This window comes from Brachycentrus maculatus, unplaced genomic scaffold, assembly GCF_059751285.1.
Source record: "Brachycentrus maculatus isolate JH-2025_06_01 unplaced genomic scaffold, ASM5975128v1 h1tg000405l, whole genome shotgun sequence".
NCBI lineage: Eukaryota > Metazoa > Arthropoda > Insecta > Trichoptera > Brachycentridae > Brachycentrus > Brachycentrus maculatus.
Genome location: NW_028281154.1, coordinates 573,107 through 682,852, shown reverse-complemented (window position 1 = coordinate 682,852; position 109,746 = coordinate 573,107). Strand labels below are relative to the sequence as shown.

The 109,746-nt window shown below is 37.2% G+C and overlaps 6 protein-coding genes across 7 annotated transcripts; 5 read left to right on the top strand and 1 right to left on the bottom strand.

Annotated features, from left to right (window-relative positions):
• Positions 1–12,453: 12,453 nt before the first annotated feature.
• On the top strand, positions 12,454–67,920 carry LOC148302850 (uncharacterized). 2 transcript variants are annotated; one of them, XM_088270938.1, is made up of 3 exons: positions 12,454–12,696; positions 16,673–18,985; positions 65,425–67,920. In XM_088270938.1, the coding sequence occupies exons 1-3, from the start codon at positions 12,667–12,669 to the stop codon at positions 66,943–66,945; spliced, it is 3,864 nt and encodes a 1,287-aa protein (XP_088127064.1). In that variant the 5' UTR covers positions 12,454–12,666; the 3' UTR covers positions 66,946–67,920. The 2 variants fall into 2 exon arrangements, with proteins under 2 accessions (XP_088127064.1, XP_088127063.1); XM_088270937.1 differs by lacking the exons at positions 12,454–12,696; positions 16,673–18,985 and adding an exon at positions 55,857–63,473 and having other exon boundaries at positions 65,651–67,920.
• Positions 30,083–55,767, top strand: LOC148302851 (uncharacterized). Its single transcript, XM_088270956.1, has 36 exons — positions 30,083–30,225; positions 30,267–30,752; positions 30,859–31,052; positions 31,169–31,468; positions 31,967–32,426; positions 32,763–33,142; positions 33,219–33,592; positions 33,641–34,005; positions 34,102–34,524; positions 34,630–34,767; positions 34,873–35,679; positions 35,776–36,940; positions 36,989–37,131; positions 37,204–37,317; positions 37,483–37,748; positions 37,865–38,164; positions 38,241–38,546; positions 39,264–39,486; positions 39,541–40,347; positions 40,393–40,557; positions 41,025–41,222; positions 41,505–41,759; positions 41,872–41,997; positions 42,043–42,344; positions 42,492–42,795; positions 42,936–43,255; positions 44,322–44,403; positions 44,604–44,858; positions 45,771–45,893; positions 46,656–46,910; positions 47,823–47,945; positions 48,657–48,911; positions 49,821–49,943; positions 50,706–50,874; positions 51,068–55,650; positions 55,692–55,767. Exons 1-36 carry the CDS (start codon positions 30,083–30,085, stop codon positions 55,765–55,767), a joined length of 15,108 nt encoding a protein of 5,035 aa, XP_088127082.1.
• A 14,028-nt stretch (positions 67,921–81,948) lies between the features above and the next one.
• LOC148302849 (uncharacterized) lies at positions 81,949–86,479 on the top strand. The gene is made up of 2 exons (XM_088270960.1): positions 81,949–82,028; positions 83,783–86,479. Exons 1-2 carry the CDS (start codon positions 81,993–81,995, stop codon positions 86,321–86,323), a joined length of 2,577 nt encoding a protein of 858 aa, XP_088127086.1. The 5' UTR covers positions 81,949–81,992; the 3' UTR covers positions 86,324–86,479.
• Positions 86,480–91,541: 5,062 nt separating this feature from the next.
• On the top strand, positions 91,542–99,404 carry LOC148302848 (uncharacterized). Its single transcript, XM_088270977.1, has 3 exons — positions 91,542–91,621; positions 93,965–99,295; positions 99,399–99,404. Exons 1-3 carry the CDS (start codon positions 91,577–91,579, stop codon positions 99,402–99,404), a joined length of 5,382 nt encoding a protein of 1,793 aa, XP_088127103.1. The 5' UTR covers positions 91,542–91,576.
• A 53-nt stretch (positions 99,405–99,457) lies between these two features.
• On the top strand, positions 99,458–102,841 carry LOC148302847 (uncharacterized). Its single transcript, XM_088270959.1, has one exon. It carries the CDS (start codon positions 99,584–99,586, stop codon positions 102,749–102,751), a length of 3,168 nt encoding a protein of 1,055 aa, XP_088127085.1. The 5' UTR covers positions 99,458–99,583; the 3' UTR covers positions 102,752–102,841.
• Positions 102,842–106,255: 3,414 nt separating this feature from the next.
• Positions 106,256–109,098, bottom strand: LOC148302846 (uncharacterized). The gene is made up of 2 exons (XM_088270973.1): positions 109,007–109,098; positions 106,256–106,978 (listed from the first exon to the last, which is right to left on the bottom strand). The coding sequence occupies exons 1-2, from the start codon at positions 109,031–109,033 to the stop codon at positions 106,391–106,393; spliced, it is 615 nt and encodes a 204-aa protein (XP_088127099.1). The 5' UTR covers positions 109,034–109,098; the 3' UTR covers positions 106,256–106,390.
• Positions 109,099–109,746: the final 648 nt, after the last annotated feature.

The window sequence follows — 109,746 nt, the reverse complement described above, 5'->3', positions numbered from 1 at the left end:
CCAACTATAATGTATGGAAGTGAAACATAGAGTTGGCAAAAGAAGGATAAAAGTAAACTGAATGCAGTCGAAATGCGATCTCTCAGAAGAATGTGCGACAAAACGATGTATGATGTGCGAATAGTGAAATAAGGAAGGAATGCAAAGCTGAGATAAGGATTATCGATAAAATTAAGAAAGGTGTGTTGAGATGGTTTGGATATGTAGAACGAATGAGTGAGGAAAGAACGGTAAAAAAAATTATGAGGCGAATGTTATCGGGAAAAGAAGCAGAGGAAGACCGAGAAAAACATGGCACGATCAGGTATGCCAAATAATTGAAAGTGATCAGGTTAGGAGTCGTAACAATCGGCGGGTATGTATGAGGAGATGCATGAACGTGGAAGAGGCGAAGAATGTTTGCAAGGACAGAGTGGTGTGGCGTTCTATTCTCTCTGCCTACCCCTGCGGGGAAGCGGCGTGATGGTTAGTTAGTTAGTTGAATTGTATTTTTATACGTTTGGTGGGAAACGTTTTTCAATGAGCCTTGGTGTATATTTTTACAATTGCAGTCATATATATTTTTTGTATTTGAAAGCATTGTTAACCTTGTGGTATAGCAATATACTCGTAACACTATGCTTGTCATTCATTGTTCACTTTTTGTAATACCACTTTAATAAACCCTGATTCGTGATAACCGGTTTCGGAATAATCATTCCATCATCAGGTCATTAAAATATAACGGTCTGACATTTATACAAAAAAATGACAGAGAGAAAGAAGACAAATAAATCACAATGGGAAAATATATTTTTATAAGTTGACTTGAAGTTTCATTTAGTTGGTAAATAATAAATAACCAACTAAATTTAACTTCAAGTCCACTTTAAAAATATTCCCATTGTGATTCTTCTGTCTTCTTTCTCTCTGTCAAAATTTTAGTTTCGTTTAAATACCAGACCGTAATCATTTTATTTTAATGACCTGTTGGTGGAATGATTATTCCGAAACCGGTAGTCACGAATAAGTGTTTGTTAAAGTGGTATTACACAAATTGAACGATGAATGATAACATAAATGTTATTTTATTTGTTTTTTTTTTACAGAATTTTTACATCAATCAATCATGAATCACGAATGACGATGTGAGGAGAAGAACTCAACAGCCCCTCATACTGGAAGTCCTGAAGAGAAGAAGGTGGACATGATTGGGACATGTCCTTAGAATGCCACCTGAGTGTATCAATCTCTCATATCTCTTCTTCCAACCCCGAGGATTTCAGATCTACTCGCCTCCATTATTTATTTATAAATAGCTCTTTTAAACCTTATTTTGATAATTGTTTATTTTTTTATGAATTTATAGATAAAATAAGCAGGTTTTACTTTTTTGCAAATTAATTGTTTGGACCAAAAGAGCTATGTTTGAGGGGTTTTTTGACGGGTTTCTGTGTTTTTTTGTAGTTCTATAGTATGTACGTTTCCATAAAGTGTGTTAATTGTAATTTAAATGCTTTGCTGGGAGGTGCATTTTTTAGACGAATAGCTCTACTAAAAGTCAAAACGAAAACACATTTCAACTAAATGAGGGTAGCAGGGGGTGAGAACTGACAAATATTTTATTTGTACTGAGTTTCGTTACAAGTTGAAATTTCGAAACATATTGCTTGAATTGACTAGAATTTCAGATCTATTGTGAGATGAAAGAAGCTTTTTATTGAGCAGAAACTTTTGCATTTGTATGTGAGGTCCAAAATCTGGATTATATTCACATACTCGTACATGAGAAACACTAGCAAATACACTTTTCATTTTATTTATTTTAGCTTATTATTTGAACAGTTATTTTCTTATTTATAACATTTTGAGTGTGTCCAAATACTAGTTCACAAATCTGGATTATCTCCAATTAAAAGTTATTTTTAGTATTCTGTTTTGACATCTCAACATAGATAAAGAAGAATATGGAAATCTGGGCATTTACGGGGAAAAATAATAAAATAAACTAACTAACTAACCATCACGCCGCTTCCTCGCAGGGGTAGGCAGAGAGAATCGAACGCAACACTACTCTGTCTTCGCAAACATTCTTTGCCTCTTCTACATTCATGCATCTCCTCATACATACCCGACGATTATTACGACTCCTGACCCGGCCGCTTTCAAGTATTTGACATACCTGATTGTGCCAAGTTTTCCTCGGTCTTCCTCTGCTTCTTTTTCCAACTATATTTGGCTCATAATTCTTTTTTAACCGTTCTTTTTTCACTCATACGTTCCAGATGTCCAAATCATCTCAACAAACCTTTCTTAATTTTATCGATTATGCTTATTTCAGCCTTACATTCTTTCCTTATTTCATCATTCGAACATCTATCAAACATCGTTTTGCCACGCATTCGTCTGAGGGATCGCATTTCGACTGCATTCAGTCTGCTTTCATCCTTCTATTGCCAAGTCCATGGTTCGCTTCCATACATAAGGGTTGGAACCAGAACTTCATTGTGTACTGCCAGTTTAACTTTCGCTGATAGATTTTTATTTGCTAAAACTTATTTTAGTGCACCATTCACTCTGTTCCCAGCATTCACTCTCCTTTTTATGTCTTTATCAATCTTTCTACACCTATAAAACATACTACCCAAATATACGAAATCATCTACTAAAACAAAATAAAAAACTCCTAATTGGAGAAAATCCAGATTTGTGAACAAGTATTTGGACACACTCAAAATGTTGTAGACTCGAAAGAAGTTACGTCAAAATGAAGGTACCTATATTACCCGGATATCATTAAATTCCTTACTAAGTTCGGATAATCTGCAACGATTTAGGTAAATGACTGTAACTAAATAGTTATAAATTGATGTTTGAAGATTCCCATTATAATGTTTATTTGCGTTAAATCGTTCAATTATTTTAATAATTTCAAAAATAAATCTAATTCTTTAATTTAAACCGTAAAATTATGCATGACAATGCGTTTTTTTGCAATACGTTTTACAAAACGCAAAATCACCAATATTCTTTCATAACATCAGCAATTAGCAACATAAAACAACGGAGAAATGATATGAAAGATGAGGTAAAATAAATATGATTCCGATAAAAAGATATTTAGTTCTGCCGGAACAAAATACAAGAAGTATTTAGTTGCATTTTGTGATGATAATCAATTGCATTGATCAATTATAATAATTACTTTTTAATACGTTTTGATATAGTTCGATTTCCGGTTGTGCAATATGATAAAAAATATTATTTTTATTTTTTATATAAGATTTAAAAAAGTACATTTCCTTAACTAGCACTTAAAACTTTTTATCGATTGAGATATTAAATTTTGGTAGCATAATATTATTTCACTTCAAATGTTTTAAATACCTTATCTACACATATGAAACATACTTATCGGCTTTAAAAAAATAGGGTATTTTCACGTTATTATACAAAAACGGTATTTTTTATAAAAAATAAATTAAGATTAATAATCATAAGATTATTGGTATTTTTCTCATTAAAATGTAAACAAAGATAAGAAAGATTAAAATGGTTAAATTCGTAATAGCGAAATGACATGACACTAAAATCGGTGACATGTCGCGATTAATATTATATTGTTTGGCTGGACGACTCGTGAATTGACTGACTTCCTATGTCCCATGTACCGTGATGTCATCGCGGAATTTGAGGACCCTGTTCCAAGTATTTAAAAACAGGAGCGGAAACTTATAGAAGTAGGACCTTTTCTACATTAGTCTTGGGAGCTTTTGGAGTTTCTGATTTCAAGATTTTTGAGTAATATTTTTTAGAGTAGATAAAGTTTAATAATTATTATGTGATTAAATTATTTTTATGTATTTTTTCCAAAGTATAATCCAAACGATGACAGCCTTAAAAAATTAATGGTCATGGGAGTGTCCGAAGGCACTAATAGAAGAGTAAGATGCCCCACTAGATGGACTAACCAAAAAAGAAAGAAGAGCAAGACTCTTGTCCAATTTTCAAACACAAAATATTAAGGCAGGTATGTACAAAATTTAGGATCCTAAAATCACTTTTATTGGGATAGGTGTAAAAAATGTGGTCGAGAAATAGTGCGTCGATCTAGAAATCAGCGTCTGATTGATCTGAGAAAATATCACATCGATAGGAAATTCCATCTTCCATATTTTTGCCGGAAAAAAACATTAAGGATTAGAAGTGGATACAGATAAAGATTGGTTAGTGTGCATTCTTAAGTACCTTTAAAATTAAGACAAAATATTGATTAGATTTTATTACTTTTTTGAGCGTTTTAAAGTAGCACTTAAAAGCTTCGTGGAATACTCTTATTATGTTCGATAAGCATGTTGTAAGTGTTTTTGTTTTTAAAACCATATACAACATAACTAACGGGGAAAATCGAAAGTGTTTTTAAAATGCTGACTTCACATGTTAACCAAAACAAATCAAAACGCGGAAAGCGATGAAAAATATTTAAACGATAGTTTTATGGAAAAAAAAATTTAGATGTTATGCATTTACATCCCTGAAAAATAACCCCCTGATCCAGGATTTAATACATAAGCCCTTCTGATATCTGTTAGGTGTTTAATCCATTAGGCTATAAACTCAACATCAGTGAGATTAATAATTCCCTTGCACTCATTCCTTCACTCACTCTTCTAGATATACCGTTAGCGTAATATGAACATATATAGTGTGTGTGTGTGTGTGTGTGTGTATATATATATATATATATATATATATATATATATATATTTAGGTGTAATATATATATATATATATATATATATATATATATATATATATATATATATATATATATATATATATATATATATATATATATATATATATATATTAAGTAGACTCTAAAACTATTGACGATCTCGACGTGCGAAGGTCTTGGTTTCTGGTAGCAAGCGTCACATTACATATCTTATTCTTCTTCATGAGTCCTCTGTATTCCACTGGTGGATGCCTTTTCCCCTTCTTTATATTTTCTCCTGTCGGTTTCCGCATTAAATATCCAAAAAAAACATGAACGATTATGTCTCTTTTTGTCTCTTTATTATCACTAAATGTAAATAAAGATAATTCGGGCGATTTAAAAAAATACATGTTTTAAAATAAAGTTTAAGAAATTCAGGCGATATGTTCAAAAGCTGTCAATCTGAATTTGAGTTTATAATTAACAAGTAACTATCTGTACTTATGGTAGATAGTAGTGGTACATGGCACATAGTACCGTGAGAATTCCGTATGTGCATCTTGGGTTCCGGCATAATGACTCCTTTCAAACGATCTTGATAACTCATTCTTAATCATGAGCATACTAAATTGTATTGTCTTCTTTTCACTCGGTCATTATTCTAAAATTAATCTTATACCCTGAACTATTCGGTATTATTCTAGGAGTTTGAAAAAACTGTGTGGGCTCCGCCGTCTACTAACGTGTTTTGCGTGACCAAGTTTTTGGATGATAGAGAAATGATAGGTATGGTGGGTTTATCAAGATTTATTTACTATTAGCACTATTGAAAGGTGGTACAAGGAGTACATTGTGTAGCGCAAGGAAAGGTATAAGAATATGTATCCATGACTTCCAAAGTTCGAAAAGTATGAAGGACCAAACAATGGTTTTCGCTATTCATCATCTCAGTCACTGAAAGAAACAGCCCTGGTCCATAATACGAGGAACACCCCCAAAACATTTTTTTATAGGGTTTCTTTCAACAGAAAATACGAAAAAAGAGTTTTGTTTCAATTAATCTGTTCGATACTGTGGTTTATTGTGTTGTGAAACCGATCGTGAAACGAATTATTTATAAGATATTAATAATAATGTTTTAAAGTGATGAGCATTAACTTATGTATGGGTTTAACTTATGTTATGTATGGGGTATGGTGCGCTACTGAATATCAGTATATAATGGCCTGTCCTCGAGCTCAATAATATTAGCTCTATCTAACGCACAATTGAAATATCGTGAAAACATTGTGTTAAGTGCCCACGACACAGTTAAAAATATTGTAAATTTTCCGTAAACATTGATTCCGTAAACAAATCAGCCATTTACAACATTTTGAGTGTGTCCAAATACTTGTTCACAAAATCTGGATTATCTCCAATTACAGGAGTTATTTTCATATTATTTTTGACATCTCATCTAGTGATTTAAGAACAACGTTTCTAAATTGGTTCATATATATAGAACTTCCGAGAATTTGAGTAGTGTGGTTGTCAATAATGGGTAGAATTGGTGAATGTTACACGTGTGTAAAGTGATCACTTAAACCAGCCTATGACGGTCGTCAGCCCCGTAAATGCCCAGACTTCCATATTCTTCTTCATCTTTGATGAGATGTCAAAAATAATAAATCAGCCATTTTTTATCTATCTTTATCTCTGGTGGTCTGTATTATTTTATGTATGGCCGGAACCCAATCATTGCAGCTGTCAAATTATAATAAATAACATATATTGTTTTTCTTGAGAATTAAAACTTTTTTCAAATATTATAGTATGTTGCCGGTATTATAAAATTTTGATAAACAAAATAAAACGAGAATTTCACTCTCAATTTATTTATCTTAAATCATATCCCGTTACCGCGAATGTGTTGACCGTGGAATGAGTCTCTTATTCAATTTTTAATCGGAAAATATCGAAATTTTCTGAACTTTATCGAAAATGAATCAAAAGCTTATATGAACGCATACAAAATATTGTCATATCGGATTGACATTCCACGATCAAGCGTTAATTAAAACTGGAGAATAAGTATATTGTTAATCTAAAGTTATATCGCAATGTGCTATTTTTAATACATATGTAAGTATTTTACTATAAACTAATTATGTAAGCATGTGAATGATATATCTATAAAATAAGAAATAAAAAAACTGTTTTAAAAGTAATAAATGTATTATTTAATACATCCTTTATTTTTTGCATTCAGAATTATTAATATTTACAGTGTGCTTTACAAAATGGTATGTTATTACAGTGCACGTTAGTGAAATTGTATTCAGGGTAAAAAAATTATCGCAGATTTTTAAAACGAATAAAACAATACATTATTTAGTATACAGCTAGGTAGGCCATGGCGTAGTTAGGTAGACGCTGGACTGCAAAACTGGCGTTAAGTATTCGATTCCAGTCAATTACAAAAATAAAACAATTTAATTTTTTTTTGTTTTTTATCAAATTTACCACCCCCATTATCTTACCTACCTACGTGCCCTTTAAAGTTGAGGGTTTGGGAATATACCGTTTTTTTATGATTAAAGTTTATGATAAAAAGATATCAATAAAAACACTACGTTGCCATTCCCCTTAAATGATAATGTTCGTGACATTTATAGAAAAAGTCATGAAATTTCATTTATGAATTGATTTTTTTTTTAATAAAAAAACCTTTATAAAAATTATATATAAACATCACAAATGACAATCAGCAAATATCTAGAAAAAATACACGATTTGCGGTATAGAGAACATCGGAGACATTGATTTCATTGAACGAAAGGAAAAATAGAACGGTCGTGATTGATGATAAAAGAGAAGATATTGGACTAGAATTTAAATCTCCTACTTAAATTAAGATATTCTAGGTACAATAAAGTTTTCTGCAATCATTGCGTATTGCCACTCCAAAGTCGTACAGAAAATTTCATTCGTGGTTTTAACAAAATAACTATTTCATTAATTGATTCAGCAGTGAATTTGTGGTGGAATACCATACTTATATCTATTTTGAATTTATATTTTACTTGGTAAATACCACTGTAGTAGTATTAACTAAGTTAAACTTGAATTTAAAATTGAATTAAAATAACAAAAAAGTTTTTTCCTCAATAATTTTAATTCATTTTCTAAACATTTCTACTTTTACAATTAATAATAAAGCAGTTTATCTCCAACAAAGAGACTACCTAAGCTCTTGTGCTTGGAGAGGCAAATACGTATATATATATATATATATATATATATATATATATATATATATATATATATATATATATATATATATATATATATATATATATATATATATATAAATGTATTAGTCATTTAATTGTTATGTGTAGTACTCAACTAGACAAACGTACATAATTATACGTAAGTAAACTTGTGAAACGCGAATCGAATAATGATATAGGAGAACGGGACGATATTTGCTTATGTGAAATGAACTAAATTTAAAATCTAATTTGTATGCTGATGAAGTCTACAATCGAAAGTTTTTGTGCAGTGAATACGTTATTCGATGTGACAACTTTTGTTTCTGTGAAATATCATTGTTTAATGGTCGCTTTTGAAATGTTATTTTGACAAGTGAAGGTTGTTGTCCCAAAGCTTACGAATTATTATAAAGTAGGCAGTGAACAACACATTTTAACAGTGGAAATATAGTTCACACCATATGTATATAATATTCAAACGTTTTTCCAGATTTTTAAAGTTAACTTAAAATTCAATATAAAACTATGTATTTCTAAAGCTCATTTTTGGGCATTTTAGATTATATCGGGCAGCTGGATTTTAAATTTATTCTCACATCTTATTATTTAAAAAAAAAAACATATAACAAACATAAGTCATATATATAATATTCCCGGTGAAAAATTTCCATTACCCATTTTGGGACATGGGATTAAGTTTAACAAGACAGAAACCAAGTAAGAAAGTTTAAAAAAATATATTTAAAAATTCTACAAAACTAACACAGGGCAAAATATAAAATATAAAACAGTAAACGGGTATAATATACAGGCATATAAAAACATAAGGTAAGAAGCTTGTTTAAACGAAACAAATGAGAAAAAAAAATCACTAACACTTATCTCTTCATGAAGTATTTTTTCAGTTTATTTATTTTGGATCCCTGATTGGGTTCTTTATGGTATTTTTTTCTGAACTTTATCCGCATTAAATGGTACGCAGAGCACTGCATTAGATCAATACAAGCTCATCTGTGAATTATTTTAAATATATGTATTTCTTAAAATAAATATAAGCCATTGTGCATTAAAGGGTTACTATCAAGTCACACGGAAGTATTGGAAACTACACATCGCCTTTTATCTGGAAATGATGTTTGTGTCAACATTTTTTACGCGGCTTCCGATACATATACAATATATACATGTTGACTCACGGTAATACTTGTATATGACTACATACTCCGTAATTACAGAATTTTATCATCAGTTATCCAGAAAGTTGAAGCCTGATGTGGGTGTATAAAGGATCCTCCTCTCCTAGACAAAGTTACAGATGTTGAAGTCATCCTGACTTGAAAATAAAGGACATTTATAACACAGGACATCGCATTCAATCGATACAAAGCTGTGATAGCTTGATAAGTCCTACTTTCCAATTCATTGAGTGTAATAGAGTATAATATAGTTGAAGAGATACATACAATGTAGATTAAGAAGCTTAGGGTTAAGAGTTTTACTGATATTTAGAAAAAAAGGGGAGGAGAAATAGCAGTTAGGATAAAAGAAGCACGTAAAAAGACTCGTACAAGCTTTAGATGAAAATCGATAAGAAATAATTTATTATTAATACAATAATTAAAACACACAAAAACATAACATAAAAGGAAACATTGATAATAATGGCGACGTATTTTGAAACAGTATATTATTAATTGTTTTAACCTCTCTATATATTTATTAACCTATATATACACCTAAATATATTTTTGTTCGTTAGTTTTAATTTGGACCAGAAGATGAAAACAACTGTAATTTTCGAAACTAGTCGTAAATAAAAATAAAACTCATGAAAGTGGTATTTTCAAGTGTTTAATTTTAATAAAATAATCATGTCATTCCACAAAGTTAATGCCGAATCAATAAATAATATCCTTCTTAGTACATTCAACAGTACACAATTCGTTGTTGGGGCATACTGAAGTAGTTTATTTCTAGGACATTCTGTAGTAATTTTTCTTGTGCCATTCTAGTAAAAATAGTACATATTTTGAATTAGTCCGAATATTTGTACGCATAAATACTAGATTTACTCCCAAAGGATTGCTATCAAGATATAACACAGATGTCTCAACAGAAACGAAACAACTTTATGGGAAATAAATATGGAAGTAAGATATGTCGCTCACTCCTTTTAAGAACGTCATAAATCTAAAATCGTCAATTTTCAGTTATGCATGTTTTCGGAATGCCCAGAAAATGTACTATATCCCAGCAAAAGCGGCATATTTTTTACTTAATATTTACCCGCTACAGGGCAGAAAGTGTTGTTTTTGCATTTTGAAGAAAAGATTTTGTTTGATTATTTTTTTAAATAAACTAAATATTTTTCGAATGGAGAAAAAACCTTCAGGTTTTACCTAAAATGCCTGTTGCACAGTAAAAAGTTCAATAAGTGGCTTGATATTTATGTTTAATACATTGTACTATATTTTTTAACTTTAAAAACGTTCTCCTAAAAAATCAAGTTTTTATTTTATTTATGACGTTCTTGAAAGGAGTGAGCTCTATTCGCTAAGTAATGATCATCATTCTGCCCATATTGAACTAGACCCTTGAGAGATGACTTCTATCTAACGTGGAAATAAACAATTCATTGTACATTACATGTATGGTAAATCTAACTTCCAAAAATCATTGTCATGAAATTTCTTCGTCTTTTCGAGATATTCATAATAGGTCGTTCCAGTACACTCAGAATTGTTCTTAGGTATACCATAATTGTACTTGCATCATAATGATAAAAAATAACAACGTAAGATTTGACAAAGTGCTTTAAATAAAATGAAAACCTTTAAAATCGATATTCATTGTTCTCATTGTGGTTTTGTTCTATGGGGCATAATACGAACAAATGTAAAGAAAAAAAGGTAGGAACGTTTTTTATAAAAACTTTTCGCCCTTTTTTGAAGCTTTTCAATTCCAAACTTCAAGTTTGCACACAGAAAAAGATTTTTCTCAGTCGAACACGATTTGTTTTGTTATCTGACCCTAATTCGGAACGGAACAATGTGTTACCTTTGAATTCTAATACTGTTTAGACTGTTTTCACTGGAAATGTGAATGGTTAATTACAATAACTGATCTCGGAACCATTTTAATGGACAAGTGTAAGAGTTAATTGTTCAAAAAGCACTTAACTTCAGACATTTCATGCAAATTTGGGAGCATTTCAAAACGACATTCGATGCCATATCTAAAGTAAATATTTGACTTCTTAAAAATGACAAATTTAACACATCAACGTCAAAATATTGAACAGAAGCTTCTTTATCAAGAACCGAGAAAAAACATGATTTTCAGTTGCTCGCACATCAATTATTTTTATCGGATTATTTTCAATGAGGAATGCATCGAAATACGTGTCACAAAAGATTTTAAGAAATCGTGGTATTTGCTAAGTAAAACATAAATTAAAAATTAATTATTCAATTTAGTATTCCCGTTTCCCCGTAGATGCCAAGGCTATCAGATTAGGGAGACTTCCTTCGAGCTCCTTCTTTGAAAGTGTATATCTGTATGTGGGCATCTCCAAAAGACTTTGATTTTCAGATGCAATGTAACAAAAGGCGTTATTTAGAAGATATTTTTGGATGAAAATTTGGTAATATTCAGTCATTGAGGTTACCACATATCGCTTCGAATCGCTAAGAGATATGAATGTAATCGAGCCCAAAGCACCATCCACGACATCCAAAAGTGTTGACTTGTAGGTATATACCGCATAAACTTCACTCCATTCGTTTCAATATTCTTCCAACTTCTTCTAACTTTCTTCTTCTTTGTCAGCCATCTCTCCACAGCTGGGTGTAGGCCTCTTCAATTTTTTCCAGACTCCAAACAGGGCTGTCTCAATCCACTTACAATGTCATCAGTCCATCTTTTCTGATGCCGGCCTGTTCGTCTTTTCATGTCCTATGGTCTCCATGGCGGATCTCTGGATGCCCATCTGCCCATTCTATGTCTGGCAACATGACCTGCCCATTGCCTTCTTTCAATTGAATATCATGTGGCACGTTTGTCTGAGGACAGATGGATGAAAAAGGTGCTTGACTGGAGGCTTACAACAGGGCGGAGAAGCGTGGGTAGACCCCGGGCAAGATGGTCCAATGACATTAAAAAAGTGGCGGGCCTGCACTGGAAGAGAATCATGTCCGATAGACAACTGTGGAAGTCCAAGAGGGAGGTCTTTGTTGAATACTGGACACAAGAAGAAGGCCGAAGTGAGTCCAATACTGGACACAAGAAGAAGGCCGAAGGACGTTTAAATAAAACACTCATAGGTGCTGTAAAGACAATTCAAACATGTAAACGTTCAAAGATTACCGTTGGACCGTGATAATTGATTGACGGTGCATCCAAACCAAAATATGTAACAGTAACGGGTGTGACGCGAGAGTCGCACGCGTTAATAAAGCGCAAACATAGCGCGTAACACATGTTCCGTTATTGGTTATTAGTTCTTATTTGCCCGGACATTTCGACGACACATGACTCTCCTCCCGAGCAGGAAACGCAGTCCGATTCGCGCTGAACGATTAACGAAAATTTCGCGACAACGGCCCCAGTGACAATTATTGTGAATCACCAGATAATGACATTTAATACAAGTGATTTGTTTGTGACATGGTCGCGCCCGGACATTAGGCACTTGGTCCTACAAGCAGGATTATGATAACTTTCGTGAGCCTTTCTTCGCTGGTAAGTGAAAACCCAGTAGCGTGGAACGTTTGATCTCTGCCAATCTACAGTCGTGGTCATTCGAATATGATTTTTGGTGTTTATAGTAAGATATCTGAACATATTACAATATGCAATTCATAATACATACATGTGTGCAACAAAATGTCGCATAGTGAAAGATGAAACAGCGAATGGGGAAATAATTCAAACCTATCAATAATTTGGTAAAATTTGTCTTTGACTTGAACTTTGATCATTCCCTTTTCCCCCTCCCGTCCTTCTTCCAGGTATTTTCACAAATTTAAAAATGTTAAAGTTTCTTATTAGAAGTACTTGTTTTATAATACATACTCGGTTTTGTGAATGGCTTGATGTAATTGTTCTGTAAAATTCCAAAAGAAAATAAAAAATAACATAAAAAATATCCTTGTCGCATAGTATTTATTTATTTTAAATTCGTGTACAGAAAATAAATATGTACATTAGCGGGCATATTGCTAAGAAGCAATATCTTCCAACCAACCAAGTACAGACTAGTGATATTGGTCAAAACATTTGATACCTTATATAGTTGTTTGCAATCAGAAGGTAGATAGTGCTTGAACATAAAGTATAAATGAAAAGAAAAATATCATAATATTTGTATTTATGATTCCTATACGCGCACAAGTAGTGCATAGGGCACAGCATTGTAAAAACCCTATATTAACTTGAGCGTTGATTATGTGAGATTTAGTGAACTTCAATATTAAAATAATCACTTTCAAATTCCGGGATATATTGACTTAAACTTAAAAATCAAGATAATTAACATAAAATTTTTGGGATATAATGAAAACTTTAAAATCAATATAAATAACTTTTAACTTTTAAGCTATAATGACAACTTGAAAATAAATATGCATAGTTTTTTTTTGGGATATAACGCAAACTTAAAAATCAATCTAAATAACTATTAAATTCTGGGACATGATAACATCTTAAACATTATATAACGTAAACTTGAAAATCAATATAAATAACCATTAAATTCTGGAACATAATAACATCTTAAAAATCATATAAAAAAACACAAAAATCAATAAAAATAATTAAAAATCATATAAATTAAAAATCTATTCTATTCTAGGATAAAACACAAACTTTATAATCGATTATAAATAACTTTTAAATTACGGGACATAATAACATCTTAAAAATAATATATCGCAAACTTTAAAATCAATAAAAATAACTATTAAATTCTGGGACATAGTAAGATCATAAAAATAATATAACGCAAACTTAAAAATAAATTTAAATAACTATTAAATTCTGGGTAATTATAACATCTTAAATATCATATAACGCATATTTTAAAATCAAGATAAAAAACTTTTAAATTTGTGGACATAAAAACACCTTAAAAATAATATAATGCAAACTTAAAAATCGATATGAATAATTTGTAAATTGTGGGATATAACACTAACTTTGTAATCAATATAAATAAGTTTTAAATTTTAGGACATAATAACATCTTAAAAATCATATAACAAAAACTTAAAAATGAATATAAATAATTTTTTAATTCTGGGATATAACGCTAACTTTGAAATCAATATAAATAACTTTTAAATTCTAGGCTGAGATAAGCATTATCGATAAAATTAAGAAATGTGTGTTAAGATGGTTTGGACATGTGGAACGTATGAGTGCAGAAAGAACGGTTAGACAAATTTATGAGGCGAATGTAGTAGGAAATGTAGGAATGTAGGAAAAAGAAACAAAGGACGATCGAGAAAAACTTGGCACAATCAGGTTTGTAAAATACTTGAAAGCGGCCGGGTCAGGAGTCGTAATAATCGTCGGGTATGTATGAGGAGATGCATGAATGTAGAAAAGGCAAAGAGTGTTTGCAAAGACAGAGTGGTGTGGCGTTCGATTCTCTCTGCCTACCTCTGCGGGAAGCGGCGTGATGGTTAGTAAGTTAGTTTATTTCTAGGACATATTAACATCTTAAAAATCATGTAACGCAAACTTCAAATTCAATAGGAATAAGTACAAAAAATCCGGGATATAAAGCAAACTTTAAAATCAATCTAGAATACTTTAAAATTCTGGGATATAATGACAACTTAAAAATGAATATAAATAACATTTAAATTGTGGGAAATAATGTCAACTAAAATTCTGGGACATAACACAAACTGGAAAATCAATATAAAAACATGTATGTTAATTTTGGGATATAATGACAACTTAAAAATGAGTATAAATAACTTTTAAACTGTGGGAAATAATGACAACTTAAATTCTGGGACATAACACAAACTTGAAAATCAATATAAATAACTTGTATGTTAATTTTGGGATATAATGACAACTTAAAAATGAGTATAAATAACTTTTAAACTGTGGGAAATAATGACAACTTAAATTCTGGGACATAACACAAACTTGAAAATCAATATAAATAACTTGTATGTTAATTTTGGGATATAATGACAACTTGAAAATGAGTATAAATAACTTTTAAACTGTGGGAAATAATGACAACTTAAATTCTGGGACATAACACAAACTTGAAAATCAATATAAATAACTTGTATGTTAATTTTGGGATATAACGCAAACTTAAAAACCAATGAAAATAACTTTAAAATTTTGGAATATTGTATTGTACTATATTCTTATTATTAAACTTAAAAATCAATATAAACAAATACTTTGGAATTCAGGGATATATTGACACATATCCATCAAGTATAATTCTTGCAAAACTTAATCAAATATTTTTAAAAAAAAAAACAAGAAAAAAAGTGTTTTATTAATATAAACATATTGAAAAATAAAAATATTCCGAACACAGCACTACAATACACAGCATTACATTACAATAAAGGAGAGCCTTTAACACGAAACATTTGCAAATATTACAATAATTGATTCTCAGACCACGAAATTGACAGAATTTTGTAAAATATCGCGCGATGTTAGCGAATAATATATTATATATGTATTTAGTTTCACGCACGTTTCTTCCGTAAAATTTTAAGAGTTTTAGAAAACAGATAGGTATTCCCATTCTCGTATTTTAATACTCACAAATACTGACAAATTCTCAGTGGGAAATAATAAAGTCCTTTTTTCTTGAACAAAAAAGTGAAAAGAAGGTCAAAATTTTGTCAGATATCTTAATACGAGTATGCAGTGGGCAGGTCGAGGTTCAAAGTATTGTTCATATCTTTTCATTTGTAATTGGGTCTCTGCTAAATAGAAACTTTCTCAAACCAATCACAGATGCTGCCGTGAACTCAAACATGAAGCGACATGAGATTTGTGATAAATATATAACTTCAAAATTTTTAGTAATGTGGCTGTCAATCACGGGTAGAATGGTGCATGATGCACGAGTGTAAATAACTTACTTACTTATAACCCTTGGTGCATAGGGCACTGCATCGAATTGATGCAATGTTATCTTGAACATTACTTACATGAAGGCAAGGTGATCACTCTTGGGATTCAGGAACCAGTCCAGGGTAATTTTAAATAAATATGACAGTGTAAAATCACTAATATTTATTTTCACCCCCCCTGGGAATCGAACCCGGTACCTCCAGCACGGTAGCTAAACACGCTGACCATTACACCACGCGGGCGGACAGAATTCCATATTCTTCTTCATCTGTGTTAAGAAGACTTTTTTTGTTGATGAATATTTACTGTTTTATTGATAACTTTCAAATTGCACGAATGATGAATTTCAAAATGCCCAAAAATTCCAAACTACTTTAAGTTCACCTTTCTTCACTGTGAAATAAAAACCTCGACTGACCTACGACTAAATGAAAACCTACGTGTACGCCAATTCTCGGCGCCAGTACTGACGTCAGTAACTGACTGCGTAAATCCGCCATAATGCAAATTACAAGAACCTTATTATTGGAATAAAAACTAACGAATAAACACCGAAAGTCATGTTTTAATGTAAACGTTTGTTTTTTTACAGATATTTTTATTTCCTTCAGTGACGTCCCTAGAAAGCTACGAGTGCCTGGAAAATGGAAGATTGATGGACCTAACCGACGAGACGTGCAAGAAGTACGTCTTGTGCACGGAGACGACGAATGGCGTCAAGCTGAAGCTGAATTTCTCGTGTCCCGGCACGGCGATATACAATCCGGCCACATCGAGATGCGAATACGGAGGGCCCTACTCATGCGAAGACATGAGGACGAGCGGAGAGGGCCTGTCCAAACTGAGGAGCGAACACTTCTTGGAGAACCAAACCCAATCTGAAATCCTGATCATATTGGGGGAGGACATCAGCAGAAGCAGGAGTGATTCGGCGGATTCGTTCAACTGTACAGGGGTAGGCAAGTTCGCCGACACAGAATACGACGCGGAATGCACGTCGTACTTTATTTGCGCCCAGACCGCGAGAGACGATCTCTTCACAAAAGTTTCCATGAGCTGCCCGGGCGGCGAGCGATTCGATCCGATAATACAATTTTGCAGGAAGTCATACGTTTGCCCGACTTCAGCGGTGACATCGACCACTAATCACCAACCTTTAAAGACCACAGACATAACCACGACCACTCCTAAAATCACACTCGAAACGACTTCGACAACACTGGGGAAAACACAAGTCCAAACTACAACTGAATTGACCACGACTACTACAGAAGGTAAAACAACGACTACAACCGATTTAGCGATGACAACAACCGATTTGACAACATCTACAACCGATTCGACAACATCCACAACAGAAGGGAAAACAACAACTGATTTAACAACATCTACAACCGATTCAACAACATCCACAACAGAAGGAAAAACAACGACGGATTTAACAACATCTACCACCGATTCGACAACATCCACAACAGAAGGGAAAACAACGACTGATTTAACAACATCTACAACCGATTCGACAACGTCCACAACAGAAGGGAAAACAACGACTGATTTAACAACATCTACAACCGACTCGACAACATCCACAACAGAAGGAAAAACAACGACGGATTTAACAACATCTACCACCGATTCGACAACATCCACAACAGTAGGGAAAACAACGACTGATTTAACAACATCTACAACCGATTCGACAACGTCCACAACAGAAGGGAAAACAACGACTGATTTAACAACATCCACAACCGACTCGACAACATCCACAACAGAAGGAAAAACAACGACGGATTTAACAACATCTACAACCGAATCGACAACATCCACCACAGAAGGAAAAATAACGACGGATTTAACAAAATCTACAACCGATTCGACAACATCCACAAGAGAAGGGAAAAATACAACTGATTTAACAACATCTACAACCGATTCGACAACATCCACAACAGAAGGGAAAACAACGATTGATTTAATTACATCTACAACCGATTCGACAACACCAACCACAGAAGGAAAAACAACAACAGATATAAAGACATCTACAACAGATTCGACAACACCCACAACAGAAGGAAAAACAACTACTGATTTAACTACATCTACAACCTATTCAACAACATCCACGACGGAAGGGAAAACAAAAACTGATTTGTCAACATCTACGACCGATTTGAACACATCTAAAATTGATTTGATGACATCAACAACTGATTTATCAACATCCACAACCGACTCGCAAACTACCGTAAAAGAAGTGATTACAACAACTGATTTATCAACATCCAAAAGAGAAGGAAAAACAACTGATTTGACCACATCTACTACGCAAATTCAAACATCAACTGAGACTCCTACGTCGACAACGGAAGGCAAAACCACCACATATGCTCCAACAACGACTACCGAAACTGGTACAACAAAACCGATAACGTCCTCTACGACATACGGTCCGTCAACTGAATACACCACGTCCACAACTCAAGGGACAACAACAACGAACTTGCCAACGACATCGATAAAAAGAGGTTCAACGATAGAAAGCACATCAACAATGATACCCACGACTACGACACAGGGGAAAACGACGACCGAGTCGACAACATCAACGACGTATGGAAAAATAACAGAAACAACGACGACGGAAAGCGGATCTACAACAAGCGCTATACCGACAACGACAGATATAACAACAACCGCGATTTCCACGTCAACAACTCCAGAAATAATGACTTCTCAGTTGACAACTTCGACAACAGAAACCTCAAGTACTGGGTTAAGTACGACCACAACGGAGGGGAAAACAACGGGAGATTACACATCATCGACTACAGAATATCCGACTACAATTCCGATGTCGTCAACGGTGACAACAGAAAAACTATCATCGACAACATTTGTATCCTCTACAACATATCAAACCACAATGCTGTCTACTGCAGAACTAACATCGTCCACCACATACTCACCCACATATACGACGCATGCATATTCCACAACGGGAATGTCTTCAACACCAACGGACAGTACAACCATCACACATGCAACTGACGAAAATACTACAACCGAGCTAACGACATCGACAACAGAACACAAAACGACAACTGATTTGACGACATCCACTACACAAATTCAAACATCAACTGAGACTCCTACGTCGACAAGAGAAGGCAAAACGACAACTGATTTGACGACATCCACTACACAAATTCAAACATCAACTGAGACTCCTACGTCGACAACGGAAGGCAAAACCACCACATACGCCCCAACAACGACTACCGAAACTGGTACAACAAAACCGATAACGTCCTCTACGACGTACGGTCCGTCAACTGAATACACCACGTCCACAACTCAAGGGACGACAACAACGTTCTTGCCAACGACATCGGTAAAAAGTGATTCAACGATAGAAAGCACATCAACAATGATACCCAAGACTACGACAGAGGGGAAAACGACGACCGAGTTGACAACATCAACGACGGATGGAAAAATAACAGAAACAACGACGACGGAAAGCGGATCTACTACAAGCGCTATACCGACAACGACAGATATAACAACAACCGCGATTCCCACGTCAACAACTCCAGAAATAATGACTTCTCAGTTGACAACTTCGACAACAGAAACCACAAGTATTGGGTTGAGTTCGACCACAACGGAGGGGAAAACAACGGGAGACTACACATCAACAACTACAGACTTGCCGACTACAATTCCGATGTCGTCAACGGTGACAAAAGAAAAACCACCATCGACAACATTTGTATCCTCTACAACATATCAAACCACAATGCCGTCTACTTTAGAACTAACATCGTCCACCACATACTCACCCACATATACGACGCATGCATATTCCACAACGGGAATGTCTTCAACACCAACGGACAGTACAACCATCACACATGCAACTGACGAAAATACTACAACCAAGCTAACGACATCGACAACAGAACACAAAACGACAACTGATTTGACGACATCCACTACACAAATTCAAACATCAACTGAGACTCCTACGTCGACAACAGAAGGCAAAACGACAACTGATTTGACGACATCCACTACACAAATTCAAACATCAACTGAGACTCCTACGTCGACAAGAGAAGGCAAAACGACAACTGATTTGACGACATCCACTACACAAATTCAAACATCAACTGAGACTCCTACGTCGACAACGGAAGGCAAAACCACCACATACGCCCCAACAACGACTACCGAAACTGGTACAACAAAACCGATAACGTCCTCTACGACGTACGGTCCGTCAACTGAATACACCACGTCCACAACTCAAGGAACGACAACAACGTTCTTGCCAACGACATCGGTAAAAAGTGATTCAACGATAGAAAGCACATCAACAATGATACCCAAGACTACGACCGAGGGGAAAACGACGACCGAGTTGACAACATACACGACGGATGGAAAAATAACAGAAACAACGACGACGGAAAGCGGATCTACTACAAGCGCTATACCGACAACGACAGATATAACAACAACCGCGATTCCCACGTCAACAACTCAAGAAATAATGACTTCTCAGTTGACAACTTCGACAACAGAAACCACAAGTACTGGGTTGAGTACGACCACAACGGAGGGGAAAACAACGGGAGACTACACATCAACAACTACAGACTTGCCTACTACTATTCCGATGTCGTCAACGGTGACAACAGAAAAACCATCATCGACAACATTTGTATCCTCTACAACATATCAAACCACAATGCCGTCTACTTTAGAACTAACATCGTCAACCACATACTCACCCACATATACGACGCATGCATATTCCACAACGGGAATGTCTTCAACACCAACGGACAGTACAACCATCACACATGCAACTGACGAAAATACTACAACCGAGCTAACGACATCGACAACAGAACACAAAACGACAACTGATTTGACGACATCCACTACACAAATTCAAACATCAACTGACACTCCTACGTCGACAACGGAAGGCAAAACCACCACATACGCCCCAACAACGACTACCGAAACTGGTACAACAAAAGCGATAACGTCCTCTACGACGTACGGTCCGTCAACTGAATACACCACGTCCACAACTCAAGGGACGACAACAACGTTCTTGCCAACGACATCGGTAAAAAGTGATTCAACGATAGAAAGCACATCAACAATGATACCCAAGACTACGACAGAGGGGAAAACGACGACCGAGTTGACAACATCAACGACGGATGGAAAAATAACAGAAACAACGACGACGGAAAGCGGATCTACTACAAGCGCTATACCGACAACGACAGATATAACAACAATCGCGATTCCCACGTCAACAACTCAAGAAATAATGACTTCTCAGTTGACAACTTCGACAACAGAAACCACAAGTACTGGGTTGAGTACGACCACAACGGAGGGGAAAACAACGGGAGACTACACATCAACAACTACAGACTTGCCGACTACAATTCCGATGTCGTCAACGGTGACAACAGAAAAACCATCATCGACAACATTTGTATCCTCTACAACATATCAAACCACAATGCCGTCTACTTTAGAACTAACATCGTCAACCACATACTCACCCACATATACGACGCATGCATATTCCACAACGGGAATGTCTTCAACACCAACGGACAGTACAACCATCACATATGCAACTGACGAAAATACTACAACCGAGCTAACGACATCGACAACAGAACACAAAACGACAACTGATTTGACGACATCCACTACACAAATTCAAACATCAACTGACACTCCTACGTCGACAACGGAAGGCAAAACCACCACATACGCCCCAACAACGACTACCGAAACTGGTACAACGAAACCGATAACGTCCTCTACGACGTACGGTCCGTCAACTGAATACACCACGTCCACAACTCAAGGAACGACAACAACGTTCTTGCCAACGACATCGGTAAAAAGTGATTCAACGATAGAAAGCACATCAACAATGATACCCAAGACTACGACAGAGGGGAAAACGACGACCGAGTTGACAACATCAACGACGGATGGAAAAATAACAGAAACAACGACGACGGAAAGCGGATCTACTACAAGCGCTATACAGACAACGACAGATATAACAACAACCGCGATTCCCACGTCAACAACTCAAGAAATAATGACTTCTCAGTTGACAACTTCGACAACAGAAACCACAAGTACTGGGTTGAGTACGACCACAACGGAGGGGAAAACAACGGGAGACTACACATCAACAACTACAGACTTGCCTACTACAATTCCGATGTCGTCAACGGTGACAACAGAAAAACCATCATCGACAACATTTGTATCCTCTACAACATATCAAACCACAATGCCGTCTACTTTAGAACTAACATCGTCAACCACATACTCACCCACATATACGACGCATGCATATTCCACAACGGGAATGTCTTCAACACCAACGGACAGTACAACCATCACACATGCAACTGACGAAAATACTACAACCGAGCTAACGACATCGACAACAGAACACAAAACGACAACTGATTTGACGACATCCACTACACAAATTCAAACATCAACTGACACTCCTACGTCGACAACGGAAGGCAAAACCACCACATACGCCCCAACAACGACTACCGAAACTGGTACAACGAAACCGATAACGTCCTCTACGACGTACGGTCCGTCAACTGAATACACCACGTCCACAACTCAAGGAACGACAACAACGTTCTTGCCAACGACATCGGTAAAAAGTGATTCAACGATAGAAAGCACATCAACAATGATACCCAAGACTACGACAGAGGGGAAAACGACGACCGAGTTGACAACATCAACGACGGATGGAAAAATAACAGAAACAACGACGACGGAAAGCGGATCTACTACAAGCGCTATACAGACAACGACAGATATAACAACAACCGCGATTCCCACGTCAACAACTCAAGAAATAATGACTTCTCAGTTGACAACTTCGACAACAGAAACCACAAGTACTGGGTTGAGTACGACCACAACGGAGGGGAAAACAACGGGAGACTACACATCAACAACTACAGACTTGCCTACTACAATTCCGATGTCGTCAACGGTGACAACAGAAAAACCATCATCGACAACATTTGTATCCTCTACAACATATCAAACCACAATGCCGTCTACTTTAGAACTAACATCGTCCACCACATACTCACCCACATATACGACGCATGCATATTCCACAACGGGAATGTCTTCAACACCAACGGACAGTACAACCATCACACATGCAACTGACGAAAATACTACAACCGAGCTAACGACATCGACAACAGAACACAAAACGACAACTGATTTGACGACATCCACTACACAAAGTCAAACATCAACTGAGACTCCTACGTCGACAACAGAAGGCAAAACGACAACTGATTTGACGACATCCACTACACAAATTCAAACATCAACTGACACTCCTACGTCGACAACGGAAGGCAAAACCACCACATACGCCCCAACAACGACTACCGAAACTGGTACAACAAAACCGATAACGTCCTCTACGACGTACGGTCCGTCAACTGAATACACCACGTCCACAACTCAAGGAACGACAACAACGTTCTTGCCAACGACATCGGTAAAAAGTGATTCAACGATAGAAAGCACATCAACAATGATACCCAAGACTACGACAGAGGGGAAAACGACGACCGAGTTGACAACATCAACGACGGATGGAAAAATAACAGAAACAACGACGACGGAAAGCGGATCTACTACAAGCGCTATACCGACAACGACAGATATAACAACAACCGCGATTCCCACGTCAACAACTCAAGAAATAATGACTTCTCAGTTGACAACTTCGACAACAGAAACCACAAGTACTGGGTTGAGTACGACCACAACGGAGGGGAAAACAACGGGAGACTACACATCAACAACTACAGACTTGCCGACTACAATTCCGATGTCGTCAACGGTGACAACGGAAAAACCATCATCGACAACATTTGTATCCTCTACAACATATCAAACCACAATGCCGTCTACTTTAGAACTAACATCGTCCACCACATACTCACCCACATATACGACGCATGCATATTCCACAACGGGAATGTCTTCAACACCAACGGACAGTACAACCATCACACATGCAACTGACGAAAATACTACAACCGAGCTAACGACATCGACAACAGAACACAAAACGACAACTGATTTGACGACATCCAGTACACAAAGTCAAACATCAACTGAGACTCCTACGTCGACAACAGAAGGCAAAACGACAACTGATTTGACGACATCCACTACACAAATTCAAACATCAACTGAGAGTCCTACGTCGACAACGGAAGGCAAAACCACCACATACGCCCCAACAACGACTACCGAAACTGGTACAACGAAACCGATAACGTCCTCTACGACGTACGGTCCGTCAACTGAATACACCACGTCCACAACTCAAGGAACGACAACAACGTTCTTGCCAACGACATCGGTAAAAAGTGATTCAACGATAGAAAGCACATCAACAATGATACCCAAGACTACGACAGAGGGGAAAACGACGACCGAGTTGACAACATCAACGACGGATGGAAAAATAACAGAAACAACGACGACGGAAAGCGGATCTACTACAAGCGCTATACCGACAACGACAGATATAACAACAACCGCGATTCCCACGTCAACAACTCAAGAAATAATGACTTCTCAGTTGACAACTTCGACAACAGAAACCACAAGTACTGGGTTGAGTACGACCACAACGGAGGGGAAAACAACGGGAGACTACACATCAACAACTACAGACTTGCCGACTACAATTCCGATGTCGTCAACGGTGACAACAGAAAAACCATCATCGACAACATTTGTATCCTCTACAACATATCAAACCACAATGCCGTCTACTTTAGAACTAACATCGTCCACCACATACTCACCCACATATACGACGCATAAATATTCCACAACGGGAATGTCTTCAACACCAACGGACAGTACAACCATCACACATGCAACTGACGAAAATACTACAACCGAGCTAACGACATCGACAACAGAACACAAAACGACAACTGATTTGACGACATCCACTACACAAATTCAAACATCAACTGACACTCCTACGTCGACAACGGAAGGCAAAACCACCACATACGCCCCAACAACGACTACCGAAACTGGTACAACTAAACCGATAACGTCCTCTACGACGTACGGTCCGTCAACTGAATACACCGCGTCCACAACTCAAGGAACGACAACAACGTTCTTGCCAACGACATCGGTAAAAAGTGATTCAACGATAGAAAGCACATCAACAATGATACCCAAGACTACGACAGAGGGGAAAACGACGACCGAGTTGACAACATCAACGACGGATGGAAAAATAACAGAAACAACGACGACGGAAAGCGGATCTACTACAAGCGCTATACCGACAACGACAGATATAACAACAATCGCGATTCCCACGTCAACAACTCAAGAAATAATGACTTCTCAGTTGACAACTTCGACAACAGAAACCACAAGTACTGGGTTGAGTACGACCACAACGGAGGGGAAAACAACGGGAGACTACACATCAACAACTACAGACTTGCCGACTACAATTCCGATGTCGTCAACGGTGACAACAGAAAAACCATCATCGACAACATTTGTATCCTCTACAACATATCAAACCACAATGCCGTCTACTTTAGAACTAACATCGTCAACCACATACTCACCCACATATACGACGCATGCATATTCCACAACGGGAATGTCTTCAACACCAACGGACAGTACAACCATCACATATGCAACTGACGAAAATACTACAACCGAGCTAACGACATCGACAACAGAACACAAAACGACAACTGATTTGACGACATCCACTACACAAATTCAAACATCAACTGACACTCCTACGTCGACAACGGAAGGCAAAACCACCACATACGCCCCAACAACGACTACCGAAACTGGTACAACGAAACCGATAACGTCCTCTACGACGTACGGTCCGTCAACTGAATACACCACGTCCACAACTCAAGGAACGACAACAACGTTCTTGCCAACGACATCGGTAAAAAGTGATTCAACGATAGAAAGCACATCAACAATGATACCCAAGACTACGACAGAGGGGAAAACGACGACCGAGTTGACAACATCAACGACGGATGGAAAAATAACAGAAACAACGACGACGGAAAGCGGATCTACTACAAGCGCTATACAGACAACGACAGATATAACAACAACCGCGATTCCCACGTCAACAACTCAAGAAATAATGACTTCTCAGTTGACAACTTCGACAACAGAAACCACAAGTACTGGGTTGAGTACGACCACAACGGAGGGGAAAACAACGGGAGACTACACATCAACAACTACAGACTTGCCGACTACAATTCCGATGTCGTCAACGGTGACAACGGAAAAACCATCATCGACAACATTTGTATCCTCTACAACATATCAAACCACAATGCCGTCTACTTTAGAACTAACATCGTCAACCACATACTCACCCACATATACGACGCATGCATATTCCACAACGGGAATGTCTTCAACACCAACGGACAGTACAACCATCACACATGCAACTGACGAAAATACTACAACCGAGCTAACGACATCGACAACAGAACACAAAACGACAACTGATTTGACGACATCCACTACACAAATTCAAACATCAACTGACACTCCTACGTCGACAACGGAAGGCAAAACCACCACATACGCCCCAACAACGACTACCGAAACTGGTACAACAAAACCGATAACGTCCTCTACGACGTACGGTCCGTCAACTGAATACACCACGTCCACAACTCAAGGGACGACAACAACGTTCTTGCCAACGACATCGGTAAAAAGTGATTCAACGATAGAAAGCACATCAACAATGATACCCAAGACTACGACAGAGGGGAAAATGACGACCGAGTTGACAACATCAACGACGGATGGAAAAATAACAGAAACAACGACGACGAAAAGCGGATCTACGACAAGCGCTATACCGACAACGACAGATATAACAACAACCGCGATTCCCACGTCAACAACTCCAGAAATAATGACTTCTCAGTTGACAACTTCGACAACAGAAACCACAAGTACTGGGTTGAGTACGACCACAACGGAGGGGAAAACAACGGGAGACTACACATCAACAACTACAGACTTGCCTACTTTAATTCCGATGTCGTCAACGGTGACAACAGAAAAACCATCATCGACAACATTTGTATCCTCTACAACATATCAAACCACAATGCCGTCTACTTTAGAACTAACATCGTCCACCACATACTCACCCACATATACGACGCATGCATATTCCACAACGGGAATGTCTTCAACACCAACGGACAGTACAACCATCACACATGCAACTGACGAAAATACTACAACTGAGCTAACGACATCGACAACAGAACACAAAACGACAACTGATTTGACGACATCCACTACACAAATTCAAACATCAACTGACACTCCTACGTCGACAACGGAAGGCAAAACCACCACATACGCCCCAACAACGACTACCGAAACTGGTACAACAAAACCGATAACGTCCTCTACGACGTACGGTCCGTCAACTGAATACACCACGTCCACAACTCAAGGGACGACAACAACGTTCTTGCCAACGACATCGGTAAAAAGTGATTCAACGATAGAAAGCACATCAACAATGATACCCAAGACTACGACAGAGGGGAAAATGACGACCGAGTTGACAACATCAACGACGGATGGAAAAATAACAGAAACAACGACGACGAAAAGCGGATCTACGACAAGCGCTATACCGACAACGACAGATATAACAACAACCGCGATTCCCACGTCAACAACTCCAGAAATAATGACTTCTCAGTTGACAACTTCGACAACAGAAACCACAAGTACTGGGTTGAGTACGACCACAACGGAGGGGAAAACAACGGGAGACTACACATCAACAACTACAGACTTGCCTACTTTAATTCCGATGTCGTCAACGGTGACAACAGAAAAACCATCATCGACAACATTTGTATCCTCTACAACATATCAAACCACAATGCCGTCTACTTTAGAACTAACATCGTCCACCACATACTCACCCACATATACGACGCATGCATATTCCACAACGGGAATGTCTTCAACACCAACGGACAGTACAACCATCACACATGCAACTGACGAAAATACTACAACCGAGCTAACGACATCGACAACAGAACACAAAACGACAACTGATTTGACGACATCCACTACACAAATTCAAACATCAACTGAGACTCCTACGTCGACAACAGAAGGCAAAACGACAACTGATTTGACGACATCCACTACACAAATTCAAACATCAACTGAGACTCCTACGTCGACAACGGAAGGCAAAACCACCACATACGCCCCAACAACGACTACCGAAACTGGTACAACGAAACCGATAACGTCCTCTACGACGTACGGTCCGTCAACTGAATACACCACGTCCACAACTCAAGGAACGACAACAACGTTCTTGCCAACGACATCGGTAAAAAGTGATTCAACGATAGAAAGCACATCAACAATGATACCCAAGACTACGACAGAGGGGAAAACGACGACCGAGTTGACAACATCAACGACGGATGGAAAAATAACAGAAACAACGACGACGGAAAGCGGATCTACTACAAGCGCTATACCGACAACGACAGATATAAGAACAGCCGCGATTCCCACGTCAACAACTCAAGAAATAATGACTTCTCAGTTGACAACTTCGACAACAGAAACCACAAGTACTGGGTTGAGTACGACCACAACGGAGGGGAAAACAACGGGAGACTACACATCAACAACTACAGACTTGCCTACTACAATTCCGATGTCGTCAACGGTGACAACAGAAAAACCATCATCGACAACATTTGTATCCTCTACAACATATCAAACCACAATGCCGTCTACTTTAGAACTAACATCGTCCACCACATACTCACCCACATATACGACGCATGCATATTCCACAACGGGAATGTCTTCAACACCAACGGACAGTACAACCATCACACATGCAACTAACGAAAATACTACAACCGAGCTAACGACATCGACAACAGAACACAAAACGACAACTGATTTGACGACATCCACTACACAAATTCAAACATCAACTGAGAGTCCTACGTCGACAACGGAAGGCAAAACCACCACATACGCCCCAACAACGACTACCGAAACTGGTACAACAAAACCGATAACGTCCTCTACGACGTACGGTCCGTCAACTGAATACACCACGTCCACAACTCAAGGAACGACAACAACGTTCTTGCCAACGACATCGGTAAAAAGTGATTCAACGATAGAAAGCACATCAACAATGATACCCAAGACTACGACAGAGGGGAAAACGACGACCGAGTTGACAACATCAACGACGGATGGAAAAATAACAGAAACAACGACGACGGAAAGCGGATCTACTACAAGCGCTATACCGACAACGACAGATATAACAACAACCGCGATTCCCACGTCAACAACTCAAGAAATAATGACTTCTCAGTTGACAACTTCGACAACAGAAACCACAAGTACTGGGTTGAGTACGACCACAACGGAGGGGAAAACAACGGGAGACTACACATCAACAACTACAGACTTGCCGACTACAATTCCGATGTCGTCAACGGTGACAACAGAAAAACCATCATCGACAACATTTGTATCCTCTACAACATATCAAACCACAATGCCGTCTACTTTAGAACTAACATCGTCAACCACATACTCACCCACATATACGACGCATGCATATTCCACAACGGGAATGTCTTCAACACCAACGGACAGTACAACCATCACACATGCAACTGACGAAAATACTACAACCGAGCTAACGACATCGACAACAGAACACAAAACGACAACTGATTTGACGACATCCACTACACAAATTCAAACATCAACTGACACTCCTATGTCGACAACGGAAGGCAAAACCACCACATACGCCCCAACAACGACTACCGAAACTGGTACAACGAAACCGATAACGTCCTCTACGACGTACGGTCCGTCAACTGAATACACCACGTCCACAACTCAAGGAACGACAACAACGTTCTTGCCAACGACATCGGTAAAAAGTGATTCAACGATAGAAAGCACATCAACAATGATACCCAAGACTACGACAGAGGGGAAAACGACGACCGAGTTGACAACATCAACGACGGATGGAAAAATAACAGAAACAACGACGACGGAAAGCGGATCTACTACAAGCGCTATACAGACAACGACAGATATAACAACAACCGCGATTCCCACGTCAACAACTCAAGAAATAATGACTTCTCAGTTGACAACTTCGACAACAGAAACCACAAGTACTGGGTTGAGTACGACCACAACGGAGGGGAAAACAACGGGAGACTACACATCAACAACTACAGACTTGCCGACTACAATTCCGATGTCGTCAACGGTGACAACGGAAAAACCATCATCGACAACATTTGTATCCTCTACAACATATCAAACCACAATGCCGTCTACTTTAGAACTAACATCGTCCACCACATACTCACCCACATATACGACGCATGCATATTCCACAACGGGAATGTCTTCAACACCAACGGACAGTACAACCATCACACATGCAACTGACGAAAATACTACAACCGAGCTAACGACATCGACAACAGAACACAAAACGACAACTGATTTGACGACATCCACTACACAAAGTCAAACATCAACTGAGACTCCTACGTCGACAACAGAAGGCAAAACGACAACTGATTTGACGACATCCACTACACAAATTCAAACATCAACTGAGAGTCCTACGTCGACAACGGAAGGCAAAACCACCACATACGCCCCAACAACGACTACCGAAACTGGTACAACAAAACCGATAACGTCCTCTACGACGTACGGTCCGTCAACTGAATACACCACGTCCACAACTCAAGGAACGACAACAACGTTCTTGCCAACGACATCGGTAAAAAGTGATTCAACGATAGAAAGCACATCAACAATGATACCCAAGACTACGACAGAGGGGAAAACGACGACCGAGTTGACAACATCAACGACGGATGGAAAAATAACAGAAACAACGACGACGGAAAGCGGATCTACTACAAGCGCTATACCGACAACGACAGATATAACAACAACCGCGATTCCCACGTCAACAACTCAAGAAATAATGACTTCTCAGTTGACAACTTCGACAACAGAAACCACAAGTACTGGGTTGAGTACGACCACAACGGAGGGGAAAACAACGGGAGACTACACATCAACAACTACAGACTTGCCTACTACAATTCCGATGTCGTCAACGGTGACAACAGAAAAACCATCATCGACAACATTTGTATCCTCTACAACATATCAAACCACAATGCCATCTACTTTAGAACTAACATCGTCCACCACATACTCACCCACATATACGACGCATAAATATTCCACAACGGGAATGTCTTCAACACCAACGGACAGTACAACCATCACACATGCAACTGACGAAAATACTACAACCGAGCTAACGACATCGACAACAGAACACAAAACGACAACTGATTTGACGACATCCACTACACAAATTCAAACATCAACTGACACTCCTACGTCGACAACGGAAGGCAAAACCACCACATACGCCCCAACAACGACTACCGAAACTGGTACAACTAAACCGATAACGTCCTCTACGACGTACGGTCCGTCAACTGAATACACCGCGTCCACAACTCAAGGAACGACAACAACGTTCTTGCCAACGACATCGGTAAAAAGTGATTCAACGATAGAAAGCACATCAACAATGATACCCAAGACTACGACAGAGGAGAAAACGACGACCGAGTTGACAACATCAACGACGGATGGAAAAATAACAGAAACAACGACGACGGAAAGCGGATCTACTACAAGCGCTATACCGACAACGACAGATATAACAACAACCGCGATTCCCACGTCAACAACTCAAGAAATAATGACTTCTCAGTTGACAACTTCGACAACAGAAACCACAAGTACTGGGTTGAGTACGACCACAACGGAGGGGAAAACAACGGGAAACTACACATTAACAACTACAGACTTGCCGACTACAATTCCGATGTCGTCAACGGTGACAACAGAAACACCATCATCGACAACATTTGTATCCTCTACAACATATCAAACCACAATGCCGTCTACTTTAGAACTAACATCGTCCACCACATACTCACCCACATATACGACGCATGCATATTCCACAACGGGAATGTCTTCAACACCAACGGACAGTACAACCATCACACATGCAACTGACGAAAATACTACAACCGAGCTAACGACATCGACAAAGGAACACAAAACGACAACTGATTTGACGACATCCACTACACAAATTCAAACATCAACTGAGACTCCTACGTCGACAACAGAAGGCAAAACGACAACTGATTTGACGACATCCACTACACAAATTCAAACATCAACTGACACTCCTACGTCGACAACGGAAGGAAAAACCACCACATACGCCCCAACAACGACTACCGAAACTGGTACAACAAAACCGATAACGTCCTCTACGACGTACGGTCCGTCAACTGAATACACCACGTCCACAACTCAAGGGACGACAGCAACGTACTTGCCAACGACATCGATAAAACGCGATTCAACGATAGAAAGCACATCAACAATGATACCCAAGACTACGACAGAGGGGAAAACGACGACCGAGTTGACAACATCAACGACGGATGGAAAAATAACAGAAACAACGACGACGGAAAGCGGATCTACTACAAGCGCTATACCGACAACGACAGATATAACAACAATCGCGATTCCCACGTCAACAACTCAAGAAATAATGACTTCTCAGTTGACAACTTCGACAACAGAAACCACAAGTACTGGGTTGAGTACGACCACAACGGAGGGGAAAACAACGGGAGACTACACATCAACAACTACAGACTTGCCTACTACAATTCCGATGTCGTCAACGGTGACAACAGAAAAACCATCATCGACAACATTTGTATCCTCTACAACATATCAAACCACAATGCCGTCTACTTTAGAACTAACATCGTCAACCACATACTCACCCACATATACGACGCATGCATATTCCACAACGGGAATGTCTTCAACACCAACGGACAGTACAACCATCACACATGCAACTGACGAAAATACTACAACCGAGCTAACGACATCGACAACAGAACACAAAACGACAACTGATTTGACGACATCCACTACACAAATTCAAACATCAACTGACACTCCTACGTCGACAACGGAAGGCAAAACCACCACATACGCCCCAACAACGACTACCGAAACTGGTACAACAAAACCGATAACGTCCTCTACGACGTACGGTCCGTCAACTGAATACACCACGTCCACAACTCAAGGGACGACAACAACGTTCTTGCCAACGACATCGGTAAAAAGTGATTCAACGATAGAAAGCACATCAACAATGATACCCAAGACTACGACAGAGGGGAAAATGACGACCGAGTTGACAACATCAACGACGGATGGAAAAATAACAGAAACAACGACGACGGAAAGCGGATCTACTACAAGCGCTATACCGACAACGACAGATATAACAACAATCGCGATTCCCACGTCAACAACTCAAGAAATAATGACTTCTCAGTTGACAACTTCGACAACAGAAACCACAAGTACTGGGTTGAGTACGACCACAACGGAGGGGAAAACAACGGGAGACTACACATCAACAACTACAGACTTGCCGACTACAATTCCGATGTCGTCAACGGTGACAACAGAAAAACCATCATCGACAACATTTGTATCCTCTACAACATATCAAACCACAATGCCGTCTACTTTAGAACTAACATCGTCAACCACATACTCACCCACATATACGACGCATGCATATTCCACAACGGGAATGTCTTCAACACCAACGGACAGTACAACCATCACATATGCAACTGACGAAAATACTACAACCGAGCTAACGACATCGACAACAGAACACAAAACGACAACTGATTTGACGACATCCACTACACAAATTCAAACATCAACTGACACTCCTACGTCGACAACGGAAGGCAAAACCACCACATACGCCCCAACAACGACTACCGAAACTGGTACAACGAAACCGATAACGTCCTCTACGACGTACGGTCCGTCAACTGAATACACCACGTCCACAACTCAAGGAACGACAACAACGTTCTTGCCAACGACATCGGTAAAAAGTGATTCAACGATAGAAAGCACATCAACAATGATACCCAAGACTACGACAGAGGGGAAAACGACGACCGAGTTGACAACATCAACGACGGATGGAAAAATAACAGAAACAACGACGACGGAAAGCGGATCTACTACAAGCGCTATACAGACAACGACAGATATAACAACAACCGCGATTCCCACGTCAACAACTCAAGAAATAATGACTTCTCAGTTGACAACTTCGACAACAGAAACCACAAGTACTGGGTTGAGTACGACCACAACGGAGGGGAAAACAACGGGAGACTACACATCAACAACTACAGACTTGCCGACTACAATTCCGATGTCGTCAACGGTGACAACGGAAAAACCATCATCGACAACATTTGTATCCTCTACAACATATCAAACCACAATGCCGTCTACTTTAGAACTAACATCGTCCACCACATACTCACCCACATATACGACGCATGCATATTCCACAACGGGAATGTCTTCAACACCAACGGACAGTACAACCATCACACATGCAACTGACGAAAATACTACAACCGAGCTAACGACATCGACAACAGAACACAAAACGACAACTGATTTGACGACATCCACTACACAAAGTCAAACATCAACTGAGACTCCTACGTCGACAACAGAAGGCAAAACGACAACTGATTTGACGACATCCACTACACAAATTCAAACATCAACTGACACTCCTACGTCGACAACGGAAGGCAAAACCACCACATACGCCCCAACAACGACTACCGAAACTGGTACAACAAAACCGATAACGTCCTCTACGACGTACGGTCCGTCAACTGAATACACCACGTCCACAACTCAAGGAACGACAACAACGTTCTTGCCAACGACATCGGTAAAAAGTGATTCAACGATAGAAAGCACATCAACAATGATACCCAAGACTACGACAGAGGGGAAAACGACGACCGAGTTGACAACATCAACGACGGATGGAAAAATAACAGAAACAACGACGACGGAAAGCGGATCTACTACAAGCGCTATACCGACAACGACAGATATAACAACAACCGCGATTCCCACGTCAACAACTCAAGAAATAATGACTTCTCAGTTGACAACTTCGACAACAGAAACCACAAGTACTGGGTTGAGTACGACCACAACGGAGGGGAAAACAACGGGAGACTACACATCAACAACTACAGACTTGCCGACTACAATTCCGATGTCGTCAACGGTGACAACAGAAAAACCATCATCGACAACATTTGTATCCTCTACAACATATCAAACCACAATGCCGTCTACTTTAGAACTAACATCGTCCACCACATACTCACCCACATATACGACGCATAAATATTCCACAACGGGAATGTCTTCAACACCAACGGACAGTACAACCATCACACATGCAACTGACGAAAATACTACAACCGAGCTAACGACATCGACAACAGAACACAAAACGACAACTGATTTGACGACATCCACTACACAAATTCAAACATCAACTGACACTCCTACGTCGACAACGGAAGGCAAAACCACCACATACGCCCCAACAACGACTACCGAAACTGGTACAACTAAACCGATAACGTCCTCTACGACGTACGGTCCGTCAACTGAATACACCGCGTCCACAACTCAAGGAACGACAACAACGTTCTTGCCAACGACATCGGTAAAAAGTGATTCAACGATAGAAAGCACATCAACAATGATACCCAAGACTACGACAGAGGGGAAAACGACGACCGAGTTGACAACATCAACGACGGATGGAAAAATAACAGAAACAACGACGACGGAAAGCGGATCTACTACAAGCGCTATACCGACAACGACAGATATAACAACAACCGCGATTCCCACGTCAACAACTCAAGAAATAATGACTTCTCAGTTGACAACTTCGACAACAGAAACCACAAGTACTGGGTTGAGTACGACCACAACGGAGGGGAAAACAACGGGAAACTACACATTAACAACTACAGACTTGCCGACTACAATTCCGATGTCGTCAACGGTGACAACAGAAACACCATCATCGACAACATTTGTATCCTCTACAACATATCAAACCACAATGCCGTCTACTTTAGAACTAACATCGTCCACCACATACTCACCCACATATACGACGCATGCATATTCCACAACGAGAATGTCTTCAACACCAACGGACAGTACAACCATCACACATGCAACTGACGAAAATACTACAACCGAGCTAACGACATCGACAAAGGAACACAAAACGACAACTGATTTGACGACATCCACTACACAAATTCAAACATCAACTGAGACTCCTACGTCGACAATAGAAGGCAAAACGACAACTGATTTGACGACATCCACTACACAAATTCAAACATCAACTGACACTCCTACGTCGACAACGGAAGGCAAAACCACCACATACGCCCCAACAACGACTACCGAAACTGGTACAACGAAACCGATAACGTCCTCTACGACGTACGGTCCGTCAACTGAATACACCACGTCCACAACTCAAGGAACGACAACAACGTTCTTGCCAACGACATCGGTAAAAAGTGATTCAACGATAGAAAGCACATCAACAATGATACCCAAGACTACGACAGAGGGGAAAACGACGACCGAGTTGACAACATCAACGACGGATGGAAAAATAACAGAAACAACGACGACGGAAAGCGGATCTACTACAAGCGCTATACAGACAACGACAGATATAACAACAACCGCGATTCCCACGTCAACAACTCAAGAAATAATGACTTCTCAGTTGACAACTTCGACAACAGAAACCACAAGTACTGGGTTGAGTACGACCACAACGGAGGGGAAAACAACGGGAGACTACACATCAACAACTACAGACTTGCCGACTACAATTCCGATGTCGTCAACGGTGACAACGGAAAAACCATCATCGACAACATTTGTATCCTCTACAACATATCAAACCACAATGCCGTCTACTTTAGAACTAACATCGTCCACCACATACTCACCCACATATACGACGCATGCATATTCCACAACGGGAATGTCTTCAACACCAACGGACAGTACAACCATCACACATGCAACTGACGAAAATACTACAACCGAGCTAACGACATCGACAACAGAACACAAAACGACAACTGATTTGACGACATCCACTACACAAAGTCAAACATCAACTGAGACTCCTACGTCGACAACAGAAGGCAAAACGACAACTGATTTGACGACATCCACTACACAAATTCAAACATCAACTGACACTCCTACGTCGACAACGGAAGGCAAAACCACCACATACGCCCCAACAACGACTACCGAAACTGGTACAACAAAACCGATAACGTCCTCTACGACGTACGGTCCGTCAACTGAATACACCACGTCCACAACTCAAGGAACGACAACAACGTTCTTGCCAACGACATCGGTAAAAAGTGATTCAACGATAGAAAGCACATCAACAATGATACCCAAGACTACGACAGAGGGGAAAACGACGACCGAGTTGACAACATCAACGACGGATGGAAAAATAACAGAAACAACGACGACGGAAAGCGGATCTACTACAAGCGCTATACCGACAACGACAGATATAACAACAACCGCGATTCCCACGTCAACAACTCAAGAAATAATGACTTCTCAGTTGACAACTTCGACAACAGAAACCACAAGTACTGGGTTGAGTACGACCACAACGGAGGGGAAAACAACGGGAGACTACACATCAACAACTACAGACTTGCCGACTACAATTCCGATGTCGTCAACGGTGACAACAGAAAAACCATCATCGACAACATTTGTATCCTCTACAACATATCAAACCACAATGCCGTCTACTTTAGAACTAACATCGTCCACCACATACTCACCCACATATACGACGCATAAATATTCCACAACGGGAATGTCTTCAACACCAACGGACAGTACAACCATCACACATGCAACTGACGAAAATACTACAACCGAGCTAACGACATCGACAACAGAACACAAAACGACAACTGATTTGACGACATCCACTACACAAATTCAAACATCAACTGACACTCCTACGTCGACAACGGAAGGCAAAACCACCACATACGCCCCAACAACGACTACCGAAACTGGTACAACTAAACCGATAACGTCCTCTACGACGTACGGTCCGTCAACTGAATACACCGCGTCCACAACTCAAGGAACGACAACAACGTTCTTGCCAACGACATCGGTAAAAAGTGATTCAACGATAGAAAGCACATCAACAATGATACCCAAGACTACGACAGAGGGGAAAACGACGACCGAGTTGACAACATCAACGACGGATGGAAAAATAACAGAAACAACGACGACGGAAAGCGGATCTACTACAAGCGCTATACCGACAACGACAGATATAACAACAACCGCGATTCCCACGTCAACAACTCAAGAAATAATGACTTCTCAGTTGACAACTTCGACAACAGAAACCACAAGTACTGGGTTGAGTACGACCACAACGGAGGGGAAAACAACGGGAAACTACACATTAACAACTACAGACTTGCCGACTACAATTCCGATGTCGTCAACGGTGACAACAGAAACACCATCATCGACAACATTTGTATCCTCTACAACATATCAAACCACAATGCCGTCTACTTTAGAACTAACATCGTCCACCACATACTCACCCACATATACGACGCATGCATATTCCACAACGAGAATGTCTTCAACACCAACGGACAGTACAACCATCACACATGCAACTGACGAAAATACTACAACCGAGCTAACGACATCGACAAAGGAACACAAAACGACAACTGATTTGACGACATCCACTACACAAATTCAAACATCAACTGAGACTCCTACGTCGACAATAGAAGGCAAAACGACAACTGATTTGACGACATCCACTACACAAATTCAAACATCAACTGACACTCCTACGTCGACAACGGAAGGCAAAACCACCACATACGCCCCAACAACGACTACCGAAACTGGTACAACAAAACCGATAACGTCCTCTACGACGTACGGTCCGTCAACTGAATACACCACGTCCACAACTCAAGGGACGACAGCAACGTACTTGCCAACGACATCGATAAAAAGCGATTCAACGATAGAAAGCACATCAACAATGATACCCAAGACTACGACAGAGGGGAAAACGACGACCGAGTTGACAACATCAACGACGGATGGAAAAATAACAGAAACAACGACGACGGAAAGCGGATCTACTACAAGTGCTATACCGACAACGACAGATATAACAACAACCGCGATTCCCACGTCAACAACTCCAGAAATAATGACTTCTCAGTTGACAACTTCGACAACAGAAACCACAAGTACTGGGTTGAGTACGACCACAACGGAGGGGAAAACAACGGGAGACTACACGTCAACAACTACAGACTTGCCGACTACAATTCCGATGTCGTCAACGGTGACAACAGAAAAACCATCATCGACAACATTTGTATTCTCTACAACATATCAAACCATAATGCCGTCTACTTTAGAACTAACATCATCCACCACATACTCACCCACATATACGACGCATGCATATTCCACAACGGGAATGTCTTCAACACCAACAGACAGTACAACCATCACACATGCAACTGACGAAAATACTACAACCGAGCTAACGACATCGACAAAGGAACACAAAACGACAACTGATTTGACGACATCCACTACACAAATTCAAACATCAACTGAGACTCCTACGTCGACAACAGAAGGCAAAACGACAACTGATTTGACGACATCCACTACACAAATTCAAACATCAACTGACACTCCTACGTCGACAACGGAAGGCAAAACCACCACATACGCCCCAACAACGACTACCGAAACTGGTACAACAAAACCGATAACGTCCTCTACGACGTACGGTCCGTCAACTGAATACACCACGTCCACAACTCAAGGGACGACAGCAACGTACTTGCCAACGACATCGATAAAAAGCGATTCAACGATAGAAAGCACATCAACAATGATACCCACGACTACGACAGAGGGGAAAACGACGACCGAGTTGACAACATCAACGACGGATGGTAAAATAACAGAAACAACGACGACAGAAAGCGGATCTACAACAAACGCTATACCGACAACGACAGATATAACAACAACCGCGATTTCCACGTCAACAACTCAAGAAAGAATGACTTCTCAGTTGACAACTTCGACAGCAGAAACCTCAAGTACTGGGTTGAGTACGACCACAACGGAGGGGAAAACAACGGGAGATTACACAGCAACAACTACAGAATATCCGACTACAATCCCAGTGTCGTCAACGGTGACAAATGAAAAACCATCATCGACAAGCGGTATACCGACAACGACAGACAGTACAACCATCACACATGCAACTGATGATAATACAACAACCGAGGTGGAAACATTGATAACAAAACACAAAACAATGACCGATTTGACCTCATCCACTACGCAATATCAAACATCCACTGACATTTTCACATCGACAACGCAAAGCAAAACAACCACATACGCTCCAAAACCGACTACAGAAACTGATACAACAAAAATGATAACGTCGTCTTCGATGTACAGTCCAACAACCGAATTTCCCACGTCCACAACTGAAGGAACAAGAACAACGGACTTACCAACGACCTCGTTAAAAAGCGATTCCACGATGGAAAGTACACCAACCACAACAGAAAGAACGACTACAATGATACCTTCGACTACAACACATCAACCTACGATGCCGTCTTCCTTAGAACAAACATCGTCCACTACGATAACTCCCACACACACGACACGTGCATATTCCACATCTGGTATAACATCAACACCAAAAGACAGGACATCAACCACACATACAACTGACAAAACAAGTACGACTGAGCTGCTGACGCCCACGTCAGACCACAAAACAACGACCGATTTGACCTCATCCACTACGCAATATCAAACATCCACTGACATTTCTACATCGACAACGCAAAGCAAAACCACCACATACGCTCCAACAACGACTACAGAAACTGATACAACAAAAATGATAACGTCGTCTACGATGTACAGTCCGACAACCGAATTTCCCACGTCCACAACTGAAGGAACAAGAACAACGGACTTACCAACGACCTCGTTAAAAAGCGATTCCACGATGGAAAGTACACCAACCACAACAGAAAGAACGACTACAATGATACCTTCGACTACAACACATCAACCTACGATGCCGTCTTCCTTAGAACAAACATCGTCCACCACGATAACTCCCACGTACACGACGCGTGCATATTCCACATCTGGTATAACATCAACACAAACAGACAGGACATCAACCACACCTTGCACCGACGAAACAAGTACGACTGAGCTGCTGACGCCTACGTCAGACCACAAAACAACGACCGATTTGACCTCATCCACTACGCAATATCAAACATACACTGACATTTCTACATCGACAACGGAAAGCAAAACCACCACATACGCTCCAACAACGACTATAGAAACTGATACTACAAAAATGATAACGTCCTCTACGACGTACGGTCCGTCAACTGAATACACTACGTCCACAACTCAAGGGACGACAGCAACGTACTTGCCAACGACATCGGTAAAAAGCGATTCAACGATAGAAAGCACATCAACAATGATACCCACGACTACGACAGAGGGGAAAACGACGACCGAGTTGACAACATCAACGACGGATGGAAAAATAACAGAAACAACGACGACGGAAAGCGGATCTACAATAAGCGCTATACCGACAACGACAGATATAACAACTACCGCGATTCCCACGTCAACAACTCAAGAAATAATGACTACTCAGTTGACATCTTCGACAACAGAAACCTCAAGTACTGGGTTCAGTACGACCACAACGGAGGGGAAAACAACGGGAGACTACACATCAACAACTACAGACTTGCCGGCTACAATTCCTATGTCGTCAACGGTGACAACAGAAAAACCATCATCGACAACATTTGTATCCTCTACAACATATCAAACCACAATGCCGTCTACTTTAGAACTAACATCGTCCACCACATACTCACCCACATATACGACGCATGCATATTCCACAACGGAAATGTCTTCAACACCAACGGACAGTACAACCATCATACATGCAACTGACGAAAATACTACAGCCGAGCTAACGACATCGACAACAGAACACAAAACGACTACTGATTTGACGACATCCACTACACAAATTCAAACATCAACTGACACTCCTACGTCGACAACGGAAGGCAAAACCACCACATACGCCCCAACAACGACTACCGAAACTGGTACAACAAAACCGATAACGTCCTCTACGACGTACGGTCCGTCAACTGAATACACCACGTCCACAACTGAAGGGACAACAACAACGTACTTACCAACGACATCGTTAAAAAGCGATTCCACAACCGAATTCCTTCGGTCCACAACTGAAGGGACAACATCAACGTACTTGCCAACGACATCGTTAAAAAGCGATTCCACGATTGAAAGTACACCAACCACAACAGAAAGAACAACGACAATGATACCTTCGACTACAACACATCAAACTACAATGCCGTCTTCCTTACATCAAACGACGGATGGAAAAATAACAGAAACAACGACGACGGAAAGCGGATCTACAACAAGCGCTATACCGACAGATATAACAACAACCGCGATTCCCACGTCAACAACTCAAGAAATAATGACTTCTCAGTTGACAACTTCGACAGCAGAAACCTCAAGTACTGGGTTGAGTACGACCACAACGGAGGGGAAAACAACGGGAGATTACACAGCAACAACTACAGAATATCCGACTACAATCCCAGTGTCGTCAACGGTGACAAATGAAAAACCATCATCGACAAGCGGTATACCGACAACGACAGACAGTACAACCATCACACATGCAACTGATGATAATACTACAACCGAGGTTAAAACATTGAAAACAAAACACAAAACAACGACCGATTTGACCTCATCCACTACGCAATATCAAACATCCACTGACATTTCTTCATCGACAACGAAAAGCAAAACCACCACATACGCTCCAACAACGACTACAGAAACTGATACAACAAAAATGATAGCGTCGTCTACGATGTACAGTCCGACAACCGAATTTCCCACGTCCACAACTGAAGGAACAAGAACAACGGACTTACCAACGACCTCGTTAAGAAGCGATTCCATGATGGAAAGTACACCAACCACAACAGAAAGAACGACTACAATGATACCTTTGACTACAACACATCAACCTACGATGCCGTCTTCCTTAGAACAAACATCGTCCACTACGATAACTCCCACACACACGACACGTGCATATTCTACATCTGGTATAACATCAACACCAAAAGAGAGGACATCAACCACACATACAACTGACAAAACAAGTACGACTGAGCTGCTGACGCCTACGTCAGACCACAAAACAACGATCGATTTGACCTCATCCACTACGCAATATAAAACAACGACTGACATTTCTTCATCGACAACGGAAAGCAAAACCACCACATACGCTCCAACAACGACTACAGAAACTGATACTACAAAAATGATAACGTCCTCTACGACGTACAGTCCGACAACCGAATTCCCCACGTCCACAACTGAAGGGACAACAACAACGTACTTACCAACGACATCGTTAAAAAGCGATTCCACAACCGAATTCCTTCGGTCCACAACTGAAGGGACAACATCAACGTACTTGCCAACGACGTCGTTAAAAAGCGATTCCACGATTGAAAGTACACCAACCTCAACAGAAAGAACAACGACAATGATACCTTCGACTACAACACATCAAACTACAATGCCGTCTTCCTTACATCAAACATCGTCCACCCCAATAACTCCCACGTACACGACACGTGCATATTCCACATCAGGTATAACATCAACACAAACAGACAGAACATCAACCACACCTAGCACTGACGAAACGAGTAAGACTGAGCTGCTGACGCCTACGTCAGACCACAAAACAACGACCGATTTGACCTCATCTACTACGCAATATCAAACAACGACTGACATTTCTACATCGACAACGGAAAGCAAAACCACCACATACGCTCCAACAACGACTCCAGAAAGTGATACAACAAAAATATTAACGTCCTCTACGACGTACAGTCCGACAACCGAATTCCCCACGTCCACAACTGAAGGGACAACAACAACGGACTCACCAACAACATCGGTAAAAAGCGATTCCACGATGGAAAGTACACCAACCACAACAGAAAGAACTACGACAATGATACCCTCGACTACAACACATCAACCTACGATGCCGTCTTCCTTAGAACAAACATCGTCCACCACGATAACTCCCACGTACACGACACGTGCATATTCCACATCTGGTATAACATCAACACAAACAGACAGGACATCAACCACACCTTGCACCGACGAAACAAGTACGACTGAGCTGCTGACGCCTACGTCAGACCACAAAACAACGACCGATTTGACCTCATCCACTACGCAATATCAAACATCTACTGACATTTCTACATCGACAAAGGAAAGCAAAACCACCACATACGCTCCAACAACGACTACAGAAAGTGATACAACCAAAATGATAACGTCCTCTACGACGTACAGTCCGACAACCGAATTCCCCACGTCCACAACTGAAGGGAGAACAACAACGGACTTACCAACAACATCGTTAAAAAGCGATTCCACGATGAAAAGTACACAAACCACAACAGAAAGAACTGCGACAATGATACCTTCGACTACAGCCTTAGAACAAACATCCTCCACGACTATAACTCCCACATACACGACACGTGCATATTCCACAACTGGTATAACATCAACACCAAAAGACAGGACCTCTACCACACATACAACTGACGACAGAAGTACGACTGAGCTGCTGACGCCTACGTCAGACCACAAAACAACGACCGATTTGACCACATCCACTACGCAATATCAAACATCCACTGACATTTCTACATCGACAACGGAAAGCAAAACCACCACATACGCTCCAACAACGACTACAGAAACTGATACAACAAAAATGATAACGTCCTCTACGACGTACAGTCCGACTACCGAATTCCCCACGTCCACAACTGAAGGGACAACAACAACGTACTTACCAACGACATCGTTAAAAAGCGATTCCACAACCGAATTCCTTCGGTCCACAACTGAAGAGACAACAACAACGTACTTACCAACGACATCGTTAAAAAGCGATTCCACAACCGAATTCCTTCGGTCCACAACTGAAGGGACAACATCAACGTACTTGCCAACGACGTCGTTAAAAAGCGATTCCACGATTGAAAGTACACCAACCTCAACAGAAAGAACAACGACAATGATACCTTCGACTACAACACATCAAACTACAATGCCGTCTTCCTTACATCAAACATCGTCCACCCCAATAACTCCCACGTACACGACACGTGCATATTCCACATCAGGTATAACATCAACACAAACAGACAGAACATCAACCACACCTAGCACTGACGAAACGAGTACGACTGAGCTGCTGACGCCTACGTCAGACCACAAAACAACGACCGATTTGACCTCATCTACTACGCAATATCAAACAACGACTGACATTTCTACATCGACAACGGAAAGCAAAACCACCACATACGCTACAACAACGACTCCAGAAAGTGATACAACAAAAATGATAACGTCCTCTACGACGTACAGTCCGACAACCAAATTCCCCACGTCCACAACTGAAGGGACAACAACAACGGACTCACCAACAACATTGGTAAAAAGCGATTCCACGATGGAAAGTACACCAACCACAACAGAAAGAACTACGACATTGATACCTTCGACTACAACCCATCAAACTACGATGCCGTCTGCCTTAGAACAAACATCCTCCACAACTAAAACTCCCACATACACGACACGTGCATATTCCATAACTAGTATAACATCAACACCAAAAGACAGGACATCTACCACACATACAACTGACGACACAAGTACGATTGAGCTGCTGACGCCTACGTCAGACCACAAAACAACGACCGATTTGACCTCATCCACTACGCAATATCAAACAACGACTGACATTTCTACATCGACAACGGAAAGCAAAACCACCACATACGCTCCAACAACGACTACAGAAACTGATACAACAAAAATGATAACGTCCTCTACGACGTACAATCCGACAACCGAATTCCCCACGTCCACAACTGAAGGGACAACAACACAGGACTCACCAACAACATCGGTAAAAAGCGATTCCACGATGGAAAGTACACCAACCACAACAGAAAGAACTACGACAATGATACCTTCGACTACAACACATCAACCTACGATGCCGTCTTCCTTAGAACAAACATCGTCCACCACGATAACTCCCACGTACACGACACGTGCATATTCCACATCTGGTATAACATCAACACAAACAGACAGGACATCAACCACACCTTGCACCGACGAAACAAGTACGACTGAGCTGCTGACGCCTACGTCAGACCACAAAACAACGACCGATTTGACCTCATCCACTACGCAATATCAAACATCTACTGACATTTCTACATCGACAAAGGAAAGCAAAACCACCACATACGCTCCAACAACGACTACAGAAAGTGATACAACCAAAATGATAACGTCCTCTACGACGTACAGTCCGACAACCGAATTCCCCACGTCCACAACTGAAGGGAGAACAACAACGGACTTACCAACAACATCGTTAAAAAGCGATTCCACGATGAAAAGTACACAAACCACAACAGAAAGAACTGCGACAATGATACCTTCGACTACAGCCTTAGAACAAACATCCTCCACGACTATAACTCCCACATACACGACACGTGCATATTCCACAACTGGTATAACATCAATACCAAAAGACAGGACCTCTACCACACATACAACTGACGACAGAAGTACGACTGAGCTGCTGACGCCTACGTCAGACCACAAAACAACGACCGATTTGACCACATCCACTACGCAATATCAAACATCCACTGACATTTCTACATCGACAACGGAAATCAAAACCACCACATACGCTCCAACAACGACTACAGAAACTGATACAACAAAAATGATAACGTCCTCTACGACGTACAGTCCGACTACCGAATTCCCCACGTCCACAACTGAAGGGACAACAACAACGTACTTACCAACGACATCGTTAAAAAGCGATTCCACAACCGAATTCCTTCGGTCCACAACTGAAGAGACAACAACAACGTACTTACCAACGACATCGTTAAAAAGCGATTCCACAACCGAATTCCTTCGGTCCACAACTGAAGGGACAACATCAACGTACTTGCCAACGACGTCGTTAAAAAGCGATTCCACGATTGAAAGTACACCAACCTCAACAGAAAGAACAACGACAATGATACCTTCGACTACAACACATCAAACTACAATGCCGTCTTCCTTACATCAAACATCGTCCACCCCAATAACTCCCACGTACACGACACGTGCATATTCCACATCAGGTATAACATCAACACAAACAGACAGAACATCAACCACACCTAGCACTGACGAAACGAGTACGACTGAGCTGCTGACGCCTACGTCAGACCACAAAACAACGACCGATTTGACCTCATCTACTACGCAATATCAAACAACGACTGACATTTCTACATCGACAACGGAAAGCAAAACCACCACATACGCTCCAACAACGACTCCAGAAAGTGATACAACAAAAATGATAACGTCCTCTACGACGTACAGTCCGACAACCAAATTCCCCACGTCCACAACTGAAGGGACAACAACAACGGACTCACCAACAACATTGGTAAAAAGCGATTCCACGATGGAAAGTACACCAACCACAACAGAAAGAACTACGACATTGATACCTTCGACTACAACCCATCAAACTACGATGCCGTCTGCCTTAGAACAAACATCCTCCACAACTAAAACTCCCACATACATGACACGTGCATATTCCACAACTGGAATAACATGGACTGAGCTGCTGACGCCTACGTCAGACCACAAAACAACGACCGATTTGACCTCATCCACTACGCAATATCAAACAACGACTGACATTTCTACATCGACAACGGAAAGCAAAACCACCACATACGCTCCAACAACGACTACAGAAACTGATACAACAAAAATGATAACGTCCTCTACGACGTACAGTCCGACAACCGAATTCCCCACGTCCACAACTGAAGGGACAACAACAACGGACTCACCAACAACATCGGTAAAAAGCGATTCCACGATGGAAAGTACACCAACCACAACAGAAAGAACTACGACAATGATACCTTCGACTACAACACATCAACCTACGATGCCGTCTTCCTTAGAACAAACATCGTCCACCACGATAACTCCCACGTACACGACACGTGCATATTCCACATCTGGTATAACATCAACACAAACAGACAGGACATCAACCACACCTTGCACCGACGAAACAAGTACGACTGAGCTGCTGACGCCTACGTCAGACCACAAAACAACGACCGATTTGACCTCATCCACTACGCAATATCAAACATCTACTGACATTTCTACATCGACAAAGGAAAGCAAAACCACCACATACGCTCCAACAACGACTACAGAAAGTGATACAACCAAAATGATAACGTCCTCTACGACGTACAGTCCGACAACCGAATTCCCCACGTCCACAACTGAAGGGAAAACAACAACGGACTTACCAACAACATCGTTAAAAAGCGATTCCACGATGGAAAGTACACAAACCACAACAGAAAGAACTGCAATGATACCTTCGACTACAGCCTTAGAACAAACATCCTCCACGACTATAACTCCCACATACACGACACGTGCATATTCCACAACTGGTATAACATCAACACCAAAAGACAGGACATCTACCACACATACAACTGACGACAGAAGTACGACTGAGCTGCTGACGCCTACGTCAGACCACAAAACAACGACCGATTTGACCACATCCACTACGCAATATCAAACATCCACTGACATTTCTACATCGACAACGGAAAGCAAAACCACCACATACGCTCCAACAACGACTACAGAAACTGAAACAACAAAAATGATAACGTCCTCTACGACGTACAGTCCGACTACCGAATTCCCCACGTCCACAACTGAAGGGACAACAACAACGTACTTACCAACGACATCGTTAAAAAGCGATTCCACAACCGAATTCCTTCGGTCCACAACTGAAGAGACAACAACAACGTACTTACCAACGACATCGTTAAAAAGCGATTCCACAACCGAATTCCTTCGGTCCACAACTGAAGGGACAACATCAACGTACTTGCCAACGACGTCGTTAAAAAGCGATTCCACGATTGAAAGTACACCAACCTCAACAGAAAGAACAACGACAATGATACCTTCGACTACAACACATCAAACTACAATGCCGTCTTCCTTACATCAAACATCGTCCACCCCAATAACTCCCACGTACACGACACGTGCATATTCCACATCAGGTATAACATCAACGCAAACAGACAGAACATCAACCACACCTAGCACTGACGAAACGAGTACGACTGAGCTGCTGACGCCTACGTCAGACCACAAAACAACGACCGATTTGACCTCATCTACTACGCAATATCAAACAACGACTGACATTTCTACATCGACAACGGAAAGCAAAACCACCACATACGCTCCAACAACGACTCCAGAAAGTAATACAACAAAAATGATAACGTCCTCTACGACGTACAGTCCGACAACCAAATTCCCCACGTCCACAACTGAAGGGACAACAACAACGGACTCACCAACAACATTGGTAAAAAGCGATTCCACGATGGAAAGTACACCAACCACAACAGAAAGAACTACGACATTGATACCTTCGACTACAACCCATCAAACTACGATGCCGTCTGCCTTAGAACAAACATCCTCCACAACTAAAACTCCCACATACACGACACGTGCATATTCCACAACTGGTATAACATCAACACCAAAAGACAGGACATCTACCACACATACAACTGACGACACAAGTACGACTGAGCTGCTGACGCCTACGTCAGACCACAAAACAACGACCGATTTGACCTCATCCACTACGCAATATCAAACAACGACTGACATTTCTACATCGACAACGGAAAGCAAAACCACCACATACGCTCCAACAACGACTACAGAAACTGATACAACAAAAATGATAACGTCCTCTACGACGTACAGTCCGACAACCGAATTCCCCAAGTCCACAACTGAAGGGACAACAACAACGGACTCACCAACAACATCGGTAAAAAGCGATTCCACGATGGAAAGTACACCAACCACAACAGAAAGAACTACGACAATGATACCTTCGACTACAACACATCAACCTACGATGCCGTCTTCCTTAGAACAAACATCGTCCACCACGATAACTCCCACGTACACGACACGTGCATATTCCACATCTGGTATAACATCAACACAAACAGACAGGACATCAACCACACCTTGCACCGACGAAACAAGTACGACTGAGCTGCTGACGCCTACGTCAGACCACAAAACAACGACCGATTTGACCTCATCCACTACGCAATATCAAACATCTACTGACATTTCTACATCGACAAAGGAAAGCAAAACCACCACATACGCTCCAACAACGACTACAGAAAGTGATACAACCAAAATGATAACGTCCTCTACGACGTACAGTCCGACAACCGAATTCCCCACGTCCACAACTGAAGGGAAAACAACAACGGACTTACCAACAACATCGTTAAAAAGCGATTCCACGATGGAAAGTACACAAACCACAACAGAAAGAACTGCAATGATACCTTCGACTACAGCCTTAGAACAAACATCCTCCACGACTATAACTCCCACATACACGACACGTGCATATTCCACAACTGGTATAACATCAACACCAAAAGACAGGACATCTACCACACATACAACTGACGACAGAAGTACGACTGAGCTGCTGACGCCTACGTCAGACCACAAAACAACGACCGATTTGACCACATCCACTACGCAATATCAAACATCCACTGACATTTCTACATCGACAACGGAAAGCAAAACCACCACATACGCTCCAACAACGACTACAGAAACTGAAACAACAAAAATGATAACGTCCTCTACGACGTACAGTCCGACTACCGAATTCCCCACGTCCACAACTGAAGGGACAACAACAACGTACTTACCAACGACATCGTTAAAAAGCGATTCCACAACCGAATTCCTTCGGTCCACAACTGAAGAGACAACAACAACGTACTTACCAACGACATCGTTAAAAAGCGATTCCACAACCGAATTCCTTCGGTCCACAACTGAAGGGACAACATCAACGTACTTGCCAACGACGTCGTTAAAAAGCGATTCCACGATTGAAAGTACACCAACCTCAACAGAAAGAACAACGACAATGATACCTTCGACTACAACACATCAAACTACAATGCCGTCTTCCTTACATCAAACATCGTCCACCCCAATAACTCCCACGTACACGACACGTGCATATTCCACATCAGGTATAACATCAACGCAAACAGACAGAACATCAACCACACCTAGCACTGACGAAACGAGTACGACTGAGCTGCTGACGCCTACGTCAGACCACAAAACAACGACCGATTTGACCTCATCTACTACGCAATATCAAACAACGACTGACATTTCTACATCGACAACGGAAAGCAAAACCACCACATACGCTCCAACAACGACTCCAGAAAGTAATACAACAAAAATGATAACGTCCTCTACGACGTACAGTCCGACAACCAAATTCCCCACGTCCACAACTGAAGGGACAACAACAACGGACTCACCAACAACATTGGTAAAAAGCGATTCCACGATGGAAAGTACACCAACCACAACAGAAAGAACTACGACATTGATACCTTCGACTACAACCCATCAAACTACGATGCCGTCTGCCTTAGAACAAACATCCTCCACAACTAAAACTCCCACATACACGACACGTGCATATTCCACAACTGGTATAACATCAACACCAAAAGACAGGACATCTACCACACATACAACTGACGACACAAGTACGACTGAGCTGCTGACGCCTACGTCAGACCACAAAACAACGACCGATTTGACCTCATCCACTACGCAATATCAAACAACGACTGACATTTCTACATCGACAACGGAAAGCAAAACCACCACATACGCTCCAACAACGACTACAGAAACTGATACAACAAAAATGATAACGTCCTCTACGACGTACAGTCCGACAACCGAATTCCCCAAGTCCACAACTGAAGGGACAACAACAACGGACTCACCAACAACATCGGTAAAAAGCGATTCCACGATGGAAAGTACACCAACCACAACAGAAAGAACTACGACAATGATACCTTCGACTACAACACATCAACCTACGATGCCGTCTTCCTTAGAACAAACATCGTCCACCACGATAACTCCCACGTACACGACACGTGCATATTCCACATCTGGTATAACATCAACACAAACAGACAGGACATCAACCACACCTTGCACCGACGAAACAAGTACGACTGAGCTGCTGACGCCTACGTCAGACCACAAAACAACGACCGATTTGACCTCATCCACTACGCAATATCAAACATCTACTGACATTTCTACATCGACAAAGGAAAGCAAAACCACCACATACGCTCCAACAACGACTACAGAAAGTGATACAACCAAAATGATAACGTCCTCTACGACGTACAGTCCGACAACCGAATTCCCCACGTCCACAACTGAAGGGAGAACAACAACGGACTTACCAACAACATCGTTAAAAAGCGATTCCACGATGAAAAGTACACAAACCACAACAGAAAGAACTGCGACAATGATACCTTCGACTACAGCCTTAGAACAAACATCCTCCACGACTATAACTCCCACATACACGACACGTGCATATTCCACAACTGGTATAACATCAACACCAAAAGACAGGACCTCTACCACACATACAACTGACGACAGAAGTACGACTGAGCTGCTGACGCCTACGTCAGACCACAAAACAACGACCGATTTGACCACATCCACTACGCAATATCAAACATCCACTGACATTTCTACATCGACAACGGAAATCAAAACCACCACATACGCTCCAACAACGACTACAGAAACTGATACAACAAAAATGATAACGTCCTCTACGACGTACAGTCCGACTACCGAATTCCCCACGTCCACAACTGAAGGGACAACAACAACGTACTTACCAACGACATCGTTAAAAAGCGATTCCACAACCGAATTCCTTCGGTCCACAACTGAAGAGACAACAACAACGTACTTACCAACGACATCGTTAAAAAGCGATTCCACAACCGAATTCCTTCGGTCCACAACTGAAGGGACAACATCAACGTACTTGCCAACGACGTCGTTAAAAAGCGATTCCACGATTGAAAGTACACCAACCTCAACAGAAAGAACAACGACAATGATACCTTCGACTACAACACATCAAACTACAATGCCGTCTTCCTTACATCAAACATCGTCCACCCCAATAACTCCCACGTACACGACACGTGCATATTCCACATCAGGTATAACATCAACACAAACAGACAGAACATCAACCACACCTAGCACTGACGAAACGAGTACGACTGAGCTGCTGACGCCTACGTCAGACCACAAAACAACGACCGATTTGACCTCATCTACTACGCAATATCAAACAACGACTGACATTTCTACATCGACAACGGAAAGCAAAACCACCACATACGCTCCAACAACGACTCCAGAAAGTGATACAACAAAAATGATAACGTCCTCTACGACGTACAGTCCGACAACCAAATTCCCCACGTCCACAACTGAAGGGACAACAACAACGGACTCACCAACAACATTGGTAAAAAGCGATTCCACGATGGAAAGTACACCAACCACAACAGAAAGAACTACGACATTGATACCTTCGACTACAACCCATCAAACTACGATGCCGTCTGCCTTAGAACAAACATCCTCCACAACTAAAACTCCCACAAACATGACACGTGCATATTCCACAACTGGAATAACATGGACTGAGCTGCTGACGCCTACGTCAGACCACAAAACAACGACCGATTTGACCTCATCCACTACGCAATATCAAACAACGACTGACATTTCTACATCGACAACGGAAAGCAAAACCACCACATACGCTCCAACAACGACTACAGAAACTGATACAACAAAAATGATAACGTCCTCTACGACGTACAGTCCGACAACCGAATTCCCCACGTCCACAACTGAAGGGACAACAACAACGGACTCACCAACAACATCGGTAAAAAGCGATTCCACGATGGAAAGTACACCAACCACAACAGAAAGAACTACGACAATGATACCTTCGAATACAACACATCAACCTACGATGCCGTCTTCCTTAGAACAAACATCGTCCACCACGATAACTCCCACGTACACGACACGTGCATATTCCACATCTGGTATAACATCAACACAAACAGACAGGACATCAACCACACCTTGCACCGACGAAACAAGTACGACTGAGCTGCTGACGCCTACGTCAAACCACAAAACAACGACCGATTTGACCTCATCCACTACGCAATATCAAACATCTACTGACATTTCTACATCGACAAAGGAAAGCAAAACCACCACATACGCTCCAACAACGACTACAGAAAGTGATACAACCAAAATGATAACGTCCTCTACGACGTACAGTCCGACAACCGAATTCCCCACGTCCACAACTGAAGGGAGAACAACAACGGACTTACCAACAACATCGTTAAAAAGCGATTCCACGATGAAAAGTACACAAACCACAACAGAAAGAACTGCGACAATGATACCTTCGACTACAGCCTTAGAACAAACATCCTCCACGACTATAACTCCCACATACACGACACGTGCATATTCCACAACTGGTATAACATCAACACCAAAAGACAGGACCTCTACCACACATACAACTGACGACAGAAGTACGACTGAGCTGCTGACGCCTACGTCAGACCACAAAACAACGACCGATTTGACCACATCCACTACGCAATATCAAACATCCACTGACATTTCTACATCGACAACGGAAAGCAAAACCACCACATACGCTCCAACAACGACTACAGAAACTGATACAACAAAAATGATAACGTCCTCTACGACGTACAGTCCGACTACCGAATTCCCCACGTCCACAACTGAAGGGACAACAACAACGTACTTACCAACGACATCGTTAAAAAGCGATTCCACAACCGAATTCCTTCGGTCCACAACTGAAGGGACAACATCAACGTTCTTGCAAACGACATCGTTAAAAAGCGATTTCACGATGGAAAGTACACCAACCACAACAGAAAGAACAACGACAATGATACCTTCGACTAAAACACATCAAACTACGATGCCGTCTTCCTTACATCAAACATTGTCCACCACTATAACTCCCACGTACACGACACGTGCATATTCCACATCTGGTATAACATCAACACAAAAGGACAGCACCTCAACCACACCTAGCACTGACGAAACAAGTACGACTGAGCTGCTGACGCCTACGTCAGACCACAAAACAACGACCGATTTGACCTCATCCATTACGCAATATCAAACATCCACTGACATTTCTTCATCGACAACGGAAAGCAAAACCACCACATACGCTCCAACAACGACTACAGAAACAGATACAACAAAAATGGTAACGTCTTCTACGACGTACAGTCCGACTACCGAATTCCCCACATCCACAACTGAAGGGACAACAACAACGGACTCACCAACAACATCGGTAAAAAGCGATTCCACGATGGAAAGTACACCAACCACAACAGAAAGAACTACGACAATGATAACCTCGAGTAAAACCCATCAAACTACGATGCCGTCTTCCTTAGAACAAACATCCTCCACAACTAAAACTCCCACGTACACGACACGTGCATATTCCACATCTGGTATAACATCAACACAAACAGACAGGACATCAACCACACATAGCACTGACGAAACAAGTACGACTGAGCTGCTGACGCCTACGTCAGACCACAAAACAACGACCGATTCGACCTCATCCACTACGCAATATCAAACATCCACTGACATTTCTACATCAACAACGGAAAGCAAAACCACCACATACGCTCCAACAACGACTACAGAAACTGATACAACAAAAATGATAACGTCCTCTACGACGTACAGTCCAACAACCGAATTCCCCACGTCCACAACTGAAGGGACAACAACAACGGACTCACCAACAATATCGTTAAAAAGCGATTCCACGATGGAAAGTACACCAACCACAACAGAAAGAACTACGACAATGATACCTTCGACTACAACCCATCAAACTACGATGCCGTCTTCCTTATATCAAACATCGTCAACCACAATAACTCCCACTTACACGACACGTGCATATTCCACAACTGGTATAACATCAACACAAACAGACAGGACAACAACCACACATAGCACTGACGAAACAAGTACGACTGAGCTGCTGACGCCTACGTCAGACCACAAAACAACGACCGATTCGACCTCATCCACTACGCAATATCAAACATTCACTGACATTTCTACATCGACAACGGAAAGCAAAACCACCACATACGCTCCAACAACGACTACAGAAACTAATACAACAAAAATGATTACGTCCTCTACGACGTTCAGTCCGACAACCGAATTCCCTAATTCCACAACTGAAGGGACAACAGCAACGGACTTACCAACGACCTCGTTAAAAAGCGATTCCACGATGAAAAGTACACCAACCACAACAGAAAAAACGACTACAATGATACCTTCGACTACAAAACATCAACCTACAATGCCGTCTTCCTTAGAACAAACATCGTCCACCACGATAACTCCCACACACACGACACGTGCAATTAATTTGACGACATCAACAACTGATTTATCAACATCCAGAACCGAATCGCAAACTAACGTTATAGAAGTGATAACAACAACTGATTTATCAACATTTACAAAAGAAGGAAATACAAATGATTTGACCACATCCACTACGCAAGTTCATACATCAACTGAGAATCCTACATCGACAACGGAAGGCAAAACTACCACATACGCTCCAACAATGACTACCGAAACTGGTAATACATTACTGGTAACGTCCTCTACGACGTACGGTTCGTCAACTGTCTACACCACGTCCACAACTCAAGGGACAATACCAACGTACATGCCAACGACATCGTTAAAAAGCGATTCCACGACGGAAAGTTCACCAACCACAACAGAAAGAACGACTACAATGATACCTTCGACTACAACACATCATCCTACGATGCCGTCTTCCTTAGAACAAACATCGTCCACCACGATAACTCCCACACACACGACACGTGCATATTCCACAACTGGTATAACATCAACACAAACAGACAGGACAACAACCACACAAAGCACTGACGAAACAAGTACGACTGAGCTACTGACGCCTACGTCAGACCACAAAACAACGACCGATTTGACCTCATCCACTACGCAATATCAAACATCGACTGACATTTCTACATTGACAGCGGAAAGCAAAACCACCACATACGCTCCAACAACGACTACTGAAACTGATACAACAAAAATGATAACGTCCTCTACGAAGTACAGTCCGACAACCGAATTCCTCACGTCCACAACTGAAGGGACAACAACAACGTACTTGCTAACGACATCGTTAAAAAGCGATTTTACGATGGAAAGTACACCAACCACAACAGAAAGAACTACGACAATGATACCTTCGACTACAACCCATCAAACTACGATGCCGTCTTCTTTATATCAAACATCGTCAACCACAATAACTCCCACATACACGACACGTGCATATTCCACAACTGGTATAACATCAACACCATTAGTCAGAACAACAACCACACTTACAACTGACGAAAAAAGTACGATCAAGCTCGACACATCTAAAACAGAACATAAAACAACTAATTTAACAACACCCACTACCCAAGAAACATCGACCATAATGATACCTTCGACTACAACACATCAAACTATGATGCTGTCTTCTTTAGAACAAACATCATCCACCACTTTCTCCCCCACATACACGACACTTGCATATTCTACAACTGGAATTACATCAACACCAACAGGCAGGACAACAACCACACATAACACTGACGGAACAACTACGACCGAGCTCGTGACAACTAAAACAGAAAACAAAGCAACAGCTGAATTTGCCATATTCTTTACGGAAAATCAAACATCAACTGATTCGACTACACCCACTACGCAATGTCGAATACCTACTGAGACAACAACGTACACGCCAACGATATCAACAATAAACGATGGCAAAATTACACATTTAGAAGCTGGAACAACAACTTTCATAACGTTCTCGACGACGCAAAGACCGTTTACCAAATTTACCACGTCCGCTACTGAGCTAATCACAACAACGGACTTACCAACGACATCGTTAAAAAGCGATACCACAATAGAAAGAGACTCAACTACCACAGACATAATATTTCCTACAATACCCTCGAATTTAACAACATATCAAACACAAGCGATATCTTCTTTAGAATTAACATCGCTCTCAACGATATCTGCCCCATACACAACACCTGCACATTTAACAACTGAAATAATATCAGCACTAACCGACAGGACAACAACCAAACATAAAACTGACGCAAAAAGTGCTACCGAGTTGGTGACTCCTACAACAGAACACAAAACAACAATTGATCTGACAACATCAACTACACAAAGTCAAACATCAATCGAGATTTCTAAATCGATAACGGACTCCAAAACAACTATGGAAAATGGCCTAACAAATTTATTTACGCCCTCTTCTCTATTTAGTCCGTTATCCGAATTTTTATCGTCCCCCACTGAAAGAATAAGAACAGAGGACTTAACGAACATTTTTGCCGAAAGTGATGCAACGCTAGAAAATACTTCAACCACAGAAGACAGAAAATTTACTATAATATCTTTGACAACCACAACAGATCAAACATCAATGTCTCCTTCCTTAGAATTAATGTCATCCACAACAATTTATCCCACAAACACGACGCTTGCACATTCAGCAACTGGAATAGCATCAATACCAACAGACCGCACAAGAACAACACTTAAAACTGACGAAACAACTACAATCGAGTTGGCAAGATCTACAATAGAACACAAAACAACTGATATGACCACATCCACTTCGCAAGGTAAAACGTCAACCGAGATTCCTACATCTACAGTGGATAGCAAAACAACGACATACGCAACAATAAAAACAATTATTGAAACTGGTACAATAGATTTGATAACGTTTCCTTCGTCAACCGAACACTCTTCTTTTCCAACTGAAGGGATAAGAACAACGGACTTTACAAAGACTTCGACAGAAAGCGGTTTATCGATAGAAAGTACACATACCACAACAGACAATATATTTATTAAGATGCCTTCGAATACAACAACACATCAAACTACGATGCCGTCTTCCTTGGAACAAACATCGTCCACAACGATATCTCCCATATACACGACATATGCATTTTCCAGAACTGGAATAATATCAATACCTGCAGACAAGACAACAACCACACATTCAACTGATGGACCGACTGCGACCGAGGTGCCAAAACCTACAAATATACCGTTTCCCTTAGAACTAACATCGTTCAGAACGATACCTCCCGCACTCACGACACATGCGTATTCAACAACGACGTCAACGGAAAGCCAAAGCACAACAGATTTTAACATTAACCTTGGAGCATCAACGGATATAACAAATGCTACAGATAGCCAAACAACAAGTCTTACATCAAACATGCGTATTGGAACATCAACAGAATTAATTACATCGGCTACAGGTAGCCAAACGAGTCTTGCAACAAACATGAATCTTGAAGCATCAACAGATAAAATAACATCTGCCACAGGTAGCCAAACAACAAGTCTTACAACAAACATGAACCTTGGAGCATCAACAGTTAAAATAACACCTGCTATAGATACCCAAACAATGTGTCTTAAAACATCGAACATGGAGTCATATTCGACAGAAAACGTTACTTCTTCTATTATGTCAACATCCACTACAGGTGCGATGTCTTCCACTACTAATTTGACCGACGTAGCAACATCTTTGACATCCGACAAGTCAACACCTACTTTTACATCATCTATTACAAAAATTGAAACATCAATGAACATGCCGACATCTACACAATCCATTTATTCGACAATAACTGAGACGATGTCAATTGAAACGACAAAAATGTTTCCGTCCACTGATCATTCGTCATCACAAACTACAACTCCCACATTTACACCACAAGCATTTTCTTTATCAACATCAACAGACACAACAACAATGCCCAAATCAAAATCGACGTCGATGTGGTCAACTATGAAATCTAGTCCAATGACCGCTTTCTCCACACGTTTAACAGAAAACTACGTGACAACCAATTCAACCGCACCAATAGATTATAACACGATTTTTAAATCACCAATCACAGACAGAACTACCACTGATTTAAAGAAATCTGCTACAGAAATCCAAATATCAACCAAGATACCAATATCGACTGCAAAGGGCCATACACCAACGGATATATTATTGTATTCAACAGATAACCTTATATCATCTGATAATTCGACGTCCATGGAAGATTTTATGCCTTCCGCTGCAGATAAGGTAAAGAACATAGGCACATCTACAGCACACGATTGGTCAACTACTGTTTTAAAGTCATCGACTACAGAAGGACAATCATCGAATTGGGGCCCATCTACACAATATGTATCGTCGACAACATTTGAAAGAACGACATCAAGTTCGCCATTAGAAACGACAACAATTTTGCCATCCATACCTCAGGCGTTGTTAACGACTGTACTTCCTAAATACGCTCCGCTTTTTCAAATTGCTAATTTTTCATCGGATACAATAACAATTCCAAAGTCTGTATTTACGATTAATACTTTGTCGACCTCCGATTCCACTTCACCCTTTACGGAAAGCAAGTCAAGTGATTTTGAAACATCAACTACATATGCCTCAACAGCATTCAATTTCATCACATCGAACAGGAGTAAAGAAATATTTAAATATTTTACTCATCCCACAGAGATTACACCAATTGTTCTGAAATCTGCGACAAACGAGGAGAGAACAATCTTAACTGATTTGATAACTCCAATGACTACGTCCGTAAAATCAAGCACCTTAACCGATTCCTCGACGTTTTCAACTGACTTTACTAAATCAACAATCAATGATTTATCAGTTCCTATCATGGAAAGTAAACATGATCTTTCAGTCTCTACGATAACTAATTTGGCAACATCAAAAACAAACCCACCGATCATAGAATCTACTTCAGTTTACACTCCCGAAACGACAACGTCTGGATTTTTTAAATCAACATTATGGAATACATCATACTCAACACCTCAATCTTCTTTTCTTAGCAATATTAAGTACACAGCCACCACTTCATCAATGCCTTTATTTGAAACAAAAACATATAAAACCGAAAACAATGCAATAAAATACCAGAATTCAACTTTATCAACAGAAATTCAGAGTTACTCCACTTCGTACAAATCAACTACACAAAGCCAAAACACCACTGATTATACTACGCCAAAAGATCAGGGCAAAGTAGCATTTATTACATCAGGTTTAGTAGACCCATCTCCAAATAATAATTCAATGTCCACAACTCAACATGTTTTATTAATTGATACAAGTGATTCGGCATCTGAATTGTATTTATCTCAAACGCCTACAATTCACCCAGACGTGGTAGACATTTCCACGTCTACTGAATTGTCACCGTTAATAACCACATATTCAAATGGAAATCCTTTTTCCATCAAATCCACAAAATTGGGAAACTCTATTTTATCAACAATTTCATTACCAATATCTGAGACTTCTGTATTTAACCCACTTGCTTACTTTATATCAGCAGCTACTGGAACGTCCACTTCTGATATGACAACTTTAAAAACGAACCCAACTACTATATATGATACCTTTTTATCTACCAAACACATTCCCTTGACACATAACATTAAACAAAATGAAGTTGAGATATCAACTGAAACATCTGACGATACTATACTTACTCATCCTCATGTATTTAGAAAGCCCAAAACCAATATGACAGAGCTACCTACAGTTATTACACTGCCTACCGATTCTCCATCTACATCTAAGACTTTTTTGTATGACCCAAACCATTTAAGATCAACTATCTACCGTCCATCAACGATTGAAATATCTACATCCAAAGAAATGTCATCAACTGCAGATTTACTTTCAACAATGGAGATTCCGTCAGGACCTTCTTCAACCCCTCTCCAAGTATCTGCACCCAGTACGAAATCACCAATAATAAATTCGCAACCTACGACAGAGACTTCTTCGTATGTTCTTCAAAGTTCGATAGAATCGATTACCAGTGAAGCAGATGTATTAACAAGCACATTATTAGCAACCGATTCATCAACTCCGACCAACACTCACTCACCATTATATATAACAACAATTGCAAACCATCTAAACACGCTTTCAAAATCCACGTACAATATCCAAACAACAACAGACTCATCATCAACAAAAAAGATTCCTTTGTCGGTTAACTCAACCATTATGCAGATATTAACGTCTGATATTACACCATCAGTGGAAAGTACTTTATCGGCAACTGATTCATCCTTAACAACCGAGACTCCCTTCTCTACGAAAACGATCTTTCCAAAGACAATCCAAACGTCCGCTTTCTATGTAAAACCACTAGAAAAAGGTATAACATCAACAGTCGACTCATCAGCTGCAACAGAAACCTCATCCGCACAAGTTGCCACGATATCAACCACTCACCCAACTGAGATCTATACATCAGAGTCTGACATGAAATTGTCACCAATAAAAACCTCATCTACAGGTGAGAGTTCTTCGTCTACCCCTCATATTTCTGTGTTAACAACTTTCATTCCCCTAATCACGCTTCAAGCACGCAATACAACATTTTCACCGGGACTCAATTCAACTATAGATTCGAACAATATACACAAGGAAAACATTTCAGTAATATACAAAATATTTAATTCCTCTATAGATTTGACCACGAAAAAATTCTCAACAGATTCAGTAACAAATGAAAGCTTCGAATTATACAATACTACTTTAAAACCGAATAATATCCCTGCCAATCTAAAATCAACAACTCGTTCGTGGTCAACACTGATATCATCAGCGTTATACGATTCGGTGGAAAATACATCATCTGAACTGAAAAAAAGAATTGTTACTTACGATTTTCCAAAGGAATATTCGACATCCACAATAGAGACCATACGATCCTCTAAAACAGATATAAATGAGGAACTGGACGATATATCGACTTTTACGTATAACAACAAAAAGGATACAATAACAAATAAAAACTACCATTTATATTCAGAAGCATCTCCAACATTTACTACGCAATCAATAAAGGAACAAAATATAGCGGTGTACACAATTTCAGACTCTCAACATCAAATTAAACCATCAATGAAACCATTTTCAACATTAGGGACTGAAAAGTCTTCACTCTATTATTCATCTTTTGAAAACGATAAACCCCCATCAAACTCCTCAGAACTTTTTGGTCATATTGTATCTACGAAAAAAATAACACATGACCACAATCAATCGACCATTTCCACATCATCAACAACTAAATCACTCTACACCAACAAAAATTTTACGTTAAATTTTTTTAATGATTTTACCAATTCTACAATATTCCCCACAGATTTTGGACATACGAGTACATCGACAGAACATTATTCAACGGTTGTGGAAAACTCATCAAAACCACCATCATTTACAACAGATAAACAAACAAACACTACAATATCTCATGTATCAGGTAAAAGTACAACGGATTCATCGCGGGATAAAATTAGTCAAATAATATTAGAAAATTCGACATTTCCAGAATTTTCTTCCGTCTCACAAGATAAATTGTTACAGTCACAAACGTCAAGTTCTTTATTTAGTAATAATATTGACGAATTTAGTAATGAAATTCGTGTATTTTCTGATCAACCCTTAGAAAAAGATGATCGATTCGTTTCAGTAAATAAAATATATGAAATCCCAACAATACAAATATTCTATGATGAAACTTTTACGGTTTCCTCTGCGAACGAATTGAAACAACGAACCAATAATGATTTTATGAAAATAGTTACAGAACGTGGAAAAGACTTGACAAAAAACCATATTTATGCGAGCTTTGCGAATTCTGTTTCTGAGCCATCATTGACTTCAGAATATTCTCCCTTAGCAGATGTATCCTTAATATTTCATTTAAAGTCACTTTATATCAAAATGACTTTTGTCCTTATTTCCCAACGATATTAAAATTTAAACATGTTTAGCTATAAATATTGATTTGAATACCTAGGAATTTTTATTTGGCAAAAAAAATGGATACATCTTAATCTATTTCGCTTCGTTTAATTTCAATCTGATTATTATTTGCGCACTAACAATAAAAAATATAATCAAAATTAACAAAGTATGAAACGACGAAGCCATGATGCTTAAATTACAATAATTCTCTCCAATTTTTCCATCCACCCCTAATCACTAATTAGCAACAGTTAAATTAGTAAATATTTAACAAACCACCAAACAAAAAATAACATTGTATCTAACTACTTTCAAATCGCATTATAGAGTAGTACAACGGATTATATTTATAAATTATATACTCGTTTTATTATGATGTCGTAAAAAAAGTAATTTGAATATGATTGTCGAGTATTATATGTCCTAATCCCTTTGTGGTTTTTTTCTTAATCCTCCGATATTACTGTGATATGACCTTGACTTTTATCCAGATACAGGAAGACACCGCTACAAAACCAATGGTTGACGGCATTTCTACATCACTATCGACAACAGGAAGTTCTTCAGTTGGCGCTGGGCATTCTGAATTGTCGACTTCTCCGACTTCACCACTATCGACGACTTCCGATCTAGATTCGACAGCGACTTCGACAATGTTTTCTGGCAATTCATCATCTGACTTCACTCCAGTTAATGATATTTCTTCTATTGTTTTAGGTGTTACTTATCAAACGATAAGCACGAATCTCTACGAAATAAGTAATTATTCCATATCGTCATATTCGGATTCAGTATCTACAACGAGCACAGAAGCATATAGACCTACAACTTTATCTACATCATCTACATCTCTTAGCGATATGTTAACATTTGATGCCTTTATTTGTGAAACAGTAGGACGATTTCCCAATCCTTTCGTACCAGATTGCAAGAGTTATATTTTATGTACGACCCGTAGCAACGGTTCTCTTGTGCCACATTACTTCAATTGCACGGCCACCACAGTTTTCGATCCGTCTATATCTAAATGTGTCCTCGCGTCGAATTACAGATGCGCACAAAATTCAACCTTTACAATTACACTATCTCAATACACAACCGACGATCTTTATTCATCTACGGAAAGCCCCGGACATTATAAATGCGGTAAAGTCGGACGTTTCCCCGATGTGACCAGAAGCAACTGCGTCGGTTACATTCTTTGCGTCAAGATCGGGGATATGTTCAAGCAGTATTCGATCACTTGTCCATCGTTAACCATTTTCGATCCGTCTAAATCGCAATGCGTACCGTTGAACGCATTTACGTGTCCGATGGACCCGAGGCCGGGTCTGCATTTGGCTCATAATTTCACGAACTACGTAGATTCCGTGCATCGTGTGCCGTACGATTGTGTCGCGGAAGGCCATTTTGCGCATCCAGTGCGCAACGATTGCAAAAGCTTTATTTATTGCGCTCATTTGTCCGACGGACATTACGAAGCGATTTACTTAGATTGTCCGGACACTAGTTTGTTTAATCCGGAAACATCGATATGTACATCGCCGGATATATTCGAGTGTTCGTACAACAGTTCCTTTATCTGTTCTACAACTGGCAGATTTCCCGACCACTCTATAGACAATTGCATGGGCTATGTTTTGTGTCATCCGTCGGTAAATGGACTCATGAAAATAAAGTTTTCGTGCCCAATCGGTACTGCTTTTGATCCCAAGCTGAAATTATGTTCTTCTAAATACGAGTGTGACTTTATTAACGATTCGTCCACTTCCACAAGTACGGTAATGACCAGTACGTCGACCGAACCCACAAGTACAACTGCGATCGCTGAATTCGTCTGTCCAGCTAATGGGAGATACGTAGATGTTTCGGTTAAAAACTGTAAAGGTTTTATTTTGTGCACTCACATTTCTAATTCTTTTAATCAATATAAATATCTTTGCCCCGATTTATCATTCTTCAATCCTAAGTCATCTAAATGCGAAATCAATTACCGATGCCCCCAAAAATAATCCGTTTGTGTTTTCATTAAAAAATTATGATAATTTTCATTCCATTAATAATAATTCCAATATTAAGTGGTAAGTTATTGTTTTCCTATTTATAAAAAAAGTGTATTGTACTTAAGCATAATAAAACAATGTATTTTACAAAACGTGTGTTCCTATTCAATATTGTTAAACCTAAGCATTCTTAGTGTATTAATTTAAGTGCCTCTGAAATATAAGTCGGTTGAAAGACTCGGTTGAAATATAAATATGTAGACATCAGGACCTGTATAATCCGAACGCCGAAAATTTACCCTCTGTTCGGACTAGTGTAGCGTTCGGATTACAGTACAGAGAATCTGTAGGGTATTTTTCTCAAATAAAACAAATACGTATTGTGTCTGTTTAAAAGTATTATTCAACTTTTTTTTTTAAATAAAATATTTTAGCTGGTAGAGATTTATTTGATGACAAGTAAAAATCTTTGTCTCGCAATTTACGTAAAAGCATATTCTCTGGCACAAGAATATCCACTTGGTAAGCTATAGACATGTGTGGGCGTTCGGATTACAGAGGTGTTCGGATTAGCGGGGGTCCGGATTATAGAGGTCCTGCTGTAATATGTAGTTACACATCAAATCGTCGCTGTTTTGTAAGAACGAAGTCGCCATTACTGACAGAACGTATTTTTTTACAAAAATATATGTAAAAGATGTTCTGCATATCTGAATCATTATGGGTGGTTATCCATTTTATTTTTTAATATAAAATGAATGTTAAAAACCCTCAAATATGAAAACGGAAACATTTCTGATTAGCTTTTTTTTTCAAAATACCGACGATATAATAAAATTGGTTAAGATGTGCCAAAAAATGTATACATGTTACCTAAAACGGTTAAAATAAATATTTTAGTGGTTTAATCAAATTAGATTTAAAAATGGTAGAAATAATTTTGAATTTCATGTAAAAATGTGTTAACGAATAAATTATTTTGTATACTTATTAAGCTTATTTTAATACAACCTCCTTAAATACCAACAACAAAAAAACTGCATTTTGACAAGGACAAGGCTGGCATGTTTACCCACAGTCGTCTTTACTAGCACAAAGTTAAGTATTTAAAAAAAATATACCTTTGGTAAGAAAAAACAAAAGGATATCCATGATGAACAAACGATTATTTAAGTTTAAGTCAAAATCAAAAGTCTTACAAGCATTTTAATTTCAAAATTATTCGTTGATCTTTGGGTAAATAATATAAAGAACATTATAAATTAAATACCAACAAACACAACAAATGAATAAATATATTTATTGATCTGTAATTAACGTAAACATTATTAATTTTGTCGATTCCGCTGTGGCCGATGTACGTAGAGATTTGCATAGAAGACTCATAATATTCTATTAAGTATGATTTTTTTTACTACATGATTTCAATGATGAGGATTTGAACAATATTAGATGGAACGAGTGTAAAGTTGGAGCCTGAGTAGGAACATGATAAGCGGTGTTGCATAACCCGTAGCTAGATTTCAGTCACATATACGTTAGGTAATTTAAAAAATATATACTTATTGGATGAAAAAAAAACGATGCGAAAATTTGACATTAGGCAGTAAGTTTTCTAGAGGGCTTATTTATCGTTACAATGAACTAATTAATCGTTGAACAAAATTGAAGAATTCGCGAATAATCTACTTAAAATTCATAATTTATTCACACCACAATTTTCATACCCGATAAAAATAACCTATGATTTTTTGATCTGACAAATAATTTTAAATTAATTTTTTTTTGCTAAAAAGAGTAATTCTTTAAAATGTTGCATTAAAATTCAAGTACATACATTATATTTACCCAAGACTATGTATTTCACAACAATCACATAATCACGTAAATTCACAACACAATCACATAAATAAATACAAAACAAACGATTCGCCATTTTTTAAACTTCGCCGTTACGAACTAAGAAAAACTGTCAAATCCAATGAAATCCTAAATGGTTTTACAAGCCCTCTCATGATTGGTGGAAATTAGTACCATGCAAATTATTTGGCCAATGAGATTTCTTCAAACCGAAATGAACGTACCTAGTTCAAATGTCATAAATCACTAACTTTTTCGTAAACGATATAACCTATAAATTCGATGAAATATTTTAAAAAGAAGTAAACGTGTACTTCAAATACAGGGCATACGATCTGTTATCAGCCAGCTTATTTACATTAGTGATTTTTTAATACACTTATATCCTCTCTCAGGGAGTATATCCAGTTTTTGTGTGCGAAGATCTGGACATTTTCAAAATACAATGTTTTAATCTTGCGCCTGTCAAATTATTATTAGGCAATATGCATAGCGCATTAATTCATTCATTTCATTTGATATGTGTATAAATTATTTAGGCTTTTAACAATTGAATTATCGAAAAAGGTCAGGTCAGGAGTCGGAATAATCGGCGGGTATGTATAAGAAGGTGAATGCATGTGGAAGAGACGAAGATTGTTTGCAAAGACAGATTGGTGTAGTGTTCCATTCTCTCTGCCAATTGTATTCTTGCCAGTGCCCTTTACTATAACCTAAAATGTAATGTATACCCACACACAGGCCATGCCTTTGTGGGATCTTTTTTGTATTTATATTATTATTTTTTTTGTACTTGTATATATATTATATTGTGAAATGTAAAAGAATTTAAAATAACGAAAAATTCATAATAAAACCCCTGTGGGGGGGTAGCGGCATGATGGTTAATTTTTTCATTATTATTTAATTTTTATTTTCAGATTACTAGCATACTTTAAAATTGATGGAATATGACTATAACAAAAACACTTGATACAATGTGCAAAAAATATATATGACGATTGCTTATTCTGAATACAATTCATGGATCCAATAATGTTATTTCTAATGATTAAAGAAAACACTTCGTTTTTTACTACTTGAGTTTTATTATAGACCACATGTTTCAGAAGTTAAACTTCCATCATTCAGGTCTGTATAATAACTAAAATATAAAATTGTTCCATAATTTTTTTATATTTTAGTTACTATACAGACCTGAATGATGGAAGTTTAACTTCTGAAACATGTAGTCTATAATAAAACTCAAGTGGTAAAAAACGAAGTGTTTTCTTTAATCATTGTAACATGTCTTACCACAAAGTTAATGCCGAAACAATAAATAAAATTTCATTAATGTTATTTCTATATATAAGCTTACTTGTTTATTTACCAGATTACTTGTAAAGAACCCTTCAAATGGATTCGATGTTCAATCTCATTGAGGTTCGCAAACTCAATAATATTTATAAACAAATATTCAACGTCATTTTATTGAAACATGTAATTAAAAAAGAAGTTTTATTCAAAATAGAAAAATCTTTACGTCAAGTGGTATTGATATCATTTTAATTACCAATGCTCTTCCATTTTGTACGTGACTTAACGCATGCAGAAAAGTAAGATTCTTTTAAAAATGCATTTTGAACATATTATATATCGCTCACTCCTTTCAAGAACCTCATAAATAAAAAATCGTCAGTTTTCAGTTGTGCATGTTTTCGGAATGCCCAGAAAATGTACTATATCCTAGCAAAAGCGGCATATTTTAATTTAATATTTACCCGCTACAGGACAGAAAGTATTGTTTTTGCATTTTGAAGAAAAGGTATTGTATAATTATATTTTTAAACATACTAAATATTTTTCAAATGGAGAAAAAAACCTTCAGGTTTTACCTAAAAAGATCTGTTGTACAGTAAAAAGTTCAATAAGTGGCTTGATATTTATTTTTAATACATTGTATCATATTTTTAAACTTTAAAAACGTTCTCCTCAAAAATCAAGTTTTTTGATTTATGACGTTCTTGAAAGGAATGAGCGATATGATATTTCATACGTGCAAGTTAAGGCATAAATTCCTTATCAGTTACAAGAAAACAAATAATTACCTACGGCTATTTAAAATAAACATAGTAAAAACTTAGGGGCACAGTTTTCAGATTTTTTAAAGATATATTCAAAATCACGGTATTTAAAAATTCTATCCATTTTTTGACTTCTCAACATAGATGAAGAAGAATATGGAAGTCTGGGCTTTACAGGGTTTACGAACGTCATTAAGTGATCACTTTACACAAGTGTAACATTCACCAATGATTGACAACCACACTACTCAAGTTTTCGGAACTTGTAGATATATTGATCAAACTCAGTATGTGCGATTTCATAATAGCCATCTATTTTGTGATAAAGAAAACTCTTACTAAGCAGCAACTCTTTCCATTTGTATGTGAGGTCTGAACCCTGGAATTATATTCACATTGAGAAGAGCTTGAAAACGTGATTTTCTGTGTATTTTAGCATATAATTTGACCAGTTAATTTATTTACAACATTTTAGATGTGTCCTAATACTTATTCATAAGTCTAGATTATCTAATAAGTTTTTTATTAATTTATTTAATATGGTTACAAAAGTTGTTTTAATGTTTTTTTTGATTTTCTACACATTTCTGCTTTTTAATTCAAACCCTTATCCACACCGCAATGGTGCATAGGGTACTGCATTATATAAACATAGTGTTATCTTGATCGTTAACACACGAAGGAAAGGTGATCAGCCCTCCGCTTTAGGTACTAGTCCAGGGTAATATTGAGTAAATATCAGAGTTAAAAAATCACTTATATTTATTTGACCCCCCCTGGGAATAGAACCCGGGACCTCCCGAATGGTAGCCGACCGTGCTGACCATTACACTACGTAGGCGGACAATTTAATGACTTTTATAATTTTTATCATTTCTACTTTACAATCATAAAATTAATAACCTAGTTCTCTCCAATAAAGAGACTATGCTCTTGTGCTTGGAGAGGGACTTATTTATTGTTTTTGTTTGTAGTTAGCAGTATAAATTATTTTTAAAAAAATATTGGATTTTTTTTATATATGTAGGAAGGTTATTGAAGTACTTGGTTCCCAAATATTTGAAGTTCTGTTGGAATTATTTGGTATTGTATTTTGGTAATGCAAAGTCATATTGGTATCTAGAAAATGAATTTATCTTCACATTTCAGTATTTTACACATTTAAGTAGTTGAAAAATTTCTTTTTTATTTAAAAATGGTTTTCCTTTTGGTACGCCTCCGTAGTGTAATGGTCAGCACGCTCGGCTACCGTTCTGGAGGTCCCGGGTTCGATTCCCAAGGGGGGTAAAATAAATATAAGTGATTTTTTCACTGTCATATTTATTCAATATTACCCTGGACTGGGTACCTGAAGCGGAGGGCTGATCACCTTTCCTTCATGTGTAAACCATCAAGATAACACTGCGTTTATATGACGCAGTGCCCTATGCACCATTGGGGTGCGGATAAGGGTTTTATTATAATTATTTTCCTTTTGGTACTTGGAATATTGAAAATATAAATTTGATGGATATGTTTTTTTTTTTTCATTTTAAAATTATTTAAATTATTGTTCTATGAACTGTTTTGATAGGGCTCAAGAGTTATTTTTATCAATTTTTTTGAAATCTCAACATAGATGAAGAAGAATATGGAAGTCTGAGTATTCAGTTGGTTTTGATATCACATTAGTTACCATGTCATTTTTACAATTTATTTAATGTCCTCGATTTTATACGTGACTTAATGCATGGAGAAAATTAAGATTCTCTTATGAAAATGCATTTTAAACGTATTATTTATTATATTTCATACGTGCAAGACAAGACACAAATTTCTTATCAATTGCTACAGAGCAAATAAGTACCTACGGCTATTGTTTTAAGAATGAAGAAAGTTTTATGACAGTCTGTGTTTATTGATTGCAGTAAAAATATAACATATAAATCATTTTAAAGATTATGCGTTGTGGAAGGGGGTTTGCGTATAATTGTAAGTAGAATCGGTTTTATAAATAGTGAGAGAAGAGCCATTACTATATTATAACCTTTACCTGTTATTTAATACTACGAACGTCAGTACTCGCACTTACAAATTCAAGTAATTTATGTGCCTGAATTATTTCAAGTAACAAGCAGCAACCCTTATAAATAACTATGAGATTACATCTACTATGTCTACTTGTGGTAAGCTATATTTTTTGTCAAAATAAAAAATTTTAGTATTGTATGATATTTAAAATATTTTTTATAAAGGTTTTTTTATATTTTATAATTATAAAATACTTAAATTCACTCAAATTAAATTAATTTCTCATAAAATTATATCAAATCATGGTTATCAACTCCTACCTTCTTTTATATATAACATAACAATTTGTATAGCCTCTCACCAGTCTGATGATGTCGGTAACGACGAAACCCGGTCGCTAGTCAAATAAAAAAGTGAAAAAGCTAAAAATATTGGTTTTAATCTAATAATAAAAAAATAAAAAAAATCTAAAAGAGTTCATTAAAAAATTAACTTTTTTTATGGTACGACTTTTTAACCTTAACATCCTTGACCCAACTTGGAATTGCTTAACTTTATCTAACTTATCTAAAACCTATGAAAGAGTTCATGAAAACTTCGCCTCTTATCTATGTTTTTTTAATATTTTTTTGTACGATTTTTTAACCTAAGCTACCTTTACTCAGCTTGGACTTGCTTAACTTGATCTGACTTGACGTTACTTCACACTACTAATTCTAAGTAGATTGTAAGTCCTCAAATATTACCTCACATGACTTAATCGAACATAATAAAGTAGATACTTAGTTTTCAAAATTAACCTTAGTAAGTAATAACGTAAGTACCTACGTATATGTGTATTTTTTTTATTCACTGTCAAGTCTTTTAAGTATGTAAAAAAAAGAATCACAACTAAGTCTGTTAAATTTAAATGAAAATATTTTAAGTAGGCACCCAGGTATGTATATATTTTTTTTATTCGGTGCAACGTCTATAAAGTATGTTAAAAAATCAACCTGAACTAAGCATGTTTATCGAAAATTTCCCGAAAATTATTTAAATCGTGGCTTATGCATCACCACTTAGTACTTGTTAAAGTAAAAATCAGTAATATTTTTAATTTAATTTATTTATTAATTTGACAAGTTACCTAAGACCGCGTTACGCTAAGCGCTCGCTTCATTTTTAGAGTAAACTAACTCTTTTTACAGCAAATATACATAAATATTAGAAAAATGTCATGAAAAATATTAACTGCGTATAGTATAGTGCTAAGGAATACTCGTAAATACTTTCGGAAGAATCAATTTATTTGTTTAAACTTTCGGTAGATTTTTAGCTAGCTTTTTTTTATGTATTTTTGTTTGAATTATTATTTTAAATGCAAGGAGTATATATTTTAGTATTTGAGTATAGGACAAAAAAGACACAAAATAATAAATGAAGTGAATTATTTTGAAATATTCACTGAAATTGTAAATATTCAATACTTCCTCTATCTCTATTTGTTGTATTATTTAAATATATATTTCCATATTTATAGTTAACTCAAAATAACAATCAACACTGATGTTAACAGTTGTTATTAATCTCAAAATCACAATCAGTGGCCAATGCTGTTTCTCAAACAGTGCAACTGTTTGTTAAGCGAAAACTCAGCATTTTTACTGTTTTATTTTACTTAAATTTTGTTAATTTGTCAACGTTCAGAATTGTGTCAAGTAATTTTCAACCACTTTTATAATTGCGTTCTATTTAAAACTTTACTGATGTACCTACTGGGTGGGTTAGCTTACAGTACAGAATCATTTTGTCTCTGACATGAGGGGAGATAATTTAACCTTTAATTAAATCATTTATGATAGGAAATGTAAATACTCGTACTTATTACTACCATTTTAAATCCGCTCCAAGCGTCAGCCATAATCTAGCTGTATTAAAAAAAACACGAAAATAAACATGTAATAAGAAATAATCAAAACAAAACTTTTTAAAATATGCTAAAAGTAGATAAAAGTTGCCGAAGTAATTGCAAAACTGCATGATTGCCTTAGAAGAACTTAATGATATGCAAAACTTAAAAAAATAAAATGATATTTTTTTTAAAATAAACTAATTTTATCATGTTTTAATTTTGAAGAGTCATAAAAAATTGTAAAAAGGTACCATACAATAGGATCTATCAAATCTCGTTTTATAAAAGATACCAACGTACTTGCAAAACTGCAGATTGCCTCAGAAAAACTTAACTATGACTAAAACTTTTAAAAAAAAGTGTATATTTTTTAAGTTTATTTAAAAAAAATGTAATAAATATTAATTTTGTTTTATTTTTATTTTGAAAAAAAAATCATGATAAATTCTTAAAAGGCACAATACAAAATGATCTATCATATATAAGTTTATAAAATTACAAATATATATTCGTTGTGTCTGCAGGTATTCGTAAGCGGATTGGATTTATTGAATGGAAGGATAGTCCAAGGAGGCGATGATCGCCGCGTCGTCGGAGGCCAAGGTGCTGGAAATATTGACAGTCACAGCAAGGAGGACAAACATCACGATAGTGAAGAACATCATCCCGCTCATCCTAAACCAAAACCAAAACTAATACCTACATTGAAACCTAAACCAAAACCGACATCGAAACCGAAACCAAAACCGACTATGAGACCAAAACCGACACATAAGCCAAAACCAACTCATAAGCCAAAACCAACTCATAAGCCAAAACCGACGCGTAAGCCAAAAACAACAACTAAAAAAACCACACCGAAGCCGCCAACTACGCGTCCACGAACTACACCCGCTCTAACTACTAAACCACCAACGACAAAACTTCCCACCACACTTCCACCAACTACAAACCCTCCCACAACTAAACCTCCAACCACTATATTACCGACTACAAACCCTCCTACTACGATTCCACCGACTACAAAACTTCCCACCACACTTCCACCAACTACGAATCCACCCACAACCAAACCTCCAACCACTATATTACCGACTACAAACCCTCCTACCACGGTACCGCCAACAACAAAACTTCCCACCACACTCCCTCCAACTACTAATCCACCCACAACCAAACCTCCAACCACTATATTACCGACTACAAACCCTCCTACTACGATTCCACCGACTACAAAACTTCCCACCACACTTCCACCAACTACGAATCCACCCACAACCAAACCTCCAACCACTATATTACCGACTACAAACCCTCCTACTACGATTCCACCGACTACAAAACTTCCCACCACACTTCCACCAACTACGAATCCACCCACAACCAAACCTCCAACCACTATATTACCGACTACAAACCCTCCTACCACGATACCACCAACTACAAAACCTCCTACCACACTTCCACCAACTACGAATCCACCCACAACCAAACCTCCAACCACTATATTACCGACTACAAACCCTCCTACCACGATACCACCAACTACAAATCCTCCAACCACACTTCCACCAACTACGAATCCACCCACAACCAAACCTCCAACCACTATATTACCGACTACAAACCCTCCTACCACGATACCACCAACTACAAATCCTCCAACCACACTTCCACCAACTACGAATCCACCCACAACTAAACCTCCAACCACTATTCTAGCGACTACAAAACCTCCAACCACGATACCACCAACTACAAAACCTCCCACCACACTTCCACCAACTACTAAACAACCTACCACAAAACCACCTACAACGAAACCACCGACTACCAAACCCCCCATTACAAAACCACCCACTACAAAACCACCTACTACAAAACCACCTACTACACAACCACCTACTACTAAACGTCCAACTACAAAACCACCTACTACTAAACGTCCAACTACAAAACTGCCTACTGTTAAACCGCCAGTAAAATTCTGCCCAGTGAGTGGTATTTATCCGGATCCCAATGTTCCAAATTGTAAAGGCTATATTCTCTGTTTGAGGCTTTCCAGTACCCTGGTTATATCGGTCTCATTCGTTTGCCCTGGTACAAGCATATTTAATCCAAATACGTCAATGTGCACATTGCCTGGTACATACACTTGCCCTTAGCAACTTACTGTATTTGCCTACATAAAGAATTGCCACATTAACCCTAGATTACTAAACTATCCTGCGACTGACGTTGTTACGTTCGTAAAAAATACGACAAAGAAATAAAACGGGAATAAATACGGTAATCAAAAACTTTTATCATTTTAGAGGTAAAAGTAACATTCTTTGGGTTTAAGGGATCACGTAATAATTAAAAAAGGGACATTAAGAAGGCACTGTGAAGCAGGAGGAGCGGAACGACGAGAATATTGTTTGTTAACAGGAATCGTTATTCTGCCGTCGTAATTTTTACGATTGTTTAGTATTCTTAGGTTAAATGTAATTATGATTAAAGAATTAAAATTGTATTCGGTAAAGTTGCAAATTATGTATGTAATTACGAAAATAGTTGAATTATAATTAACGATGTAAATATTTTTGTACTATTTGAGATCCAAGCATACAAAATGTAACATGTTGTATTTTGGCTGTCTGCATGTGTTTGAAGCCCAAAAAACAATGAAATTGTCAATAAAACATGCAATTTATATCATCAAAGTATAATAAACTGATTTGCAATGAGCATCGATGATGTATATATATCGAACATTTTATTGTCTGTCTTTTGTAACGTCTGTTTTGCTATCATTCCTTAGAGATTAATAAAGGAATAATTACTCTTATGGCAAATAAAGATTGTTCGAATGTTCATGGCCTTTTATTTTCTTAGTTATACAAAATACCACGGACGAAATTGTTTAAAAAAAAACAGCAATTCTTCAACTGGTAAAGGGTGATAAATATTATATTTGAATTTGAAGGAAAGCTTATATTCGAGATATCAAAATAACTTTACAATAGCAAAATGCAATACCAAACAACTTCTAATATTTAAGAACCAAGTATTCCAATAACCTTAGAAGATATAGAAAACAAAAAAAGGATATTTGAATTCTAAGAAATAAATTATTGCCTTTGATACATGTTAATCGAAGAAAAAAAAACAACAAAAAATACAATAATAAAGAAGAACTTTTGTATCATTCATAAGTTTGAACAATAAACAATGAGTGTAAGTCTCTCTCCAAGCACAAGATTTTAGCCTCTTTTTTGGAGATAAGGATATCATCAAACGGCTTGGGCAATCGGAAGCTTTACAAGCTCATATACATATACAAACTCACACACATATATGTATATATATATATATATATATATATATATATATATATATATATATATATATATATATATATATATATATATATATATATATATATATATATATATATATATATATATATATATATATATATATATATATATATATATATATATATATATATATATATATATATATATATATATATATATATATATATATATATATATATATATATATATATATATATATATATATATATATTTATATCTTATTTTTTGACATCTCATCAAAGATGAAGAAGAATATGGAAGTCTGGGCATTTACGGGGCTGACGACCGTCATAGGCTGGTTTAAGTGATCACTTTACACACGTGTAACATTCACCAATTCTACCCATTATTGACAACCACACTACTCAAATTCTTGGAAGTTCTATATATATGAACCAATTTAGAAACCTTGTTCTTGAATCACTAGAACTTCACTAGAGACATCTATTGGTGAGATGTAAAGAAGCTTTTTACTAAGCAGAAACTCTTATATTAGTATGTGACATCCGAATCCTGGATTATAATCACACACATGAGAAACGCCAGAAAATACCATTTTCATTTTTATTATTAAGCTTATAATTTGACCAGATAATTTATTTACAACGTTTTGAGTGTGTCCAAATACTTGTTCACAAAATCTGGATTATCTCCAATTACAGGAGTTATTTTCATATTATTTTTTGACATCTCATCAAAGATGAAGGAGAATATGTATATATATATATATATATATATATATATATATATATATATATATATATATATATATATATATATATATATATATATATATATATATATATTATATATATATATATATATATATATATATATATATATATATATATATATATATATATATATATATATATACATATATATATTAGAGGTAAAATATTGTATTTTCTACATCGTATTTTAGATTTGAAATTGTGTAAGTAGATTTTTGTGTACAGTGAAACCTCTACCTATCGTTCCTCGAATAATCGTTTTCCCGGATGTGTCGTTTATTTCTTCTACCCCGAATTCGTTTCATACAAAAATAGATCGCATCGATCGTTTCTATCTAACATTTTTGATACAATTTGTCTGTTTTTTTTTACATCTTTTTTAAATTTTCTCAATTTCGTTATATTCGATGACAATATTTCAACGTGTGGGATACAGACTATCAAAAGCTTGTGTGATGGATACAGCAGAAGAGGTCTGAAGATCTTTGGGTTGTGTTCAACTTTGTATTTTTTACAAAGTCACAGAATTAATACATTTATTTACATCTAAAACTTGTATTCTTAAAATTTCAACCTACCAATGGTTATGCAATTGGGAGGACGGTATCTTTACTCGATCGTATATCCTTGTGTATTGACTTCTTTATCCCGCATTCATAGTTTATTTCACTAGGTCCCTTTAAAAACGATAGATAGAGGTTTCTCTGTATTTGATAATAAATAAAATCAAAATGCTATGAATTACTGGAAAATTATTATCTAGTAGCTTTATTCATTTTATTTTATATGTTCGGGAATTGTACAGCTTTACATATAAAAAAAAGTATATAATTAACAAAAGTTACATCAACAATCATAAACATTACATTTCATTAGCAAAAATAGCTACATTAAAAAAAATAAAGCCAATTAAACGATTCCACATTTATGTTATAATTACTATTAAAAAAACATTCAGAGATTTAAAAAAAGGGTATGGTATAAAAAAATAGATTTTGCAGGAAGGAGAAGGAAAGGAGAGGAATTAATGAGGGTGGTTAAAGGATTTTTTTCTCTAGGTAAGATGTTTAAAAATAATAATATATTTATAAATAAACATACATACATATACATACACATACATATACACATACATGCATATATATTCATACATATACACATATACACATACATTACAAATACAGAAAAAAAATTGTCATGCTCCGTTCACCCCCCACCCATAACATAACTAGGTTATTGGTGGAGAGTAAACAGAGTATGACAACTTTCTACTAACCTCTTTTTTATTGTAGCTATGCTTTTTAATGTGGCCATGTGGCCATTCTACGAAATTTTCATGTGGCCATTCTACGAAAACAAATTGAAAAATGCTCCAGAATCTGTAATATTCAAACAAAGAAACAAAAAATGACAAAGTTGGTAAATAACCACTTCTTGTAGTGAGTTCTGTGAGTTCTGTGAGTTCTGTGAGTTCTGTGAGTTCTGTGAGTTCACAGTAAGTGAGATATTGTGAACGGATATCATAGTTGAACAACAAATTAGTATAAAGTATAAAAATCCTCTAGCACACAACTATGATACCGCTTTACCCCCCCCACAAAGGAGGATTGATGGTCCCAATAGCGAACAACAAATATGGAAGTTGAAGACTTCAATACATAGTTCCGAGCATTTATATTATTTATTCCCGGAGGTAAGAGGGCTAACTAAAAGTAGACCAGAGACTAAATGAAGGAATGGATTAAGAATTAGTAATGGAAAAATTGAAATACAGTTTTTATTTTTATTTTTGTTTTTGTATATTATGTTAAAATAGATATTAATAATAAATAGTTTGAAAAAGAACTCCACCGATAAAACGCATAAGGTGACTTTGTGGGTATTCGAAAAAATATGGATATGTGTATTTACCATATTTTATAAATTATATTTATATTTTTTAACAAATCAATGAAATTTTACAAAAAAATAAACTTTAAACGTCTGTTTATATCGTGTCCGTATATATATTTTTACAAAAAAATAAAGTTCTGTAAAAGAGGGAAAAAAGTTTTATTTTATTTGTTTTGCTTTAAATTATATATCGCTTCAAATTATTCCTAAATGCGATCTTTCAGACGAATGTGCGGCAAAACGATGTATGATAGATGTTCGAATAGTGAAATAATGAAGGAATGCAACGCTGAAATAATCATTATCGATAAAATTATAAAAAGGTGTGTTGAGATGGTTTGGACATGAGGAACGAATGTGTGAGGAAAGAACGGTAAAACAAATTTATGAGGCGAATTTAGTTGGAAAGTGGAGCAGAGGAAGACCGAGAAAACTTGGAACGATCAGGTTGTGAGTCGAAATAATCAGCGGGTATATACATACCCGCATGAGATGATGTACGTAGAATATGTAGAATACGTAGAATATGTAGAATAATAGGTTGTGAGTCGAAATAATAATAAATACGTAGAATAATGAATACGTAGAATATGTAGAATAATGAATACGTAGAATATGTAGAATAATAGGTTGTGAGTCGAAATAATCAGCGGGTATATACTTCCAGGATTTGAAGCGGCTCATGGACGTCTCCTCCTATTCGCAGCTCAAGAGGATGGCGACTGACAGAGACAAGTGGCTGACACAACAAGGCGCTGCCTTTAGAAGATGATGATGATATACATACCCGCATACCCGAGGAGATGCATGAGGAGATGTAGAAGAGGCGAATAATATTTGCAAAAAAAGAGTGGTGTGGCATTCTATTCTCTCTGCCTACCCCTGCGGGGAAGCGGCGTGATGGTTAGTCAGTGAAAATATTATTTATGTGAGCTTTGAGTATCGATTTTTTGAGCTTATACTTTGATATTATAGTATCGATTTGCGATGGATGGTCTAATTCAACCTGTATTTTATGATTACCTTCAGCTTGCAAAATCCTTGAGGACTTATAACATATAAACTGTTTTATTTTCTTAGTGCGTGAGTAAACAGCTCTGATTTTATTTAATTAACATTATTACTATAGAAATTGTCTTATCGTTTAACAAACAGATTTCTACCATATAAATAGGCATCACATTTCGCAAATAATTCATATAATATTTAGTTTAGTCAGTTTAGCAACGCATCATCGATGTGTACTAAGGGCCACTTTGTTTTATTTTTAGTGGTGAGTTTTTTTTTCAAATCATCGAACATTTATTTTACATACTATAATTTTAAGAGTATCGTGAGTATACTGGCAAAAAACTTTAACTCTAAAATCCTTTTTTTATTAATCCCTGTCATTTAAAACATTTAGTCCGCAATTAAACGTAAAGTTGAATTTACTTTTGAAATCACATATATATGACATTTTGAACTACTAAGTGTATGCCGCCAGTTTGTAAAACGTTAAATACTTTACGATTTGCATCATTAGGTCAAAATAGCATATTTTCGAGTTAACGTTTTTCGCCAGTACACCCACGATATTATTATTATTATTATCATATTTGTGCTTGTCTAGAGATTTTATTGTATATTTTAACTTCTTGTTTGTATTGTTTATTAATTCGGCATTAACTTTGTGAAATGACATAAAGATTTTTTTTTGAAAATTAAACACTTATATACTACCACTCAGTGAGTTTTATTTCATTACACACGACTAGTTTCGAATACTACAGTTGTTTTCATCTACAGGTGAAAAGTTAAACTAACGAGCAAAAACAGTTATTTTATAGTGTAGATAAAATAACTGTGGTGTTCGAAATTAGTCGTGTGTAATGAAATAAAACTCATTAATTGGTCACCGGTGAGTGCTTAAAAAATTATATTATTAACATTTTTATAGAAAATTAAATAAATATATAAATATTTATATATATATGTATATATATATATATATATATATATATATATATATATATATATATATATATATATATATATATATATATGTAGATAAAATAACTGTGGTGTTCGAAATTAGTCGTGTGTAATGAAATAAAACTCATTAATTGGTCACCGGTGAGTGCTTAAAAAATTATATTATTAACATTTTTATAAAATTAAATAAATATATAAATATTTATATATATATGTATATATATATATATATATATATATATATATATATATATATATATATATATATATATATATATATATATATATGTAGATAAAATAACTGTGGTGTTCGAAATTAGTCGTGTGTAATGAAATAAAACTCATTAATTGGTCACCGGTGAGTGCTTAAAAAATTATATTATTAACATTTTTATAGAAAATTAAATAAATATATAAATATTTATATATATATGTATATATATATATATATATATATATATATATATATATATATATATATATATATATATATATATATATATATATATATATATATATATTAATCACGTTCCTATGAATAATTTAATTTAATCTGGTTATTTTTAAAAATTATTTATAATTACATATACATTGTTATAAAGTACTGACTTTAATTTACGTGAATGAAATATTTTGTTTTTTCCAAAATATAAAAAAGACATCGAATTTTCGAAATAAGTTTTTGTTACCAATCGTATATCTTTTGTTAAAATGGAAAACTTAAAAAAAAATTATCTTCCAAATCGTAAATTTTAGAAATACAGATTTACGAAAAACTCAAGATGTAGAATGATACTTAATTGTATAAAAAGATATCACTTTAAAAATGTAAAATTTAAAGTATACACTGGAACCTCTCATAACGAGCATAATTCGTTCCAGAATCTTACTCGTTAAGCAAAACTTATTTTGTTATTGCTGGCGCGGAAATCCCGACCCTTTCTCTGTAACTTGTTATGGGAAATGTCGCGAATTACTATGAGAGGTTCCACTATATTTTAATGCGCCGTAAGAAGTTTATTTTAAAACGCTAATTTAAGTTTTTTTTTTCAGGCGATTTCGTTAAGCCATGTGTTCTCACAACTTGATTGCAAGAACAAAGCTTTTGTTTGTGATACGCTAACGACTTTCTTCGATTGCGTCGATAATGGATTGAATCAAACCGTGACGATTCCCGGGGATATTCCACAAGAATGCGCCCCTGGAACTGTTTGTGATGATAATACAGAAGTCCAATGTTCCAGTTTCTCTACCATTCAACCTACAACAAAAGACGCTAAACTAACTACGAAACCAATCACGAAGCCGACTGTAAAAGTAACTACCAAACCACCTGGAAAACCAACAACATTCCCGACTACCATATCTAATAAAAGGACTACTCTCAAAACTACTGCAAAGCCAACAATTAAACCAACCACAAAACCAACAGTTAAAACGACAGTAAAACCTACTGTAAAACCAACAGTCAAACCCACTATTAAACCAACCATTAAACCTACTGTAAAAACGACAATAAAACCAACAATTAAAACAACTATCAAACCAACCATTAAACCAACAATTAAAACTACTGTAAAAACAACAGTTAAACCCACTATCAAACCAACCATTAAACCAACAACTAAACCTACTATTAAAACGACTGTGAAACCAACAGTAAAACCAACAGTCAAACCCACTATTAAACCAACCATCAAAACTACTACCAAACCAACTGTAAAGCCTACAATTAAAACAACTATCAAACCAACCATTAAACCAACAATTAAACCTACTGTAAAAACAACAGTTAAACCCACTATCAAACCAACCATTAAACCAACGATCAAACCTACTGTAAAACCAACTATCAAACCAACAGTAAAGCCTACTGTAAAAACAACAGTCAAACCCACTATCAAACCAACCATTAAAACAACAATCAAACCTACTGTAAAACCAACCATTAAACCAACAGTAAAGCCTACTGTAAAAACTACAGTCAAACCCACTATCAAACCAACCATTAAACCAACGATCAAACCTACTGTAAAACCAACTATCAAACCAACAGTAAAGCCTACTGTAAAAACAACAGTCAAACCCACTATCAAACCAACCATTAAAACAACAATCAAACATACTATAAAACCAACTATCAAACCAACAGTAAAGCCTACTGTAAAAACAACAGTCAAACCCACTATAAAACCAACCATTAAAACAACAATCAAACCTACTGTAAAACCAACCATTAAACCAACAGTAAAGCCTACTGTAAAAACAACAGTCAAACCCACTATCAAACCAACCATTAAACCAACAATCAAACCTACTGTAAAACCAACCATCAAACCAACAATTAAAACTACCGTGAAACCAACAGTAAAACCAACAGTCAAACCCACTATTAAACCAACCATTAAAACAACAATCAAACCTACTGTAAAACCAACCATTAAACCAACAGTAAAGCCTACTGTAAAAACAACAGTCAAACCCACAATCAAACCAACAATTAAACCAACAATCAAACCTACAGTGAAACCAACAGTAAAACCGACAATCAAACCCACTATCAAACCAACCATTAAACCAACAATTAAACCTACTATAAAACCAACAGTAAAGCCTACAATAAAACCCACTATAAAACCCACCATTAAACCTACTGTTAAGCCTGGATGTAATTTTGTCTGTACAAGTGTTGGACGTTTTTTGATCACCGATCCCAAGGATTGCAAGCAATATGTTATTTGTGTTAAGGACACAACAGGTAAATTTACTTCAAAATGTTATACCTGTCCATCTGGAACTCTGTTTAATACCAAAACGTCATCATGCGCGCTTGCTTCTTTAGTGCAGTGCCCTCCTAATCCTCAGCCAACGACTCCTAAGCCATCCCTATGCAAAACCGAAGGACGAATCCCTAATCCTGACGTAAGCGGTTGTAAAGGATATATTATTTGCTCAAGGAATGCGAAAAATGAGCTAGTGGCATCTAGTTATTTATGTCCATCATCGACCGTTTTTAATCCAACTACAAAGACGTGTACACTACCCTCAATATATCAATGTGGCACGTTACCAACCATTAAACCCACTACACGAAAAGTCACGGTTAAACCGACCACGCGAAAAGTCACGGTTAAGCCGACCACAAGAAAAGTCACTGTTAAACCCACCACGCGAAGACCCACAGTTAAACCTACCACACAAAAAGCCACAGTTAAGCCCACACCTCCACCAAAGCGCTGTACGAAAGTAGGAAGGGTTCCAGATCCATCCGTTCCTGATTGCAAAGGGTACATCGTGTGCATTGCAGACGCTCTCGGATTTATGGAAATAGCATACAAGTGTCCTGGTACATCAGTTTTTGATCCTGTTAAACTGGTTTGTTCTATTACGTATGTTTGTCCTAAGAAGAAACCAACTTGTGCTAGTGCAGGAAGATTTGCCGACCCAACAGTTCCTGGATGTAAAGGATACGTCCTTTGCACCAAAACATCAACTGGATTCTTACAAACTCCATACACATGTAAAGGTACAACTGTATTCAATCCAGCGACAACTCTCTGTTCTCTTCCTTCTTTATACAAGTGTCCGACTTGATTTAAAAATTGACTAAAATAATTTTTAATACGGCTTGCAATAAGTTTTATAATATTACAATAATATGGATGTATAAAAAATAAAAAATAAAATGTAACTGATATTATTAATAATGGGTATAAATTTTGTTATCATAAATAAAAAAATATATTTCAACTTGTTGTTTTATTTAGTAGGGAAAATAGACTTCTCCTTTCATTTAATTTGATGGCATTTTACATTTTAATCTTAAATCGTGTTCTAGCCAAAATGAATAATAAAGTCAAAAAAATATGTTAGCTACATGAAAATTATTACAAGATGGAAGGATTTGAAAAGTTTAAAATACATATAATACTACGACTGTCCAAACTTAAAACACAGAAAGGGACATTTTTTTGTAGTACGTTTTTATGCATTTTTGGACCAAGTAGAATCTACTTAGTCCAAAAATGCAAAAAAACGTACTACATAAAAAATGTCCCTTACGTGTTTTGAGTTTGGACAGCCGACTACTTTAGTGGTTAACATTTTAAATAGTGATGGTATAGTATGTGAGCCTGAAGATGCCACATACTCTCTCAAGATTCTTCGGTAGGTACCTATACAAGATTGAATATGAATACCCTTTGCAGTATCCATCATTGTTCCTTTTAGCTATGCTCGGTACCATATGTTTGAGGGCCAGAAGGAACATAACCTTGCTTTTGATGATAGGTTAATAATCCTGACGTTCATTAATTGATACGACACTTACTTTGTCGTAACTAATATCTATTAATTTTTTATTTCAGTTTTTAGTTTTTTCGTTTTTTTTTATTTATTTTTTTATTTTATTTATTTATATAAGTGATTTTTTCACTGTAATATTTATTCAATATTACCCTGGACTGGTACCTGAAGCGGAGGGCCGATCACCTTTCCTTCATGTGTAAAACGATCAAGATAATACTGCGTTTATATGACGCAGTGCCCTATGCACCATTGGGTGCGGATAAGGGTTTTATTTTTATTATTTTATTTATTTATTTCATAGATAAATACATTTTTTTACCATTTGTATTACGGCTCTTTAGGCATGACCTGCATACATGTTAATTCTTTTTTTTTTATAATTTTTTTTTGTTTTTTTTTTATTATTAGTTATCATACATTATATACAATATATACAATAACAATTTACAATATAAAGATTTTATAATAAAAATAATTACACCTGGACTTTAATTAGTTCACTTTCTACCTTGTCCCTTCCAACGAGAAGCAACCATCGACGGACACTGTTCTTGTTTTTTGCTTGGGAAATACCACTATTTCTAAAAATCTCAATGTATTTCGATGCATTCTGCATTATTTCTAAACACGGTGTTTTTACAAAACTAAAAAGAATCCCAAACCTGAGCTGATTGAAATATGTAAACCGAATAGTTTTCTAAGCAAAGAATATCATTTGTTTATCCTGAATACAGACCAAGTAATTTACAGTTTTAATTTTAGTTTTACTTGGCAAATACATTGGTATCATAAATCAAAGTAGGACACAAAATGCCGAACCCTCTTCTAGTGGAACGGAAGGTCTACTGATGACAGTCAACAGTCCGCCTTCTCCTGAGGAGTTTCACGTGGTTTCCTCCCAGCAATGAGCAAATGCAGAGAAGTTCCTATTTGACCCACACTAGATGATCCCTCCTGTTCCCAACACAGATTCAAATAAAAACATATTTAATTAGCTAGAAGAAACAAAAATCCACTAAATGATCTAATAAACCTTGTACATAATAAGCAAGGTAAATAATAAATGCAATTCCCATCTAAAAAAAAAAACTTGGCAAATACCACTTCTTAAGGAAAAAGTGGTATTTACCGAGTGATATTTATATTGAAAATGGTTAGATATTACAAAGTTACTGCCGAATTCATTAATCCAATTTACCTTTACTAATGCATAAGGGAAATATAATTGATTTGCTGCATACCCTACGATATCAAAAGTTGATATTTTTTATGAACATGACTTGATGTCTGATGGTTTTGTTTTATCTTTCTATTTTTTTGTTGTCCACCTCCGTAGTGTAATGTTCAGCGCGCTCGGCTACCGTTCTGGAAGTCCCGGGTTTGAATCCCAAGGGGGGTAAAATAAATATAAGTAATTTTTTCTCTGTCATATTTATTCAATATTACCCTGGACTAGTGCCTGAAGTGGAGGGCTGATCACCTTTCCTTCATGTGTAAACGTTCAAGATAACACAGCGTTTATATGATTATGATTACTATGCACCATTGGGGTGCGGATAAGGGTTTTATTATTATTATTATATATTTTTTGTATAAAATGATTATATAGACTTCCTTTTGACTGTTTCTTTTACATATTTATTTCTTATATATTTGTGTAAATGAAAAAAGTGTAATTGGGCAAACAGTAATTTGAAAATGAAAAAGAAAAACATGCCATATGGACACAATTTAGGAGAAGATAGATTTAGATGTTTGAGGTCCCGGTTCGATTCCTAGAGGGGATCAGAATATAGCTAACTGATTCATTATTCATATATTTTTAATATCACCCTGGAGTGGTTCCTGAAGCGCACGACTGATCGCCATGATTTCAAATAATGAATGATAACAAAATAACACTGATTTGAGTGTGGATAAGGATTAGAAAAGATTAAGATAGGTTGGATTTTTTTATGGAGTGACCTATGCACTATTGGCTTCAGGTGAGGGTCAGAAGAAGAAAAATATACCTAGCAGCAGGTTAAAGTATGTTTTGTTTGAGTAAGACGCTGTGCACCCAAATAATTAAGATATAATAAAATATTTATTGTGATTTTAAAACAAAGTTACATTTTAATTATAAAATGGAAAATCACAAAGTTAGTGCTTCAAATACAAATTACACTTGAATCGCATAAAAAAGACTTGGAGTACATACAAAACTGAGGGATAGGTTCCATTATTTTTAATCACCGTCATACGGTGTTTGAAAATGAAGCGGAATGCATCGAAACACGTGTCACAGTGGATTTTAAGAAATAGTGATATTTACTAAGTAAACAATTAATTTTTTTTAAAATCAATCAATTTAATCATGGTTGTGTAGCGCTCTCCATTGACCGTAACAGTCTGACCGACATCGTCTTTAAAAAAATATGGGCCAATGATTCCACATGCCCATAAAGCACACTAAACAGTGACTTTTAATGAAATTAAGGGAGTCTCGACAAAGGCTTCTGGGTTTTCTCCACTCCAAATTCGGAAATTCTCCTTATTGCCATTTAACCAAAAATGTGCCTCATCGGTGACCAAAATTTTGCGTTGAAAAAGAGTATCAAGCTGAATATCGTTTCGGCCCATTCACTGGGCCGGTATACTGGGTATACTGGGTATACTACTGGGATGGTAATTCGGTACATTCATGGTGAAATGGCAAAACGCACTGACTGCAAATCAACTGTTAACTGTCAAATTGAGTCTGTATAAGTACAGTTGATTTGATTAGATTTAACAGAAGCACATCAATTTTGCGGGAAATTTGAATTTGTATACCCCTAAAAAACATCCTATATATCATATAAGTTTTAATTTCTCATATATGGCTTCTTTTGTTAGTTTTATTAAGAGTTTTTTTTTTATATCTATAAGAAATTTTTATATCTGTAGGATTAATTCCAAATAATTATAATTTTGTTATAATTGTTTTCTTATCTCGGTGTTGCACTTTGGTATCGTGTACATACTTATTTTCAATTTTATTTTATGTTCAAATAATACGTTCCTATGTTTTCAGAATATATGAAGGAATATATCATGCCACTCCGAAGTGATACTCGTACATGTTATAAAAAATTGACACAAGGGAAAAAGTGACAATGTGTGGTTAGCTTAACATACAAGCGGAGCATCTCAATATTGATATATCTCGGGAAAATCTGTGTTAAGGAAATTGCTTTTCTGTATCTTGGTCATATTATTACATGCTTCGTTTCACGTAAATCCTTGAAGGTAGATTATTTATTTTTAAAAAAGGCTCAAGGATCAAACTGATGTACGAGTAGATTATTTTCACGTTCTTGATTACATAACATATCTTTTAACTTTCTAACTAACCATCACGCCGCTTGCTGCTGGAGTAGGCAGAGATAATAGAACGCCACACCAAATGACTTTGCATTATCCGCCTCTCCCACATTCATGCGTATCCTCATACATAATAATGAAATAAATAATAATAAAACCCTTATCCGCACCCCAATGGTGCATAGGGCACTGCATCATATATACGCAGAGTTTTCATGATCATTCACAAACGAAGGAAAGGTGATCAGCCCTCTGCTTCAGGTACCAATCCAGGGGAATATTGAATAAATATTAGAGTGAAAAAATCATTTTTATTTATATGACCCCCCCTGGGAATCGAATCCAGGACCTCCAGAACAGTAGCGTACTGACCATGAATTACACTACGCAGGCGGTCTTTATGCCTTTGTGATAATAATTGTTTTTTTTTCTTATACAAAAAAAAATCTCTCGAAGTCGAAGTCGAAATGCAATCTCTTAGAAGAATGTGCGACAAAACGATGTATGATAGATGTACGAATAGTGAAATAAGGAAGGAATGCAAAGCTGAGATAAGCATTATCGATAAAATTAATAAAGGTGTGTTGAGATGGTTTGGACATGTAGAACGAATGAGTGAGGAAAGAACGGTAAAACAAATTTATGAGGTGAATGTTAGCGGGAAAAGAAGCAGAGGAAGACCGAGAAAAACATGGCATGATCAGGTATGCCAAATACTTGAAAGTGGTCAGGTTAGGAGTTGTAACAATCGGCGGGTATGTATGAGGAGATGCATGAACGGGGAAGAGGCGAAGAATGTTTGCAAGGACAGAGTGGTGTGGCGCTCTATTCTCTCTGCCTACCCCTGCGGGGAAGCGGCGTGATGGTTAGTTAGTTAGTTAGTTAGTTAAAAAAAATCTTTGAAATATTGTAGCATTTCTTATTAAATTTTAATATAAATGGTATAATAGGCAAGTAATACAACCTTCTCTTTGAATGAGTAAATAGTACTATATAATACTGTAAATATGAGAGGTAAATTACGATTTAAATGATTTATAAACAGCATACACATAATTCAAACACAAACGTAATTCAAATAAAATGCGTTATAAATACAAGCGAGTTATAATAACAATAAAGTCTATCTTCATGAAAGAAATATAATAATACTATTCTCTCGTGAGAGAGGCAAAGCTCAACACGCGATCCAAAATGGAAACCAAACACAAAATATTATTTACTTGTGTTTTAATTGCGGTAAGTAAACATTGTATTTTTTTATGTTTTATATCGGGTGTTATGTAAAATAAGGAGAATGGTCAACGTAATGACTTCAGGGGAAAAATACGCTTCGTAATTTTGATCAATGATGGAAAATACAAACAAGTGTATGCAGAAAACATGGGTAATTTTAAACAAATTTTCTCATCGAAGATGTATTAATTTTTTTTAATTTTAGTTTTATGATTATATTATTCAACCATATCCGCTCCCTAGGTGGAGCATATGGAGTCCACAAACTGTCTCCATGCTTTTCTATCGGCTGCCAGCTCCCTTGCATCCTCCATCCTCAGATCCGCGTCCCGAGGTTCTGACGAGAACTGCCGACGAATCGTCAGCAGTGGTCGTCATGTGCGACGCGAACCTGATGCCTTGTAAAAGATGCAAGCTTGATTAAGGCTCTCAGGAGGCATGCGGAGTACATGGCCAAGCCAACTGAATCGCCTTTTCTTGACGACAGTTATAGTTTTTTTTTAAATACCACTATTTCTTAAAATCTATTGTGAAACGTGTTTCCATGCATTCCATATGTGAAGTTAATTCCAAATTTTAGAATTCCTTGGGACGTTGAAGGTTGAAAAGGGGGCAGGAACATGTGTCACAGTAGATTTTAAGAAATAGTGGTATTTACTAAGAAAATCTTAAATTAAAAAATAGATTACCACGAAGTGACTGTCAAATCAATTAATGAAATTGAAAATTTATGGATTTTTGGTGGAAAAGTAATTTTTAAATACATTCACGTCTGGAGTAAAGCATTCGTCTCCTGTTTTATGAATTCTACATCACGTTAATCTATTGTATTTTCTATGAAATATTCTAATTTCTATGAACTATATATATATATATATATATATATATATATATATATATATATATATATATATATATATATATATATATAAATATATATATATATAAATATATATATATATATATATATATATATATCTATATATATATATATATATATATATATATGTATGTATATATATATATATATATATATATATATATATATATATATATATATATATATATATATATATATATATATTTATATATATATATATATTTATATATATATATATATATTTATATATATATATATATATTTAAATATATATAAATATATATATATATATATATATATATATATATATATATATATATATATATATATATATATATATATATATATATATATATATATATATATATATATATATATATATATATATATATATATATATATATATATATATATATATATATATATATATATATATATATATATATATATATATATATATATATATATATATATATATATATATATATATATATATATATATATATATATATATATATATATATATATATATATATATATATATATATATATATATATATATATATATATATATATATATATATATATATATATATATATATATATATATATATATATATATATATATATATATATATATATATATGAAGGCAAGGTGATCTTAGGCTACAAAACATATCATTGATGAGAAATCTGTTTTAAAATTTGCGAAGTTTATAAGAATAATTATATTTTCTTTACAATTTTATACCACCCTACATTAAAGAAAGAGAAAAATACGTTTTTATTTATATATTACAAAGTAGTTCTCCGCTATCCCAATTGTAATGAATCAACCTTGTTGCAGTGATAACATAAATAGTTACTTAGAAAACTTGTCAAATAAAATATTTACAGGTACGGTTTGATCCCGATTATCTGTGATAGAATCAAGCGGATGGCAAATTCAAAAGGAGTTAATTTATTTAAATAACTCATAACTTATTTCAGTAAAAAAAATTCCGATCGATAATTATCTCAACCAAAAGAAAAACTATATTGATAAATTGATGATCGACTATAAATATAATATAAATTGACTTTTAAACTTGCTCTTTAAATAAAATAATTGAATTTATTTAAATAATGTTTAATTTAATATTGCATATAATATGTAAATAATTTATTAAATTTTACGTATTAAAAAAAAATAGAGGTCCTTTTTTGTCAATATTATCTAAATATATAAACATTTTATACAACTCAGATGGGGTAGCATTTTAAATTCAAGTTAAAGACCTGTGTAATGATCCTTCCCTCTAATGAACGTATTACTAAAAAATTATTAACTTTTTGATAAAACAAAATTTAAAGGAAAAAGAAAAGGATAAAACCATTAGAAAAGATAATTCTATAAAATCCAGATAAAAATGTTAGATGCTACTAAATGTTGTTAATACAGAATAATTTTTTTTTGTTTATTTCAGATAACTGTGCTCCAGAATGTACATTTACAAGAACTCATTGACTGTGAGGGCAAAACGTTCTTCTGCACAAGTAATACGACATATTTAGAATGCGTTTTCGATGGGACAAATATGTTAGCATTAGGAGATGAACAAACATGCGACGCCGAAACGTTTTGTGATAAAAATAATGAGTTTCAATGTCAATACATCATAACAACGATAAATCCAACAACACCTCAGAAAATTGTAACCACACCTAAAGTTATAACGACGAAGAAGCCTACAACACCGCAGATAATTGTAACCACAGCTAAAGTTATGACGACGAAGAATCCAACGACACCTCAGAAAATTGTAACCACGCCGAAAATAATAACGACGAAGAATCCAACGACACCCCAGAAAACAGTAACCACACCTAAAGTTCTAACGACGAAGAATCCAACTACCACGCAGAAAATCGTAACCACACCTAAGGTAATAACGACGAAGAAGCCCACAACACCGCAGAAAATTGTAACCACAGCTAAAGTTATAACAACGAAGAATCCAACGACACCCCAGAAAATAGTAACCACACCTAAAGTAATAACGACGAAGAATCCAACGACACATCAGAAAATTGTAACCACACCTAAAGTTATAACGACGAAGAATCCAACGACACCTCAGAAAATTGTAACCACACCTAAAGTAATAACGACGAAGAATCCAACGACACCTCAGAAAATTGTAACCACACCTAAAGTTCTAACGACGAAGAATCCAACTACAACGCAGAAAATCGTAACCACACCTAAGGTAATAACGACGATGAAGCCCACAACACCGCAGAAAATTGTAACCACAGCTAAAATTATAACAACGAAGAATCCAACAACACCGCAGAAAATAGTAACCACACCTAAAGTTATAACGACGAAGAATCCAACGACACCTCAGAAAATTGTAACCACACCTAAAGTTCTAACGACGAAGAATCCAACGACACCTCAGAAAATAGTAACCACACCTAAAGTTCTAACGACGAAGAATCCAACTACAACGCAGAAAATCGTAACCACACCAAAGGTAATAACGACTAAAAATCCAACAACACCGCAGAAAATTGTAACCACACCTAAAGTTATAACGACGAAGAATCCAACGACACTTCAGAAAATTGTAACCACACCTAAATTAATAACGACCAAGAATCCTACGACACCTCAGAAAATTGTAACCACACCTAAAGCAATAACGACGAAGAATCCAACAACACCCCAGAAAATAGTAACCACACCTAAAGTTATAACGATGAAAAATCCAACGACAACGCAGAAAATCGTAACCACACCTAAGGTAACGACGACTAAAAATCCAACAACACCGCAGAAAATTGTAACCACACCTAAATTAATAACGACCAAGAATCCTACGACACCTCAGAAAATTGTAACCACACCTAAAGCAATAACGACGAAGAATCCAACAACACCCCAGAAAATAGTAACCACACCTAAAGTTATAACGATGAAAAATCCAACGACAACGCAGAAAATCGTAACCACACCTAAGGTAACAAAGACTAAAAATCCAACAACACCGCAGAAAATTGTAACCACACCTAAAGTTATAACGACGAAGAATCCAACGACACCTCAGATAATTGTAACCACTCCTAAAGTAATAACGACGAAGAATCCAACGACACCTCAGAAAATTGTAACCACACCTAAAGTAATAACGACAAAGAATCCAATGACACCTCAGAAAATTGTTACAACATCTAAATTAATAACGACCAAGAATCCTACGACACCTCAGAAAATTGTAACCACACTTAAAACAATAACAACGAAGAATCCAACGACACCCCAAAAAATAGTAACGACACCTATAGTAATAACGATGAAGAATCCAACGACACCTAAGAAAATTGTAACCACACCTAAAGTTATAACGACGAAGAATCCAACGACAACGCAGAAAATCGTAACCACACCTAAGGTAATAACGACTAAAAATCCAACAACACCGCAGAAAGTAGTAACCACACCTAAAGTTATAACGACGAAGAATCCAACGACAACGCAGAAAATCGTAACCACACCTAAGGTAATAACGACTAAAAATCCAACAACACCGCAGAAAATTGTAACCACACCTAAAGTTATAACGACGAAGAATCCAACGACAACGCAGATAATCGTAACCACACCAAAGGTAATAACGACTAAAAATCCAACAACACCGCAGAAAATTGTAACCACACCTAAAGTTATAACGACGAAGAATCCAACGACAACGCAGATAATCGTAACCACGCCTAAGGTTATACCGACTAAAAATCCAACAACACCGCAGAAAGTAGTAACCACACCTAAAGTTATAACGACGAAGAATCCAACGACACCTCAGAAAATTGTGACGACACCGAAAGTAATAACTACGAAGAATCCGACGACTCCTCAGAAAATTGTAACCACACCTAAAGTTATAACGACGAAGAATCCAACGACACCTCAGAAAATTGTAACCACACCAGTAATAACGACAAAGAATCCAACAACACCTCAGAAAATTGTAACCACACCTAAATTAATAACGACCAAGAATCCTACGACACCTCAGAAAATTGCAACCACACCTAAAGCAATAACGACGAAGAATCCAACGACACCTCAGAAAATTGTAACCACACCTAAAGTAATAACGACGAAGAATCCAACGACGCTGCAGAAAGTAGTAACCACACCTAATGTTATAACGACGAAGAATCCAACGACACCTCAGAAAATTATCACTACACCTAAAGTTATAACGACGAAGAATCCAACGACACCTCAGAAAATTGTTACCACACCTAAATTAATAACGACTAAAAATCCAACAACACCGCAGAAAGTTGTAACCACACCTAAAGTTATAACGACGAAGAATCCAACGACAACGCAGAAAATCGTAACCACACCTAAGGTTATAACAACTGAAAATCCAACAACACCGCAGAAAGTAGTAACCACACCGAAAGTTATAACGACGAAGAATCCAACGACACCTCAGAAAATTGTGACCACACCGAAAGTAATAACGACGAAGAATCCAACGACACCTCAGAAAATTGTAACTACACCTAAAGTTATAACGACGAAGAATCCAACGACACCCCAGAAAATAGTAACCACACCTAAAGTTATAACGACGAAGAATCTAACAACAACGCAGAAAATCGTAACCACACCTAAGATAATAACGACGAAGAATCCAACGACACCCCAGAAAATAGTTACCACACCTAAAGTTATAACGACGAAGAATCCAACAACACCCCAGAAAATAGTAACCACACCTAAAATTATAACGACGAAGAATCCAATAACAACGCAGAAAATCGTAACCACACCTAAGATAATAACGACGAAGAATCCAACGACACCTCAGAAAATTGTAACCACACCTAAATTAATAACGACCAAGAATCCTACGACACCTCAGAAAATTGTAACCACACTTAAAACAATAACGACGAAGAATCCAACGACACCCCAGAAAATAGTAACCACACCTAAAGTTATAACGACGAAGAATTCAACAACAACGCAGAAAATCGTAACCACACCTAAGATAATAACGACGAAGAATCCAACGACACCCCAGAAAATAGTAACCACACCTAAAGTTATAACGACGAAGAATCCAACGACACCTCAGAAAATTGTAACCACACCTAAATTAATAACGACCAAGAATCCTACGACACCTCAGAAAATTGTAACCACACTTAAAGTAATAACGACGAAGAATCCAACGACAACGCAGAAAATTGTAACCACACCTAAGGTAATAACGACTAAAAATCCAACAACACCGCAGAAAGTAGTAACCACACCTAAAGTCATAACGACGAAGAATCCAACGACAACGCAGAAAACCGTAACTACAGCTAAAGTTATAACGACAAAGAATCCTACGACACCCCAGAAAGTAGTAACCACACCTAAAGTTATAACGACGAAGAATCCAACGACACCTCAGAAAATTGTAACCACACCTAAATTAATAACGACCAAGAATCCTACTACACCTCAGAAAATTGTAACCACACCTAAAGTAATAACGACGAAGAATCCAACGACATCTCAGAAAATTGTAACCACACCTAAAATTATAACGACGAAAAATCCAACGACAACGCAGAAAATCGTAACCACACCTAAGGTAATAACGACTAAAATTGCAACCACACCTAAAGTTATAACGACGAAGAATCCAACGACACCTCAGAAAATTGTAACCACACCAGTACTAACGACAAAGAATCCAACGACACCTCAGAAAATTGTAACCACACCTAAATTAATAACGACCAAGAATCCTACGACACCTCAGAAAATTGTAACCACACCTAAAGTAATAACGACGAAGAATCCAACAACGATGCAGAAAGTTGTAACCACACCTAATGTTATAACGACGAAGAATCCAACGACACCTCAGAAAATTGTCACTTCACCTAAAGTAATAACGACGAAGAATCCAACTACACCTCAGAAAATTGTTACCACACCTAAATTAATAACGACTAAAAATCCAACAACACCGCTGAAAGTTGTAACCACACCTAAAGTTATAACGACGAAAAATCCAACGACAACGCAGAAAATCGTAACCACACCTAAGGTTATAACAACTAAAAATCCAACAACACCGCAGAAAGTAGTAACCACACCTAAAGTTATAACGACGAAGAATCCAACGACACCTCAGAAAATTGTGACCACACCTAAAGTAATAACGACGAAGAATCCAACGACACCTCAGAAAATTGTAACTACACCTAAAGTTATAACGACAAGGAATCCAACGACAACGCAGAAAATCGTAACCACACCTAAGGTAATAACGACTAAAAATCCAACAACACCGCATAAAATTGAAACCACACCTAAAGTAATAACGACGAAGAATCCAACGACGACGCAGAAAGTAGTAACCACACCTAAAGTAATAACGACGAAGAATCCAACGACAACGCAGAAAATCGTAACCACACCTAAGGTAATAACGACTAAAAATCCAACAACACCGCAGAAAATTGTAACTACAGCTAAAGTTATAACGACAAAGAATCCAACGACACCCCAGAAAGTAGTAACCACACCTAAAGTTATAACGACGAAGAATCCAACGACACCTAAGAAAATTGTCACCACACCAAAAGTAATAACGACGAAGAATCCAACGACACCTCAGATAATTGTAACCACACCTAAATTAATAACGACCAAGAATCCTACTACACCTCAGAAAATTGTAACCACACCTAAAGTTATAACGACGAAGAATCCAACGACATCTCAGAAAATTGTAACCACACCTAAAGTTATAACGACGAAAAATCCAACGACAACGCAGAAAATCGTAACCACATCTAAGGTTATAACGACTAAAATTGCAACCACACCTAAAGTTATAACGACGAAGAATCCAACGACACCTCAGAAAATTGTAACCACACCAGTAATAACGACAAAGAATCCTACGACACCTCAGAAAATTGTAACCACACCTAAATTAATAACGACCAAGAATCCTACGACACCTCAGAAAATTGTAACCACACCTAAAGTAATAACGACGAAGAATCCAACGACGATGCAGAAAGTAGTAACCACACCTAATGTTATAACGACGAAGAATCCAACGACACCTCAGAAAATTGTCACTACACCTAAAGTAATAACGACGAAGAATCTAACGACACCTCAGAAAATTGTTACCACACCTAAATTAATAACGACTAAAAATCCAACAACACCGCAGAAAGTAGTAACCACACCTAAAGTTATAACGACGAAGAATCCAACGACAACGCAGAAAATCGTAACCACACCTAAGGTTATAACAACTAAAAATCCAACAACACCGCAGAAAGTAGTAACCACACCGAAAGTTATAACGACGAAGAATCCAACGACACCTCAGAAAATTGTGACCACACCTAAAGTAATAACGACGAAGAATCCAACGACACCTCAGAAAATTGTAACTACACCTAAAGTTATAACGACGAAGAATCCAACGACAACGCAGAAAATCGTAACCACACCTAAGGTAATAACGACTAAAAATCCAACAACACCGCATAAAATTGTAACCACACCTAAAGTAATAACGACGAAGAATCCAACGACGACGCAGAAAGTAGTAACCACACCTAAAGTTATAACGACGAAGAATCCAACGACAACGCAGAAAATCGTAACCACACCTAAGGTAATAACGACTAAAAATCCAACAACACCGCAGAAAATTGTAACTACAGCTAAAGTTATAACGACAAAGAATCCAACGACACCCCAGAAAGTAGTAACCACACCTAAAGTTATAACGACGAAGAATCCAACGACACCTCAGAAAATTGTCACCACACCAAAAGTAATAACGACGAAGAATCCAACGACACCTCAGAAAATTGTAACCACACCTAAATTAATAACGACCAAGAATCCTACGACACCTCAGAAAATTGTAACCACAGTAGTGACCACACCTAAAGCAATAACGACGAAGAATCCAACGACACCCCAGAAAATAATAACGACAACGCAGAAAATCGTAACCACACCTAAGGTAATAACGACTAAAAATCCAACAACACCGCAGAAAGTAGTAACCACACCTAAAGTTATAACGACAAAGAATCCAACGACACCCCAGAAAGTAGTAACCACACCTAAAGTTATAACGACGAAGAATCCAACGACACCTCAGAAAATTGTCACCACACCAAAAGTAATAACGACGAAGAATCCAACGACACCTCAGAAAATTGTAACCACACCTAAATTAATAACGACCAAGAATCCTACGACACCTCAAAAAATTGTAACCACACCTAAAGCAATAACGACGAAGAATCCAACGACACCCCAGAAAATCGTAACCACACCTAAGGTAATAACGACTAAAAATCCAACAACACCGCAGAAAATTGTAACCACACCTAAAGTTATAACGACGAAGAATCCAACGACACCACAAAAAATTGTAACCACACCTAAAGTAATAACGACTAAAAATCCAACGACACCCCAGAAAATAGTAACCACACCTAAAGTTATAACGACGAAGAATCCAACGACAACGCAGAAAGTTGTAACCACACTAAAAGTTATAACGACGAAGAATCCAACGACACCACAGAAAATTGTTACCACACGTAAAGTTATAACGACGAAGAATCCAACGACACCGCAGAAAATTGTAACCACACCTAAAGCTATAACGACGAAGAATCCAACAACCACACCAAAAGCTATAACGACGAAGAATCCAACAACACCACAAAAAGTTATAACAACACCAAAAGTTATAACGACTAAGAAGCCCACAACACCACAGAAAATTAAAACAACGAAGAATCCAACAACACTACCAAAAATTTTTACCACACCTAAGAAGCTTACGACAATCATACCAAATTTTATTTGCAAAACTATTGGCCGTTTTATGAGTAATAGACGAACTGATTGCAGAGAATATGTTATTTGTTCTATCAATTCAGCCAAACAGTTGGTGTCAAAATATTATTTATGCCCTGGAACAACCATTTTTGACGTAGTTACTACTAAGTGCACTTTCACTACTGTAGCAACCTGCAAGTCAACACTGACCACTAAGATAATCCCAACAACACCTAAAGCTATAACCACTAAGAAATCCACAACACCAACGAAAATTGTAACCACGCCTAAAGTTATAACAACTAAGAAGCCAACAACACCACAGAAAGTGCAGACGACTAAAGAAAACTTAACAACAAAGAAACCTACAACACAGTTTAAAACGACCCCGAAACACATAGCAACGACTAAGAAACTTACGACAACTATACCAAGTTTTATTTGCAAGTCTGTTGGCAGATTTTTGAGTAATAGACGAACTGATTGCAGGGAATATGTTATTTGTTCTATCAATTCGGCCAAGCAATTAGTGTCAAAATATTATTTATGCCCGTTAACAACCATTTTCGATACAATAACTACTAAATGTACTTTTACTACTGTAGCAACTTGCAAGTCAACACTGACTACTAAGATAATCCCAACAACACCTAAAGCTATAACCACTAAGAAATCCACAACACCAAAGAAAATTGTAACCACGCGTAAAGTTATAACGACTAAGAAGCCAACAACACCACAGAAAGTGCAGACGACTAAACGAAACTTAACGACAAAGAAACCTACAACACTTATTAAAACGACTCCGAAATACATAGCAACGACTAAGAAACTTACGACAACTGTACCAAGTTTTATTTGCAAGTCTGTTGGAAGATTTTTAAGTAATAGACGAACTGATTGCAGGGAATATGTTATTTGTTCTATCAATTCAGCTAAGCAATTGGTGTCAAAATATTATTTATGCCCGGGAACAACTATTTTCGACGTAATGACTACTAAATGCACTTTTACTTCAGTAGCAACTTGCAAGACAACACAGACTACTTTTAAACCCACAGTCAAACCAACTCCAAAACCTACTGTCAAACCAACAACCAAACCTATTTTGAAGACCACGGTTAGACAGACGACTATTAAACCTACTACTCGGAGAGCTGAATACGTCTGTTCTACAGTTGGCCGATTTTTGAGCACACGCAGATCGGACTGTAAGGAATATATCATTTGTTCGTTAAACTCATTGCGACAGCTAGTATCAAAATATTATTTGTGTCCAAGCACAACGATTTTTGACAATGTCACTTCAAAATGCGCTTTTACATCTGTCGCAACTTGTATGACTCGCTTCCCATAAAAGTTTACATATGGGTAAATAATATTGACAAAAATATACATTTTTAAATCTTAAATTAAAAGTAAAATTGCTGAATATATAATTTTGAATATATAGTTCTCAGAACAAACAAATACAAAAACAATTTAATCGAATATTTCGTATTATAAGTTTAATAAATAATATAAGTATTATTACCCGTTGATTTTTATTTATTTATTATTACCTTTAAACTACAGATATATGACAACTTAGCGCTTACCACGAGTAGAACAAACTCTAAACGAAGTCTTTATATATCGTTCATCAAAATTCGTCTACGATGATGGGGATTTCGATGTTCAACTCGACATTGTAAGCGCTAAAATTATCCAACATGATCCAACAAGTCGACATTAATATCGTGGTGTGTCCATCGTTTTGTACAATTTGTCTTTTAAGCTTTGAGCTTTTGAGCTTTGATCTTCTCCTTTTCACTTTTCCTCCCTCGCATCCCTCTTCCCGGTATTTTTTCAAATATAAAATACATTATTATTGTATTATATTACTCATTAAGATTCTGATTTTATTTCATCAAAACATCAACAATATAATTTTTGAACATTGTATTTAGAAAGCTATTATTTTCAATGTATATGATGTAGCTTTTTCAAGTTAAGGATTTGTTCATGTACACTGTCGAAAAATATGGATCGTGATAATTCGGTTACTAGTTCACAGGTCAAATATAAAATGAAAACTTTGTAGGTATGGTTCTCTCTTTGCTTTTTTCCGTCATCATTAATACCATTTAAATAACAAAAAAATCTTTTTCTCTTTATGATGCACAGGTGTTTTAAAAATATACAAATTGAGAAAACTTTTTTTTTCTGAAAGTGTGATATAAAATGGATTTTTAAAAGTTTTTGAATCCATTTTATTGCATTGAAAAGAACTGTGTAAAAAAATTGTGAAAATATAAGGAAAAGTTTTTTTCTGTTAAGTGAAGGGTGATAAATAATGCATTAAAAAAAAATTAATAAAAAAACAAATTTTACTGTCTCACATTATATAAAAAATGCATCACAAGCACCCAGACCAATCGAAAATAAATATGACGTCGCCCACCTTATCAAGCTGATATACCTTGGGAATATTAGAAGGGGATAGGGAGATGAAAGAAAATTCAGCACAAAAAATATACTTAAATTAATTTAATTAAAAATATCAAAATTATACGAAAGCGACTTTAACTTAAACTAATCTTAAATTGCTATCTTAAATTAGCTTAAAATTAATTAACCCTATCTTAAATTAAACTTATTCTAACCTTTGGTGAAAAAGATGCGCAGTGATGTTGGGTGGCCGTGATCCTTTGTGAAAAAGCTGCGCCGTGGATGCTGGGATGAGGTTCTTCTTATGACGGGCCGCCGTGCGATGATTCTTGCTTCTTATCTTCTTCTTCTCCTAGTAGAGCTTCAGCTCTTAATTTGAGGCTTATGACCCGGCGTGGGTTTGCTTTTGATACTCCGGATGAGTAACTCCCTTTTTTCTATCTTCTCTCTCTCCCGGCGTAGAGCTCCCGCTCTTCTCCTCACTTAAGTCTTAAAACCTGGTGTAGGTATGCTCCTTCTAACTGACTGCTCGATCCCCCTGATCTCTCCCGACTGCTCCTTCCAACTCCTCGATCCCACTGATTTCCCGAAATAATCCTTCCAACTCTTCTTCTTCTCTGTGTCTTCAGACTGACCAGCCGTCCGACTGGTCGATCTCCTCTTACGACTTACTCCCTCCAACTGATCCTTCCAATTGTTGGCTTCCAAGTCACTATTCCGACCAACTCTTTTCCGGCCAACTGCCGGCTTCCAAGTCCTGACTTCCAAGTCCCGGCTTCCAAGTCCTCGATCCCACTGATTTCTTCCCGTTATATTCGGTTTCTCTCCTTGAAGATCACGCCCTCGAAACCATTTTTCATTGGCTGACGGTGCGCTTGTATCCACCCCCAAAATTTTCAACGTCTAGACATTTCAATTAGCAAACTTAATTTTATTTGCGCTATATAATACAAAATGCTCTTAGTATATAATAATAAAGACCACCAAAGTTGGCGACAGTTTTTATGATTCAAACCTTTTAAATACATTTTAGTTTTACGACAGGTAAATTATAAAAGGTCGGAGCCATAAAAAATATTTGCGCGCACAGAATTTTTTTTTACCTAAGACTAATTAATTAAATGGATTGATAATTGATTTTTTTAGCCAGCCTGAAAGGATAAACGTGGTTTCACCACGTCAAATATTTCTTGAATTTATTTCGTAATGCCAGTTTCGCAGTCTGCCTAACTACGCCACAGTGCCTGAATTTCGAAACGTATGAATCAATCTTCAGCATATGCTGATTAATTTATTTTATGTTTTAAATAACAATAATAATAAATTCATGAAGTGCAATCAGAATGGCTAAACTGACATTCAATAACGAAATATCATTTTTCACATTTTTCTCAACAAAAAATGATTTTATTTAAAATCATACGTCTTTCTATATCAATGCTGAACGATGACTAACTAAGAGTGTTGAATAAAAAATTAAGCGTTTGAATTTTGGAGTTAGAGAAGTACGAAAATATTTTTTATATTTTTATTTAAGCCTCCACTTGTTTAGAAGTGTAACGAAAAGATTTAGCTAGATTAACTAAAAGATTAGCTAAAAGTAACGAACTGCGAAAAAACCTCCATTTTATAAATAATAGAAAACAGAACAGAGGATACTACGATATATTTTGAGGTATAAGAATCTTTTTAGTACCACAAAAAAGAGGGGGAGAGGAAGATACCCACACGATGGACCGATCAAGCTAAGTCAGCAGGAGGGACCTCGGTGGTTGGAGCGCTACGTGCAGCGCAGTCAAGGGATAATTGGAGAAGAGTCATTGCTTCCATGGGTCACAACCCTCGGTAATGAGGAATAAGACGGAGAAGATATTAAAATGTTATCATTATCATACTAAAAGGGAAAAAAGAAAGATGAAGAGAAAAACAAAGAAATGGCAGCTATTTGGATGATGACCTTGCTTCGAGAGTTATAGAGACAGCTCCATAGACAAGTGCCAGACTCTCAACAATAATAAAAAGTATTAGATGTTTTATAGAATTTACTTCTTCATATAATACAGTATAATTCCCCGTGATTAAGACAAACAAAACTTGGAAATACAAAATTAATAGGAAAATACTATTGTAATACATAAAGTATGATTAAACATAAATATTAAACTTTATAAAATTAAACAACTTTGTTTTAACCATTTTTTTATTATTAGTACACTTTAACCAAAGGGTTTCGACAAGAACTTTGTCATCATTAGGATGAAACTGGTTGGTTAAAGTGTACTAATAATAAAAAAGTGGTAAAAACAAAGTTCTTTAATTTTTATATAGTTTATAAAATGTGCCACAAAGTATCTGCGAAAAACTTTCAAGAAATAAATATTAAAACAAAAAGTATTATTTATAAACTGTTTATTTTTGAATCTTCATAGCTCACATGAAAACATTTATTTTTATTGTTGAAAATATCGAAAGTCCTGAATTGAATCTATTAAAAATATTGATTTCGCGTACTTGAGTACGAATGGAAAAAATCACAAAAATGAGGTAATTTAGTGGTGAAGATCATTTATAACCTCACGCATCCAACATTACCTTTCATGCAACTTCTTAATAGAGTAATATAAGAACATCCGAATTCGCAATGCTTCTTGATCGGATTCCATTTCGTTCCTATTTTCTGACAGTCGAAGTACGAATAGCAGTTCTTTGGATCTTTGACATGTCCGTTCACCAGGCAGTTTGGTGTAGGGGAGCTGCAAGCTTTCATGTCTGTCGTGCATTTTCCAGAAACGGGATCGAACACCATGTATGCCGCGCAAGTCCTCTTTATCTTAGTAGCTCCGTTGCACGTGTAGTAAACCTGGCAATTAGAAGGGTCCCCGAAAGGCTTCGTACTGGGGCAGGCCGTGGGTGGAGCGGGCTTGGGGGTAGTCGTGGGGGGAACGAAGATTTGGCATTGCACATCACTGGTGCTGGAACAAACTGTATTCGGAGGACATTCGTCGTAAACCTCGAACATCACAGAAGTCTTTCCCGTGCCGTCATCGATGCAAGGGACAAAGTGAGTAGAATTTGCGCATAAGAACGCTTTTCCATTACAATCCACTCCGAGTAAATGCGAATTCGTCGAATGAAGCAAACAGGTGACCACGACCTGAAAAAAATAATGATAAATATATACATATGTACTAGAGTCGTTTGCCTAAAAGTATCTCGATAACAGTTTAGTATTTGCTTTCTAGGACAGGATGAATATGATCCAAATAGAAAGAGCAGGGACACAGGTGCTGACTGATATTAAGGTGCCTTATCTGGGATATTGCTCACTCCTTTCAAGAACGTCGTAAATAAAAAAACGACAATTTTCAGTTGTGCATGTTTTTGGAATGCCCAGAAAATGTACTATATCCCAGCAAAAAGGCATATCTTTAACTTAATATTTACCCGCTACAGGACAGAAAGTGTTGTTTTTGCATTTCGAATAAAATATATTGTTTAATTATTTTTTTTAATATGGTAAATATTTTTCAAATTGAAAAAAAACCTTTAGGTTTTACCTAAAAAGATCTATTGCACAGTAAAAACTTCAATAAGTGGCTTGATGTTTATTTTTAATACATTGTATTATATTTTAAACTTTAAAAACGTTCTCCTGAAAAATCAAGTTTTTTTATTTATGACGTTCTTGAAAGGAGTGCTTTAGAGAAGAGAAGTTCTAGCTATTGCACCTAATTATAAAAAGCAAAATAGAGGATCGAAAAGGCGTGAGCAGAAGACAGATCTCCTGGCTCTAGAGTATACGAGATTTAAACAGATTGGGACCGTCGTGGCGCTGTTTAAAGCTGCCCAAGATAAGGACAATTGCTCTCAAGTGATAGTCGTCTTTAGGGAAACCTGACATGATACAAACAGAAGAAGAAGGAGAAGAAGACAGGATATAAATATCAGTTATTGTACTATCTCGATCAAAGAAACAAATGATTATGACGTTCGGTAATGAGCAAAATGACTAAACTGTACCAGACTGACAGCTTCAACCAAACTGAGTTGGCATTGTGCAGTTACAATTCAAAAATTTCTTTCGGCGCACACTTGACCCCAAGTCGAAAACAAGAGTGATATTTTTGTATCGAAAATGCAAACTTCAGTAAACTTAAGCAATTGACTTGGACTTCTTCAAGCTCCTAGTCAGTTGAAAGATAAAATGCAAGAGATTACCCCCACAATTGAATTTCATCTCCATTTCACAAGTGAAAGTCGAAAATATTCATAGAGAAAAATTGTAGTAACTAAAGATGTAAAGCCGCCTCCGTAGTGTAATGGTCAGCACGCTAGGATACCATGCTGGAGGTCCCGGGTTAGATTCCCAAGAAAGTCAACATAAATATCAGTGATTTTTTAGTCTAATATTTATTTCATATGACCCTGGACTGGTACCTGAAGCGGAAGGCTGATCACCTTTCCTTCGTGTATTTAACGATCGAGATAACACTGCTTCTGTATGATGCAGTGTCCTATGCACCATTGGGTGTGGATAAGGGTAAGAAGAAGTAAGATGCAAACAAGTATACATCATAAAGCTTTGGTTCCTGCAATTTTCACCCTTACATTAAAAATACTCGTAATTATAGTTCAAAATGGTGGATAACGGAACAGTCTCTAGATTTTGGATTTTCACTACCAATGACAAAATTTACCGTATACTTTTTTAAATTTCTACTACCAATGACAAAGATTCAATTACAAAAAAACCGAAAATGGTTATGAATCTAACTGGATAGTACGTGAGTATGAAACAATGTATTTGGCGTAAAGTAGACTTTTAGTTAAAATATTTTGAATGTTTTAAATACATATAATCCGTATATATGTAATACATATAATAATTAAATACGTCCGCCTCCGTAGTGTAATGGTCAGCACGCTCGGCTACCGTTCTGGAGGTCCCGGGTTCGATTCGCAAGGGGGGTAAAATAAATATAAGTGATTTTTTCACTGTCATATTTATTCAATATGGACTGGTGCCTGAAGCGGAGGGCTGATCACCTTTCCTTCATGTGTAAAACGATCAAGATAACACTGCGTTTATATGACGCAGTGCCCTATGCACCATTGGGGTGCGGATAAGGGTTTTATATATAAATACATAAAGGTATTTTAATAAAAATATTTTTGAACATACCAAGAAAAACGATGAAACCAATTTCATTTTAAAACGTTTGGTTGCACTCTTCAAGCGGTTGATGGGAAGTATGTGATGTTAGTTCGTTTAAAATCTTCCTTTATATACTAAATCGACGACAGAAGAAAACCACGTAATATTAAATAGATATGATTATCTAAACGTAATTTAAAACATTTCTCAAGTAAATATTTAATGTCATCAAACTTTGCTTAGTCAAGGGCTCTAGGAGTCTGACAGTGATTCAAACGTTAAAAATAGTAAAAACGCAATAATAACAAAAGTGAATATATTATACGTGAATCTTTTAATGTAAATTAAGTATAAAACCATGGAGATCTTTTTAATGTTTGAAGATCTTCTATATAAAAATTCAAAGTTCGTTTATTCAAAATCCTAAATGTCCTAAAGGTATTCACCAATTTCTTTCAAATTTCCGAAACAACTATTTATTTTCAACATTTTGAGTGTGTCCAAATACTTGTTCACAAAATCTGGATTATCTCCAATTACAGGAGTTATTTTCATATTATTTTTTGACATCTCATCAAAGATGAAGAAGAATAATAATGGGTAGAATTGGTGAATGTTACACGTGTGTAAAGTGATCACTTAAACCAGCCTATGAGGGTCGTCAGCCCCGTAAATGCCCAGACTTCCATATTCTTCTTCATCTTTGATGAGATGTCAAAAAATAACTATTTATTTAATTATGAACGTGTTTTTATTTATCTATATGT

Bases quoted from the DNA above. Each gene is read 5' to 3' on its own strand.
- LOC148302851 (XM_088270956.1), top strand. From the start codon at position 30,083: ATGTCGACAACGGAAGGCAAAACCACCACATACGCCCCAACAACGACT. The intron at 33,143-33,218 runs GTGACAACAGAA...CGTCTACTTTAG, and splicing joins CAATTCCGATGTCGTCAACG to AACTAACATCGTCAACCACA. The intron at 37,749-37,864 runs GTCCGTCAACTG...ATGATACCCAAG, and splicing joins AACGTCCTCTACGACGTACG to ACTACGACAGAGGGGAAAAC.
- LOC148302850 (XM_088270937.1), top strand. From the start codon at position 55,859: ATGATACCTTCGACTAAAACACATCAAACTACGATGCCGTCTTCCTTA. The intron at 63,474-65,650 runs GTGAGAGTTCTT...CTATTGTTTTAG, and splicing joins AATAAAAACCTCATCTACAG to GTGTTACTTATCAAACGATA.
- LOC148302849 (XM_088270960.1), top strand. From the start codon at position 81,993: ATGTGTACTAAGGGCCACTTTGTTTTATTTTTAGTG. The intron at 82,029-83,782 runs GTGAGTTTTTTT...TTTTTTTTTCAG, and splicing joins ACTTTGTTTTATTTTTAGTG to GCGATTTCGTTAAGCCATGT.
- LOC148302848 (XM_088270977.1), top strand. From the start codon at position 91,577: ATGGAAACCAAACACAAAATATTATTTACTTGTGTTTTAATTGCG. The intron at 91,622-93,964 runs GTAAGTAAACAT...TGTTTATTTCAG, and splicing joins TTACTTGTGTTTTAATTGCG to ATAACTGTGCTCCAGAATGT.
- LOC148302847 (XM_088270959.1), top strand. From the start codon at position 99,584: ATGCAGAAAGTAGTAACCACACCTAATGTTATAACGACGAAGAATCCA.
- LOC148302846 (XM_088270973.1), bottom strand. From the start codon at position 109,033: ATGAAATTGGTTTCATCGTTTTTCTTG. The intron at 106,979-109,006 runs GTATGTTCAAAA...TATTTTTTTCAG, and splicing joins TGGTTTCATCGTTTTTCTTG to GTCGTGGTCACCTGTTTGCT.